At 30.1% G+C, this 111587-nt stretch overlaps 4 protein-coding genes and 7 pseudogenes across 5 annotated transcripts; 5 read left to right on the top strand and 6 right to left on the bottom strand.

Annotated features, from left to right (window-relative positions):
• The first annotated feature begins 11745 nt into the window (after positions 1–11745).
• On the top strand, positions 11746–23484 carry LOC145185832 (uncharacterized). The gene is made up of 4 exons (XM_090067364.1): positions 11746–12138; positions 16474–16526; positions 16623–16877; positions 17963–23484. Exons 1-4 carry the CDS (start codon positions 12104–12106, stop codon positions 23344–23346), a joined length of 5727 nt encoding a protein of 1908 aa, XP_089923490.1. The 5' UTR covers positions 11746–12103; the 3' UTR covers positions 23347–23484.
• Positions 23485–26075: 2591 nt separating this feature from the next.
• LOC149881528 (uncharacterized) lies at positions 26076–28313 on the bottom strand (annotated as a pseudogene).
• LOC149881527 (uncharacterized) lies at positions 28167–32537 on the top strand (annotated as a pseudogene). Its single transcript, XR_016445088.1, has 5 exons — positions 28167–28357; positions 30546–30716; positions 30938–31101; positions 31259–31416; positions 31459–32537. The product of XR_016445088.1 is annotated as an uncharacterized LOC149881527 (transcript).
• A 2528-nt stretch (positions 32538–35065) lies between these two features.
• LOC149881526 (uncharacterized) lies at positions 35066–38872 on the bottom strand. Its single transcript, XM_090066609.1, has 12 exons — positions 38694–38872; positions 37974–37997; positions 37571–37591; positions 37467–37487; positions 37347–37367; positions 36862–36882; positions 36733–36759; positions 36610–36630; positions 36245–36265; positions 35778–35804; positions 35361–35381; positions 35066–35283 (listed from the first exon to the last, which is right to left on the bottom strand). The coding sequence occupies exons 1-12, from the start codon at positions 38722–38724 to the stop codon at positions 35099–35101; spliced, it is 441 nt and encodes a 146-aa protein (XP_089922735.1). The 5' UTR covers positions 38725–38872; the 3' UTR covers positions 35066–35098.
• Positions 38873–39070: 198 nt separating this feature from the next.
• LOC149881525 (uncharacterized) lies at positions 39071–40860 on the bottom strand (annotated as a pseudogene).
• A 1408-nt stretch (positions 40861–42268) lies between these two features.
• LOC149881524 (uncharacterized) lies at positions 42269–44071 on the top strand. Its single transcript, XM_090066608.1, has one exon. It carries the CDS (start codon positions 42269–42271, stop codon positions 43883–43885), a length of 1617 nt encoding a protein of 538 aa, XP_089922734.1. The 3' UTR covers positions 43886–44071.
• Positions 44072–46008: 1937 nt separating this feature from the next.
• Positions 46009–101729, top strand: LOC149881520 (uncharacterized; annotated as a pseudogene).
• LOC149881523 (uncharacterized) lies at positions 51399–52272 on the top strand (annotated as a pseudogene).
• LOC149881522 (uncharacterized) lies at positions 64114–65049 on the bottom strand (annotated as a pseudogene).
• Positions 97078–98719, bottom strand: LOC149881521 (uncharacterized; annotated as a pseudogene).
• Positions 101730–106157: 4428 nt separating the features above from the next.
• Positions 106158–107077, bottom strand: LOC149881519 (uncharacterized). Its single transcript, XM_090067488.1, has 2 exons — positions 106884–107077; positions 106158–106770 (listed from the first exon to the last, which is right to left on the bottom strand). The coding sequence occupies exons 1-2, from the start codon at positions 107062–107064 to the stop codon at positions 106199–106201; spliced, it is 753 nt and encodes a 250-aa protein (XP_089923614.1). The 5' UTR covers positions 107065–107077; the 3' UTR covers positions 106158–106198.
• Positions 107078–111587: the final 4510 nt, after the last annotated feature.

Genomic DNA, 111587 nt, shown 5'->3' with positions numbered 1-111587 from the left:
TAAATATATAAACTTTGAAATGGAACAATAGCGTCCGTGGGGGAAAGTTGCGTGTAAAAATTCAGTATCTAACTAAAAATTCTTTAAACGATGGCACATGGTTTTTGGTTGAAATTAAGCATTTTATTCTGAACTTTATAATTACAAGGAAAAATTTAGAAATGAAAATATCATAATTTTACATTTACTACAGTTACATTGTCTTTACACATATTTATCATTTCATATTATTTTTAAATTTGTTTGCTGTTGTCTACCAAGCAATTTCTCAACCATTCTCCATATTGAGGATAGTCAGCATTGCATTTGAAGCATTGCCAGTGTAGACAAAAGTCATGATGAAGGGCCTCTATTGCTTGTTCACTATAAGTTCAAGGTGAACTGTCTTTTTTATGAATAAACTGGGATGGAATTTTAGTGTGACTGTAATACCTTCCAAATCAAGATATGAGTCTTTAAGCTTTGATATCTCGTCTTCATATAGAGGATCTAGACATTTTCCGAAACAAGCTTTGACCACAAGGTCAAACTTTTTGAGAGTGTCAATAAACCTAATGATTTGAACAGCTTATTTTTTCTCTGCAAACTGCTGCAAAACATCCACATTGTTCAAGAGTTTTTAACAATCAAGACTAACAAAAAGTCTTTCATGATAGGATTTTACTTGAACACGAAGAGCCTTTAATTAATCTTCCACAAATGGTGAGCGATCTTTCAAGGCCTTCAAGAGATAGTTTAAAAAACCAATGAACAAATGAAGCTCTAATGGTGGAATCACTTCGATCTGCACTTGAATCATGTATTTGGCTTTCAAAGAATGATCTAGAGAGCTGATTATAGAGCTTGAAAAACCTGAAATGAACGGAAAAATTTCAAGCATTGAAGCTCACAAAATTTGACCTTATGCTTTGTATAAGACTTTTAAGATTTGTCCACTAAGCTCCTGCATTTCAAAATATACCAATAGCAATCATGATAATAAAATGGCTTAAAACAACACATTAAAAGTTTTGATAACAATAATAATAGTTAAAATAATAAATATTGCTACCTAGCAATAATGATCATGTATAATGAAATCATAAAAATCCTTATCGAAATAAATGAAAATGATACATCTCTAACAAAATAAAAACAAAAATTGGTTGATAATGATAAAATACTAATGTTATGCAGGAGCTTATTTGCAAGACATGATTCTAGCAACTATTTACAAGAGTAAGCAATAGATCATTCTTTACGTATTTTTATTCATTTCATACTTTTCCATATTAACATATCAGGTATTTTGCATGAATAAGAGAAATTTAATCGTGTAAATGTTTGATAATTAATTTCATGCAAGGTATCATCATTATTAATCAATAAAAAGTCATTAGCAGGAATGACTGGAAGTGGTTGACCAACATTAGTTTGTTGTAGCCTAACTGTGCCTCCTGATGAAGCTGCAGCACTAGAAATTACAGAAGATGCAATCATTTCTGAGGCAACTTAGCAACCAGTTGCAATCTCAACCAGGTTTTTGTGAAGGGTTCCATCAGTGCAATCGTGTGGAAATTTTTTCCCAAGGATTGAGAAGTAATTTGAACACATCGTTTGGTTCCTCTCTGGCTGTTTTGAGATTATTGGCACTGATAAAGGATGCTTAAAATTTACCTACATTTGGGCAATATTGCAAATGAGGTAAATGCAGTTTGATAAACGAGTACATTTTGTTGGTTTGATAATGGAAAAAACAGATCAGTCAGATTAACTTGTTAGTTTAGAATCAGCTAGTGTGATATTAGCATTACTAGCCTACCTCTCTGGCACAATAAAGGGAAGGTTTTCTTGCTAGAAAAAGTTATATGCATAAATATTAAGTTACCTTTTTAAAATATACGTCATTTTAAATTTTTTACATAGTAAATAATTTTAAAATTTATGAAAATAAAGATAATTTTAGTTTCCTATTATGAACAGTAGATAATAATGGTGCAGCAAGCACAAGAGTAGGCAATAAATTTAACAAATTATGTATGTAAACTCCTATTTTAATTAAAGAAGAATAAGAGATCAAAAACCTTGCTTTTAATGTTGTCTAATTGCAAATCAAGTAATAAAATAATGATGCAAACAATAATCTGATATGATTATATAGTGAGACATTTTGAAAGCAAATTTCTGCCGTGAACGCATTAGTTCCATTTTAAAATTTACATATTTGAAGTGAACTAGGTATCCACTATCACCAACCGAGAGGTTTTCTCTGGGTCAGAAAGTTAGGGTTTGGTCAAAAAATTCAGGAGTGCCTCAGGAATTGATTTGATGGTGTATTGCGGACGTAAGCAGTTACTGTTGCAAACACTCCAACGTCAAAATCGTAAAAGAAGTATAACTAATTTGTATTCTTTTATCGAATAATTCTAAAAACAATTTTGGTCGATTAAAACACTTCCGAACTGTATAAATGTGGAAATATGATACTGAAAGTGACTTTGTTTATATATCAATTATAAATTACAAAACCTTTTTGGTATTCTGCGAAATGGGTCGAAAGAAATCTTCTGGTCCACAAAACCGTGCTAAAGCTGCTAAAAAATCTGCAGAAAAAGCAAAAAAAAGACAGATTTCAGAGAATATTGGATATATAATCATAACACCGACCAAAGAAAATGCACCTTCTCGCAATACTCAATTTAACCTTTCAGTAAGTTAACTGTTTTACTTTTGTATCATTTATTTTTTATTTCATTTAACAACCTCTGGTGTTATAATCTTAGTTGTTATTGCTAACTTTTTTCCCTTAAGGATCTCTATATTAATGACCATGACTTCCAGTCAGTCATTATTACAGGGCCAAGAGGAACCAATGAGACCTCTTCTTCTTCCGTGATCACCTGCTGCACTCAATATGTGTGAGTCAGAGGGCCGTGGATCAGCGGGAGTTAAATGAATTTCAAAGTGAGTCATCAGATTCGGAAGGAGAAACCTTATCCAGTAGAGGAAAATATGATACTCAACCTAACTTGGTAATAATTAATGTTGACCCCTCTTCATGGCCAGTTGTTTTTAGTCACAAAGAAAGAGACGTGATCATTTTTAAGGGACCCCTTTTACATTCTTTAAAGCAACAAGATTAACCCCATAATTTTAAGAAGAGAATCTTTCCATTGAATGTACTTCATCAAACTTGGCTTAATAAGGAAACAGTAGAAAGAGATTTTTTGGTTTGGAGCTCGACCACACGCCTCACTACTATTTCCCTTGCTCCCTCTAGGACTCGAAAGCAGTATTTAAAGGGGGGGGGGGGGGGAATTGTCCCTTCTTCATTGGAAAGAAGGAGCTAGGGAATAGTGGAGGAAACTCATAGATTGTGTGAAGCACCATAAATCCAGCCCTTTGTTTCAAAAGTTCTACATGGATTAGAAAGAGGCATCAATTCGTTTTACCAGCTCCACTGGTATAGATTCAGAGCTCCAAAAGCAAATAAATTCTGAATCAGCTAAATGGAGGACGATTCTTCATATAACATTTGATGTGACTCTTTCCTTAGTTTCTAGGAATATGGCTTTTTTAGTTAACTTATGATTGGTCGCAGATTTTCCGAGAGGTTGTAGCTATAGATGGACCCCTAGGATTCGAAACTGAACTCGCTACTAAAAGAAAGTGGAAACCGAACGATGAGGCATCAACGTCGCTTATTTCCATGACAGCCAAAAGAAAGAAATCGAGTTTAACATTTTTTATAGTTTAAATAGTCTGATCCAGCAGTTTGATTCAAGGTATGAAGCGAGCAGGATGTTCGGCGATATATTTTCATTCATTTGGTTGGATAATGATGATCTTTCCACTCAAGAAACCAAAGATCGCAAGCTTGCACGGTTTTATCCGAGTGATGTGAACAAAGAGGATCTTATTAAAGAAGTTCGCCGCTTTAACACTGTTCACAAAAAGACTTTCAAGAAATCATATCCAATTTGGCTTTTCAACGAAATCTTCAAAAATAAGATTAAACGCCTTTTTTTGCACATTTTGCATAATGTTTCAGATTTTTAACACTAATTGTGTGTCATTTACTTAGGGTGAACAATAGTTAAGTAAATTGTAGATTATAAAAAACAGTCTCCGTTCGACCATGGGCCAGGATCGCGTTACTGATCTTTTGATTATATTGATTGAAGAAGATTTGGTGAAAAAATTGAGCTACGACAATGTCATCAATAACTGGATGGCCAGAAAAGCTCAAAAAGTTCATCTTTAAGCAACTAATTCACCTTTCTCAAGGTTTTTTTAATTGTTCTTTCATTTATTGGTTTAAAACAAATATGTTGATTCAAATGTCAATTTTGATTAGTAAACCGTTTCTTAATCCAGAGAATCGATAGTAACACAGAAACACAATGTGTTGTGTTAGAAATTGAATGTTGCTGAATTTGCAAAACTATAATTTTGGAATTTCTTGACTTGAAAAGTGGCGCCATTCTCCAATTTTGAACCGGGCGCTATTGGCGCTCTTGAAGATCCAGTTCGGCTTGTGTCGTTTGTTTATACTTCGTTTACTCATAGTCACAAGAATATATAGTCTGGAAACAAACATAAGCGCTTTGTTTATGTTATTGTTCAAGAAATTACTCGTTCTCATTCTTCCAAAGGTGCACAGTAACTGGAATAAACAAAAAATTGCATAGCGAAAATTCTTAAGTTTTTAATTTTCCCCAAATTCTTGTAAAGTTTTTAGATTTTAAAATTTCCCCTAATAACGCAGATGAGTTTTAGCATAAGCTAAAGAGTATTTTTGAAAAGTTTAAGGACACCCTGGGAATTATTACTCAACATTTTTTGGTCTCCTTTCGGATAATGTCCTGCCTAAACATTTTGAAGAACCCACTTTTTCAAATACTCAATTGCAGGACCTAGCAAATGATATTTTAAACTACCTTACAGATAAAACAAATTCAATGGTGAGAAATGCGAGAAATCAGCCATGAATATAAAGGATGCAGAAATGAAATTTGCAATATTTAGCTGGTTATATTATACATAAACTGTTCAATAAGTTATACTATTCAAAAAGCTCTAATTCTTTTTATAGCATTCAATTCTGTTCTTTACTTCTAGCCTGTAAAATAGAATTCGACACTATACAAACACTCATAAATGCTTGTGTTAAAGGTGGTTTATTGAGAGTGAATTCTACAATTATTGATATATTTATACAATGTGAACTATTATTCAGAAAAAAAACTTTATCAAAGTGCTTTCTGCCGATGATTTTGTAAAAGAAATTCTTACAAACATAACAGTAACATCTAACTTTAACAATGTTTTTATACCAACTAATACTCCTTTTAAAAAAAAAATTAAAACAAATGTGCTTGAACAGATTATCAGTTTGTTTGTACGAGTTCAAACATGTTCATTTGCAAAAGATAAACGTGAAAAACACAAAGTTGCAAGCTAAGACTCTAAAAAAAGATCACTGCAAACTGAAATGAAGAAACTTAGCTACAGCAATAAACTTGTGTAAATTAAAACGCTTTAAAACTATTGTTAAAAAAAAAAGTATTTTTCATTCGTTATAAAAAAACTACTTATAATAAATTTTTAAGACTATTTATATTAATTTTAAAAAAATGTAAATTTGCTAGTCAAAGATAAAGAATTCAAAAGTTACATCAAACAACAAGTGTTATTTTACAATAGTAAAATATCTTTTATATTATCACTTAATATTTTCTTAGCTTAATTAGGTCAGTGTAAAATACTTTTCTTATTTCTCTTTTTTTTTTTTTTACCTACATTGATGTAAGCTTAGATCTACAGGCATAAATCGGTAGGTTACACATATATACCATGACAGTAAATTGATCATATAATAGGGCAGGCAAGGCTCTTTAACCTGGTAAAGACAACTTTCTTAGAAGAACAAAAAATCTACAATAAACTCCCAACTTAATTGTGGGTAATGTCAGGAGGAGCTAGTAAGCCTTTGATGATAAACCCCCTAGAGGTAGTATATATATATATATATATATATATATATATATATATATATATATATATATATATATATATATATATATATATATATATATATATACATAATAACAGAGGTGGGCACTTCCGATAAAAGTTCCGCTATTCCAATATTCTGCTCGTATCGGACTATGAAAAAAGTATTCATAGTCGGATTTTGTCAGACAATTTGATTAAAAAAATAACTATCGGACTTTCCAAATTTTGTATATCTGTCTTCCTAATTTTTATATCTATAATAAAGTATTTTTTGTGTGTAGATTCAAAAATTGTGACAACGACATTTGAGGTGTATGTGTTTGTTTCGCAGCATTATGCCATTTTCTCTTATCACCTTTTTTAGTTTTTACTTTGCAGCAATCGAATAATGGAGGTTTTCGAATTAACAAGTTTCGAATTACATATTATATATATATATATATATATATATATACATATATATATATATATATATATATATATATATATATATATATATATATATATATATATATATATATATATATATATATATATAAGCAATAACTACGGTGCCAACACAGTCAACCTATGGCGATAGTAGATGTTAGCAAGGTGACCTTCTACTTATTAATGGTAGTTGTGTTTCCAAACTGAACTAATGTTCGTCAAAAATTAAATCTACAAAACAGTACTTGGTACAAAATTCTTAACAAAAAAATTTGTTTACTATGTTTTCATTATGTATTCAATAATTTTTTTAATTCAATCAATTTAACCTAAAAGATAAAGAATTTTGTTTTCCTGATTTTTGTAGAGAGAAAGTTTTAGAAATCAAAGCTCTTTAAAATCAGGTCTTTTTTTTTTTTTGTTTCTTTGGTGGAGTTTTGAAATCTGTCTGATTTCGTGGTTTTGGAAAGTATTTAAGAACTTTATAATTTTTTTTGCAATGTGATTTAAAAGTGGTTAACTAGTTATCAAAACCTTAACAAAAATAATAGATATAATAATAGAAATACAAGGTGCGGCAGTGATTCGCGAACTCATTTTTGGTTTTATGATGTAAATAAAATGCTTCCGCAATTTGTTTTTGATTAATGTTTAATGAGAGTTTAATGAGATTTTAATAAAATTGTGAATAAAAAACATTTTACTTAAATGTTTTAGGGTGGAATGCAAGAACCGAACTTCAAGTTTGAAGTCGAACTTCAAACCTAAAGTGCGACTTGAGCGAATGCACAAAGCGAACTTCAACTCAAGTCAGACTTGAAAACCGCTAAAAATAGACCTTTTTCAAGTCTGACTTCAAACCAGACTTGAGAGAGCAAAAATTCCTTCCGAATGCAAGAACCCAACTTGAAATTTCAAGTCAGACTTCAAATCTCAAGTCTGACTTGAACGGAATGCAAGAAGCGAACTTGAACTGAAGTCAGACTTGAAAAACGAGAATTTTTGAATTTTCAAGTCATTTTTTCAAGTCTGCTCCAGACCAATCTTGAAACCAAACTTGAAAAAAAAAAAACAGACCGCCATTATCATTTTGCTGATGCGTAACAAAACTTTACTATTACTATATAACTTATTACAACCTTTGCAAGTAAGAAAATGAGTTTTTAACAAGCAAAAGTAGTTACTTGGGCATATTCACCTAATTAATTTAGAAGGTTACATTGTGAAAGTATATTTTTAAATGAATTCATTACAGAAAACTGAATATTAACATTGCGAAAACGTGTGTCTTTTAAAACATCCTGTAACTCGTATGTAATGATTCAACATGTCATATTTTGATGCCATTAGAAATGTTTATTAGCTTTTTGAAATGTCGAACATCCTAGCATTATAAAAGGCTGTTGATTAAGGCACATTTTTGTGATACAGTATAAAAGTAAATTCCATTTAGTAATAAATAGTTGCAGTTATACAAAGAGGTGATACGTGTAAAAGGAGTAAAAGAGAGTTCATGAGAAGTAGTTACAATTACATGAAGTATTAAAAAAACTTTTTTTTAAATGTTCAAAAATGAATCGGTATGAGCTGAATTTTAGAAGAAGAAGAAGAAAAAATAAGCCAAGTCACATACCAAGGTTTATTATTGACAGAGCTAATCCTTTAGAAGTTTACCACGGTATAGAATTTAAAAGGTGCTACAGATTTTTCAAAAAAAACCTTTTTATTATTAGCTAATGACATTATTAACAACAATGTTAACAATCAAGGGTGCCCCTCTTTCAACTGTACAACAACTGGCTATTGCATTTCGGTTTTATGCTACTGGTTCATTCCAAGTGAGTAGATATTCAAGAAACGGTATCAGAAAATGGCACCTTCTTATTGTAGATTTTACATTACGTTTTTAAATAACAACATTTTATACCAACAAATGATTATAACAATAAATAAACTCATTTAGAGAATAATAGAAGGTTTGGAAGAGCTGAAACTCAACTGTTTGTCCAGTGGTTTAGAACATTTCAATTCGAATGGCTAACAAAAGATATCAGTACATAAAGTTTCCAACAGAAGCTGATTCTTTGATAATTCAGCAAAAGTGATTATAAGTTTTCATGGATATCTGATTTTGCTATTTCATACAAACTTCAAACTTTTCTTAGATAAAGAAAATATTTATATTTATCAACCATTATTTAGATTTTACCAAATTCAAAAAATCCCTTTTTTTACCGAAACAAAAAGGGATTTTTTTTTGAATGTTGTTCATGTTTCAGGTGATTCTGGCTATCCTTATAAACAATATTTAATGACACCTTTTTCTAACCCAAAAATGAAAATGAAATCAGATACAATTACAACTTGAGAAGTACACACATGTTGAATGTTGTTGTTGAATATTGTTTTGGTATATCAAAAAAAAACAATACCCTTGTCTTAACATTCCCTTAGGAACAAAACTGCAAAATTCCATAGCTATAATAATATCCTGTTTTGTGCTTCACAACATTGCCCTTCTACAAAATGATTATTGTGGAGGCAATGAAATACACAATAGCAATGAAGAATGTGGTGCTAAAGCATTCACTAAAGACATTTTTGCAGAAACAAAGCAAAAGTCAAATTTCAGACTAAATTTTTTTTAAAAAAAATTGTGTATGATAATGGATAAAGGGTCTAATAACAAAAACATTATTTTCAAATATTTATACTACATATTATTTCAAAAGAATTACATTTTATATTTCAAAATAGTATTATATATGAAAAAAACAATTTCACTAATAAATAAAGTGATAAATTAAAACATTCCAAAAGCAATTTGGATCTGATATTGTTAGAAAAAAATAATCCTCACATAGAATAATTCTGTTGTGTTGCTTTTTTAAAACTTTGTGAAAATTTTAACTGTGAAAATTTTCACAAAGTTTTGTTTGTATTGTTGCTTTTTCTGGAGAGAGTTTTTTTTTTATATCATCTATTTCTATTTGTTTTTGCATTAGTTCTTTATCAAGATCATGAATTTCATTATATTGCTTTTTTGTATTTTTTTTTATTAAGAGATTTTTGTTTAACGTTAAACTTTGTTCTTTTTCATGTGTTAATGAGCAAGATGCTATCAATGGTTTTTAAAAGTTTTCTTTTCTGTTTCTATAAGTGGCCCAATAATTTCAGAAAACCTGTCTCCATATGTGATCTCTATTGACTTACATATGTAAATGGTGTATATATATATATATATATATATATATATATATATATATATATATATATATATATATATATATATATACACACACACACATAGTATTATGTAGTATTAGTATTGAGAAAACTAATTTTGTTTAAAGTAATTTTCTCAGTATTTTTAAAAAAAAACCATTATTTTCATTAAAGTATTAGTAAAAAGATAAATAAAAATACATTGTAGTATAGTATCATCCCCAAAAAGCGTCAAAATAAGATTCTGCATTTTCTAGAACATTTGCATGTATTTTAATTCAAATGGAATCTGTTAAAATGGAGAAATCAAGAGAAATTGTCTTGATCACTTAAGTGGTACATATGACCAACCGTTGTTTACCAACAACTTAGGATTTGGAACTGAAAGTGCCAAGATGAATTTATTTTTCTGATGTAAAATACATAGCAAGAACTTTTTTTTTTTTACTGTTATTAACTTTTTATTTAATCGTATATTATACAAATATCATTACACGGAATTTGTTTCAGTAAAAGGTTTTTCCCGTTAAAAAAAATCCATTACCGCTATTGGTTGCGAAGTGCATTTTCCGATAAACGCCCTAAATTCAACGCCTCGACTATTTTTCAAGTTCGACTTTCTCAAGCACGAGCTTGAAATTTTCAAGTCTCGTTTACGCATTCGCTCAAGTCAATTTTTCAAGTCTGACTTGACAAAGTCGAACTTGAGATTTCAAGTCGAACTTGACTCAAGTTCGGTTCTTGCATTCCACCCTTACAATCGAAGCTAAAAGAACCGAAGCTTTAAATTTGATTCACGCGGGTTTGCATGCACGTGAAGTGATTCGTGTTTCTGGAGTGTCTAAAATTACATTTTGCAAAGTGAAAAAACGTGACAGTGCTGAGAGAGCAAAAATGCCATCTCCAGTGAACAAAAAAGTTAAAAAGCATGCTGAAAAGAATTCTACTGTATCCATCAGAAAGACAGCGAAATTGTTCAATGTTGGTGAGAGGCCAGTCAATTGTTCAATGTTGGTGTGGCCATTCATGTCAACTTTTGACAGAAAGACTAAAAACTTTACAATTGGAACAGTCAAAGAGACTTTTGAACCAACTAAAAAGCCATGCTACGTAATTTACAGTAATTGACAATTGCGGTATCAACCCCCGGTCACTGTACGTTTCTTCGCAATAAAATGATATATTTACGGGTTCACAGCTTTGAACAAAAAAACTTCGAAGGAATCTCAGAAAATCGTCGAAAACGGGAGAATTTCACATCAGCAGGCAGTTTTATTGAAATGAAATAGAAGCCGAAAATAAAACTGCGCTACTCGATATTCTCCCCCTCACTTCCCCCCTGATTTTATGATTGATCATGATAAGTTTTTTATGCACCAAAGACTAAAATTCAAACATGCGCACAATTTTTTCAATGTTTATCACAAACTTTGCCCAGTTTTAATTTTGCACCTCATTCACCACCATCACTTAGACTAGATCTCAACATCACATTAAATCATCTCTTATCACGCCACCATATTTTTAACACCTAAAATAGTATGACGTCATTGAAAAATACGAAAACGTTTTTTCTAAAGTTTTTTTTAGTTAAATTTTTAAAAACCGTTGCAAAATATAAAGTTTAAGTTCTATTTATATAAAACGTCTTTGTTCTACGTTATTTTTCTACTACTCCTTATTGTCTACTAATTAACTGTCTTTTAGATGACCATATTTTAGGTGACCATATTTTCGATGATCATAAACACCGTGCGATAGCTGTTGTTTCGGTGAAAAAAAAGTCACAAAGTAATAATAACTAATCAGGAGTCGTTTTTATTTGTTATTTACAGAAAAAAGCTAATGTTGATGTTAGTTAACAATATAATAAGCAACTAACTTAAATTACAAAACCGTATAAATATGAAGTTTCCAAATCGATTTCTTCACTACTTTGTGGTGAAAAGTTTTTTTGCTCAGTAAATCTCTTTTTACACGTTTTTGCGCTTTTATCGTGTGATTCGATCCTAATATTTGTGCATGTCCGATTATATGATTAAGACTTAATCTTATCGACGACCATTGCCTCATGAATTAAAAAAAACTGACACCAATTTAAAAACAAATAACTGAGTTTAACCTTAATGCAAGAGAAATTATTTTCTCAAAACTTTTGAAAGTGAAGATTTAACAACAAAAACTCGACCACACTGATCTCAGTTTGGATCATCGCAGATCTCGTTTGGGAATTCTTCAATCTACCAAAATAATTCAAACTTTTTATTGATTTGATGGTTTTGTTGTTTTGTTTTTTATTTTCTATGATTCGTTGCTTGAGATTTAAGTTTCAATTTTAAAATCTTCAACATACCAGTATCTGTAAGTTCAAGAAAAACTGTAAAAAAAAGCATAGGTTTTGTCCATCAACCACCTGTTTGTTTAAAGATTGCAGAAAAGAATATTTGCAATAATGGAAATGGAGGCACTAGAGCAAGAAATGAACCGGTACGTCATCTATTTTTGTTCTACTTTTGTCGCTTGTTCTTTATAATTTTAAGTTTCACTGTTAGAAAAACCGGTAAAAGTAGAAGAAAAAAATGATTTTGCAGAAGTGAATAAATGATAACAAATTTTGTAAATGAATATCAGAACTTCATTATTAGAGATTAAAAATCGGAAATATAATATCAGAAAACAGTTTCAGAGAAAGCTTCTTTAATTGTATGAAAAAGAGGCTGCAAAATCTATTCAATTTTGAAAGAATATATTACGTTACTCTACTCATCTTATTGAGGAGAAGCATTGCCAAAAAAATTCTGTAATTACTTTTCGATTGGAGATATGGAATATTGGCTAGTGCTCATTTTCCTCACGAATTTTCAGCGTAGAGTTTTTCAAATCCAATAGCAATTATCACAAGTTACATATTTACAAGGTTTAGTTTTAATCTTTAAATAAACAGTTGATAAATCTACTAAGTTCTATCAACAAAAATAACAAAGAAAATTTTAAAAAAATCCCAAGACTTGCCATTAAATTACAAATGTTTTTTGCTTGATATTTTACCGAATATCGAAAAACTGAGGTTATGTTTGAATTCAACTCATAAACGAACTAAGGGAAATAGCACAAACCCTGTGATATAATTTGCGTATACTCTGTGCTTTCCTATTTTTGAAATAGATTTTCTCCCTGTCATTCCTTCATTAGGTTTCTTTCTCACTCATTCCTTTTATTGCAGAAAATCTATTTCTTTGCTGAAAATGAACGACTTCATGAAGTTTTAGTAAACTGCTCTTTTAAAGTACAAGTCGGAAGGTAAAACAAATTTAGACGAAGTGAGTTCTAACAATCAGTTCATCAACGCGAAATAAAAAGAGGAAAAAAGGCATAAGACATCCAAATAATTACAGCAGAACTTCCATTAAAAAAGCTCGTGTTAAAGGAATGGAGCACGTAAATTAGGGGTGGAATGCAAGAACCGAACTTCAAATTTGAAGTCGAACTTCAAACCTAAAGTGCGACTTGAGCGAATGCACAAAGCGAACTTCAACTCAAGTCAGACTTGAAAACCGCTAAAAATAGACCTTTTTCAAGTCTGACTTCAAACCAGACTTGAGAGAGCAAAAATTCCTTCCGAATGCAAGAACCCAACTTGAAATTTCAAGTCAGACTTCAAATCTCAAGTCTGACTTGAACGGAATGCAAGAAGCGAACTTGAACTGAAGTCAGACTTGAAAAACGAGAATTTTTGAATTTTCAAGTCATTTTTTCAAGTCTGCTCCAGACCAATCTTGAAACCAAACTTGAAAAAAAAAAAACAGACCGCCATTATCATTTTGCTGATGCGTAACAAAACTTTACTATTACTATATAACTTATTACAACCTTTGCAAGTAAGAAAATGAGTTTTTAACAAGCAAAAGTAGTTACTTGGGCATATTCACCTAATTAATTTAGAAGGTTACATTGTGAAAGTATATTTTTAAATGAATTCATTACAGAAAACTGAATATTAACATTGCGAAAACGTGTGTCTTTTAAAACATCCTGTAACTCGTATGTAATGATTCAACATGTCATATTTTGATGCCATTAGAAATGTTTATTAGCTTTTTGAAATGTCGAACATCCTAGCATTATAAAAGGCTGTTGATTAAGGCACATTTTTGTGATACAGTATAAAAGTAAATTCCATTTAGTAATAAATAGTTGCAGTTATACAAAGAGGTGATACGTGTAAAAGGAGTAAAAGAGAGTTCATGAGAAGTAGTTACAATTACATGAAGTATTAAAAAAACTTTTTTTTAAATGTTCAAAAATGAATCGGTATGAGCTGAATTTTAGAAGAAGAAGAAGAAAAAATAAGCCAAGTCACATACCAAGGTTTATTATTGACAGAGCTAATCCTTTAGAAGTTTACCACGGTATAGAATTTAAAAGGTGCTACAGATTTTTCAAAAAAAACCTTTTTATTATTAGCTAATGACATTATTAACAACAATGTTAACAATCAAGGGTGCCCCTCTTTCAACTGTACAACAACTGGCTATTGCATTTCGGTTTTATGCTACTGGTTCATTCCAAGTGAGTAGATATTCAAGAAACGGTATCAGAAAATGGCACCTTCTTATTGTAGATTTTACATTACGTTTTTAAATAACAACATTTTATACCAACAAATGATTATAACAATAAATAAACTCATTTAGAGAATAATAGAAGGTTTGGAAGAGCTGAAACTCAACTGTTTGTCCAGTGGTTTAGAACATTTCAATTCGAATGGCTAACAAAAGATATCAGTACATAAAGTTTCCAACAGAAGCTGATTCTTTGATAATTCAGCAAAAGTGATTATAAGTTTTCATGGATATCTGATTTTGCTATTTCATACAAACTTCAAACTTTTCTTAGATAAAGAAAATATTTATATTTATCAACCATTATTTAGATTTTACCAAATTCAAAAAATCCCTTTTTTTACCGAAACAAAAAGGGATTTTTTTTTGAATGTTGTTCATGTTTCAGGTGATTCTGGCTATCCTTATAAACAATATTTAATGACACCTTTTTCTAACCCAAAAATGAAAATGAAATCAGATACAATTACAACTTGAGAAGTACACACATGTTGAATGTTGTTGTTGAATATTGTTTTGGTATATCAAAAAAAAACAATACCCTTGTCTTAACATTCCCTTAGGAACAAAACTGCAAAATTCCATAGCTATAATAATATCCTGTTTTGTGCTTCACAACATTGCCCTTCTACAAAATGATTATTGTGGAGGCAATGAAATACACAATAGCAATGAAGAATGTGGTGCTAAAGCATTCACTAAAGACATTTTTGCAGAAACAAAGCAAAAGTCAAATTTCAGACTTAATTTTTTTTAAAAAAAATTGTGTATGATAATGGATAAAGGGTCTAATAACAAAAACATTATTTTCAAATATTTATACTACATATTATTTCAAAAGAATTACATTTTATATTTCAAAATAGTATTATATATGAAAAAAACAATTTCACTAAAAAATAAAGTGATAAATTAAAACATTCCAAAAACAATTTGGATCTGATATTCTTTGAAAATAATAATCCTCACATAGAATAATTCGTTGTGTTGCTTTTTTAAAACTTTGTGAAAATTTTAACTGTGAAAATTTTCACAAAGTTTTGTTTGTATTGTTGCTTTTTCTGGAGAGAGTTTTTTTTTATATTATCTATTTCTATTTGTTTTTGCATTAGTTCTTTATCAAGATCATGAATTTCATTATATTGCTTTTTTGTATTTTTTTTTTATTAAGAGATTTTTGTTTAACGTTAAACTTTGTTCTTTTTCATGTGTTAATGAGCAAGATGCTATCAATAGTTTTTAAAAGTTTTCTTTTCTATTTCTATAAGTTGCCCAATAATTTCAGAAGACCTGTCTCCATATGTGATCTCTATTGACTTACATATGTAAATGGTGTATATATATATATATATATATATATATATATATATATATATATATATATATATATATATATATATATATATATATATATATATATATATATACACACATAGTATTATGTAGTATTAGTATTGAGAAAACTAATTTTGTTTAAAGTAATTTTCTCAGTATTTTAAAAAAAAAAACCATTATTTTCATTAAAGTATTAGTAAAAAGATAAATAAAAATACATTGTAGTATAGTATCATCCCCAAAAAGCGTCAAAATAAGATTCTGCATTTTCTAGAACATTTGCATGTATTTTAATTCAAATGGAATCTGTTAAAATGGAGAAATCAAGAGAAATTGTCTTGATCACTTAAGTGGTACATATGACCAACCGTTGTTTACCAACAACTTAGGATTTGGAACTGAAAGTGCCAAGATGAATTTATTTTTCTGATGTAAAATACATAGCAAGAACTTTTTTTTTTTACTGTTATTAACTTTTTATTTAATCGTATATTATACAAATATCATTACACGGAATTTGTTTCAGTAAAAGGTTTTTCCCGTTAAAAAAAATCCATTACCGCTATTGGTTGCGAAGTGCATTTTCCGATAAACGCCCTAAATTCAACGCCTCGACTATTTTTCAAGTTCGACTTTCTCAAGCACGAGCTTGAAATTTTCAAGTCTCGTTTACGCATTCGCTCAAGTCAATTTTTCAAGTCTGACTTGACAAAGTCGAACTTGAGATTTCAAGTCGAACTTGACTCAAGTTCGGTTCTTGCATTCCACCCTAGATGATAAGTTATTAACCGCGAAAGTAAATTGCAGTATATAAGAGCGTTTTATTTAACTTTATCGTTACAAATAACGGACTTCTTTTTCGTAGGACGACTATAAAAGACGAAGTTGTTATGGGGAACGAGTTCGACGATATAAAGGGTAATTATATTAATTATTATAATTATATTAATTCTTTAAGTTTCCCCTATGAGACCGACTTTCAATTTTTTTTTTAAAAAAAGCCTTTTTTCTCAGTTGAAAAATTTCCACAAGATCTATTTACAACACTTGCTGATTTGCTGACTTATGATTGGCAAAAGTTTGCTCGATGTCTTTTGGTTGATGACTCAGCAATCGATAACGTAAAAGAAGAATTTGAAACTACGCGAGAGCAAACTATGCAAATTATAAACCAATGGCGTAAGGATAATCCAACAAAACAATGGCGAGATATGAAAGCTGGATTACTTTTATGCAAACGAAAGGATTTGGTCAGTGAGTGCGAACGAAGTAGGTATTTCGAGAATCAATAGCTTTTCATGCCCCCCTCATGCGGAGTTTTTCGGCTGTTGTTAAATAGTTTTTAAAGATGCCAGTGAAATACTTGCCAACGATTAATAATGATTAAAATAAAATTTTTTGTATAAGTTATTTATAATAAATCTAATATTCTGAAGTTTTTAAAATAGAACCATTTATGCGTTTAAAACACTGCCAGGTTTTGAGTGTGACATGTTTACATTTATTTGGAAAATTGTAATTTAAATTTGAATGAAATCAGTCTTAATCGAATAGCAAATCTGCGCAATTTCTTGAAAAAAAAAATGACAAAAGGTTTGTGAGGTATCGTAATTTTTTTCTAAAATCCTGTATATTTGCATGTTTAAATTATACAAATTATTTTAAATTAGAGTTATCTTAAATAACTTATACTGAAACTTTTATTTAATTTTTATTAATCGTAAAATATCGGATAACCAAACAGCGATGCCTAATGTGCACTACTTCACCCCTACCCCACCTAATACTTTTTTAAATAAAAAACAGCAATTGTTCTTAATAGCGTTTGTTATTTGTGATAGATTTGAAGTAAAACAAATTTATATATAAAATATTTACCATGATGATAGCATGTGCTTCAAAAATTACATTCAGCAATCAGCAAAATTCTTTTTCAATAACTCATCGGTTTAATCGTCTTTTAAATCAAGCAATAAAATTATCATACTATCATCATGATATCATCATCATCATCATCGTCATCATCATCATCATCATCATCATCATCATCATCATCATCATCATCATCATCATCATCATCATCATCATCATCATCATCATCATCATCATCATCATCATCATCATCATCATCATCATCATTATCATCATCATCATCATCATCATCATCATCATCATCATCATCATCATCATCATCATCATCATCATCATCATCATCATCATCATCATCATCATACTATTCATATTTGTCCTCTCAAAAACAAAAGCTGATTACAGGGAAATGGTGAGCGCTTCACAAATAATTTCTAAACAAAGTCTTCGAGTGTTTAAAAATATTTATTTTTTTTGTATTTAAGAATTAATATCACGACACTCCGTTTTCGGTGTCCTACCACCGACAAAAGCTTTCTTTTCGCGTGACGATGAACTTAATCAAATTCACAAACATGTTTGCGAAACAAGCAATTCGGGTAAATCAATCACGGTTTTAACTGGAATGTCTGGAGTAGGAAAGACTCAGCTCGCTAGAAAATATGCAGCAACTTATAGCGAGCATTTTGCAAGCATTGTGTGGGTGGATGCATCAATTGACAAAGTACAAGTTTGTATGACTAATCTCTGTCACCAACTAGGGGTAAACGTAAAAGATTCAGAAGGCGATCCGTTCGATATTGAAGTAGTGTGTAGAAAAGTACATCACTATTTCGAAAGAGAAAAAACGTTATTCATCTTCGATAACATTGATAATGAGAGTGTGAAGAATTTAAAAAAATATGTTTCAAATAAAAAAAATGCATTTACTTTGGTAATATCGCAATGGAAATCATGGTCTACCGATGTTAATCAAGTGCAAATTAATTCTTTCTCGCCTCAAAATGCATTTCTTTTCATAAAAAGAAATATTAACCAAATATTTACAAACGATGAAGAAAAGCTAAAAGAAATAGCCGAAGTGCTTCAATATCATCCATTCGCCATTAATCAAGCTATTCTCTATATAAACAATAACAGCGTTTCTTTGCAGGAATATCTAGATCTTTTTCGATCGCATCCCGTTGAAATGCTCGAGCAAGAAATCCTCACCGAAGCGGAAACAAAGTCTGCAATAAAATCAATTAACATAGTATTAAACAAAATAGAAACATCGAATGAAAAATCAGTGGAAATTTTAAACCATTTATCGTATTGCGATGGTCAACACATTACAAACACGTTTATTCACGGTATTTCAAAGCACCTGCAAATAAACGACGAATTTTTAATAAACCAAGCAATCAGATTATTAGTCAATTATTCTTTGCTTGATCGTTTCAATGACGGCAATGACAGGTATGCAATGCACGAAATGACACAGTTAGCGTGTAAATGTTATCAAAAACGCAAAAAAATCACAAAAATATGCAACAAAAACATGGTCAACTTTCTAAGATTACAATTGGAAGATGTAAAGGAACACGTAGACGATGGAAAGCACTTCTATAACCATTTTATCCATATGTTTCGCATCAACAAACCAAAGATGTGTCATGTGTTCCATCAACAGTTTTGGATTATCCGACGTTTCTTATCAAATAAAGGTTTCTTTCAAGAAGCATTAAACATTCTTGATGCTATTCAAAACTTCAACACAAAAACTTATGGAGCTGAGAATCATATAACTTTAGATACAAAACATAATATAGCAAGATGTTTAAATGAAATTGGAAAATATAACGACGCTCTAGAAATTTATTATGAAGTTAATGAATTAAAAAGTGGTATCTTAGGAATCAACCATCCATCAACCTTGGGTACAAAAAATAATATAGCAAATTGTTTGAGAAATATGGGAAAATATAATGAAGCTTTAGAAATTTCTTATCAAGTAGAAAAAATACAAACTAATATTTTAGGAATCAATCATCCATCAATATTGGATACAAAAAATAATATAGCAAATTGTTTATATGGGTTAGGAAAATATAATGAAGCTTTAGAAATTTATTATAAGATTGAAAAAATACGAACTGATATTTTAGGTATCAATAATCCTTTAACATTAGATGCAAAAAACAATAAAGCGAACTGTTTGTATGGAATGGCAAAGTATAATGAAGCTTTAGAAATTTATTATCAAGTTGATAAAATACAAACTGATATTTTAGGTAACACTCATCCAGCAACATTGTCTACAAAGAATAATATAGCAGCCTGTTTGTATGGAATAGGAAAATACAAAAAAGCTTTAAAAATTTATTATCAAGTTGAAAAAGTAAGAACTGATATTTTTGGTATCAATCCATCAACATTAAATACAAAAAATAATATAGCAAACTGTTTGAGTGGAATGGGGAAATTTAATGAAGCTGTAGAAATTTATTATCAAGTTGATAAAATACAAACTGATATTTTAGGAATCAACCATCCGTCAACATTGGATACAAAAAATAGTATTGCAATCTGCTTGAGTGATATGGGAAAACATAATGAAGCTGTAGAAATTTCTTATCAAGTTGATAAAATACAAACTGATACTTTCGGAATCAATCATCCATCAACATTGGATACAAAAACTAATATAGCAAACTGTTTGTATGGATCGGGAAAATATAATGACGCTTTAAAATTATATTATCAAGTTGAAAAAATACGAACTGATATTTTAGGTATCAATCATCCATCAACATTGAGTACAAAAAATGATATAGCAATCTGCTTGAGTGGAATGGGAAAGTATAATGAAGCTTTAGAAATTTATTATCATGTTGATAAAATACAAACTGATGTTTTAGGAATCAACCATCCATCAACATTGGGTACAAAAAATAACATAGCAAACTGTTTGTCAAATATGGGAAAACTCAATGAATCTGTAGAAATTTATTATCAAGTTAATAAAATGCAAACTGATATTTTAGGGAGCAATCATCCATCAACATTGAGTACAAAAAATAATATAGCAAACTGTTTTTACGGAATGGGAAAATATAATGATGCATTAAATATGTATTATCATGTTGAAAAACAACGGACTAATAGTTTAGGTATCAATCATCCATCAACATTGGATACAAAAAAAAATATAGCAAACAGTTTGTGTGGAATTGGAAAATATAATCAAGCTTTAGAAACTTTATATCAGGTTGAAAAAATACAAACTGATATTTTTGGCATCAATCATCCATCAACATTTGATACAAAAAATGATATAGCAAGCTGTTTAAGTAGAATGGGAAAATATAATGAAGCTTTAAAAATTTCTCTTCAAGTTGATAAAATGCAAATTGATATTTCAGGTATCAATCATACATCAATATTGGATACAAAAAGTAATATAGGAAACTGTCTGTATGGAAAAAGAAAATATAATGAAGCTTTAAAAATTTATCATCAAGTTGATAAAATACAACGTGATATTTTAGGTAACAATCATCCATCAACTCTTGCTACAAAAAACAACATAGCAAACTGTTTTTATGCAATGGGAAATTTTGATAATGCTTTAAAAATGTATTATCACATCGAAAAAAAAAAAACTAAAATTTTTGGTATCAATCATCTATCAACTTTGAATACTAAAAATAATATAGCAAACTGTTTGAGCGGAATAGGAAAATACAAAGAAGCTTTAGAAATTTATCATCAAGTTGAAAAGTTAAAAAGTGAGGTTTTACATATCATTCATCCATCAACAGTAGTTACAAAAATTAACATGGCAAACTGTTTGTATGCAATTGGAAAATATAATAACGCTGTGGAAATTTATTATCAAGTTGATAAAATACAAACTGATATCTTAGGTAACAGTCATCGATCAACATTGGCCACAAAAAATAATATAGCAAACTGCTTGTCGAATATGCGAATGTATAATGAAGCTTTAAAAATCTATTATCAAGTTTACAAAATACAAGTTGATGTCTTTGGAATAAATCATCCAGCAAGATTGCTTACAGAATATAATATAGCAGCATGTTTGAAAGATATGGGAAAATATAATGAAAGCATGGAAGTTTATTATCATGTTGATAAATTACAGACGGATACTTTAGGTAACAATAATCCATCAACAATAGCTAGAAAAATCAATATAGCAAATTGTTTGTATGGAATCGGAAAATATAATGAAGCTTTAAAAATGTATTATCAAGTTGAAAAAATACAAACTGATATTTTAGGAAATAGTCATCCATCAACATTGGATATAAAAAATAATGTAGCAAACTGTTTGTATGGATTGGGAAAATATAATGAAGCTTTAAAAATGTATTATGAAGTTGAAATAATACGAGCTTACAAATTAGGTAACAATCATCCTTCAACATTGAGTACAAAAAATGATTTAGCAATTTGTTTGAGTGGAATGGGAAAATATATTGAAGCTTTAGAAATTTTTTATACGGTTGATAAAGCACAAACTGATATTTTAGGAATCAATCATCCATCAACATTGGGTACAAAAAATAACTTAGCAAATTGTTTATTGAATATGGGAAAATATAATAAAGCTATAGATGTTTATTATCAAGTTGATAAAATGCAAACTGATATTTTAGATAACAATCATCCATCAACTTTGGCTACAAAAAATAATATAGCAAACTGTTTCTATGGAATGGGAATATATAATGACGCTTTAAAATTATATTATCAAATTGAAAAAATGCGAACTGATATTTTAGGTTTCAATCATCCATCAACATTGGAAACAAAAAATAATATAGTTAACTGTTTGTATGGATTGGGAAAATATTATGAAGCTTTAGATATTTCTTATCAAGTTGAGAAATTACGAACTGAAGTTTTAGGTATCAATCATCCATCAACATTGGATACAAAAAATAATAAAGCAAACTGTTTGTATGGATTAGGAAAATATAATGAAGCATTGAAAATTTTGTATCAAGTTGAAAAAATACGAACTAATATTTTAGGTATTTATCATCCATCAACATTGAGTACAAAAATTGACATAGCAATCTGTTTGAGTGGAATGGGAAAATATAATGAAGCTTTAGAAATTTATCATCCAATTGATGAAATACAAGCAAGTTTTTTAGGAATTAATCATCCATCAACATTGGATACAAAAAATAATATAGCAAACTGTTTGTATGGATTGGGAAAATATAATGAAGCTTTTGAAATTTATTATCAAGTTGAACTAAAACGAACTGATATTTTAGGTATAAATCATCCATCAACATTGAGTACAAAAAATGATATAGCAATCTGCTTGAGTGGAATGGGAAAATATAATGAAGCTTTAGAAATTTATTATCATGTTGATAAAATACAAACTGATGTTTTAGGAATTAACCATCCATCAACATTGGGTACAAAAAATAATATAGCAAACTGTTTGTCTAATAAAGGCAAATATAATGAAGCTGTAAATATTTATTATCAAGTTGATAAAATACAAACTGTTATTTTTGGTGAAAATCATCCATCAACTTTAGCTACAAAGAATAATATAGCAAACTGTTTGTATGGAATGAGGAAATATGATGAAGCTTTAAAAATTTACTATGAAGTTGAAAAAATGCGTTCTGATATTTTAGGCATCAATCATCCATCAACATTGGATACAAATAATAATATAGCAAACTGTTTGTTTGGAATGAAAAAATATAATGAAGCTTTAAAAAGGTATTATCAAGTTGAAAAAGTAAGAACTGATATTTTAGGTATCAATCATCCATCAACATTTGAAGCAAAAAGTAATATAGCTAACTGTTTGAGTGGAATGGGAAACTAATATAAAGTTGCAAAAAATTTTTATCTTTTTGAAAAGACATGAACTGATATTTAAGGAATTTATCAATTAATCATCAATTTAATTAATCTATTATTAATTTATTATAAAACGGCTTGAGTGGAACGGGAAAGTTTAACGATGTTTTTAATTATTTATGTTGTTGAGAAAACACAAACTGATATTTTAGGTAACAATCATCCATCAACTTTGAGTACAAAAAAATCTATGCTGTGTATGTATGTATGTATGTATGTATGTATGTATGTATGTATGTATGTATGTATGTATGTATGTATGTATGTATGTATGTATGTATGTATGTATGTATGTATGTATGTATGTATGTATGTATGTATGTATGTATGTATGTATGTATGTATGTATGTATGTATGTATGTATGTATGTATGTATGTATGTATGTTTGTAGGTATGTATGTATATATGCATTTATGTATATATATATATATATATATATATATATATATATATATATATATATATATAAATGCATTTTAGCAAAATATATATTATTTAAACTTATTTTTTAAATCTTTACATTTTCAACTAAGTAAAAGTATGGTGTTGGGTCAATGATGATAATTTTTTTACGGCCGGAAAGCTAAAAAGGATAAGTTATTGACAAAGACCCTTGGTACAGGCTTTAAATTTCATGTTTTATTTGAGCGTAAAAAATTGAAAGTTCTTTAGTTTTCTTTTAATTTTGTTTAAATTGTTTTTGTGTCAATATACAATTAACTGAAGCAAGCTTTTAGCCATAACTTAAAGACTTATTAAAATTGCTACTGATGGTTTTTTCGTAAAATTTATTTATCTTATTTCAATATTTATTTTTAAGCATTAGTAAATTTCCAGTTAATATTAAGTAAATTTTCTGTTAAAGAAATTTATAATGTTATTCGTTCCACTTTCAAAAACAAAAAGAGGTTAAATTTTTATAATTTAAATTTACGTTAAATAAGAATGAGGCTGGGGAAATTTATTGATCAGTTTTTCTATAATATATGCACGTGACATTTACGTAAACGCATTTATATTTGACTATTAGAATCAGCGGAATGAATTTAGGTATGTGCGTAAAAGTTTTAAACTACTTATATATTTGATTATTTTTAAGGGTCTGCGTATCGTTTCATTTCCATATCGTTATCATTCCGAAACGATATCGGAAAAAAAAATCATCGGAATGACGAGAGTTCCAGTATATAAAGAGATTTAAACTAACTACAATACCGGTTAAAATTTTTATAACGATATTGCGTCGTAATCATTCCGTTGACATTTTTTTTTTTCCGATTTTATATTAGTATGATAACGATATAGAAATGAAACGATACGCAGACCCTTAATTAACATATGAGTCGATTTCTCATAAGACGGTTTTGTCGTAACTAATGTTGCATGAAAATAAAGTTTGGACTATCTATAAAATTTTAACAAGTATGTTAAAGTTTATAATTAGGGATGTACAAAATAGATTTGGTTTGGCTCGAATCTGCTTTTTAAATGTTTTTGGATATCATCAAGTAATAAGGCCCAATAATTTTATCCACTCCGTTACCGTAACATAAATGTAACTACATCTGTGAATTATTAATATTTCTGTAATAAATTCTATTTTTGTAATGAAATATACTGGGTACTATAACAACAGCCTACATGTTAAGTATATTAGCCAAATTTAATGACATAAAAAATTTAATTTATGTGACAATGTCTGCTCCGTTACTGACATTTGCTAATTATTTATTATTTAAAAGCAAAACAGTGAAAGTTACATTTTAAATTAAAGGGAGAATCTTTGTATACAAATAAATTCAGTACATTATCTTTTTAAAAAAGGTAAAGCGTCTTTAAAAAAAGAAACTCGACAAAATCCTTTTCGGATTTAAATTGTACAAATACTGTCCGCTACGTCACTGGATCATTACCATACATCATTAATGTGAAGAAAGTCGTGGTCGCTCACAACATCAATCAACAAGATATTCAAATTTTCATCGAAATTAACCAGATCAATAATATTGTTGCTAAAATGTTGAAATTGGTAATCATTAACATCCATTTCATTGGCCGAAGTAATACTTTCATCACTGTTAAAATTCTGCAATATTAAAAAGAAATTCACGGAAGTACTTAAAATAAATTAAATTATTATAGAAACAAATAAATTAGCAAAAAAAAAGTTTTGGAACATTTTGAGTCAAAAGAAGTAATTTTGGATCCCTCAATATAGTAAAACTTTATTAATGAATGTCCAATGTTAAGAAAATTATATAAACTTTCTGCATCTGGAAGGTCACAGCCCATATTAAGCAATTGGTCTGCCTGACGTTTCACAGATCCTCCTATCACATCTGGTGCTCCCTTGCCATGCCCAGTATTAAAATACTTTCATCTTTTAGCAATCCTTTTGCTTGAAATTGAACACGAGACTTAAAACAAATGTTACATTCTCTGAACATGCATTCTCTTCTATCAGTACTACAACAAACTTGTTTCACCACTTCTTCAATATTTTTTTCTTTCGAAACACGCAGGTTAACAAGTTTATCACAAAGTTATTGTATGTTCTCGTGTTTTTGGCACAGACATGTATCTCTATCTTTAGCCGACGGTTTGCGGACAAAAAATGGGCGATAACGAGTAAACGTTGTATATGAAATGTTGTTTCTCTTGGATTACGCGCTAAATTTTTCATAAAGGTTTATTAATGAATCGAGTAGTAGTCGCTTTTGTTTTTGATCTTTATTTTTTGTTACAGTCTGTTTCTTTTCAGTTGTTATTTTAGAATTGTCATCACGTGTAAGAAACTCTCTGATCAAATCATGTGTTTGAGCATCAAGCGATGCATTACCACGATGGCATTCGCTATTTGGAGTTGTACTTTTTGATGAAAAAGAAGAGTTTGGGGTTTTATTACCTGCTAATAAATTTGACATCCTGCTTGTTTCATTTGTAATAAAACCGTTTTCTTCAGAAGAAGTATATGATCTATCAGTGGTTGTAGGTGATTTTGCTTGTAAACCAAGCAGGAAACTTTTAAGCCTTAACCAACGTTTTTCTTATATTTGGGCTGAACAATTAGCGGTTTCCAACTCGTCCGTTAATGTTTGTATTTTCTATAAGCCTTTGTTTTTCGGCAAGCAACCTTTGCTCTACCTCTTTGTTTGCGTTCGTTATTCCTACTCAAGTCGCGTTCCGGTGACTCAGATAACGATGTTTCAATCATTCTTTTTGCAGCTCTAAATTTTGCTTTCTGGACGCGCCAACAACGACGAGTAATTCGTTTTTTTCTTTCTGATAATTCTGATATCACTTTAACCTTCTTCTGCTCACGCCGCATATCCCAACGTTTGCGTTCTTTTTCACCAAATATGTCTGCATTTTTTTCAAATTGTCTGTCCCGAAACGGTTTGTGAATTTCAGCACGAGATTTCTTTGAAGTTTTTATGTTATATGCCTAGCTGTATTTCTTTTGGAAAAATAGAATAATAACTGTAATTGTTAATACACCAAAAGTTTATTGATTATTCATTTATTATTATTAAAATATATTTCAAGATTTACATTTATTTTAAAAGCCAAACGTATTAGAGTCAAATGTAAATATAAACCAAACAATAAATAAAATCCTAATACTAAAATGCTAAAAGGTAATCATATTTTATCGCTGCAGCAAGTCCCTAATGGTTGAAGTGTTTATTTAATGCAGAAAATAGCTTAGTTTAAAGCTTTTGATTTTTTTTATCTTCGTGTTGTCAGCTCCGTTATGTTGTTGTCAACTCCGTTATTAAGAGGAAATCACGGAGTTGACAGTAACGGAGTAGACAAATTTATACATAATCAATAATATCTCATTATTACTCATTGGAAAACATCTTTAAAATCTTTTATTGCTATATTGTCCAAAAGATTTAAAGAGTACTAAAACACGCCATATAAAAATTTGTAATTTTACGGAATAAAAAAGCGTAAGGGAGTAGACTTCGAATAAGAATATGATTTTTAAAATAAGGTAATTAGGCTCTCATTTTTATATAAATAATGCTTGCTGCACGATATAACTTTAAATGTTAATAAATCCCATAGAACTGGAATTTTTTTCATTATTTTAATTAGTAAATAAGTAAAAACTACAAACCAGTGACTATTTTAGAATGTAATAACGGAGTGGACAAAAAATGTGGAGACAGCAAGTTTTTGACAAGAGCTACAACAGGATAAGGTGTAAATTAATACATGTATTAAAATACCATATATATTAGCATGTCTACAGCACCAAATTATGTCCCCGATTAGCCTTAATACAAAAGAAAAAAAATTATTGAGTATAACAATATAGTCCTAGATGCAGGACATCTATGGAGTGGACATTTTTGATTAACAATTGTGCACACAAAATTTTAAATTTTAGTTGGAAATATCCGATAAAATACTAGTTTATATTAACGATAAGTATTACTACCCACGGTGCTGTTTTTTATTTGTACAAGAATTGCGTTTTTATAGCTGTAGGACAAAGTTTCAGTAACGGAGTTGACGGAGTGAGAAAATGACTCATATGTAATTGCAAAGAGCTTTGAATTAGTATTACAATGATGAAAATTTCATAAAAAACGAATTTTACAAATTCTACAAAAATTCTACAAAAAGTTATGCACAAAAGTAATAACAAGTAAGTAACAAAATGTGATAAGAAGGATTGCTCAAGAAAACTGCAACTAATATAAAAATTTCATGTTCGGCTAGCGGTAGTTTTGCAATGGAACTTTATTGTTTATTTGCGCAATATTTTGCTTGGTTAGCCCTAGAGAAGATGCACCAAAAGGTGGTTTTGATTTTTTGAAAAAACGCCGACCTAGAAAGCGCGTCACAAGTTTAGCGCATGCGTTGTTGCTAAAGTGTTCCGTCGTAAAAACCTCGTGGATTCAAAGTAACTTTTCATTCTAGAGATTAAAATGATTGAAAAAGATTTGGAAGATGTAACGAGTAAGATTTTTTATTATTAGTTTATTATTTATCTATTATTCAAGTATTGAGTAAGATTTTCATTCAATTTATATATTTAATAAAAATAAATTTAAGTGTAAACACATATATGTTACAAATATATATATATAAATATATATATATATATATATATATATATATATATATATATATATATATATATATATATATATATATATATATATATATATATATATATATATATATATATGTATATATATATATTAGGGTGTTTCTTATTTTTGAAGATTCGATTTTTGCATGGGCCACCCTGCCATTTGGTTCATTATCATAAAAAAGTAATGCACTTTTTTTTTTTTTTTTTTTAAAGGATTTTTAGGGGTCGCTACCGACCCTACAGTATTGCGCAAATGTACCCTAAAAATGCTTATGTTGCATATGATGTTATGCAACAAAAGTGGTTGGTGCTTAGGGTACAAACCTCTTTCAACTAGTAATTTTTTTACTTTTAGTGTGCAGAATTGTGTCTATAATGCTTAATTGTTCCTTTTGCAGGTTAAACTAGTGTAACTACTGTACAATGATGGCTTCATCAACCAGTGTAACAATAGCTACCAGAAAGAAAATGGAGATATGGCTTATTGGACAGATGTCCTCTTCTTTAGATTGTGTTATGCTTCCATCAAAAAGGGAAGTGTTGGCCCTTTTCTTCCATTTCAAGCAGATTGCCAAGCAAAGCATTAGGGAAGCATTACATTCCACAGCAAATGATGTTTTTGAAGTTTGGTCAAAGGCCCGAATACCAGTGCAATTAAAGAAGCACGTTGTCCCTAAAATCAAAAACATTTACAAGGAATGGGAAAAGTTGAAGAAAAATAAAGAGGATAAAGCTAAGCGTTCAGATGATTTGAAACAAAAGGAAGACCAATGGAATAAAGGGTTAGAAGATGGTCCAAGCATTGAACAATGTTTCAGATCAGATACATATGAAACGGGCTACTGTGGACTGCTCGGTTATCCAAGAAAAGAAACTGGAGGATTTTTTCACGTTTAATACATGAAGATTTTTCAGCATCACAGGACTTCCATCACACTTTCTTCAAAAACGTGTGAGCGAATGGGAACATAATGATGAGTTCAAGACTGTAAAGTCCACTGTTCGAAGCATGAAGGTTGTCAACGACATTGCAGAACGTGGCGTAGCACTAATGGACGAATATAATAGACTACATACAAACAACGAAGAGCAAAAGCAGTTCCTGTTGTTGGTAGTTCAAAAATATAGACAGAAATATCCTGACAGAAAAAAGACAACTCTCATGAGCGATTAATCTTAGTACAGTAACTATTGTCTTAAATGAACCTACAATCAAATTAAAAAAGCATATTTATTGCTGTCTTTTAATAAATAAATAGAAAAGCAAGGACAGAAAATGGATGTTTTTAATGCATGTAATAAGTAAATAAATGTGTACCAAGTAAATGAGTCATTATCACCAGTCTCCATCAGTTTTATGATTTTTTCCTATGTTAATGACTAAGAGCGCATAGTAAAATATGCCTTAAATTTCAATGACTGGTAGCGCCCAGTAAAAATGTTTTTTTCCCCTTGAAATTTTTACACATTTATTTTCTCACCAAAATGAACCATTTCAGTGGGTGGCCCACTGAAAAGCAAAAAAAAAAAAATTTAACCCCAAATAAGAAACACCCTAATATATATATTATATATATTATAATAATATATATAATTATGAAAGAGTGGGGCTCAATCACTCCAGAAATTACCTAAAAATTAGTTGATACTATAAAAAAACAGACTGCATGAGACAATAAAAGCTTGTGGTGGAAACACAAGATATTAAAACAGTAGCAAATTGAGTTTGCACAACAATTTTATTTGGATTTTGTAAAGTGGATCAAAAATCTTTTGGCGCAAAAAACAGGCATTGTGTAGTTTAAAATGCGATATTTAATTTTCTATTCTTTATTTTGTAAAATCTTTTTTTACAATATTTCTTGAATGGTTAACTGATATCATTTAGTTGAAATTTTGCTTATATCTTTGTTCAATAAAAAGTTATCGCGTCTGAAAAATGAACAGGACAGGTGGATGAAAACTTTTTTGGTACAGTGTATATATATTACAACAGTATTTGTACTGTTGCATAAATGAGATCATTTAAAAGGTTTATTATCTTTTTAGATGCAAATTCTGTTGCATCAACTTCAATTTCAAATTCAACTTCCATTATGGAAACAAAGCATATTTTAGGTACATATGCAGATGTTTGTGCTAAAATAAAAGAGCATGAATTATTGCACACTGTTCATTACATTGTTGGTTTTACAAGAAGCATGGAAAAAAGCTTTGAAGGTTTTTGTTATAATTTTCATATTTACAATAATATTTTATTTTTATGTGACTAAGTTACCAATTATATTGTGTGTGTTGATGATAAACAAAAGGAATGAGGTGTTACACAAATTGCATAACTATCTGGTTTATGAAATGAGCAATATTAATTTAAGTATGTATATTTTCTGAAAATTTACATTATATGCTGTAACTACGTATATAAATATCTGTCTTTTTAGAAGTATTACTGAAAAATCATAAAGTGTTTTTTGAGGATAAAGATGTCACTTACACAGGAGTACCATTCATTGTTTCATCAAATAGCACTCTAGACTGTCAACACGGCAAGGACAAAAATAGCAATAAAAAAGCTCTGTACAAAATTAAAAAAAACACAGAAGCGGTAAGTTACTTTTTCAGATCTAATGACAAACTGGAGAATTCGTAAGTTAATTTTTTATTTCTTTTCTGTTTATTTTTACTATTGCTAAACCAAAATGTTTTCTAACTAAATTGCCTAATACAATAATTTTCTCGTGTTTCACTTTTTTTATGATCAGAGTTTAGATCATTCTTGCAAAAAAAAAAGAATGGCTCTCCAGGTTACCAAGAAATTTGATTGTCCGGCCAAAGTTTATATCAAAGAAATTATTGAATTTCCTGAATATAAGGTTTGTATTCTTAATTTCCATAAATCCTTAGGTTTTAATATTCATATGTATTCATTATATTCATAACACTTTTAAATATATATGTAAATATATTGTTCATGTCCTAATTGGTTTCGTAGCTTCTATCCTTGTAAGCATTTCTTTGCCATTTTTATTAAAGAAAATCTCACATGGTCTGCATTTGGCACCTCATATGCAAACTCTCCTTATTTCAAGCTGGATTTATTTTCACAGGAAATAAGTTCACCACAATCCAATGAAATTTTCTTACAAAATATTGATTTCGGACATACACCACATTTCGAACATAAGCATCACTAGCTAAATCGCCTTTATCTCCACTTACTAAAGAGAATGTAATGGAATTAAAAAGTATTCATTGCACACAAGTAAATAATAGTCATGGTCTGATAGCTGAGGACCATACATCTGCAACTTGTCGTGAGCTTTAAAGTGAAATTAGGCAAATGAGTTATTTATGTCAATCACAACAAGCCATTGATAATTTGTTTGAAAGGTTACGTCAACTTAAAAAAAATTTAGCTGACAGTCTTCCAGCAGAAAAAGGAATTCTGCTGCGCCCAGAGCTTCAACCTGATACTTGGAGTAAGTCGCTAACAAATTCACCAAAACTTTGCCATATTCCTAAGCGATGCAAAAGAAAAATGACTAAAAGATTTGGTAATAAATATGACATATGTAAGGCAGCCACAGATATCAGTGTAATGGCTGAAAAAAATACTTAAGATACCCTGATGGTTTCTGAGGTCACAAATAATTTGATTGATTTTGACAATTGTGACACATTTACTGTTTCTAATGATGCAATTGAAATGAACCATCTTTCAACCGATGATAGCAATCACTCGTATGACGCTAACATAATTGAAGATGAAAAACAACTTGAAAAGATTTTTAGAGGCATTCAAAGTCTTAAATCTTCATTGATTGGAAGTAGAGAACAGTATGACATTTCTAATGGGCAGATGCTAAATGATAAGGTGATTCATTTTTGTCAGCGACTAATGTCGCTTCAATTAAATATTGATGTTGGTCTGCAAGATCCTATTAAAGGACAAGTCTTATCTTTCCATATCTGCACCAGCACACCATTTGTCCAAATTCTTCATGATGGAAATCTTCACTGGATATGTGTGACCACATATGATTGCAAACCAGGGGAGATATATATATTTGACAGCCTTTTCCACGGTTCAGTCAGCATGCAGACAAAAAGGCAAATATGCTCCATTTTACATTGTCAACAAAAAAATCTTGTTTTAAAAGTTTTGCCAGTTCAACAGCAAACAAATGATGTGGATTGTGGAATTTATGCTGTTGCATGGGCTCGTCAGATTCTTGAAACAAAAGGTGTACCATCAACAAATATAATGTTTGAACAAAGTGAAATGAGAAGTCATCTCTTAAAATGTATATCAAACAACAGGATGGATATATTTCCAGCCACTGCAAAACCTTTATTGTTTAGAAGATGTGTTGCTAAGACTTTTCGTGTTCCGCTGCATTGCTTATGTCGCATGTTTTGGGTACCTGGAGACGACGACATATTTAACAGGTATATTTTTACAATTACTAATGATTTTAGTTGTTAATAAAAACAATTACAAATGCAATGCTTTAATTGATATCTTGATTTTATCACGTTTTTATATTTTGATGGAAGTTTATTTATTTTTAAGGCAAATGGCACAATGCTGTGCTTGTAGTAAATGGTTTCATCGTGATTGTGAACAAATCCCACTAAGTGCCTATGAAAAGGAAGATGAAATTTGGATTTGTCAAGGTTGCAAGAACCAATCAAAATAATAGTAAGATAAAAGATCAATTTTTTAATAATAATATTTTGTATACAGCACTTTTTCTATTAATAACTACAAATGCTGTACTTTTAAGTATCTCTTGCATATCAATTCTTCAATATTACAAAGTTAGCATATATTTTTACGTGAAAATATTTAATTTAACCAGTATATAACAAAATCAATTTTAAAAAAATCACTGAGACAAGGGATAGTGAGGTTATAAACTATGAATAACCCCTGACATGATTTTGTTTTATATAGATTTTATTTATTTTTAATGCACTCCATACTCCACAAAAAGAGCCTGCTATACCACATCTACAAATTGCAATTCTTTAAATGCTTTGCTAATTAAGCAATACCACCAATGGCATTGCACAAAGTAACCGGTTTTACTAGAAAAAATAAAATTTGAAAATCCATTCAAAAGTTCTATAGCAGGTAAGTTAGAATAATTTTTTTAATGTTTTTGTTAGGAAAAAAATTGTAAAATTTGTATTTTAGTTTAGAAACGTAATAAATAAATAAAAAAACCTATAATACTGTATTTATCTCTATAACCTTTGCTTGAAACATTTGAAGTACAATTTTTGACTCCAAGAGACCCCATACCCAAATATATATATATATATATATATATATATATATATATATATATATATATATATATATATATATATATATATATATATATATATATATATATATAGATAGATAGATAGATAGATAGATAGATAGATAGATAGATAGATAGATAGATAGAGAGATAGATATAGATATATAATAGGGCCCTGCCAATCGGGATTTCTTTTGTACCGAATTGAAGCAGGTCTTGATTTGTAGCAATCTGAGGAAAACCAAATTAAATATTTTTCTCGCAAAAAGAAAAAAATTCTATTGCCAGAAATAACTATTAAGCGTTTGTTTTAAAAACAGTATTACAACTATTTTTGGTTACTTAACGCCCCTCTTAAAAAAACATTTTAATAGCATTTTAGCGTTGAAAATATTAAAAAACAATCGCAAATAAAAATGATTCGAATCGAAGCGACACTCGATTCGTAGAGCCCTAATATATGTATATATATATATATATATACACACATAAATTTGTTAGGGCATTGGACTCGTTATCCATAGGTATATATATATATCGCGTGCTCGGAATACCAGTTTCGTATACGACAATGTGTTTAAATTAACAAAATTGCATTCGAGGTTTTAAGTACAAAATCAAATTATATAAACTTGATTACAAATTGAAATTGAACAAAATGACTAAAATCAATATAAGTTTTTGTTTAAATCGTTAAAAAAGAGTAATAATAATACCCTCGTAACAAAGAGCAATACGACAAATGTATTTCGAAACCAGAATTATTTGTCACAATACATTGTCATAGATTCAATTTTTTTGATAGTTGGCAATTTAAGGTTAAGTTTACTTACGCTGTGACTAACAATCACCTAAAATTTTTGTAGGTTGTTATTTCGCTCCTCGCATTTTTTTTTTTTTTAATTAAGAAAGGAACAGGAAGTTGTTATAAATATTTAGTTACAGGAAGTTACATAAAAAGTTACAGGAAGTTGTTATAAATATTTATGGAATCGAGCATTCTTTAAAGAAAAATGTCGATGACATAATTTTCTTGTCATGGATATGTAAAGTTGGGTTTTGTATTTCTATATTTTAAGACGTTTTCTTAAACTTACCCACTAAAAAATATTGCAGGGGAGTCAAATTGGAAATCATTATAATAAAGGCATTGGCAACTTATTTATTTTGTATAAACTTATAATTTATCATGTATTGTATTTTTAAGCTGTTTAGACTCTTTAATATGTACCACCTTTGAAGAAAAAAACGGAATCATTAACAAATATTATTTTCTTAAATATTAAACACCTAAAAGGCATATGTAAAGTTATTTACAACGGTGCTTCCACCACGACGACGATCACGACCAAGGTGCAGGTAGGGCTTAAATCCTAACCGCTCCGCGCCATTTTTCCGCCAAACTCTAAAAGCGGCCCTCGATTTGGGCCCAGGGTGGCTTTGACGATAAACGTCAAAATCTTGACGAGTTAAATCTATAAGATATCCAATAAAATTATTGCGTGTTAAAAAGGTAAATGATTTGAAACGCTGTGAGCAACGAAAAATATACTTTTTGTCTCTTTTGAAGGTCCTAAAGAAAACATACGAATTTTACATCTATACAATAAGTGGTCTATATATTATAAAGTAGATTGTTTCGCTAAATTACGCCAAGTTATGGAAAAAAGCATTTAAAAAAAGTCAGCCGAGATCTGAGAGTCCGTATGTATATTTTTTAAAATTCTAAGTTATAATGACTTTCTGCGAGAAAGTCCGACTAATTATTCAAATATTTCCTAAAATTTTATTATTCTTGTGACCATATTTAGTGGACACCCAACCCATTGACTGTGGATCATTTATTGATAATAAACCTGAAAAACACAAAATGTGGACATAGGGCCACTTGCATCTCGACTGACGAATAGAGTCAAGAATTAGAAAAAAAAAAAATTAAATAGAAAACTAGTTTTAAAATATGAAATACCTGTAACAATGTTATTCTCGGCAACTTCTAAATCCAAAAATATTTGAAGTAAATTTTGTAAGTTAAATGAATTACTTTAGGTTAGGTTGGTCGACAATCTAGGTAGGCTCTCTTGTCCCTTTTTCCGATGCTGTCCTTAAGGTCCGAAAATGTGAAAAAACTATTTTTTGTTTTACAAGCGAACCTTCTATACCCAAACCCTCAGTCGATGTGTGCACACTCTGCTGCATGTTCTCCCTAAAAGTCAGTCGATGCATGTGGACATTTTTTTTTAAGCACAATTTCCGATTATCAGACACGAAGGACGCCTAACGTTGGAATAAGGATTTGAAAAGAGTGCGTACCGACAATCTAAGACTTGCAGAGAGAAATAAAAAGGTTGCTCATTATAAAGCTGGAAAGTTGAAGAATATTACGTATCGAAAAAATATTAAACTTTAAATATACTTATTAACAATTTTATTTACCAAGAATTGCTTTTCTTTTTGCTAAAAAAAAAAAAAAAAAAAAAAGTAATAACTCCAGCTTACTGCAATCAAATAATTGAAAATTTAAAAAAATGCTGCAGCATAACTGTAAGTTAAGTCATTTTACTTAAGTAATTCGGTTTACTGAAGTCATTTTACTTAAGTAATTTAAGTACGAAATTCATAACTGCTACTTGGACTGACACAGAATACAGTGATTTGGTATTCTGTGATAGGTGTTACACTCCCTATGCACCGGGACCTGTTAGCAGTTATGAAATCCGTGTCACTATAGACAGTTATTTATCAATAATAACTATATATAGTGACACAGATTTATAATATTACCTATTAATAATAAATACCTATCTGCTTTTCAAGTGATTCTAAAAAAAAGATATGAAATTAATAGGTTTATTGCAAAATAAATAAGATTCTATCGTAAGATATTAAATTTAAAAAATGAAGATATTTAGTAAACAACTCACCTTTTCTTGTTTCTAACTCTTTTAAAGCTAAATATATAATATAAGTTAACAATTAAATATATCATGTATTATATTTGTTAATAGTTAAGTATGAAAGGGTGACTAGACTTTTCATTTTAAAACTCTTACCTATTTCGTCCTCTTCCACTCCTAGATACAAAAAGAAGATTGTAATTACTTAAATCAATAATCACATACAACATATAAAACAATTACTTTTAAAACAGGTACAAATTTAGCAATTTGTACCTGTACTTCATTTGTAAGAATTTTTTATCGAGCCCTTTAATACAACCTTCTCAAATAACATCGTTATGTTGTGGAAAAAACTGCATTTGTTGTCATTTAATCTAGCATTTTTCTTCATTGATTAAATATAATAGGTATCGACAAATTATATACTATTTGCCTATTTATTTACATTATTTGTATCTATCTTTATTAGTATCTGTAACAACCAACATGTGTAATCAGTAAATTACTAGTAAATTATTACTAGGTTACAACTTTAACATGTTACTTCGACTTCTGGACTAGATAATTGTTAAAAGATTCAGAGATAAAAAAAAAAGCTAAACTAAATTAAAAGGGTTGTAAAAATAACTAATTCTTACCAAGAATCTCACGCCTTTTAGCTTAGAAAAAAAATTAATCAAAATAGCGAAGTTATTTTGTTAAAAAAAATGTTTTTTTTTTTTTTAGAAATAAAAATCAAATCAAAACAGATTACCTACCTAATTCTATTTGTTTGCTAGCTGAAAATCAAAAAACAAAATTAATAAACAACTAGTACGAATGCTGTATTATAGAATGACATATATAAAAAGCTGATTTTTACCTATTTGCTCTTTGATAAACTCTAAAAAAAATAAGGTAAATGAGTAATATGTTTATATATATATATATATATATAATTATTATTATTATTAATAATAACATAAATTAGTAACAACACTAATATGACTTTTTTGTCTACAGTCTGTATCGCCTTCAAGAGGCTCTTCAGGAAGTGTGTGTGTTGTGTATATATATATACATATATATATATATATATATATATATATATATATATATATATATATATATATATATATATATATATATATATATATATATATATATATATATATATATATATATATATATATGTACATTATATATATATACATTGTGTGTGTGTTTATCTTAGAGAGTGTTTATATTATTTATTTTCATTTTGCAATCACATTTTAATAAATTACCTTTTGAAGGAACTTCTTTTAAAACTAAACAAATTAAATTACATGACTTCAACTGAGATTCAATATCTTAAATGTACTGAGATGCAAAGAATAACATATATTATCAAAAAAGAGACGTTTAAGTCTAAATAAATATGATAAAGAATAAAATAAATTTTATTACTTTTATATGTATATAAATGCACACAAGTTATATAAGAAAATAAATCATTACAAGTATTAGTATAGATATATACACATATACACACTTACGAGTTAAATTTCTTTGTTTTTTTTTAAGAAAAAGAAGAGGGAAAAGGAAGAATAATTAAAATATTTTGATATCTGCCTCAACCCAAACCCTTAGATGTGCTATCAACTCCCTTTCGAGTTCTCCCTAAATCAGTCGATGTATGTATTGAAGCCCTCAAGTTTCCCTAAATCACTATAGCGTCATAGTGCTCACCTTAGTCTGCAATTATATTTATATCTGTATATATTTGAACATATTTAAATATATATATATATATATACATATATATATATATATATATATATATATATATATATATATATATATATATATATAATATATATATATATATATATATATATATATATATTTGTAACATATATGTGTTTACACTTAAATTTATTTTTATTAAATATATAAATTGAATGAAAATCTTACTCAATACTTGAATAATAGATAAATAATAAACTAATAATAAAAAATCTTACTCGTTACATCTTCCAAATCTTTTTCAATCATTTTAATCTCTAGAATGAAAAGTTACTTTGAATCCACGAGGTTTTTACGACGGAACACTTTAGCAACAACGCATGCGCTAAACTTGTGACGCGCTTTCTAGGTCGGCGTTTTTTCAAAAAATCAAAACCACCTTTTGGTGCATCTTCTCTAGGGCTAACCATTTTGCTTCAGTTAATTTTTCATTAATGTTACGCTTTAATAAAAAAAAATCTTATCTTAAAAAAATTGTAAGTATTTTAATTGATTAAAAAAGCAAAATATTTTTTATGATTAATTAAAAGTTAATAATAAAATCTTATAAATTACCATGATAAATCTTCCGTATACAAGCGTAGTAATAAGCTCCTTGTAATTATAATATTATACCTTATTACGCTTTACTTTAATATGTAATGAATACCGCGTATATAATAAAAGGCGTATTCCATTACTGTATATTATTTTATGCTGTATATAGTGTGTATATTTATAAACTCAGCTTTTGTAGAAAGTCAAAGGTAAACTTAAAGAGATCCATAGTTTCTTAAATTACAGCTATTTTTCGTGATGCTGTTTTCGGATAGTATCTTAATAAAAGGTTGAAGTGGGATTAGTAATTGAAACCCATTTCAATGCTTCATCAAATGGATGATATTATCTGTATCTTTGAGATCACCACCAAAAAAGTCTGTTTTTCTGTGAATAAGGGAAAGGGCAACTGTGCTGCTTTCAACAAGTGTATTGCGAACCTCTTTGACAACCTGAATGCCAGACAAGTAGTCAAGTCCATGACCTGATGCAACATAGAGCTTTTTCATCCAGTGACCAGCCAGTATCTTTCCAATTAAAGCAAGGCACACATCTTACGGATTCCTTAAATTAAATATAATATGTCATAAAGTATATGATAAGGTCATTATTACACCATAAAATCTAACCTGTTTCAGATGTGAAGTCTTGGAACAAACAATTTCTCAGTCCTCCACATAACTCTACTCCAGAAAACAGAAAACTCTGAAGCTTGTGGAAGTGATGGATCAAAACTCCACATGCATGAAAAAGGATGTGCTTTCCTCTTTTGCGTGGTATTAATCCACTTGGCAGACCAGTTAACAAAGAAGTTAACAAAGCCTTTAGGATCATCTTAAAGAAAAAAAAAATCAGCTAGTGTGGCATGCAAATAACTTGTTTGTAAATTTAAAACAAGTATGCTACTCAACAAAATTTTTATGTTCAGAATATCATTCAAAATCATAATTTTATCAGCAAAACAATATTAGAGTAAAAAGTATGATAAATAGAGTATATTTATTTAACTTTACTGTCCTTGTAACAGAGTTTATTGAGCTGAACAACAATGTTTGCTTCAACAGTCTCCACCAAAAAGCTTGCCTTTTGAAGTTTTTAAGGCTTTAAGTGATAACTTGCAAGCAGTGGTGATTGTGCCAAAGGGGTGAAGGTAATGATTTCTTTCAAATAGTGTTAAACTTTGTTATTGTTGCATGGTTCACTGCCACTCTGTCACTCATCATATTAGCTATGTTGCTAATAATAGTGCTTCGTACATCAGTATACTGTTTCTGGTAAAAATCACTATACATCTTCGCAAGATTATCCACAGACTTTGTAATATGACTTACATAGTAATAAGTTGTACCTCCAGTAAGTTGATCAACGGCTACAGCCATACATAAAGATTAAGTTGTGCACATCATTTACATGAACCCGGGTCATTCCAGCTCAATTCAATTTATGCTTGGCACCATGCCATCTCAGATTTTGCTGATTTTTGGAATACAAGCTTGAATTAATAAAAGGAAACTTCACTCCAAATTTTAGTGTCTGACTCCTTACGGTTTCAGAGATATTGATACTTGGTTCCAATCTCTTTTTTAACTATTTTTTTCAGCGCCATTTATTTGTTTGACTCATTGCACGACACAATTAGCTTTAACTTATGAAATACTTGTTTAATAGTGGTAAAAATTTCTACCTAACTATTTTTTAGGGTGAGGAACTCAAAAATCATGGGTAAAATACACAAAAATTTAAGCTTCTATATGAAAATTCAATTTCAAAATGGTGTAACACTTTTCGTAAGTTTTTTGATGCCCCGTACAAAAAAATGTTTATCTCCAGATGCTTAAAAGATAAAATTCTGAAATTTTTTCCTAATGTTCTATATGTAACAAACTCCATAATAAAAAAAAACTGCAGGGGTTTTTTTTTTTAAATCAGATTTATTTTTATTCAAAGTTTTATAAAAAAATTAGGAAAAAATTGTTATTTTATAATGAAAAAAAATTATTTGCATTTATTTTTTGCATTTTTTTAAAAGATTTTTAGAATCTTGCTGTCTCAGGTGCAGTTCTAACATATAAACTTGTTTGCATTTCACATCTAAGATCATTATGTTTAATAGCTAAAGGATTTTCTATTTTCAAATCTTCAAACAATAATTATTTTAAAATTGTTTCTTACAGAACTAAAAAATATGAATGATAAAGAAATATGTTCAATTGGAATAACAAATAAAGAAATTTGTAACAAACAAACATATGTAAAATCCCATGATATCAAGAAAGTTTCAAGTCTTAATGATGTTGAAAAAGACTTGATAATTAGTCGTTCTGGCATTCAATATGATGAAAATGCAACGGTTTGCCTACACCATGAATATGTTTATTTAAAACGTTATTCGGCAATCCACATAACTTGCTGTGATCCATTTAATTCACACAAAGGAAAAAGAAGAAAAGGTATTATTACTTAATCATGAAACGTTTTGAAAACTTTATTGTAATTTTATATAAATTATATATATTTTTACAAAATATTTACTGAAGCAGTAGTTATCACTTATGTTTTTAGGAGGATGTAAAGAAATTAATATGCAACTTGCTAGGAAATTGAAAAATATTGGTATTAATGTTATTCCTGGAGAAAAGATATGTCCTTCATGTATGATTAAATTTATGTCATTTAAGGATGATGGACAAATGGAACCAACTTGTAGCCAGGTTTATGAAGATGAAGATAATGATCCTAATATAAACGAGTTGTTAAAAAAAAATCTTAATTCTTCTTTGACGATTATGAACATAAGTCCTCTCAAAATGCATGCAGTAAATAGTCACTCTAGAGTTGCTCTTGGCAAAAAAAAATTGTTACATGTTCAAAAAACAGTAAAGTTAGGCATTGCAAGGACTTTAAATATAGATCCTGAAGAGTTAGGCCAAGAAGATTCCTTCAATAAATTATCTAAGGAAGTCAAAGGTAAAGCAAATGACATGGATATACTTATTAGAAAAATCAAAGAAAAAATGTTAATTTCCAATTGTAATCAGAAAATTCAACTACTAACACTGGTTCCACTTTCTTGGTCACACAAAGATATAGAAAAAGAATTTAATGTTACTAATTACATGGTGCAGATATCACGCAAATTGCTGCAGAAAAATGGTATTTTATCTTTTCCTGAAAAAAAAAAAAAGGAAAGAAAACACCTCAAGAATCAGTAGATAAAATTATTGAATTTTATTGTAATGATGAAAATAGCAGACTAATGTCTGGTAAAAAAGATTTTGTTAGTATAGCTCGAAGATCTCACATGCAAAAACGTTTGATTCTCTCAAATCTAAAAGAGCTATATGCAAAGTTTAAAACCTGTTATCCAGATATAAAGACTTGTTTTTCTAACTTTTGCTCACATCGTCCAAAATGGTGCATTACAGTAGGAGCATCTGGTACGCATACAGTATGTGTGTGCACCTACCATCAAAATGTTAAGTTAATGATTAGTGCAGTTGAATTATCAAAGGATTATCACGAACTTATTGATATGCTTGTTTGTAGTAGGGCTAACAAGAATTGCATGATACATCGTTGCCCTATGTGCCCAGAAGATTCTGCATTAGTACATTATCTTGAAAATGAGTTATACTCTCAAGACGATATTGATGAAGATGATGATTATTGTATAGATTATAAACAATGGAAAACAACAGACCGATCTGAGCTATTAAGTCTAACAGAAACGACAAGTAGCTTTATTAATATTTTGAAAAATAAGTTACAAAAACTTACTGTTCATTCTTACATTGCAAAAAGTCAAGCTGCTTCTTTAAGAAAGTTAAAAAATGAGTTAAGTAGTACTGAGGTTGTTGTCCTTTTAGATTTCTCAGAAAATTATGAGTTTGTTGTACAAGACGAAATACAAAGTTTTCACTGGAACAAAATTCAAGCAACATTGCATCCAACAGTAATTTATTATAAAGAAAATAATGTCCTCAAATGTGATTCATTATGTTTCATCTCAGATGATTTACTGCATGATGTAGATATGGTTTATCATGTGATGAAGCTAGCAATTGAACATATTAAAAGCAATATTTCTCATCAAATAGAAACTGTCCATTACTTTTCAGATGGGTGTGTTGGCCAGTACAAAAACTGCAAACACTTCATAAATATATGCCACCATGAACAAGATTTTGGTATGAAATGTACATGGTCTTTCTTTGCAACAAGTCACGGTAAATCACCCTGTGATGGTATTGGTGGGACTGTAAAAAGACTAACTTCAATTGCTAGCCTTCATCGAACAACAACAAATCATATTCTTACAGCATCTGCAATTTTTAATTTTTGCCAAAACGAAATCAAAGGAATTAATTTTTATTACATATCTAAGGAGTCAAACACAATAATTCGAAGTGAAATGGAGCAAAGATATGCAACTGCAAAAACATTACCAGGCACTCGCACCTATCACAATTTTGTTTCAATAAGTAACACAAAAATTGGAACTAAAATTGTTTCTGAACAATTGGAGTATTCATTTGTTTTTAATTTTCAAACTGATGAAATTATTAAAGAATTCTTGTCTAATATAAGCATTGGCGCATTTGTATGTTTGATATATGATAACAATCCATGGATCGGACTAGTTGAGGAAACTGATGTTGAAAATAAAGACTTTCTAGTTAGATTCATGCATCCATGTTACCCTTCAAGGTCATATTATTGGCCTTCTAGAGATGATGTGTGCTGGGTTCCATCAACAAACTTATTGTTAATGATTAATATTCCAACAACTGTTACAGGAAGACAATACAAAATCAGTGAAATAGATCACCAGAGCATTGAAGATAGCTGGGCAAACTTTAAACCAGAGAACTAATTTGTTATCTTTCAAAGATTTTTTATTTTTATTAAATGTGGAAGATTGTCAATTCTTATTGCCTATTAGTTTTAGTTTTTCTCATTGCAATTTAATTATTTTCATGGTTTTAGTGTAATTTTGAAATTTTTTGGGTTTATTATTATAAGACTTTGAATGCGAATAAATCTGATTTAAAAAAAAAAACCCTTGCAGTTTTTTTTTATTATGGAGTTTGTTACATATAGAACATTAGGAAAAAATTTCAGAATTTTATCTTTTAGGCATCTCGAGATAAACATTTTTTTGTACGGGGCATCAAAAAACTTACGAAAAGTGTTACACCATTTTGAAATTAAATTTTCATATAGAAGCTTAAATTTTTGTGTATTTTACCCATGATTTTTGAGTTCCTCAGCCTAAAAAATAGTTAGATAGAAATTTTTACCACTATTAAACAAGTATTTTATAAGTTAAAGCTAATTGTGTCATGCAATAAGCCTAAAAAATAAATGGCGCTGAAAAAAATAGTCAAAAAAGAGACTGGGACCAAGTATCAGTATCTCTGAAACCGTAAGGAGTCAGACACTAAAATTTGGAGTGAAGTTTCCTTTTATTAATAAAAGCTTGTATTCAAAAAATCAGCAAAATCTAAGATGGTATGGTGCCGAATTATTTTTTTTTTTAGTTGATTTGACATGGAATGACCCACCCCCTCCTGAGTTGTAGAATCAAAACCAAGCGTCAAAATTTTTGTTGAGAATGCTATCTTAGCAGTCTGGGTTTCTGAAATAACTCCTAGCTCATGCATCATCTGCTCTATAGCTGTGCGAGTAGAATCTCACTAAATCTATATCCAGGGTGTTCTCCAACTTTATGAAGAGGCTGTGCCACACATTGAGAGGAAACTTGACATGCCAGCATGTCATAAATTACTGCCCTAATATTGGATGAGAAGACTTTCTTATAACTTGTGTTTTTTACTTTTTGTTGCATTTGTTTTCTCCTGTAACATAAGCATGGCATTCTGAAGGGTATAAATTTCCGAATTCTTCTCAGCAAGTTGTTGGCGCAAGATGGTTTTCTCAACAGACAGCTTTGTTTGGGTGAAATCTAGCTGTTTTTTTTAATTAATTTGCTAAAATTTGAAATTTTAAAGTGCTGTGACTTGGTAGATGTTTACCAAGTCACAGCACTTTAAAAACACGGAAAGAACACAATATAAACATATGTACAAACTATAAGCACAATAAATGTGTTTAAATATGTATATAAGGTTAAATATATACTAAAATAAATAAATACCTTTATACATATTTAAACACATTTTTAAAACAATTATGTAACACATATTAACACATACACAAACAGTAAAAAAACACTTTACATTATTATAAAAACACATTGATAAAACAACTATAAAGCACTTATTACCACACACACATACATATCAAAAAAGCATATATGCAAACAATAAACGTGTGCAAACAAAAATTCTAAAAATGACGCAAGAAAATTTAAAAATATACAAAATATATATTTACAAACAATTCTCTTTACCTTTTTTTTCTCATTAGAACTGTAATCTTCATAACAACATTTAACCTTTACATACAATAACATGTGACATGCGTTGTCAGTGTTGGCACAAAATTTTAATTTTTTTTTTTCTAAATTTTCTAAAAAAGAACAAAAATAGTTAATAGCATCACAGAAATTTCAAAGTAAAGATAACAATTATATGGAAACAGCATTAGTATAACTTTAAATAACATCCATACCCCTATTTTCCTTTTGATAACTAAAATAATAAAAATAAAACTACTAAAAAAAAAACTAAAACAAACAAAATATAAACGATTTTAAAAATTAAAATCCTTTCTACTTTAAATTCTTTCTACTTTATCAAATAAAAACTTAAATCCTTTCTACTTTATCTAATAAAAATGTATATATAACTATTTCTTATACTTACTTAAATTATAATATGATCTTATGATCTTAACGATGGTTATTTATCTTAATATGATTCTTTATGTAATATATCTAAACTAATAATTAAATTCCAAAAGGTAAAAAGTTTTAACTCGCTTAAAAGATCTTACATCTAGTCGGCGTGACGTCACGCCGAACTGCGAAATAAATTAACCATCTTGAATGGAGGGAAAACAAACACAAATATCAAATAGCGTTTTAACTGTTTTTTTATGACAAAAAGATGGCAAGGAGTTGTTGTGTTGTAGGTTACACAGCTAATTGTAAAAAAAACAAAGAACTTAAATTTTATCGCATTCCTAAGAATGGAACGGTTAGAAGAAAATGGTTAAATGCGATAAATCGTGCTGCAGATAGCACTTCGTTGAGCAAACTTTGGTCTCCTAAATCTCCGAATGTTTATGTTTGTTCAGCACACTTTATTACTGGAAAACAGCATTTCTTAAACTTTATGTTGTATATACTAAATAAATTTCATTAAATACTACTTTTTTAAAAATTTTAGGTAAAAGAGAACTCTTTGAGAAACATCCCGACTCAGTTCCTTCAGTTTTTAACGCTGCGACAATAAGTTAATACTGAAGGGTGTTTGCAACAATCTGATGTCATTGCTCCTGTATGTTACAAAAATGTTTTAGAACAATCTTACAGTTATAGTCATGGTATAAATTAATTTTTATTTAATTTTTTTTTTCTTTTTACATTTTGGATTGTTGTATAGTTTTTTGAAGTATATTTTTCCAGACATTGGTAAATCTCTACATAACAAAATTAATTTAGAAGAATGTTCCAGCATTATAAGTAAACAAGGTATTAGTTACTTTTAACTTAAAATTAATTTATCGTTTTTGATTTTTAATTTTGTTTACTTTTTGCTATTATCTTTTATTTGCAAAAATTGTAAAAATTGTAAAAAATAGTAATTTGTTTTTAATTTATATTTGAAAAAAAGAGGAAACACGCGGCTCTGCCAACAGAATATGAAAGAAAAAAGAGATCTGTGGAGCGCAATGCGCCATTAAGAACCGAATGTCATTAACAACAATAAGAAGTATCACTCTACTTTTATGAGTGCTTTCATCAAACTGAATTCTCAATTTATTGACAGTCTGGTAGGATGCTGAAATCTTCTTTAAATCATCACTTGCTTCTCTAACCAATTTTTGTTGTTGGCAGTTGGCTGTGCAGAGTTCATTTGACTATGTCGCTAATGCTGCTACTTTTAACGTTTTGTTTATATAATATAGCAGAACGATAATGACTTCTTAAAGTTAATGACTTCTTAGTTTTAAAAGCTAACAAAGCATGATTAGATGATCAATCCAAATGAAAACTGCTGCTCGACGTGGTAGATTATCATTATTGCTAGAAACTTTAAAACATAATCTAAAATTGGTATATCAATATGTTAATAGACAACGGAATGCCTGCAGTTCTATCAAGGCGTTAAAATATTTTACTGGGAATATAACAAACAATATTAAAGAAATGACTGAATTGTTGAGCAAAAAGTTTCATGATGCGTTTGTGATTAAAGATGATAGTCCATTACCTGAACTCGACCCTTATATTGAATCTTCATTAGTCATCCTATAATAAGTTTTGATGATTTAGCCAAAAGTTTGAGCCATTAGAATTTTCAAAAACAGGTGGAGCTGATTTAGTAAAACCTATTGTATTAAAAAGTTGCGCGTGTTGAATTGCTGATTCCTTCACATTAATATTTAAAACATCTTTAACAAGCAGAAGCACCTAACAAAAAAAAGGAGATCTTCCAACATCACATCATTGATTAAGAATGGTAATAAACTTGATTTAGGCAATTATAGGCCAGCATCACTGATAGGAGTGATTAAAGAAGCTTCTGAATCAGATAAAAAGCCATGCTTCATCAACAATTAAAGTTTAATCAGATAAAAAAATATTTTGTTTTGAATGAGTGATTAATTGGCGTAATGACAGATTCAATCTGCAGAAGGATGACAAAGCACCACCTGTGTGTCACACCAAGCACCCTCAGTCTATCAGGATGCTGGCAATCATCGCTTTTAATGGAGAAAAATATCCACCAATCTACATCAAAGAGAAAGAAAAAGTTATCTCTGATGTGTATATTAGCTTACTAAAACGCTATGTGGTACCATGGCTGAAGAAAACATTCCCAGAATACAATTACATCTTTCAACAGGACGACTCACTTTGTAATAGGTTCAGAAAAACTCAACAATATGTTTAGGACATTGTGTCTTATTTCTAACATCCAGCCCTGACCTGAATCCTCTTTACTACAGGGTGTGGAGCGTAGTTGAGAGTAAGGGTTGCGAAAAGGCCCAACCAAGTGTCAAGTCACTAAAATCAACAGCTACTCGTGTTTGGAACTCAATGTTAAGGGACTATATAATAAGCACCTACCAATCCTTCTGTCCTTGGTTTAAGGCAGTGATAAATAAAAGGAAGCCTACTTGAATGTTAAGGTGGGAAAAGTATTTATCTTAGAGTTTTCGCTTATTAATATTCCATGAATACAATTTTTTAGTGCTTTAAAAGTTCATTTTGAAAAATGTTCTAAATAGTTCGCGAATCACAGCCGCACCCTGTATGTGTATTTTTAAATTATTAAAGGAAATAATCCCCTAATCCCTTGAAATTTTAAAAAAGAAAAACTTTAAGCTTGGATAGCATAAACGGTATTTAATTCCCCAGTTAGAATTGCTGGCTTTAGGAAGTAATGATATATCTATTCTAAAGAAAAAAAGTATTCTTAACCGACTATAAGACTATGATATTCCTGAGGAGTTTCATCGTAAAAAAACCAAAAGCTGTCTTTACATCTGAAAACAAAGAACTAGTCGAAATAATGAGAATAGATATAAGACTTTCAAAGAATTAGATAATTTTAAGAAAGACATTAAAAGTTAGGTGATGAAGAACTTTATAGTGATCAACAATGATGAGGAGTGGATAATAAAGTTAATCAAAAATTTATTCAAATTGCAAAATGTGCTTTTTGTATCATAAAGAACCGAAAAGTTAATTCAAAATCATCGACATAGAGTGAGAGTTGCTCTATTCCTGATACCCTTTTTGTGCATGAGCAACACTTCCCTCTCTTCTATTAATAAATAATCAGTTAATTACCAATTTTTTATGTGTTTAAATGCCCATTATTAATTTAAACGAATTTATTATTTTTAATTTATTTAGTATATCTGTTTCCTCTGACTATGATAAGTTTGTTATCTGTTAATTATGCAATACCTCACCAAAAATTTTTCATGAAATGTTAAATTACTTTTAAAATAATTTATGTCAAATCTTCGTTTCGACCGTAAAAGAAATAGCTTAAACAGTTTTGAATCTTCCGAAGTCTTTTTCCACAGCATGCTCTGTGTTTGGTTTTCTTTAAAAAAACCCCCATGAAGCATAAAACTTCAATGAACTTAAATAGTTATCTTGTCAGTAAAGGTTCATCCTAAAATTAACTAACTCATCCTTGCAGTGTCTCATCAGGCATATTTGAAAAATAAGCTCCAGTACTCTCCAAATTTATTTCGTCATACCAGAAAGAAACACATTATGCATAAATATTTTAATTGAGGGTCACTTCTTCAATTTATATTTGACCTGAGCATATAAAAGCATTTTTGTAGATGATTCTGCTGATGCTTGATGCCATAAATCATACATCAAACTGCTTTAGGTAAAAATTAGTTTTTGTAAAAGAACTTTTACCTTTGGATTGTTTAAAGAAGGAAAAATCACAATTCTATCACTTTAAGTTAATAAAGCAAAGCATGATCATAGCCGAAATTAAACAAAACTTTACAGACGGCTTTCGGCTCTTCTGTGATTAGCACATGAACCTTTTTGGTATTATGGGTTATAAACTGTAATTTTTTGAATCAGCTAAAGAGGGGAATTTGTAACAAAAGGGGATTAATTGTTTTATAATAATTCATTTTTCACTGATTGGCTTCTATGAACTACTTTAAAAAAATCATCACCACTTACTCAATAATATCTGTCACATTACGATTACTTGGTATTCAACCTCAAAGAGCTGTGAAAAAAAGACGAAATCATTTTTGAATTAAATAATTTACCAACTGAAACTCTTATCCCGTTTTTAAAGATACGTTTTTAAAGATACGTTTTTAAAGAAAATACTAGAGGTACACTTAAAGCTTATATTTTATAGATAACCGTTGTTATGCAACTCTCCTTAAAATCTTTTATAAACATATAATAGAAATATATGCAAAATTATCTTCTTGTCAAAACAATCAATAGATCCATTCGGAACTCCTTCTCGTCGGATTTTTCTCGGTTTTTCGGAGTTTCGGTGTTATAGAGAAATCGAGAAACCTCGACGGAACTTCGACGAGGTTTTTAGAAAATATCAATTTTTACTCGTAAAATAATTTAATTCTTATTTTATTTCTACGCTGCTTTTAAAATAGTTCATGTTGTTTTCAAAATGTAAGTGTTCTCTTTGTTCAATATCAAAACAAATTTGCATCGCAAAGCAATTAGTAATGCACAGTGGGACAGGTGGTGGTGGTGGAAAAAACCTCAAAAAAAAGCTTATTCTATTCCAAACCATATAATAGAACATACTCGTACTTTTCCATTGTACTATTTCAGAAACTCTTTTGATTATAATAGTATCTTTGTAGTAATAGAAGTTTTTAAATCCACAAATATCAGTTGCGGTATAATAAAATGTAATGCATAATAAAATATCTTTTTTTGTCAAAAAGCAAGAACTTTTTAATTTTTAAGCAAAGATATTGTAAACAGTAACTTTTAAAATGTGATGCGTGTGTGATATTAGTTAATGTATTTTAACTATTTAGTAGTTTACCTTTACAAAAAAAAGTCAAGATCATTATTTACAATATGTCGTGAATCACGTCTTCAAGATGCAATTAACGTGTGTGTTGGTGTTAATGTATGCGTGTGGGTTTTAATGTATGTAGGTGCTAATGTGCGCAGGGGTAGTGATTTTTGAAAATTTCCGCTTTTAACTTTATTATTATAATAAGGTAGTTAAAAGGAAACGCTCAGAATATTTTAAGATTTTTATTTTACCTAGAAGTACTATTTCCAAGACCTAGGCTTAAAAGTACCGTCAGGAACTTTGTGTTAAGTTATTAGACGAAAAATGTGGTGGTACTTCTAAATACCGTAAGGCAGGAAAGAATTAATGTACGTAGTTGTTAAGCATGTACGCTCTTAATGTATTCAATGTGTTAAAATGACGCGTTTGTAAAACTGTATATAAGGGGAGTTTAGTTTGTAAAATGTATGATTCGCAGTCAGATGGGAAAAAATATTATCAAGTTCATAAAGAAAACAGTGACTCTTTAGTGTCTCAGGGAAAGTCAAAACAATTCCCCACAAATATATACAAAAACTGATCTTAAAATAACGAGGTAAGTTTTAAACATATAATACTTTTTTTTTACAATAGTGTTGTATATTGTATGATCAAAATAGTTTTCTCCACCTTAAGTCTAATATTCTTTTATAGAGAAAAATGGTTTCGGAAGCGTGGAAATACTTTGATTAAGTTGTAGTAAATGATAAGAAATACAGAGATTGCAAAAAATGCCATAAAAGAATCGCTTGTCCAGGAAGCACCACAAACGGCCTAATTGGTCACATCAAAAGTTGCGAGAAAATAGATTTAAAACTATCCAGTTCCAGACCAGTTTTGACTAAGATATCGTTAAACTATCTTCTTGCCAAGTTGACAGCTCTTGATGGATACTCGATTAGGTCCATAACTCAATCTGAAACACTAAGAATGCTTTTTGAAAATTATGGGCATAGTTTGCCCAAGTCAGCGTCCACAATTTCAGAAAAAATTAAGATGTTTCATGCTGAAGCCATATGTTTAATGATCGCTGAATTGGCTGCATTGAAAGCAAAAGGAGAAAAATTTGGACTAACAGGTGACGAATGGTGTAGCAATAGAGGTAGAAGATACTACAATTTAAATGATCATCACGACCGAACATATTGTTTAGGAATGGTGAAATTGCCGTCTCCTAGTTCTGCCGAAACATTAAAGATTTTAATAATGCAAAAATTAAAAGAACTCGGTATAGATGATGAAGATGTTCCAGATAAAACTACGGATGGCTGTAGCTGGATGGTGAAATTGGGTACCATGTTTAAGTTTCCACATCAAATCTGCCAGAATCATTCAATTCATTTGAGTGTTTGTGATTTGCTATACGCTAAAAAAGGTTGTCGCGAAATTGTGAACAAAGAAACTGAATCGGATATTGAAACAGAAACAGAAACTGATGGAGAGACTGAAGGAGAATTTCTTATTGACTATTCGGAGAATGAGATTGAATATGAAGAAAATATCAAAAAAAGTCTACAGAAACTTCGGATACTAATTAAGTTTTTAAAATATTCATCGTTTCGATATGAAGTTCTTAAAAGAATAATACACAAAGTTTACGGATCTTCGCATGACAAAGGATTATTGCTCGACAACCGCTCTAGATGGTGTTTTTCAGATGATCAAAAGATTTTTGGACTGCTTAGAAGCTGTAAAAAAAACACTCGAAGAAATAAACTGCTTAAACATGTTAGATGATATTGACTTGGATTTTTTAAAATCGCTGTCTGACTAATTGGAAGTGATTGCTGACGCAGCAGTTCGATTGGAAAAACCAAATACAACAATTTTGGAGTGTGACATCATTATGGAAACGTTAATAAGGAAATTGAAGGTTGTAGAAACTGACATCAGTTCTAATTTTGCAGAGGCCTTAATCTCCAGATACGAAAATCGTAAAAACATTATGTTGGTATCATTAAGTCGTTATTTGCACAATCCCGATTTTTTTAAAAATAAAAACCACACATTTTTTTACTCTTCCATAAAAGATATTCAAGTTTATGCTGCAAAATTATTTGATCAGCTATTTGCAAAAAAAGAAAATAGTCTCCAAACAAAATCAGATGATTGCGCTAAAAGCAAACAAGAAGAACCATCACAATCGACATCTTTTTTGTCGAAATTCAAGAAGTTTTATATCAAAATCAATCAACAGCTAAAAAGCCAAAAAAAGTCAAGACCTTCACCGATCAGTTAAAAGAATAAGAAGTAACTGGTGTAAAATCAGAAGCAGTTTTGAAATTTGAACTAGCCATCCACAGAATTCAAGCAACTTCTTCGTAAGCAGAAAGAGTTTTCTCCTCGTCTTCCAGATTTGTCACAAAGTTTCTTAATTCACTTTCTGATGAAATGATAAATGTTTTCATCTTTTTAAAATGTTATTTTAAAAGATCTTCAGAATAAATACTTTTTTAATATTCTTTTTTTAGTTTTTACTATTGGTACCCCAAGAAGTCTTTATTACAGAGCACCGCGGAAGGGCATTTAACTGAAAGTTCACACCTTCTTCCTAACCGATGCTGGTTAGAAAGCCATTTATTAGATAAAACTTGTTCGTTAAAAGATTGCGATAAGAAAAATATATAAGTACTAAGGAATATAAAAATATAATTTTTTTAAAAATTTATTATAAATTATAAATGGAAATATATAAAAATAAAAAAATTAAATATAAGAACAATGTTTAATTATCAACTAGATAGTTTAATTTTTTAATTTATAACAAAGTATTATCGAAGCTCCGATTTTTTCTCGACTCCGACGGAGTTTTTTCTCGATTTTTCTCGACTCCGGTTTTTCTCGATTTCGGATCCTCTGAAAACAATACGGTGTTGTCATATTTTTTATTACTCTTTTGCTCAATAACAGTCAGAATATTAAATTGTGATATCTCTTTTCAGAAAATAATTTAGTCTTCCAAAGTGCAAGTATTGGTAAACGTGAAGATTGAACATTAAAAGTAAGACAGTCATACACTAGCTGAGAAGTGCCTTTTAGCAACTTGGTTACACTTTATAGTATTTTTTACACGTGAAAAGTTTAGATGGCTCAATCATAAAAAGATCTATGGAGAAACGTGTTAACTCGTTTTTCAGCTTTATCTTAAGGCAATCTACGTTCATCATAAATGCATTTCCAGTTAACAACTCCTCCTTTAACTAACGAAAATTTAAATACGAGGCTAAACAGTGAGCGAACATTAAAAAAACCTGACTATAAGTCATAAAAAGAAAATCATTATGAGCTTTTCTGTTATCTTGAGAACAACCAGGAAAAAAATTACGACATTATTTCATAAGTTTAACAGTTGTTGTAATTTAAACGTTACAATCGTTAGTAAGTCAGCAGTAAATATCGCAAGTAAAAATGCTTAAAAAATCTCCATCGAAAGTTAAGATCTATTACGGCAACCTATAAAAAATAAGTAAGCTTACAAATATGAAACTTCTTAATCAAATATTTCGCTCAAAATGTCTGCAAATTTATTTTTAATTAACTCATTTTACACCCTGGGTAATTTTAAAGAACTTCTCTTCTTAAAAAGATTTTTTTGAGAAAACACCTAAAAAGTCTAAGGTCGAGGTTATATAGTTAATTGATTAAAATTATTCTCATAGATTGTCTTAAAATCCATAAATTCCATATAAAGGTAGGACGAAAAATTAAAATTTTCCACCCGCCCTTCAGATTTTCATCAAACTTTAACAAGTGGTACCTATCAATTAAACATGAAAAAGTGAAAAGGTTGATCTCCCAAATCTAAATGGATCAAAAGATTTCAAAAGTGTTTTGAAGTATAGCCTAAAATGCCATATTTTTTTTCATGTCTGCCATGATGTATTTTATGATATCATCTTCTTTTGAATATTTCAAATTCTTTTGGAAGAAAACAGCTGAAAATTTGTACTTAACCATTTTTTAGATTGCTGAACCCAAGTTGGTAGAGATAAATTCACAAATAAAAGTTTTGCGCAGCCATTTTTTCATTTAAAAGTGGCGAAGACAAACTTTCTGTTTTTTTTTTACAAAGGGTTACACTTTCATTAATTCCTGGTGTTGCTCAACTCTCCTGGGCCTTGAGTATTTTTCAGATAAAAGAAGAGATGTAAACTACCTTAACACAAAAGGTGGTCACTGAATTTGATCTTGCTCCACCAGATAAGATAGAATTTGCAAAGGAGGATTAAATTAAAGCTTACAATCTGGACTACCTTATTGACTGCATGAAAGAAAAACTTAGAGTTTCTAACAGACGGCAGCAACTTTAAACTTTACATTTACCACAAAATCTTGGTCTGTCAGAAATGCAACAAAAGAGTTTTCAATTTCCGAAAGTGAAATTCAGAAGGTGAAGTTGTTACATTAAAAAAAAAAAACCATCGTAGCATACTCTGATGTGGTTAAATGACATTGTATCAGGCAAGATGTTTTAGAACTTGTAAAATCATTTTATATTGATAATAGGTATTCCAGATAAATTCCTGGTCAAAAAGACTAAATTAGAATTGGACGAAATAAACACTTCTAAAAATTTGATTTTTTGTAACCTGAAGGAACATTTTTCAGCCCACAAGTTACAATACCCAGACAAAATAATTGGGTTTTCCAAGTTTTGCAATCTTCGTCCGAAATGTTGCATCCTTGCTGGTCAAAAAGTTTCATATTCTGTGTATTTTTATGTACAATACACCAAAATGTGAAATATTTATTGAGTGCTGTAAGCGTTAAAAGGTCCTACTATGAAGTCATTAAAATGATAGTCTGCAGCAAAGAGTCGTTTTCTTAACACAGTGTCTGATACAAGATGATTATTTAGAAGAGCAGTATAAAAAGTGTTGTTTTCTCGCAGCGAACATAACGTTTCAAAACCACATTTTCTCTTCTTCTAAAAAACTCTCCTTACAAAAAATTTTCCTTCATTTTATACTATACAAAGAACCTCAAATATGCTCATAAAAGAAACTGCTTAAACTATATTTACAACTTTTCAAGGAAACTACGTCAATCAATTCCGCTTTAGGTAGCATATTTACGCAATTCAATTACAAAAAGGGTGAAAATGAACAGGCAAAATTAGACTTTAAACAGCGGACAACAGGATAACAACAAATAGGACTGACCTATTAACAAAGAAGTTTCGGTTGAGTGAGCTCATTGAGCTTCTACGTGATCTTGATAAAATTACTTCTCACTTATTTTTCGTGAAGTCACTATAAATCTCTCTAAAGCATCTTATAGAGACAATTAGTCCTGATTAGGCAATTGTTGCGGGAGATTTTGCAGAGAATTACAATTACATGATGAGTACCATTGGAACACGAAACTTTGTTCCCTTCACCCAATTGTTATCTATTACATGAAAGAGAAATCGGTGGTATCTTCTTTTTGCGTAATCTCAGATGATTTTAACGATGATGTTGAATTTGTCCATGAAGTTAAGCATAAAACAATTGATTATATAAGAACTAATCTTTGTTCCTTAATCAGAAAAATTTATTTTCTGATGTCTGTTCCGAAGCGTATAAAAAACAAGAAACATATTTAGAATTTATGTCACATGTGGAAGATTTTTCTGTTAGATGCATCTGGAATTTTTTGAATAAAGCCATGGGGAGTTGCCATGTAATGACATTGGTGGTACTGTTAAAAACTTGTTGTCACTGCTAGTTCGCAGAGCCCAACCGCAGGTCAAATGTTATCTGCTGAAACAATCTTTGAATACTGTCAAAAGTCAATCAGTGGGAACAAGTTAATGTATATTACTGCTGAAGAAATGAAGCTGACACAATAGAAACTTTTCCATAGTTTTCGATTAGCAATCACGGTTTCATGGTAAAGTTCATGTATCCCAATTTTTCCAAATATATAAATTATACTTTTAAAAGCGTAAAAGTTTATTTTTTTTTTTTTTTTTTTTTTTTTTGTTCTTTAATCTTTATAAACTCGTAATATATAATACAATCTTTACAGTTTAAGTATAGTTAAAAATCACAAGATTACGTTATAACAAATACTATATGAAATAAAACTGTAAAGTGTTAGATTACTTCAAAGAACGCGGGAAACTTGCAGAAGACCGATGGTCTTGTCATCGAGAAACCGCTTTGCGTTATTAATATTTTTGGATACTTCAATTTAAAATAAATTTATATTTAAAAAATCATGTCATCAGTTTCGACAGAATGAAAGTAAAAATGCAAAAAACAAAGAATGCAGACAAAACAAAAAAAAAAACAAAAAAAAAAAAAAACAAAAAAAAAAAAAAAAATTTTTTTTTTTTTTTTTTTTTTTTTTTTTTTTTTTTAATTTTTTAATTTTATTACTTTTATTACAATACACATAAATATAAGTAGGTACACGATTTGCTAAATAGGTAATATAAAGTCGTTTTTTAATATATAGTGTTGATAAATAAAAATTTATTTATTTATTAGTGTTGATAAATAATATAATTTATTACTGTTGTTGTTGTTGTTTGTTTTTGAGTTATTTACAGTTTTTAGAGTTATTAGAGTTGATATTGGTTTCGGAACAAAGTTAGTTTTATATATAGTTTTGAATGTTTTAGGCTTAATAAAAGTTCATAAAGTTGTTAGTGTTTAAAATAAGATCTTTTAATAATGTTTTCAGAGTATTTAAGTTATTCGATTTTTCCAGTTGGGTATTTTTGGATACTAATTTGTTATATAGACAAGGACCACGGTACGAAATAGAAAAGTGCGAGAGAGTAGTTTTTTGGAAAGGTACTTTGAAGTTTCCCGTTCCTCTGGTATGGTATCTATTGTTGCTATTTTGAAAGAAATTCTTTGAAAAGTGAGAAGGAACAAGTCCAAGTTTATATTTGAGCATAAATAACAAATTTTGGAATATATTGATTTGATATACATTTAATGCTTTCAAATTTTTTAATAGTGGCTCAGCATGCGAGAGTCTATCCTTATTAAAAACTATTCTTGCAGCATGTTTTTGTTTTCGATATAGTGTGGTTAGTTTGGATCTATGTGTACTCGCCCATGCAACATTAGCGTATATGTAGTAGCTTTGTATGAACGAGAAGTATAAGAACTTTAAATTATCAGGAGACAGTATAGAACTTGCTTTGTAAAGGATACCAATGTTTTTTGATATTTTAGTATTTAAAATATCTATATGTGATTTCCAAGAGATGTTCTCATCAATAAGTATCCCTAGAAATTTAGTTGCTCGGGTTCTCTCTATTTCTTTATTATCTATATTTAACGAAGGTAAATCGGAAGGTATTTTTATAAAGTTAGGATGAAAAAGAATGTATTTGGTTTTTTCTGTGTTTAGCGATAATTTGTTAGATTTTAACCAACTGTTTATTTTTTCAAGTTCAGTATTTGTAGTTTCATAAAGTTCTGTAATAGATGAGGATGCATAAAATAAATTAGTGTCGTCTGCGAACATTATGACATCCAATTTACTCGAGGCTTTAGGAAGATCGTTTATGTATATTAAAAACAAGAGAGGTGCAAGAATGGAACCTTGGGGGACACCGTATTTTATTTTGAGTAATTTTGAAGCTTTTTTTTTATGAGCAATAACGCATTGTTTTCTGTCTAGTAAAAAGTTTTTGAACCAGTTTAGTGCAACACCTTTTATCCCATATTTTTCCATTTTCCTAATTAAAATAGCGTGATCTACTGTGTCAAACGCCTTAGATAAATCAACAAAGACTCCAAGGACGTATTTTTTGTTTTCAAAGGAGTTATTTATATTATTAATAAGATCTAGAATTGCGTGTTCGGTTGAATGTTGCTTTTGGAAGCCAAACTGTTTTTCATTTAGGATTTTGTTATTTGTTAGATATTTATACAGTTTATTGTATATTACTCTCTCCAAAAGTTTTGAAAATACAGGTAGAACTGAGATTGGTCTGTAGTTATTTAGTGTAAATGAATCTCCGGTTTTTAATATTGGTATTACCTTAGCTATTTTTAATTTATTCGGTACAGATCCTGTAATAATTGAAGATTTAAATATTTCATATATTGGTTGTTTTATCACTGAAAACACATTTACAACTATATAGCTACAAATGTCGTCTATCCCAGGAGCCTTATACGTCTTAAGTGAGTTTTTTGCAATTTCTAGTTCTTCATGGTTTAGTCCAGAGAAAATATTTAAACAGAGATGTTGGTTTGTGATATAGGTTTCGAAGGAGATATCAGGGCATTGAATATTTGAAGCCATGTTAGGGCCTATGTTTGCAAAAAAGCTATTAAAGTTTTCAGCGATAGAATTTTTGTCGATATATTCAGTTTCATTAACGATAATTTTATCAGGTAAATCATTTGATTTTGTATGGTTTTTACCTATTATTTCTTTCAATATGTTCCAGGTTTTTTTAATATCACCTTTGCTTTTTTGTAGTTGTTTTGAATAATATATTTTTTTAGAACTCTTTCTAATTTTTTCAAACAGATTTTTGTATTCCTTGTATGTAGTTAAGTTAGTTTCATTTCTGTTTTTTAAAAACTTGATATATAATTTTTGTTTTGTTTTTGATGATTTTCTAATCCCGTTAGTTATCCATGGGCAGTTTAAATGTTTTAACTTTATTTCTTTCTCTTCAACAGGGAAATGTTTATTGTAGTGGTCTAGAAAAATATTAATAAACAAATTGTATGCGGAGTTTTTGTGTCCAAGGTTACATTCTTGATATACTCCATCCCAATTTACTATAGATAGCGAGTCTTTAAAATTTTTGATAGAGATTTGATTGATTTTTCTTTTATAAATTTTGGTTTTGGTATTGTTAAAGGTTTTTAGATCTTGTGATAATGAAAAATAAATAGGAAAATGATTTGATATATCGGTTTTGATAATTCCTGCTTTTAAAGAGGTTTCTAGAAATGTATTTGTTAATATATTGTCTATAGCAGAAACGGAGGTTGGGGTTACTCGGGTAGGTTTGTTGATGATTGGGAGGATACACAATTGAAACAGATTATCAAAAAAGAGTTTAGTATCAGCGTTTTCTTTGTAGTTTAAACTGTTAATATTTAAATCCCCTATAAAGAAAATATTTTTTCCCTTATCATTTATTTTGAGAAAGATTTCATTAAAAAAATTTGTAAATTTATTTATATCACCTTCTGGAGGTCTATAGCAAGTGGAAATTATAATACTTTTTGATTTATTACCCGTTATCTCAATAGTAAAGACTTCACTATCAGTATCAGAGATAGAGAGGTCTTGTCTTACTTTAAACACTTGATTATTTCGGATATACGTTGCGATCCCTCCTCCCCTTTTATTTGTTTTTCTTTCAAAAGATATTAGTTTATAATTTGGAATTTGAAAATTTGTGTTCGTTTGAAGTAATTCATCAGAACACCACGTTTCGGTTATGCAAATCATACTAAATGAGTAATTGCAATCTATTAGAAAGTGTTTTAGTTTATCAAAATTTTTATTTATACTTCTTATATTTATGTGTATTGCAGTAAAACTATTTTTTAAAGTTTCGAGTTCAATTTTAAAAGTTTCAGTTTCAAAATATTTCGAATCAAAATTATTTCTGTGAAAAATTTGCGCATCAGAGTCGTAAAAATCGTTTAGTAAAATATTATTAGCAGTTTCGAAGGCATTGAAACGCAGCGTTTCAAAATCTATTGTTTTGTTTATGTTTGCGTCAGTCATAGCGTAAAGTGCGATAAATCAAAACGTGCTAGCATAATAAAAAATGTACAGAACTATTTCACATATCTCGATTAAGTACTTTTTTAAAATTAAAGTTATTTACGAAAATCTCTGACGAATATTTTATCATATTTGATTATAGCAAATTTACCTTCCTTTCGGAATCTTTTAACATCTTCCCATAGCTTTTTTCTTATTTCCATCGTTTCGTTCGCGTAGTCTTCATTAATGAATATTCCGGTTCCTTTGAGTTTTTTTGATAGCGTTAAGATTTTATTTTTATTTTGGAAGTCTAGTAGTTTAATTATTATAGTTCTTGGAGAGTTATCTTCATTTATTTTTCCAATGCGGTGAGCTCTTTCAATTATTACGTCTTCAGAGATTTCCAGTTTATTTCTAAATAGATCTTTAACTTTCTTTGTACAGTCATTCCAAGATTCCATGGGCAGCTCAGATAAGCCATCAATCCTTAGGTTATTACGGCGTGAACGATTTTCAAGGTCAATATTTTTTTTTTTTTAAATTGTTAATTTCGCTAGCCATCAGACTGTTTGTTTCCGATAATTTTTTTAAGAAATTTTCTTCCTGAAAGTTGATGCTTTCCTTTATATCGTTGATGTCTTTTTCAATTATTTTAACATTCGATTTGCTTTTATTAAATTCGTTTTCAAGTTTGTCAAGCCGATCTGTTAATATTTTTAGATTTGCACTTATGATATCGCTAAATATCTTTTCCTGTTTTTTTAAAAGGTTGATAGTTTCTTAAAAGGTTGATAGTTTTTTATTTATTTAAAAGGTTGATAGTTTTTTTAAAAGGTTGATATTTTCATTTTAAAATAAAAAATTGATGATCAAAATTTTGAATTAAGTTATTTTCTCTTTCTCTTTGGATTCACAACCTCAAAAAATGGTCAGATACCAAGTTTCAAACAACACCTTCTTCTCTAATTTGAATTATTTAGGAAAAAGGACCACTAAAGTATCCATGATGGGGAACATAAGCCCAAAAATGGCATTTTGATTCTAAAGTCAAATTCTTTAAAACATGTCTTTACAATGATTCAAAATACCAAAACCAACTTTTGCATTAAGGTAGTTTACATCTCTTCTTTTATCTGAAAAATACTCAAGGCCCAGGAGAGTTGAGCAACACCAGGAATTAATGAAAGTGTAACCCTTTGTAAAAAAAAAACAGAAAGTTTGTCTTCGCCACTTTTAAATGAAAAAATGGCTGCGCAAAACTTTTATTTGTGAATTTATCTCTACCAACTTGGGTTCAGCAATCTAAAAAATGGTTAAGTACAAATTTTCAGCTGTTTTCTTCCAAAAGAATTTGAAATATTCAAAAGAAGATGATATCATAAAATACATCATGGCAGACATGAAAAAAATATGGCATTTTAGGCTAAACTTTAAAACACTTTTGAAAACTTTTGATTCATTTAGATTTGGGAGATCAACCTTTTCACTTTTTCATGTTTAATTGATAGGTACCACTGGTTAAAGTTTAATGAAAATCTGAGGGGTAGGCGGAACAAAAAGATTTACAAACTATTTAGAACCTGACGATTATTTTAAATACTTGACCAAAAACCCATAAAGCAAATAAATCTGTTCACATGAGTTTATGAACCTCACATCCCTTTTTATCAACTTGATAAAACTTATATATACGTATGCTAAGTTAAGAAACTGTAGTTTATTTTTTTAAAATTTTTTGTAAATCTTAATAAAAGCAGATATAAAGAGACACAATACATTATAATCCAACCTTTATCTATTTTAATCTTGAAACTAAAAAGATTTATGAAATTGCTTGTTGACTAAAGTATATTAAGTTTTTCAACGGTTTAAAATACTGGATTTTTGCAAAGGTATTCATTTTTTAATGTAACCGACGTTTTTTTGATAAAAAGTTTTGCAACAGTTAAACTAAGCTTGGAAAATAACTTGAAGAGCGAAAAATTTATGTAATACACAATCCTTGCATAAAGAAACTGACATTTATCAAAAAATAGTTCGCGCCAACGGGAAATAAAAAAAATTAAATTAAATAAAAAAAGCTGTTTTCAGCTCACAGTAGCAGCCTAGCCAGTTTTGGTTATTATAAACAGCAACCTTATCCTATTGCTGCGAAAATATTCGTTTATCATTTAAATAACCAGGTAAAGATGATAAGATACACAACCATATGCATATCTGTAAATTTAAGACGAAGATAATGAAAAAGAAAAAAAGCTAATCTTCTAATATTGTTGCTGCTTATTAATATTGAGCCAAATGCCTTTGGCTCAGTTTTAAATTGAGAAAAGTTCAAAGTAAAATGTTCAAGAAATAAAATACAAACAAAATATACCGCAGCAATATAAGGCAATTGAAATGACAATCGTAGCTGGTCCAGCAGTTCCAATGGTTATATAAATAGCCACGTTAACACCTTTCGATTGTGTATTATTATTATCTAGAAAATCAACTTATTGTAATAATATCTTTCTTGAATTTAAGAACTCAGAGCCAAGTTACTTACAATCAGGTGGAAGAAAAATTAAGAAAAAAGTTTTTTTTTTGTTCTTTAATTTTAATTTCGGTGATCATTAAGGTTATCTAAATTTAACACTTATAGTAAGGAAATATTTGTGATTTGAAACTATGTGAGTATTTTCTATGAGAAAGTTAGGCAAATGAATTGGAAAAAAAAAACAAAGAAAGAAATGAAATAAGGAGGGGAAGTGGGGGCATAACAGCCCCCTTAACGTTTAGATTAATGCAGTATGAAAATAAAAACGGCATGCCATTTTTTAACAGTGTATTTCGATAAACACATCATTAAGCTTTAAATTGCTGCAATTAAAACAGCTTTTAAAAATGTTGTAACACAAAAATTAGACTTAGTAAAAAAAAAGGTTGTGCCCCTATAGTGAGTCACAACCGCACCCTAAAATATATATATATATATATATATATATATATATATATATATATATATATATATATATATATATATATATATATATATATCACACAAATGTCCTTATTCCCCTTATTTTTGAAAATCAAAAGGCACTGTTTTCTATGTACTATGGGTGTATTTTGTGATCAATAAAAAACAAAATTTAACTTATTTGCTCAAATTTTAGACCCCGCTCAACGGGCACAAAAGTTAAATTTTTGCCCCAAAAAGTCATATTCTGAGTAGTTAAACGCCCTTAATTAATTTTTTTTTTCGTGTTTTGTTTGTTTAAGGGAATAGGGACATTTGTGTGATCAATTAAAACAATATTTCAGCAAAATAGAGACTATTAGGACAGCTTTACGTGTTGTTTTGTAAGTTTTTTTTTATCTTAAAACATTGACCTGGTTTCTCAAAAAACCCGGTTTTTACATAATTTTAGACTTAATAGCCTGGTATTGATAGCTGAAGAAATATACAATTAGGGATAGTTTTCTTACTATGTTATGCATAGTTATGCACATCTGTGGGTTTAGAAAGCTTTTTTTTTAGCACATTTATAAATAAAAATTACAATATTTGAAAATTTTTATTTTAAAATCATGATTTAAAAATAATTTTTTTTAATCAATTAACATAAATTTATGACTTGACATAAATTTATAAAATTAGAAAACTAACAATCATATAAACAATGTAATAATTACATAACACATGTTAAATAATTTTTGACAACTTGTCTTTAGTATTGACTGAAAATTTTTGTCTGTGACTTGAAATTGAAAGCATCAAACTTTCATTAATTCCTCATCTAGGCACAAGTGTGTTAAGTCTTGGATAAGTTTTAATCCTCTCTCAGCACAATCATATACTGCAGTTAACTTTTCTATGAACTTTTTTAGGACTCGATATCCTGAAAAATTATTCCAATCTCTATTATGAAATATATATACAGGCATTTTTAAATATTTTAAATGCTAAAAAAATTAATAAAATAAATCAATTAAGAGAAAAACTTACTTTGAGCTAACTTGCATCCATTCTGTTTCTATTGCAGATAGATTTCGCTGTTGAATTAGTATCCAACATTGAGGTCCAACCAGTTCCCATAATTCTGGAATTTTCATTATGTTAATGATTGGAAAAGGTGGTTTTCCCAATGGTAATCTTGAAGGTTTAGGGTATAAAAATAATTCTTTGGCAATTTTTTCTCTTGTGTAATTGTCTAGTGTTTCATCGCATACAGCAAGTAAAACATTTTGTTCTGTAAGAAACCATAAATGATTTTTAAAATTTTTAATTGCTGCAGTTGATAGTGTTTTATTAAATGACACATACTTGATCATGTCCCTGATTGCATATAAATCTAAGCTGGAGAAGAGGCTGCCAATGGTGCTTTCAGAAACAATCTTGCATGAAACAGCCCAGAAAACTTTGCAACTTGATGAACTGTTGCTATTTCTTCTGCACTAATTATATCAAATTGTTGTAAATGTAAGCAGTTCTATTGTCATGTAGTATGATAAAAGCTTTTGATAAAAGTCTTGCATGATGAAAAGCTATAGGTTTACGAAACTTAAAATTTGCTAGTTTATCACTGCCTAGCCAAACCAGAACAAGCTCTGCCAAATGCTTGTGTTGTAACTGTGTCATCCAGATTCCGATGGAGGGTCGAGGTGCGGTGTGTCGGGATTGTTCCGGTACGGACCAAGAGCGAGGAGTGAGAAACGTGTATTTGTTGATTTTTGAACTGATGATTTTTATATAGTGGTTACAACTAAATATAGTTCTGGTATTCTTGTAAAGCAGTAGTATTCTTTTTTTAACGTTTTCATAAGAATTAGCGACGAAGTGAAAATGATGTATTTGGCTAATATATCAAGCTTTGATTTAGAAAAGGATGATTTTATCGAATACATAGAACGGTTTGAAAATTATTTACTGGCCAATGCTATTAAAGATGCAGAACTACAAAAATCAGTGTTTTTATCAACTGTCGGAGGACATGCATACAAACTTATTCGTAGTTTGTGCGAAAATGACACTAAGAATGAAACTTATACTCAGATAATAATGCTAATGAGGAATCACTTAGAACCTACCCCAAACTTTATTGCACAACGATTCCAATTTTATTAACGAGATAGGAAAGAGGCGGAATCAATAAATGAATATATCATGGAGTTACGCAGACTATCAGAGTATTGTGAATTTAGTGAGAAATTCAATAATTACTTAAGAGATAGGTTTGTATGTGGACTAAACAATGAAAAGGTTCAGCAAAAGTTATTAATCATCAAAAATTTAATATTGGAGACAGCTCTAGACACAGCAAGAGCATATGAAGCAGCATATAGAGATGCTAAGACTATTCATGGTACTAAAGAAGGCCCGGTAGAACAAGATGAAGTACACAAGATGGATACTTGGAAAAAACTTGATGAAAATAGAGAATGTTTTTGACGTGGCTACACAGGTCACCTGGCAAACAATTGCCATTTTCGCAACTCAAAGTGCCACGCATGTAGCAGAATTGGACATATTAAAAGAAGATGTCGATCAGAAAAAAAAGAATTAGACGGTAGGAAGGAGAAGAAATTAGGAGTGAAACAAATTGAAGTTTATGAGGGATTAACTAAAGGAAGCACTGCTGATGCAGATGAAAATAAAAGTGATTTTTTAGCCTTGTATTCAATAGGTGAGGAATCTGAGAAGGTGACTGGACCAGTTATGGTTAAGGTAAAAATCAATGGTAGAGAGGTTGGAATGGAAGTTGACACAGGGGCTGCTGCTTCTGTAATAGGTGTTTCAGCTTATAGAAGAATAAAAGGAAATAAAAAAAGACTAAGAAGGTCTGAAGTATTGTTAAAGATTTATACAGGAGAACTTGTTAGATCAGAAGGAATAGGGTTTGTTGAAGTAGATTATAAAGGACAATCTTGCAGTTTACCTATAACTGTAGTTAAAGGAAATGTGCCCACATTAATCGGAAGAGATTGGATTCAGATACTGAACCTAAAATGGAACTGTGTAAAGGAATGAGAAATGTTAATGTTTGCAATGGGTTTGAATCGAGGGTAGAAGCATTAGTGGCGAAATTTCCTGAAGTGTTTAGTGATAATTTAGGATGCCTAAAAGATTTTAAATGTCGCATACCTATACGTAAGGATGCACAACCAAAGTTTTTTAAACCAAGACCAGTACCGTATGCTTTGAAGACTAGGATTGAACAAGAGCTTGATCTCTTGGAAGACCAAAGGGTTTGGAAAAGAGTCCAGTATTTAAAATGGGCAGCACCCATAGTGCCTGTTCTAAAGAATTCAAAAGATCCTTTGAGTCCGTTGCGTATACGTGGGGATTATAAAGTTACAATAAATCAAGCTGCCCCTCTAGATACCTATCCAATACCAAACACTACTGATCAGTTAGCCACTATTGCAGGAGGGCAGAAATATACCAAGCTCGACTTGTCCAAGGATATCAGCAACTTCAGTTAGATGAAGCCTCACAAGAACTTCTAACAATAAATACCCATCAAGGTTTATATCAGCCGACTCGTCTTCAGTTTGGTGTTCATAGTGCAACTGGGATCTTTCAAAGAGAAATGGATAAAAGGTTGGGCAGGTTACCATTTGTGAAAGTACGATTGGACGATATATTCATTTCTGGAAAAACTGACAAAGAGCATTTCAGCAATTTAGAATCTGTATTAAGAATATTAAAGGAATCAGCACTAACTCTTAAAGTATCTAAGTGCTCTTTCATGCAACCTGAAGTGGTATTCTGTGGTTTATAATCAGCCAAGAAGGTTGCAGACCATCACCACGAAATGTGGAAGCAGTCAAGGATGTTCCTCGACCCACTAATGTCAAAGAGTTAAGAGCATTTTTAGGCATAGCTAACTATTACAATACCTACTTACCTAGGATGGCTTCCATTACAGAACCGCTCCATAATTTGTTGAGGAAGAATGTATTTTAGAAATGGAGTAAAAATAGCGAGGAAGCTTTTCGAAAAGTTAAAACTTTATTATGCAATGCACCATTGTTAGCCCACTTTGATCCATCAAAAAAAATCAAAGTTCACTTTGATGCCAGTCTACATGGTGTGGGAGCTGTTATGAGCCAAGAGGAGGAGGATGGTAGTAAAAAACCTGTTAGCTTTGCTTCAAGAATATTAAGTATGGCTGAACTAAATTATGCCCAAATTGAAAAGGAAGGATTAGCATTAGTTTTTGCAGTAAAAAAATTTCATTAGTTTTTATATGAGCACAAGTTTACTTTGTACACTGACCATAAACCTCTGGGGCTATTTTCAGAAAATAAGGAACTTCCTGCAAGAGCTGCAGCAAGAATATTACGCTGGGCCCTGCTTCTGTCAGCATATGATTATAAACTACTATATTGTCCTGTTGAAAGGAATGCAGCGGCAGATGGTTTAAGCCGTTTACCAATAGATGCATCGAGGAAAAAGTCACGATGGATGAAGACCATGGATGTGGCTATGATGGAGCTAGTAAGAACCCCTATTACAGAGAAACAGTTGAGGATAGCCACATACAATGATCCCATATTAGGAGTGGTTCTATATAAAGTGTTAGATGGAAGATTAATGATGGAAGATAGTGTAACGGAGCTGAAACCATACACATCTAGGTTTTCTGAGTTGTCAACAGAGGGAGGTTGTTTGTTATGGGGGCGAAGAGTAGTGGTGCCTAGAGTGTTACGAGAAATAATATTGGAAGAGCTACACGATGTTCATCCAGGAGTGAGTAAAATGAAAGCTTTAGCTAGAAATTACGTCTGGTGGCCCGGAATCGATTCCGAAATTGAGAACACAGTAAAAAATTGTGAGACCTGTCAAAGAAATCAGAAGTCTCCATTAACTGAGTCACACCCGTGGGAATATCCAAGTAGACCATGGGAGAGGTTACATATTGATCATGCAGGTCCAAAAAATGGGAAAATATTCCTAGTAGTAGTTGACAGTTTCTCAAAATGGATCGAAATGGAAAATGTGAAAAGCACTGAAGCCAAAACAACGGTTAGGGTACTCAGGAGATTGTTTTCAACCCATGGTATACTTAGGGTTATTGTTAGTGATAATGGATCTGGGTTTTCAAGTGAAGAATATAAACAGTTTTTGTCTTCAAATAATATCAAACCAGTCTATGCAGCACCGTATCATCCAGCCTCAAATGGTCAAGCAGAACGAATGGTTCAAACGTTTAAGAACTCTTTAAAAACTTTTCAAGGGAGTGATGTTGAGATGCAATTGTGTCGCTTCCTTTTTAAATATTGCGTAACACCACATTCTACAACTGGAGTTTCTCCGGCTGAACTTTTAATAGGTAGAAGATTAAGAAATCCATTGTCGATGCTACTTCCTGAGGCCATCACCAAGATCAAGGAAAAACAGCTTCCAGGTTTTTTCAGTAATAATAGTCGATTCTTTCAGCCTGAAGACCTTGTTTATGTAAGGAATTATACAGTAAAAGTATACAGTATTGATTTTCAACAAGAACTGCATAATTACAATTGTCAATTAGATTTTATTGATGCAGCTTCGGGTCCTAATTGACTCTGGTTGTGGGTATGTGCCAATACAGCTGGTGAAACATTGAGTCCAATAACTCCAGCTCGTCAGCTGGCCTGAAAGATAAAACAAATGTCATGAATGAATTTTTTCTAAATCTCAATATATGCTCAATAAACTAACAGATGCCCAATAATTTCTAAATATATGCTTATTCAAAATATTTGCAATTCAATAATAAATATATGAGTATAACAAAAGAAAAGAGTATTAGAGAAATGAATTATTGAAGTAAAACGTTTTTGGTAGGTTTTGACTAACTTAACTAATATAGAAATAACTATATATGTGTTTCTAGAATCTCCGATGCAAAAAGATAATTAGCAGAAACTAATTCGTATATGCTGCAATAAAATGATTAGAAAGCTTCAAAGAAGCTTGTGCAATCTTATAGATAACTCGTATTTCAGTTTACTAAACGCTACACCATGTGGCAATTGAAGTTTCTAAACAAGCAGTATCGAACGAACTCGTACATGTGTAAACGAAAGGCTAAATGCAAAGTTTAAAACTGAGATACTCGACTTGCTCGAAACGTTTTGAAAAGTAGATTTACAAGTAAAAGAAACTGATCAATTTTGAAATAAGATAAAACTGTGCCAGCAGAAAATCGGTCTTAAGTTTGATAAAGGTCTGTTTATTACAGAAAGTCCTCTATTTAAAAAAATCAAAAGAATGAATGTTTTCAAAAAGTGTAAGATTTTAATGTAATAAAGAAAATAATAGAGTTAATCCTACCTCCTGATACAATCATAGCATATGCTAACAAAAAGCCGCTGACCAGTGCAATTCCTCCATATCCTTCAGTTAAAAAATAAAGAATCTTCAAACTGCAGTTATATAAAAATCATAAACATATTATATATAAATATTTACTATTGATATTTACTTCACCGTTATGCAGTCCAAAACTCAGAAAGTTTAACAAGTTGTCGAAATTTTTTCAAGGATTATTTAAATCATATTTAGATAATGCTAGTCTAACTTAGGTATTTTGCCTTAAATAAGTTTCTGAACTTTATCTAATAAATTGTCGCGCATTTTTATGATATTTTTATGATATGTCTCACACTGTATTCAAAGCAAGTATAGTTGATTGAACTTGCGTAGTATTTTCGGCAATTTATAAAATTGCTTTAATATTGAAGAAAAAGTTAGGTAATGTATATATTACTATTTAATATATGAGAGATAAAGAGTTTTCAAACAAAGTTCCGAATCCGAGGTAAAAAAAATAAAGTTGATGAAAATCAATCACTGGTAAAAGTTTAAAAGTAAAATTTTTAATTGACCTTTGTTTGGTGCCATCGTCTTTTAAGTTCCACTTCGAATACTTAAATCATGCATAAATAATACTTAGATAATGAATAAAATCCAATTTTATTAAGGATTTTCATTTTTATTCTTTCGGTTTATCTTATCATTGTAGCTTTTACGTATTCTCTGACGTATAAGGAGGTTATTCATGAACTTCTTCGTAAAACCATCCTTATTTAGAAGTAAACAGTTACTGTGACAATGTTTATGTACTTATGAAAATTATGACCTTCGTTTTTTTTGAAATTTATGTACTTATGAAAATTATGACCTTTCTTCAAAACCTACCAAAAACGTTTTACTTCAATAATTCATTTCTCTAATACTCTTTTCTTTTGTTATACTCATATATTTATTATTGAATTGCAAATATTTTGAATAAGCATATATTTAGAAACTATTGGGCATCTGTTAGTTTATTGAGCATATATTGAGATTTAGAAAAAATTCATTCATGACATTTGTTTTATCTTTCAGGCCAGCTGACGAGCTGGAGTTGTTGGACTCAATGTTTCACCAGCTGTATTGGCACATACCCACAACCAGAGTCAATTAGGACCCGAAGCTGCATCAATAAAATCTAATTGACAATTGCAATGATGCAGTTCTTGTTGAAAATCAATACTTTTTACATGTCCAGGTATATTTTGTACTTAAAAAGATATATTTAAACACCTAATTATTATAACTACCTTTTGATAAACCATTCATCAACAATAAATGTTTAGTTTTGGAGAAAAAGTTTAATTCTAAATTGTTTGTAAATTGGTTTTAATAATTGTCTTTGACAACTCTTTAATATCTAAGTTGAAAACATATCTGGGTAATAAAATGTTTTTCGAGTAATATTATTTGTAAAGAAAACTAATAACGTTGATTTAAATCTTCTGATAAACCAAAAATGATTAACATCAAATTATTTTCTAGATAAAAATGATCCAAAAACCAAAGGTACGTAATATTTACGTTTATAGCTGCATGGAGTTTGAAATTTAAAAAAATACAGTCTATTGGGGAAGTGGGGGCATAACCGCATATAGAGGCCGTTTTTCAACATTTCCCTTTGAAAAATGATACCTAATATGGCAAAAAGCATACCATGCGTCGGTAAATCAGTTTCCTTTATTTCGATTTTGTCAAAATGAACGCCTGTTGCGTTTCTGGGAAGTTGTACATAATAATGTCTGTTTTGATAAAATATTATATTTACATCATATTTTTTCAGGCCTTTTTCTTGAGGATTAAGCAATATTTGATTTTAGTGTTAAACATATTTGTGATCAGCATTATTTCATCAAGTAAAAACCGTTTTTGACATCGCCATAACTTAATGAGCAACCTATGAAACTGCATTCTTTCTAAAAACTGTCCTCTGCGGCAGAACCGCATAGACGCACAGGAGGCACAACCGCGTACTTTTGATATTTGTAATCGTTAGATAATTATGAATGATAATAATAACAATCGTCACACTTGAATGCTTCATGTAAAAACTTAAATAGAAATAGTATTGTTTTAAAATGTCGAAAATAAGATTTCGTATTTTTTAATCTAACTTTTGTAAATGAGTTTTAATTAAAATTTAGTTTTAAAATTAAAATTGAAATTAAAAAAAAAATTAGTTTTAAAATTAAAATTAAAATTAAAATGAGTTTTAATTAAAATTTAAAGCTAAGAGTATAAATCGATATCTTTTTATATTAAATATAACAAGATATCAATTTATACTCTTAGCAATATATAATAACATATATTACATTACACAATATATAATAATCACCAGATATACATAAATATAATATTTATGTATATCTGGTGATTATCATATATTGTAGGTATACCATCATGCATTTCCTAATTTGAATATCTATGCCTATATATATATATATATATATATTAGGGATATGAAAATTTTTAAAGACCCTATCCCCATGTTATTTTTTGTGGAGTTTTAATGGAAAGATCAAGAAAAATCCAATGGCAAGTTTCAACATTAAAAAAATGTCATCCCCCTTATTCAAATTTATAAAAATATATAAAATTATACATTGTGCAAAATGGTTTTTTTTAATCAGAAATTCAAACATACAGGTTTTAGTGTTCATTTATCAAAAGAAATTTTATGTTAATTTTTTCAATGCTTTTGCACAATGAAAGTAAATCCTGCAGAACTTTAATTGCACTTTCAGCGCAAATGCTTGACTTTTGAGTTGGGATTGGAGTTGGCTCAACCGACCAAAAAGTCCTTAAAGTCTTTATTGCCTTTGAGTGATCTTTGCAAACGGCTGCCAAATTATTTTATTTATCCTGAATATAAACCTGACCAGAAAACCAGATATCACTCCACGTGCCACTAAAAAAGTCACATGATGACTGACCTTCGGTTGACTGTCGAAATTCTGGAAGTAAAATATAAGCTAGCAAAGCATAGATTGCTCGGCTATTCCATCTTGCATTGCTTATCTTTGGCAAAGTTCTGAAATTTACTTTAGGGAAGCATCCTGTTTTCTTAATCCTGTTTTCTTATCATCTCTCCAAACAATTTCTTCTTCTTCCTTCAGAGCATCTCCAGAATTGTCAAAAGATGCTTTCAGTTGCTGGTACTCTTCCGTTATTCTGCTAATGAACCAATAACTGAGATTAGGCGAGGTCGTTGCTGCTTCAAAATAATCATTCATCACATGTTTTAGTAATGTATCAAGAACATGATCCTTGCATCCAATATAAAGAGGTTTGTCTAATCCAAGCTTAACAAAATGCTTCTGTAGTAGTGTGACTGCCCCAACAGATTTTCCTGTATTTGCAGAGGTTGTATCAGAAATTATTAACTTAATTGCAGGCCATTGCTTATATTCATCAAGCACAGTTTTTATTCCATTGAATATTGTTTCACCTTTTCCATTGATCAGTGCAAGAACTGCTAGTTTAACTTCTCTATTTTCATTTTTTAGAACTACGGCCTGGTACTCTGTATTCTTTATGTGTTTCCCATCAAAGTGCCAGCTCCAGTTTTCGTTTCTTAGAGTTTCAATAAAATGTTCTTTTAATTTTTCTCCTGCTTTCATTGTAGCTTTGTAAACACCACTTTGACTTGGAGTTGGAATAGAAATTCCATCTTTTGCAAGAGTTTTGCAGACTGTGTGTGCCTTTCTTGAACTCAGTTTTGCTTTTGTCACCAAATTTATTGCATAATCAGTTTTTTGTCTGTTACATGTTGTTGGAGCCTCTGAATCTTGAGAACCACTGTCAGAATCTTGTTTTTCTTCTTCAGTGCTAAAACGTTCTTCATCTTCATTGCTTAAATCGTCCTTAGTATCTTGACTGACTCTTTGCTGTTCTTCATCTTCACTGCTGTAATCATCCTTAGTATCTTGACTGACTCTTTGCTGTTCTTCATCTTCACTGCTGAAATCATCCTTAGTATCTTGACTGACTTTTTGCTTAATCAACTTTAGTTTTCTAGGATGAACTCCTTGTGTATCTTCAATTGTGGTGCAGTAGCCAGCTCTACCATTTGTTGACATCTGAAGATTATAGAAGGCTTTATCTTCCTGGCACAACCATTCTCCATTTTCATCAGTTGCGTTGAACAAGTTGGTAAAGTCTTGCGTTCCTGGTGTTCTGCTGTCTCTTTCATACTTGTTTAGTACATTCTCAATTTTTCTTTCCACTGTAGATTTGCCTTTTTGAATTGGAAGATTCAGTTTTTTCCATAAGATTTTTACTTCTTTGACCACTATCACAACTCTCTCCTGTCTACTTTTCTCATTTGCAGCCTAGCACTTAAATCTGTCCAGGATATGCTGTTCTGTTGGCATTTTGTTCATTTGATCAAGACTGTCAACAATCTTTGCATACTTTCTTGAATTCTTGGCTGTTTCAAACCTCACCAAATTTGATTCCCATAGTTTCTTATTCAAATCTGAAGGAAGACTATTTTTAGACATCTTGACTATAGTCTTGTCGAATTATAATTTGAGTGTAAATTTAATTACCTACAAATAAACAAATCTTATGAGTTTAGGTTATCAAAAGAAGTTTATAAAATATCAAAAGTCAGGTGATGATTACAAATATAATATATAATATGAAAGATTATGTAATAAAAATGCATACATTTAGCAAAATCACACCAGCAATAAACTGAAGCTGTGATACCTTAAACTGTACTGTATCTAACAATAGATACACTATGAGTCATAAAAAAACATGCCACTGAACTTATTGCAATAACTTTGCTCATTAGGAACCGATTTTAAAAATTTATTCAGCGATTATTCACAACTAAATTATCTACTAAACAACATCAAAATTACCACCAAAGTGCAATTGCTCACTATGCACGTGCACTCCAAACTTCAACAACACAAAATTTTTCCTATTTCTTTACCAAAAAGTGAAATTACTGAAATGCAAATGTTAAGCTAAAAACATCCAAAAGTTTAAATACTTTTAGTTGTTTACTAAAAATGGTGTCTTCTTCAAGTAGAGAACAAGAACAATACTTGACTAATATAAAATATTACTTTTCAAATTCTTTTTTATTGTCTCAACCTAAAATTTTTTAAACTAATTTTAACTTCTATATAAGAAATCAGACAATTTTTCTGTTGTTGAAGTTTGGAGTGTTTGTGTACAGTCAGTTTTTAGAATTGGGTCGCCATCAGACGAATGTTTTTCTGCAATTCAATTCTTAACAAAGCCTGAAATTTTGTTAGGCATCAGGCCAAATTTGACAAAGTTATGGTAGAAATTTCAGTGGCATATTTTTTTTATTTGTACCATTTAATTCCAATGTTGTCTAATTAGGTGTCACCTTAAGTGCAGAAGCTAAGAATTATGGTATTTGTATATATTCTATAAGTGCCTTAAGGTGACAAATCATTTTTTCATCTCTAGGCACTTACAAAAAACAAGTGCTTAAAGGTGACAACGATTTGTCACCTTAAGGCATTTATTTTTTAAACTTGAGCCAAGTTGTCTTAACATGCAGTAGATAAGATATAAATGATGTTGCCTAAAAGATAAAAAAAACTATTTTTTATATTGTTTTAAAACTTAAGATAATATCCAACAATGTTTTCTGAATGTCTAGTTAAAATGAAGTGTCCACATAAGGCACTTTTTTCTACAACTTTTACTATGTTGTGATAATATCCAATAGATAAGATCTAAATTGATGTTGCCTTAAGGAGAAAATTGATATTTATAATTGTATACTTTCATAAATCTTCAAACTGATATTCCCACATGTTCCCTGAAATATCTTTAGTCAAAATGATAAGACATTACTCATATAAGACATACTCTTTGCAAACAATCATAATATGCATAAAAAAGGTTTAAAATATTATTATTCATTTTAAGATATCTTTGTAAATCATTGAAATGACATTTGAGTATATTTCCTTTTACCCCTAAACAAAACAATGTGTCACCTAAAGGTACTTATTTCTGAACCCTGGATTTTTAATATGCAGTATATAGGATATAAAATGTGATTTCCTTAAGGTGAGATTTTTTCATTAAAAAAGTTTGTTTGAGAAACACCTAAATACATTTTCTCACAAAAAAGTTTTTTTTTAAATTTATTATTTAAAAATATGCGTTCTTTTAATTTTCTTTAGGATTTAAATAGGATAGGATTTGGAATATTTGAATCAGCTGAGTTTCAGAAAGGTGACTTTTATTTAGAATAAAGTCACCTTTCTGAAACTCAGCTGATTCAAATGTTCCAAATCCTATCCTTTTTTGTCTCAAATACAATTGAATGCTATGTTCTGGGTTTAACGGAAATAATAAAGCAGGCAAATGCAGAAACACTTAAACATTTGGTTGAAGCTAAGTTAGCATACTTTGGGATTTTCTTAAAAAATGATGTCATTGCATCTACTAACAATGCAGCAGCCGTAATGAAAAAGTATGGCAATATATTAGGTGTTTTAAATCAACTTTGCCATAATCACGCGCTTCATTTAGCCGTGATGGATTGTTTTTATATACCAAAAAATTCTATTTGCAATGAAGTGTTTGACGATACCGAAGATTTTGTTGATGAAGATGTAGAAGAAGATTCCACAGAAGATAAGTGCTCTGATTACAATTTGTTGTTTATTGAGGAAGATCAATATGATATGACGTCAGATTTTGATCAAATTAATAACATGTTAAGAGGTGTTATAAGAATGTTTAAAAAATCGGCTTCAAAGCATTCTATTTTGCAACAAAATATAGCTTAAAAATGGGGAAAAAACTCAAGTTAAAATTAGACATAAAAACGCGATGGAATTCTTTGAGTGTAATGATTCGACGATTTTTAATTCTATCAGAATGTGTTAAGAAATCCTTAGTCGAATTGAATATTGATCCAATTCCAGAAAATGATAATTTTGCGCTACAAAACCTTGTTGATGTTCTGGCACCAGTTGAAACTGCTGTTACTGAATTAAGTAAAAATGATGCAAATCTCATAACTGCTAAAGGAGTTTACAAATTTTTGTTTGAAAAGTTGCAACCAATGCAAACTAATATAGCAAAAAAACTGATACATGCGATCAAAATAAGGATGGATGAAAGAAGAGATTCAGTTTTAATGACATTGATCATTTATCTGCAGAGTGGAATTATACCAAGTTCTAACGCTCATTTTAAATATTCATCAAAAAATGCAGCAATATTATTCGCTGTTAAAGTTATGGAACAAATATAACCACAAATGTTTGAAGAAGAGAAAATTAATAATGATTCTACCTCATCTGATGCAGATGATTTAATAGAATTAACATCACCAGTTGCAGTCGGATTGCAAAAAGAACTCCAAAATGCAATAAGTTCTATTACAGAACCAAAAAACTGTCATGTTAGCAATCGCAGCGAAATTGATAAATATATTGAATTGAAGAAAGAATTTCGTCAATTGGATTCTTTTAAAAAACGGTTGACAACGCTGGACGTTTTGTATAACGCTTTAATAACATTACGCCCTACCTCAACAGCTTTTGAAAGAGTATTCTCAACAGCAGGTGCAATTAAAAAGAAAAGAAAAAAATGTTTTTAGAAAAAAAAAATACATATATAAAATAATAAAATCGTTCAAAATAAAATATAAAACACTTTTTTAATTAGATTATTATTATTTTTTTAATGTCTTTTAACTTTTTGATAAATTATTCGAGTATTCGATTACTCGAATATTTTTAGATTTTTCTATTTGATATTCAAATAGTTGAAAAGCTCGAATAGTTGGATGGTCTAATAGAAACCCTTGCAGCCAGAACACATAAGAGGTAGTTCGTCATCTTGAGTGGTTGACTTTCTTTCTCTGATAAAGCATGTTTTACCTGATTTTACAAGTGACATATTATGATTTCTAATAGCCTCTTTTCTGAATAGCTCTATTTTCCTATTCTGATCTTTAACATTCATACATAGCAGAGGTGTTACAGAAGCTCTGTAGAATGCTTTGAAAGTATGTGACGCTTCAATCGAGTCTGAGGAACTTTGCAGAACAAGCAAAGCCGTGAAGGCTTTTTGTATTTTTGTTTAGTTTCATTAATGACTATATTTTCATCTGACACTAAACCGCCAATTCTAAAATCAACTGATCTAGAAATGTCCATGTCAATTTCATCATCTGTTTCAATGATGTCTAAATGCCTTTCTGTCAAAATGCCAGAATCATTAAGTGGAGTTATCAGATTTTCTATTGATGCATTTTGAAATAGTTGTCGGACTTTTCGCCATTTAAAACCTTTTTGTTGCACGTAACCAGCTATAGCTTGGGATTTACTCATTGCTGTGAAAGCGATTCCATCAAAAGCTGCGACTTTTGACAATATTTCATTTAAAGATTCTTTTTTTACAAATGGCCAAATATTACTTATTTTAGTATTTTGTTTTTTCTTAGGAATATTATTTTCTCCATCATTGTCATTTGATACCGATTTAGATATCAGTATGTTGTGTCGTAGCTTCAAATGATTAATCATAGCAGTAGTTGAACTTCTCCATCCTATGTTCGTGTTGCACCTACCACATTTGGCTTCGCCAATATTTTTTTCGTCTTTCTTAAAAAACTCCCATACCTTGGACATTTTTGACATGGCTAAAAAAACCAGAGATGAATTATCTAAGAAAATCTAAAAAATTTTAACTTACCACTTCAAGTTATGCAACCACAAATTGTTTATCATATTATATTTATTTAATTCTATATTATATTTATTTATTCACAAAATATTAAAAATAATTATTATTAAGATTATTATTAAGATTTTTTTTTTTGGAACAAATATGTATTTATATTTTTAAGCAATCTAAATAAACGACTGTTTTCTAAAAGCAAACAAAAATAATGACACACAAAATAAAAACCATACAAAAATGCAATTTTTCCACTTAAAGGTTATATAAAAATTCTAAAAATTTTTTCCGTTTGCAAAAAGACAAATATTTTTTTCGTTTGCAAAAAGAGAAATTAACAGTACTTTTTTAAAAGCTTACTCTGCCTTTACATTTTGGAAATTATTCGAATATTGGAGAAAATATTCAAATATCAAATAGTAAAAAAACACGCAAATAAATTCGAATATCAGGTATTTGAATACTCAAATTGGATGGTCTAGCTTCTATTCAAGAAAATATAAAGCTCGGCACCAACTTGTGTGTCAAGCATCAAATTTTATGCTGCCAATGGTTTCTATATCTTTAAGTGAACATATCGAGAATTATCCAAGTGATTTCATAAATCTTCTCAGTACATTGCAGCTAGATGATATTGGGAATTACATTAAATCTGATAAAATAATTTTAATGATTGGTGCTAGATCTTATAGTGCACTTAAAAGGAAGAAATATAAAGTATCAGAGACCAGAAGATTAGTGCGTGCACGTATGCGACTAACAGCAAGATTATACATTTCTTTTAGAAGTATCTTTAACAAACAGACAGAGGTTAAATTAACTGATATTTTAAATAACGCAGGTGATATGTATTGTAGAGAAGTAATCACACTAGTAGGACAAGCAATCAATTCTATATCAGAAAAACCAAATGAAGATTCAGACCATATTTCTGAAAAATCACAAAAAAATGGCTTAAAGATCAGCATATTAAATTTACTAAAATTAACTGCAAAATTTTTAATTGGTCATTTTTTGGTAAAAAATGAGGATTTGAGATCTCAAAGAGTGGTTGATTTCTTAAAGGTATTAAAGTTGTATGAAAATGATTTGTTTGGTGATGCCTACTACAATCTGAATTATTGTAAAAATACTAACCTGCCTAAGCCAATAAATTCGCCAAATGAGCGAGATGTTCAGTTACTAATTGAGGAATGTAATAAAATTATGAATTCAATAGACGATTATGAACATCCATTGAATTCATTTACTACCATCAGGTCAGCTACTGCCACATGTCTGACTATATTTAAAGGTAGGCGTGGTGGTGAACCAGTTCGACTCCAGTTATATCAATGGAATGAAGCATTGAAAGGAGAATGGGTTGATAAACAAGACCTACCAGTTGAATTCAACTCAGAACAAATGTTTATTACATATCAAACAGGGAAAGGTGGTGATCACCTTGTTCCTGTTCTTTTTCCACCAGAATGCATCAAAGCAATGCACTACCAACAAATAAAGAGGTAAGAAGAAATGCAGGAATTCCTGTTAAAAATCGATACATTTTTGCAAGTACCCAAACAGCTTGAGCCACGCAAGTGGCTGGCATTGTATTAATGAGATACTAATACGCTTAGATAAAAATGGTGCCATCAATGCCACTCAGAATCGCCATCGTATTGCAACAATTTTGGCAAAATTGGAATTATCTAAAAAGAAAAAAAAACCTTAATCTTTAACCACTTTGGGCATTCAGAGAGAATTAATCAGAATGTTTACCAGGCTGCCCCTGGTTCGTTACAAATAAAAACAACAGGCCAAATGTTAATGAATACTCATGAGGGAGGCAAAGTTGACCATATTAAATCATCAAGTTCTAGCTCCTCTACTTTAGGAGAAATAAACAATAAATGTATTGTAGAAGAACTTTTAATACCAGTGAAAGGTCAGCATTTTCCTTTGTTTGTAATCAATATCAAAAGCATACTATATATATTATGTGCATCTAATTAAAGCTTATTGCAGTTTCTTAGATTGTAACAGAATTTGCTCAGATGTTAATTTGCTTGAATAATCTTCTTTATAATACATAGAAATTATTTTTACCATAATTAAGAAAGAGTAATCTCACCAGTTCTCTTGAAAATGTTTTAATATTAAGAAAAGAAATTCCTGAAAATTCAGCCTGCTATTTGTTTGTATTTGCTTGCTCCCTTACTTTAACTGCTCTAAACAGCCTTTAAAAAGTTTTGTTCCTATTTATCTTATAGAAGTTGTGACAGAGAGAAAAGTGTATCCAAAAAGAACACTTAAAGGTAAGAAAACATGACTATTTTTACTGTTTTTCTACTATTCTTGCTGTTTTTCTACTATTTTTCTGATTTTGATAAAAAGTCAACTTACTTAGAAATTCCTTGCATGTCTAGATCACAAATTTTTCATAGAGCAAATAAACTAATTTGAGTGAAAAAAAACTTTCTTTTTAATGCAAAAGATGCATTCTGATTAGTCAATTTTCAGAAGTTTTGCATCATGTTTTAACTTTTTCATAAAATTTCATTAAAAGTCCATAAATTTACATTCAAAATTTCTCATTAAAAGTGCACTTAGAAGGTTTTACGAGCCAACAAGAACTTATTGCTCATTAGGCCTAGCTTGTTTGAGGGTCAACCTTATCTTCCCATAGTTTCATCTTTAAAATGATTATGTTATTTGGTTTTAAAATTAGTTTAAAAAAAGTGTTGTGTTTGATTGAAAATAGCATTTTAAAAAATTTATTTATTAGGGAAATGTAAAACTAATAGTGAAAGCTTTCACAAACACTGTAAGATGTTTATTATGCTTTATTGAATTTTTTTAGAATTATGTATACTTCCAGAAATATTTTTATTTTATAATCTAAGCACTTAAAGCCAATTTTAGGAAAAAACATGCTGCACTTATAAGGGATTTTTTTTGAAATACTAATTTAAAAGCAGTTTAGTATTTCTAAAACATGATGTTATTTTTTTCTTGTAGCAAATCAATAGGAATGTATCGATGATGTTAATGATAAGTCATGTAAACCTGAAAAAAGTATTAATTGTTTTTTTTGTTATTTTTTTGGTTGTTTTCCTATAATATATTAAGTTTTCTTATAATATATTAGGTTTTCCTATAATATATTAACTTTTCTTATTAGTTGAAAATAATCAAATATCTGAGAACAGTGATGAACCTGGTGAATTAGGATCACAAAAACAATCATGTCAGTTAGCCAAAGGTTTGTTGCCTTTGTTATTAAAAGGTTTAATATTTTGTACTTGCATTTGAAATATTAAATGTAGGGGAGATGGGGGCGCATTGATCGCCGGGGCAGTATGATCTTTTGGCTTTTACTCGTTCATTTTTGCCTTAATAGAAGTGAGGTTGCAATTTAATTAACCACTATGCTTCCCTAATTGATTATTCGTAATATTTTTCCATAAGGTTATCAGCGTCAAAAAAAATAAAGAAAATATTGTTTTTTGTCATAAAAAGTGATTTTTTTAAATCGTACTATAATTCAAATATATTTTTATTTAGATGTCTGTATGGGTTAACAACAATTTTATTTTAAATTTGTAAGTGTTAGGTGTATAATATAATATATAATTTTTATTTGGCTGCAATTTATACAGTAGATATTGCTATCAATATGTTACCTATACCTATTGGGGTACATTGATCTTTGACTATGCGGGGCCCATTGATCGGAGGATCAAAGTGCCCCATAGAAGACGAAGTGCCCCATGTTTTTGTTTATAAGCAATACAGTTAAACGAATGATATTGTATTTATAATTTAAAAAAAAACTATATATAAACAAACAATAGCTTTTAGCATTTCATTTTTTAAATCTACTTATGTTATAAGCTTGTAATAATAATACTATTATTTTATAATATCAAAAGAATAATATTTAACATAATAATTAAAAAATATTTAACATAATATTATTATGTTAAATATTAGCATTTATTAAAAACATGTTTTTATTGATATATTTTTTTACAGATCTTAAAATGGTTAGAAATAGAATTAAAAAAACAAATAAAGTTGCTATACCAAGTGAAACAATGAAAGTAGCTGTTAATAAAGTTTTAGAAGGAACTCAACTGAATGTTGTAGCACGTCAGTTTAACATAGATAGAATGACTTTAAAAAGATATTGTCGTAAAAAGAGGCTTAATCCAAATGAAGCTTTCAAGCCTAACTACAACAATAGACAAGTTTTTACAGCAGAAGATGAAAAAAGTTTATCAAGTTATTTACTAATTGCATCAAAAATGAACTATGGCCTTTCAACTAGGTCAACGCGATTATTGGCATATGAATTTGCTTTAAAAAACAATAAGATATGCCCATCATCATGGATCAAAAATAAAATTGCAGGCATTGATTGGTTGCAAGGTTTTATGAAAAGACATCCAGAGTTGTCTCTACGAACACCTGAAGCAACGAGCTTCGCTCGATCAACAGCTTTTAACAAACACACTGTAAGAGAGTTTTTTCAAAATCTTAAAACGGTAAGAAATCGATATAAATATAATCCTAACTGTATATATAATGTTGATGAAACTGGTTTAACAACCGTTCAAAAGCCGGTAAAGGATTTAGCTGGTAGAGGAAGCAAACAAGTTGGAAGAATCACATCTGCAGAACGAGGAACATTGGTAACTGCATGTTGTGCCTCTAATGCTGTTGGAAATTCCATTCCTCCATTATTTATTTTTCCTAGGGTAAAGTTTCATGATTACATGATTAAGGAAGGACCTCCTGGATGTGTGGGATTTGCAAATCCTTCTGGTTGGATGAACTCAGAAATTTTCATAGAATGGATTAAACATTTTGTTAAATATTCAAACTGTTCTCTGGAATTCCAGTTTTGTTACTTCTCGACAGTCATGAAAGTCATATTTCTGTTAAAGGCTTGGAGCTTGCAATTCAACACGGAATTACAATGATAAGTTTTCCTCCCCATTGCAGCTATAAATTGCAGCCATTAGATAGAACTGTTTTTGGACCATTGAAAAGGTTTTACAATTCTGCATGTGATAATTGGATGGTTTCAAACCCAAGACCAATGACCATTTATGATATTGTTTCAATAGTTCGAGAACCGTATACAAAAGCTTTCTCACCATCTAATATACAGACAGGATTTAGAGTAGCTGGCATTGAGCCATTCAATTCTGAAATTTTCAAAGATGACGAATATTTACCATCATCAGTTACAGGTAGAGCTGCTCCAGATACAGTTACTATCACTCCTGTCAACAACATGGAATCTGAAATGATACCAGCACATGTTAATCACATAGAGTCTGAAATAACTATAGTAAATATTGAAACAAGTATTTTAAACAAAGTGTCAACAAGTGTTGCTTCTATAATCTCACCTGAGGTTTTAAAACCTTACCCAAAAGCATCTGCCAGAAAAAAAAAAGTTAAAGGTAGGCAGTTAAAAACAAGGATCTTGACTGATACTCCTGTCAGAAATGAAATTCGTTTGTCAAAAGAAAAGAAAATTTTGAAGCAAACCAAAAATCAACAAAAAGTCTCCACAAAAGATAAGAAAGAAACTAAGAATTACTTGCTTAGGAATAAAAAACAATGTAAACCAAAAGCTGCTTCACAACTTGACTTTCACAAATGATGAAATATTCTTAATCAAAATATTGTACTTTTAACAAGTTTTGTAAACTTAAAAGTTGTATTCTTATTTCAGTCTTTATATTTCAGTTCTTATAAATTTCAAGTTGTTGTAAAGTTTTAAACGTATATAAAGCGGGTAGCTTATAGCTGCTGTGATTTATACATTTTTAAATTAAAAATTAGACTAGTGGGTTTAACTGCTATATTTAAAAAATAATTAAAAAATTTAGATGTATTATATATTATACAATATTACCCTTTGACTAAATTATTTACAAGATTTAGTTATAGAAGTGTTAAACGTTTAGATAATATTACGCATATAAGATCAATGTGCCCCAAGTCGGAGATCATAGTACCCCATTGTTTGGGGTACATTGATCTTTTGAGAGGGTTGTTTAAAAGTTAAAATTATTCATGTTTATCATTTTTTTAAATCAAAATATTTATATATTCCAAAAGCCAGATAGTTCTACATGTGTTTCGTAGTTAATAAGTTTTTACATCTCTTTCAGGTTCTGCGCAATTTTCAAAACACTGCTACGGCGATCAATGCGCCCCCATCTCCCCTAACTAACTAAAAAAAGAACGAATTTATTAACTGTCAGTGTTTATTTGAGTCCAAGGTAAGTTAGACAGTGATGCAAGTTTTGTTCATCTCAGCTTCTTTGTTACATTTAACTGCAAGGCCATCAAAAATGAAGGTTTAAGTGCACCCAGTATGAATATGTTTTTCTAAATTCAAAACATCATTGACTAGCCTAACTTTCTTAGGAGGTTTTAAGATGTTTTCTTCAAACCATAATATGCTTCAGATTTGCAAAAGTCAAATAGATGTCAAAACTTATTTAACAGACAACTAAATCCATAAATGTTGCTTTATACTAAACTTTTTAATTTGTTTAAAAAAAGCACATGGTTTACCTATGGGCAATATATTCAATCCTGGATAGTTTGAGCTTTTATTACCGTAGTTGATTCGTAATTCGTAATATCGTAAGTTGATTCGCTTAATCGTAATTTGAATCAATTAAATTGAAATACATGTGCTCTAAAAAAGTTACTTAAGGTGACTAAATATTGTCACCATATGGTCAATCCAGGAATATTTTTTCCTAAAGGCAACTAAAAGATATAGAAAAACGTTAAGGCGACGGCAAAATTATATATTTCAATTATATTTTCCGAGGAAAAGAAAAGTATGAAACCAATTTAAAATAATGCTCATGTAATGCCTAGCGAAGTTCTTGCGATTGTTCACGTAACATAATTTTAGAAATTTTTGAAGATTAACCTTAAAGTAGTAAAGTATATACTGTCGCCTTAAGGTGCATCTAGTGTTATATATATATATATATATATATATATATATATATATATATATATATATATATATATATATATATATATATATATATATATATATATATACCTCTAATATATACATATATATGTATATATAAACGTAAGGTCAACGCCCGCTGTTTGTTATTGAACGTTTGATATGAACGTTCAAAAGCTGTAAAAATAACGTTCGCATAACGTTTGCAGTGAACGTCTAACGTCATGACAACGTTTCTTGAACGTTAATTGTTAGCTGGGTAGAATCACACCTGCAGTTAAAATTAAACGTATATTTAATCAGGGTATATTAGTTTACAATAGAGATTCCGTGTGATTCTTTAATTTAAAGTAATGTACACTGGGGGAAATGTTGAGCCGGTTATGATGACTGTAACAATCACTTTAAAAAAATTCCGCTGCCGTGCTACTCTTCAGTTTTAAGTAAAGTTACTGGATTAGTTTTTCTTTTAATATCTTTAAATTATCTTCATGAAATAAATTACAGGTAACATCTTACAAATGGGGAGGATAAAAAAAGAACAAACCTTGAGAGCTGCAGTTTTTAACGATAACTAGAGATACTTTAAATTAATGACGGCCGTTATCTACATGCATTAGCGAACATATTTGGAATTCAAAAACAGTGTGCTGCAGTTTTTAAAGTCTCGGTTTTAGAAAGTACTTATCATTTGTCTTACAACAAATTAGTTTCACAAAGAATTAAATTCTTATGCGATGATTTAAATTTATACCTTAATGCGGGATCATTTGATAATGACATTAGTTTATCCTTTTTGTTCCTTTCAGGGAGTTATTAATTTTTAATGTAGATTTCCTCTACCGATTGAAAAAGGTAATTAAATATTATGTTTTGAATACGAAAGATTTGATTAATGAAGTTTCGAGTTTTACGGACTAGTTAAGGTATAAGACCCCTCAAAAATCTTTTTAAAAAATTTTTTTTTTATGTAATTTTGGCACGAAATTTATTGCTGAACACGAATTTGGAAACCATTTTTAAAGATTTAAGTTAGTTCTTGAGATATTTAATATTTCCTTTGACTGGGTAGGTTTGGTCTGCTTAGAAACCCGAATAAGTAACGGGTTTTTAATAAGAATTTCGAGCTTTTTCATTACATTTTTTTTTATCTAATAAACGTTCTAAACAATGAGTAAGTCATGCAGAGTAAAACAAAGTACTAAAAGTAAAAAATCAGGAAGATTTCAAGGAAATAGATAAACCAGAAATTTGCTAAATGATACAATTTTGTCAGTAGCTTCTTTTATTAGTATTGAAAAAGACAATCTTTGTTCTAGCACTTTGTTGAATTTATCTGTATCGGTATCTTTATCTTTATCTGTATTTATCTGTATCGTGGCTCTGCACTTGGTATGTAAGTGATTGGTGCACAAAGAATGTTTAGTCGTTCGATCTAACAAATTTAACAAATGCTATAATTAACCGTCTACAAAACTACTATGGAATTGCTGTTGTAAAATGTAAATGATTTAGAAGGCAAATGTAAATGATTTAGAAGGTATGAAAAAGGGCTATATTTGCAACGTTGTAATATGTATCTGCAGCTGAAAATAATTGGCATGATTATTGCCCTGATGGTATCAATAGCTGGTGTCGTTATAATCAGGACAAAGCTAATAAAACCTCTGCCTACAAACAAGGCATAGGCCTTTTACTCTCAGTTGTCAGCCATTTAAAACCTATTTATTTCAATCTATCTCAAGAAGAACTTTTTAAAAAATGCCTTCATGGTAGTACCCAAAACCAAAATGAAAGTTTTAATGGGATGATATGGCAGCGCATACCCAAAACAAAGTATGTTTCTTTAACACAGTTGGAGTTCAGAGTTTATGACGGTGTTTCAAATTTAATATTAGAAGAAATGCAAGTGTTCTTTTATTTGAAAAGTTGAATGTGATTCCAGGAATATATACTTTTCAAGGTTGTTCAATCATGAACAAAAAGCGTCTAATTTTTGTTGAGTATCAAAATCGAACAACATCAAAAAAGCAACGAAAAGTAATTCGTGGATGCAAAAAAAAAAAAAAAAAGAGAAGATGCAGATAATGACCAAGAAAGTAGTCTATATGATCCTGGTTCATGTTCTTATAAGTAACTGTTTTTAAACTGACATTTTCATTGAAAATTTTAGGTGCAATTATAAATGTTATATTTAAATGCGTTTTTCTCAATATCTCAGTTTTTGACCTCCCGACCATCCTATTTCATTAATGGCATGTTCAATTTGCATGAAACTTTCAGCAAATATTTGTTGGATCTAGTTTTACAATTGGAACTAAAAGTTTTGCAATGTTGTAAAACGTTTTTTATTTATACAAGCTTGACCTTAAATTTTTTTTTTTTTTTAATGCACCATTTTAAAAATTTCAGTGTAACTAAAATATTAATTTTTTTAAAATAGTTTTAGTAAAGTTTGTAGATAAACATGTTATTAACCTTTTGCCAAAATTTCACACCCTAAATGCTTTCAGTAACTGATATAGTATGGCTGGGGTGGCACAAACATTTTGGAATGTTGACTATTTTAATTGGTAACCATGAAACTAATAAAATTATTTTTTATTTTTTTAAATGTTGTTACCTAGTTCTTTCTCAGAATGAAGTTGGTTTTTTCTTAAAAGAGTTATTTTAGTTAAAAAAGTTTCGAGGGGTCTTATACCTTAAAACGTTATAGATTCAAGTGGTATAGCAGTTTTTCGAAATTACAACACAAGGTAAAAACGCTCCAGAAAACAACGAACTTTAAAAGAACATTCTGTCTTTCTTTTATTGTCAATAATAAAAAAACTGCTTATAAATTTAATGAAAGTTCAGTTTTTTCTACTGAAAAATTTACTAAAACGACTACTACAAGAATTTCTGCAAAATCCATTTACTTGTCGCCCACCATAACAAAGTATTTTTGATTAATATAGTTCCAAATCTACTTGAAGAACACACAGAGTTAAACCTTCTTAAAAATATGTCAAGTAAAAACTTTATGTATGTAGGTGTATCAAAGCTCTGTTGTTATGACTATAATTTAATTCTGAGTGAAAAGTTGAAGCACATTAAACCGTGTGTTCAGTAAACCAAAGTCATTCTAAATCAACTTCTGTTAAAAATCAGAAGATTATAAATAGAACTGTGAACTATAATCAGATGATACAACTTTGCCAGTGGCTTCTTTTATTAGTATTGAAAAAGACAATCTTTCTTCTAGCACTTTGTTGAATTTATCTGTATCGGTATCTTTATCTTTACCTGTATTTATGTGTATCGTGGCTCTGCTCTTGGTATGGAAGTGATTGGTATGGAATGATCTAATCTTTAAGAAAATTAAAACCAAAAGCTTTTTATTTCAGTCAGATTTTTTCTAGAGCTATAGTTGTGAATCCTCTTTTTTATTGTCATTAGTAAGTGCGTTTTGTAGATCTTGAAATAAACTATATTTTGTTGTTTTAAGAGAAACAAATCTATAATTTTCAGATAAAACAGGATTCAAACTTCTTTGTTACCAAATTTGAGCTTTGCAAAGTTACTACAAGCACTTTATAAGGGTTGTGGTAAACGGACAAAATTCCGGCGCTATCTCTCCCTCATTTTTCAGTCAAAATCTTACAAACTTTAAGTTTAGAGATTTTTTTAAAAAAATTACAGCTTTTCCTAACTTACATCTTTACACTTTTGTGCCAAATTTCAGAGAATTTGGTGGTGTAGGGTGCAACGCCTTGTTTTTTGAAAAATTTTTACACATTGGTGAAATATATCCTGGCTCGCTGATCTCAAAATATAACTGGAAGCGTATACGTCAAATTTTTTGAAGCCAGCTTTGGCGTTTAAAATTGGCGGTGGAATTATCGAACGGTCATTTAAACACTAGGAAACTGATGACAATCAAGTCTTATATTTTATGTTTGTATTTTGATTAGTGCATAAGTTTCAAATAAAAATCTATTTTTTTGTTTGACGTAACATTTTTTTCTTAAATATAACTTAATATAACGTACTTACATAAATTTATATTTTTTTGCCAGCCTAATGACATCTTAACAACGTCTCAGACTGGTTTCTAAATGCCATCTAAAAGAAATCACAATATTGACCTCTTTTAGAGGTCTGAATTCAGATATGTTTGAGACATTTCATATCAATTATCTGTGAGACATCTGCATATTAGATGTCTTCAAACACCTCAAACTAGCAATCTAAAAAAAGACGGCTACTACTTTAACACCTTATAGACATCTGAACTCAGATGTATTAGAGGCATCTCAAACTAGTAGTTTGTGAGACTACTACCTACTTTACACTTCCGTGTTCCCAGCTAACACAAAACGTTCGACGAACGTTAGAAACGTTCGGGTACGTTCTAAGAACGTTTCGTAAAAGTTCTGGATGAATATTCACAAAACATTATTTTAGCGTCAGTCTGTCGTTAGTTTGGTATAAGTTAAAAACTGTAAAAGTCCGTATAAACTAAACTTGCCAAGTTGCATTTCAAAAAAACTTTCGTAAGTTTTTGCGTAAGTTCAGCCCTAAACTATCGGTATTCACCAAACTAAAATGGGTTGACCAAACTTTTTAAAAAATAGTTCAGCTCAATTTGCGCAAGAAAAGTTTAGTTTGCTATGAGCTGCCTTAACTCTGGTGTAACTTTAAAATAACTAAATGATGAGAATTGCATAACATTATTATGATGTATATGTAGTTCTAATGTCAGATGATCTTAACATATATAAATTACATATATTATAATAAGGGTTACCAATAATCTTAGATGTTAATAAAAAAATAACTGCATCATAATGATATCCATCTAGTCGGCGTGACGTCACGTCGAATTCCGAAATAATATAACCATCTTGAATGGAGGGAAAACAAACACAAATATCAAATAGCGTTTTAACTGTTTTTTATGACAAAAAGATGCTAAGGAGTTGTTGTGTTGTAGGTTGCACAACTAATTGTAAAAAAGATAAAGAACTTAAGTTTTATCGCATTCCTAAGAATAAAAACGGTTAGAAAAAGATGGTTAAATGCGATAAACCGCATTTAACCATTTTCTGTTAACTGCAGATAGCACATCGTCGAGGAAACTGTGGTCTCCTAAATCTTCGAATGTTTATGTTTAAATTTCAATAAATACTACTTTTTTAAACATTTTAGGTAAAAGAGAACTCTTTGAGAAACATCCCGACTCAGCTCCTTCAATTTTTCTCCTCAAAAAAATGTCAATAATAACATAATTAACCGAGTCAATAGGAGGATAAATAGAAAAAGTGAATATTATTGTCTGCTTTGTTGTCCCTTTTTTAAATTACTTTGACATTGTTGAACTTTTAAATTTTTTTTCAGAAATGCGTGTTTCTGCATGCAAAAAGTTAAAACTATTTTCTCAATCATTAAGTGACGAAGTTGATTTTGTCGTTGAAAAAAAGAGGATAATAAATGAAGTTAAGTGAAAAAATGAATTATTTAATTTTGTTATTTATGATTTAAATTGTTGTATATAACCAATAATGATATTGATTGTCATTTATAGTAGAGGTTGTAAATGTTTTAAAACTAATCCAATAAATTTTCATAAAATAAAGAAGTTTATTTTATATTTAAAGGAAAATGATATTCAAGTTAATACTGAAGGGTGTTTGCAACAATCTGATGTCATTGCTCCTGTATGTTACAAAAATGTTTTAGAAGAATCTTCCAGTTATAGTCATGGTATAAAGTAATTTTTATTTAATTTTTTTTTTCTTTTTTACATTTTGGATAGTTGTAGGGTAGGGTGGGGCAAGATGAGCCGTGGGTTAGAACTCTTTTTTGCTTTCATGGAATAATAATGTTTTATTCCTCTATTATACCATTGGTAAAGTTAAAACAGTATCGTGGAACAAAAAATGTTTTTAATATCGCTGTTAGTTGATGTTTAAATCGGTTTATAACTTTTTTGGAGTATTTTGTTTGTAAGTTGCTTCTAAATTCGAATGTTTATTGGCAGTACTTAAGCGATTAAGGTAAGAAACGTGTTGTTTTATAGAGAATTTATCCCACAATAATATATAGTAAAAAAGGTTTATAACTGAGCAATTAATTTAATTTTATTTGTATTAAACTTGCACTCACTACAGATGAGGCAAGATGTCATCGGTTACGTGGGGTAAGATGCTCTCAAAGGGCTTCTTGTGTCGTAGTTTTACGGAATTTCTACCATTTTTAAAATGTGTTTCGAACATAATAGCGTTTCATAATTTAGTTATTGACAATGTTTATATGTTGGTTTATGTGTTGACAACTATTATGCATATTTATAAATAGCTTTTTAAAATAATTTTATATATAATATAAATGTTATAATATATATGCTAAGTAAAATGAAGCTGTATCACATGCAGTTGCTGCAATTCAATGCATATTTGTAAAAATTTTACAAATATTTTCATTTGCATTCAGCTGAATGAAGTTGTATTACATTCAATTAGTTATCAGCAATTGAATGTAATACAACTTCATGTATTATTACATGCGTGTAATAAAATTTTTACTAAAAGGAGCTGTGTTTAGCTTGCAACATCATATTATTAATAATTGCAACATCGTGTTATCATTAATAATTTTGAGTAATTTTGTATGTACATGTAAATTTAGTAAGTTCTTATTTAACTCAAAGAGGGTTAATTTATGGATGTTATGTAATGTATAAAGTAATAATGTATTTAATAATTATATAATACTGTGTATGTGTTTGTATGTTCATATTATTAAAATTTTAAGGTTTTAATATTTCTTTAGATGCATATTTAAATATTATAAATAATGGTGAGAAATTATGTGCGAATAACACAGAGAGGAGCAACAAATGATAGAATAAAGTCAGCATTTTATGCAACGAAGTTGGGCTGCAGTCTAAAGAATATTGCATCAGAATTTAGTATTAACAAAAAAACATTACAGCGTCATCGAGATGGAAAAGTAAAAATAGCTGGTGGTTTGTCTCTGTGTGGAAAATCTCCTGTTTTTAGTAAAGAATTTGAATTAAAGATTATTACACAAGTTCAGATTCTGGAAAGAGCGTTATTAGGCTTGGCAACAATAGATGTGCGTCGCCTGGCTTATGATTTTGCTAAACAAATGGGAATTGATAATCCTTTTAATAAAAAGTCAAAAAATGGCTGGAGTGGATTGGCTGCGAGGATTCAAGCCACCAGTATAAGCAGAGCCATTGGCTTCAATAAACCAAAAGTAAATCAGTTTTTTTCAGTATACAAGTCCTTATTGAGGAATATAAGTTTTCAGCGAAACAGCTCTGGAATATGGATGAAACTGGAATCACAAATGTCCTTAACCCAGGAAAAATAAATGCAATGAAAGACAAACGACAAGTTTCAAAAATGACTAGTGGAGAGAGAGGTGCTACTGTGACAGTTGTGTGTGCAATGAGTGTAAGTGGCGCTTATGCCCCACCATTACTTATAATTCCCCGTAAGCGAATGACTGATAGGCTGGCTGTTGGTGCACGTTCAGGCTCAATTATTAGAGTTAGCTCTAGTGGATGGACTGATTCATCTTTATTCATTGAATGATTAATACATTTTGCTGCTGTAACTCATGCATCTAAAACTAATGATCAATTAATTGTACTTGATGGTCATCACAGTCACAAAACACTTGAGGCCATTAACTTTTGTCGTGACAATGGGATCCATCTCATAACTCTTCCACCTCATTGTACACACAAGATGCAACCTTTAGATCGTACATTTTTTAAACTATTGAAAGTTGGCTACAATACAGCAGCAAGCAACTAGATGTTATCACATCAGGGGCGTAGAATTTCATTTTTTGACATGGCAGGTATTTTTGCAACTGCCTAAAACTTTACTGCAAACATTGACAAAGCAATCTATGGGTTTAGATGTTCTGGTTTATACCCAATAAATGACCTTATTTTTAACGATGAAGCCTTTAATGCAGCTTTGCTCACTATTGAAGCTGAGCCATTGGAAATCTGTCAGCAATCTAGTGAATTGTCTAATATGCCTTTTGTTGCACCTAAACAGTTGCCAAATGTCACAAGCACAACATTTACTGCTGCAAAATTGAAGGCTGTTGATGATGCAGTTTTGCCAATTGGCCTTAAGTCTCCCTAAAAAATTTTGGAAAAGATTTCTCCACGTCCCAAAATTCCTATATTAAGACAACGAAATAGAAAGACAGAGTCAGCTGAAAACCTACTTCTTCACCTTTCAAGAAGCGAGTAGAAGCGCATGAAAGCAATGTAAAAGAAAAGCAACAAGCAGTCATTTTGCGTAAAAAAAAAGCTGCACTTAAGGTGATTAAGTAAAAAATGAAATCAATAAACTTGAAGACAAAAAAGGTAAAGAAGTCTGAAAAGCAGAAAGCAGAAAGACCTAATGGAATAAAGAAACAAATGAAAAGGAAGAAAGATATGGTTTCTGACTCTTAAAGTTTTATCACTGATACAACTCTATGCACCATATGCTTTTGTCCATACGATAATTAGACACAATGTACTAAATGCACATCTTGGTACCACTTTTCATGTGGTCCAGAAGATTCAGACTTATGCTACTACTGTGAATCATAATCATGTATATGTTATTTGAACATTTATTTTAGTGATATAAATTAAAAAGAAGCTATTTATCTTCAAGACAATTGCTTAGAATAATTAAAGTGTTTGTATTTCAGTTATTTTAATAAAATACAAAGAGCTTTTACAAAAAACTATTAATAGCTTTTATTTTAACCGATAGTTATTTTTAACAACTGTTTTAAAGGTTTGAGGCAAGATGCACTCCTTAGAGCATCTTGCCCCACGGCTGGGGCAAGATGTCTCCTTGCACAATTATTAGTGTTTTTAAATTTAAAATATCACGAGTAATAAAGTGGTTATTTTATCTCACCAATGTCATCTTTTATAAGTAAACTTTGATATTAGAAAGAAAAACTACTTGAAAATGTAAAAGCATTTGTTATATACGCTAAAGTTTGTTAAGGGGGGGGGGGCATCTCGCCCCACCCTACCCTATAGATTTTTGAAATATATTTTTCTAGACATTTTTAATTTAGAACAATGTTCCAGCATTGATCAAGGTATTAGTATAACTTAAAATTATAAACAAGGCATAGTATAAACAAGGTATTAGTATAACTTAAAATTAATTTTTCTTTTTTGATTTTTAATTTTGTTTACTTTTTGCTATTATCTTTTATTTGCAAAAGTTGTAAAAATATTTTAAATATTTTTCAGAATTCAGTGTTCCTTTATTTAATGAAGATGTTCCAGCCCAAGATACTAGTAAGAGTTATGTAGAAGGTATTGCTTATTTAAAAATTATTTAAATATTAAATATAAGTATACAAAATACTATATGTATTTTTTTTTATTTTAAATAAAAGGGTGTTGCTGGAAACATCGATATTTAGCAAAGTTAAACTAAAAGTCATTTGAATTCGGAAAACCTTTAATTGAGAAATCTGAAATTGATATTGGAAGACATGTGACAACTTCGGAAAAACAACAATTATACACTGAAATAAATAAGCTTCCATTAGAAAGAGATTTATTTATGTGAAAGTGGTTGTTGATAGAAGATAGCAACTGCAGTTTAGGAATAAATAAAATTCGAGCCAATCCTGATAAGTGCAATATGCTTACTGGAGTTAGTCTTCCAGTATTAGAAAAGCTGTTTTGTTTCCTATGCAAAGGAGCTCAAGAAAATTTGATAAAAAAATTGGATTCGGCAAATCAAATTGCTTTCTGCTAAGTAAAGTTAAAACACAACATTAACTTTGACATGTAATCATTTATGTTTGGCTTTAAAAAAAGTACTGCATTGGATAACTTTTGGAAATGGATTGACATTAGGTATGTAAAATTGAAATTTTTAATAAAAATGCAAGATCGAGATAATATATATGAAACAATGCCTCCTGTTTTCAAGAAAAAATTCCCAAGACTAACATCAATTATTTTTTTTGAGATTTTTGTGGAATCACCATCATCTCTTGTGGCAAGTGCTCAATTTTACAGCCAATATAAAAAATATATAAGATTAAATGTCTTATCTCATGCACACCTCTTAGAGCAATTAACTTTGTTTCAAAATGTTATGGTGGGAGAGCTTCAGATAATCAAATAACTCGAAAATCAGAGTTTACATCTAGCAAGTTTCATGTGCCAGGTGATCAAATTTTATCAGATATAGGCTTTACTTTATAAAGCGATTTTGCTGTTGGAAGTTGCTCTTTGTTAATTAATCCAGCCTTTACAAAGGTAAAGCATAAATCTCTGCTTCAGAAATTGTGTTCAATAAAGATGTTTTATCCTAACTTTTCTTAACACGGCTGTTTTCATAGCCCCATATCTCAACAAAAGCATTATTTGACGTAGAGAATTGTTTACATTAAATAAGTAAGGCCGACGTGAAGGATGAAGAGAGGAGGGTAGGACAAACGGTGTGTTGTTAGGGATTATCTTTTTCCGGATATTGCCGGAATTCCGGATATTTCTTTCAACTTTTAGTTTTTCCGCATATCCAAAACGTTTTCCATAGTCTTGAGTCCTTAATACAAGAGTGGGTGGGAATAGTATAAAAAGTAAATAAAAGTATAAAAATAAATTTATTATTTAATGTAAAACTGCAAATCAGATTGTTCAAATTTGCAGCTTTATATTTCTAGGTATGGTAAAATATTGGTCATACCAATAAGCAATCTGATTTCAATAAAGTCTTAATATTGCTTTAAATATTTTTAGGAATTGAGTGTGGTGTTTGACTTCCCCAAAAAAGTATAAAAAGTCTTTGTAAATGTTTCCGTACGGTTTATAGGGTCAAAAATTTAATAATCTATAAACACAATTTTTCAGTAAATTAATCGGTTCGTACAATTTCAGTAGAGGTGAACTTCAAGATTACACTGATTTTACAGTTTTACGAAGCTTTATGTTTTAGAGAAGATCTTACTCTCATTTTACATCTCACACTTAACATTTAGTTTGTCAAAAATAGATAAAAATCAGTTTGAAAAGATAAAAAACATGCGGAGAAATGAACATTAAATACGGTAAAGTCTTGTTTTAACGTAAAATACTGTTTAAAACAAAAAAAAACACGAAGCGGTACCCAGATCCGCAGTCAACTTCTTTTTATCAATCAGATAATAAAACTCTTTTACTGGATATTCCCCGCAATCTCAAAGTTAATTAATCCAGATAATTAAAGCTAATCTGTAATAGTTTTTTCGATATTGCATCATATGCCTTTATGTTTTTAAAAACTTGTGGCTATGAAAATAGCCGTTATTCAAAAGTTTGATAATCTTTATTTCAGCAAAATGATGCTTTTTTCATTTCATTTCTCAGCATTCGCACTGCTCCATTATTGCATTAGTTTCTAAAAAAATATTTAAAAAATGAAATAGTGAAAAAGTTTTTTTGCTTGCTAAAACTATAAAAAATATTTATATATAAATATTTATGAAATATTTTTGTTTGCAAACTTTTTCTTGTAATTACAGCTATTGCAATACCATATATTCAATCTTGGCACTAATTTTAAAGATATACATTTAAGATGAAACTAGTTACCACATGAATCACAGCCTACGATTTTATCGCCATTTTCTGACCTTTTAGATTTACAAATAAAAAACACACTGTCATTTTAATTGATAGTTTCATTTGGTATTAAGGCAACTTCATTCCTGATTCAAATTCTCTTGTTACTAATTCCCTGAAAATAAGCATATTCCAAAAACTATCACATGAAACACAGATTCGATAAAACTGCTGTTTGGTTCATTACGTAAAACTATAAACTCACTGGATGTCCACACCATAAAATCACAATAACTAATTCCAGTAACTCTCATTTCAAGCTGAACCTGGAAAAAATATTTGTGCTGTTTTTTTAAAAAATATCTCCCATCTACATTTACACCAACATAAAAAACATCTTTCAATATTTCTTCTTTCAAAGATTTATCTTTTAAAATATAAGGACATTTAATTTCCAAAGCACAATGCCTACAACTAGTGCAATAAACAGAAGCACATCAGGAGATGCTGCATACCATGGTTTTTCATAGTCTATACAAAGTCCTAATTTTTCAACTTTCAAATTTTGATGGACAACAATCTTAGAAAGTGGCACTGAATTATGAGATTTATTGTAGTCTGAATAAATTTGTGCGAAAAAGTCAATGCATTTATCTCATTTTCTCGTCCCCAAAATATTGGAGGACTTTTTATAATTACATTCTTTTCAAAACAAATATTAAAAACTAATGATTTAGGTGGTGTATCAACTCTAGCAAAATAAACTTGATACAAAGTAGAACCAGTTAATCGGCCTACTCGTACCTGATACCAAGAATCATACAATGATTGATTTCGAGTTGCTTCTTCAACATAGACAATGTCATTAGAATTGATTTTTAAAACTTTTCTTTTCTCATCATAATAGGAACTTAACTGCTCTTTATCTAGAGATTTATAGTTTTCGATGAAAAAATTTCTAAGAGATAGTAGCAATTTTGCCACGAAAATAGATTCTAGGTGAATAAATTAATCTTTATAATTTTTGAACAAATGAAGAGCAGCTGTTTTGGGCTGTACACTTTGCAAATCACATTTTTTTCAATATTGGTTGGAGAAACAGGCATTTTACTTATTCTTTTTCTCTTTAGTTTTTCTTTAGCAGCATCAGAATATAAACTGAAAGATGAAACTGGAGAACCAACAATATTTTTAATAAATGTTTGATTCGATTGACATGGTGAATCAGTTGGTGTGGACAATATCATTCCAATGCGAACAACAATTTTTTATAACATTGCAGCTACATGTGAGTATGTTTCACTAAGGCTGTAAAAAAAAATTAACTATAGATGTAAATAAAATAAAAACATGTTTGAACAATACCATCGCATTTGAAAAATTAAAAAAAAAGTTCACAAAACAAGAGTTTTTAAGTGTTAAGTTATCATACTCAAATGCTCAACAGATACTTACCCAGCCTTACAATTATAGTGAGCAGTCACTGCATTACCAAGTATATCAATAGCTATCCAAAACTTATGATTAGGAGATGTGATTCTATATGAAGGTCGAACATCACATTTTAAGATCATGATATGTTGACTTACTTTCATGTGAGCAACATTTTTTACCCAACCTTCTTGAAAGTACTTCCAAGCCTCTAATGACTTGTAATTCTCCATAGCTTCTGGAGAAAAGATGCCTAAACAATTTTAAAACTTAGAAACAAGTGTAAGCAAACATAAATATTCAGAAAGAAAAAAAAATATTCACAAAACAAACATAAATATTTACAACACCAGCCAATCAAACTAACAGATATTAGAATTGAATTTTAATCAGATATGATTATGATAGCTTAAAGAAGGCCATTGACTCGGATTTTCAGTTCAAGAATCAGCTGGATACTTATATGGACACTTGTCCAATACTAAAATATAAATGCTGTTCAATCCTCCTTTTTTTTTTTCTTTTCTTCAAAATAATTGAAAGACATAATAACTTTACGAGCGTTTTTTTATCTTTACGTATAAGATATAATAATTTGTTTTCGCTCATCTTAATATAAATAGTACAGAAACGTTTAATGTTTAATGCTCAACGTCGTTTCGTCATTAGTTACTAGGCTTTGAAAGAACGCTTGCTCAAAATGCACGCGGCCATTGGAGAAATATCCATGAAGCGAGTTAAAACTTTTTTCCTCTTGGAATTTAATTATTTGTTTAGATATATTACATAAAGAATCATATTAAGATAAATTATGATCGTTAAGATCGAATTATAATTGAAGTAAGTATATGAAATAGTTATATATACATTTTTATTAGATAAAGTAGAAAGGATTTAAAGTAGAAAAGATTTTAATTTTTTAAATCGTTTATATTTTGTTTGTTTTAGTTTTTCTTTTAGCAGTTTTATTTTTATTATTTTATTTTTTAGAAGGAAAATAAGGGTATGGATGTTATTTAAAGTTATACTAATGCTATTTCCATAAAATGGTTATTACTACTTTGAGATATCTGTGATGCTATTAACTACTTTTGTTCTTTTTTAGAAAATTTAAAAAAATAAGTTAAAATTTTGTGCCAACACTGACATTGCATGTCACATGTTATTGTATGTAACGGTTAAATTTTGTTATGAAGATTAAAGTTCTTATGAAAAAAAAAAGGAAGGTAAAGAGTATCGTTTGTAAATATATACTTTGTTTACTTTGAATCTTTTTAAATTTTCTCAAATCATTTTTCAAATTTTTGTTTGCACACGTTTATTGTTTGCATATATGCTTTTTTGATATGTATGTGTATGTAGTAATAAGTGCTGTATGGTTGTTTTATCAATGTGTTTTTATTATAATGTAAAGTGTTTTTTTATTGTTTGTGTATGTGTTAATATGTGTTAAATAATTGTTTTAAAAATGTGTTTAAATATATATATATAAGGTATATATTTAACCTTATATACTTATTTAAACACATTTATTGTGTTAATAGTTGGTACATATGTGTTTTCAAAGTGCTGTGACTTGGTAAACGTGTAGATCAAGATTTGTCAACTTTGCCAGCTAAGTGATGTACTTTTAACAGAGGGTTAAACGATGATGTTTAGTGTCAAACTGTTACTGCTTTAGGTCTAGCTGTTTTCAAGCCTTTATTATTAAAGATTATTCTAAAAATACATAATAATGTATTTTAATAACATTTTGTGTAATGTTGTTACTTATGTTTTGTTATATTTGAATGTTATCTTACTTAAGTTATATTATATACATATTATATTGACTTATGGTGTGTGCTATTGTTGTGTGTTGTTGCTGTGATGTTTTTTAGTTATCTTTTGAGTTAATAGACATTTGGCTTATCTTTATGTTGGTGTCTATTATTAAAAATGGTAAATAGGTATTTTTTATTAAAAGTCACTGCTTTTAATCATTCACTAAAAGCCAATACAAATTATTTTGTCATATATAAAAATTGTTTTATCTCAATTTGATTTTTTGTCTTTAGCGCTGTTTACTACATTTTGCTATAAATATTTTTGAATCATGATGTTCCAGCATAAATTGCTATAATCGCTATAAGTCGCTATAATCTCCCTTCACATAATGAAGTTGCAGTTGTATTTGTTGGTGAAGATGGTGCACCACCTGCTTCCAGGGAAGTTGTTATTTACCCAAGAGGTCATCCTCTACCCAATAGCTCATTCAGCAATATGCTATTGATGCGTTTGTTAAAATTGAAGGCAAACGCCTTGCTTTCATCAGAAATAACCAAAACAAACTGAGTAGCAAGCAGTATAATGTCTTACATGAACATGTAAACAAATAAATGCAATTGGTTGGTTGTTAAAAGATATTTGCAACAACAATTTTCCGTTCGGAAGAAAAACTATTCTTTTTGGTGGTGACATTAGGCAAATTCTGCCTGTTGTGAAAAGAGGACAACCACCTGAAATAGTGAATTGTGTATAAAATGTTCTTTTTATTGGCAATGGGTGCAGAAGTTTGCATTAACTGAAAATATGAGAGTACAAGATGGGGAAGGTGAGTTTTCCCAATGGCTACTAAAACTTGGGAATGGAACAATACCTGTCAAAAAGGAGGATCCTTTTAAACGATGCATTGAAATACCAAATCAGTGAATTATTAGAGAAAATGAATAATTGTTGAAAAGATTTTTGGAGATGTTGATCAAAATGATTATTCTAAACGCTTGATTTTAACTTCAACTAATGTTTATTCATTATCAATCAATGAAGAAGTGCTTGAATGTCTGCCGGGTGAGGTCAATATTTATTTAAGTGCTGATCAAATTGATACTGATGACCTTAATGAAAGAAATAACTTTCCTGTTGAGTTTTTGAACCGCTTAACACCTACAGGTATGCCACCTCATTGTTTAAAATTAAAAATTGGTTGTGTAATTTCCTACTTAGAAACTTAGATCTCAAAGCTGGGTTATGCAATGGCAGTCAAATGAAAGTTTGTGCTCTTCAAAATAATTATATTGATGCAGAGGTTTTGACAGGTGTTTCTGGTGGTAAAAGGGTTTTTGTTCCTCTAATTTAGTTGGCTCCATCAGATTCTAATTTACCTTTTGTTCTGAAACGTCGTCAGTTTCCTGTCAGATTGGTTTATTCAATGACAATTATCAAAAGTCAAGGTCAAACATTTGATAGAGTTGGGTTATATCTCAAAAAACCGTGTTTTTCTCGTAATCAACTATATGTTGCATGTTCAAGAACTAGAGCATTTAATAGTTTGTTTTTCAAAATTGATAAACATCTCAAACACAAATGTTTTATTTTCTAATGTTCTTCATTTATAATCTTTAGATTTTCATTTTGAAAATTTACTGTTTGTAGGTTGTGAGTACATTTTGTATGTATAAATTAAATAAATTTTTGTATGTATAAATTAAAAAAATATTAAAATAAAAAATTTATTTTAATATTTTTTTAATAGTTTTTGATAAATATATCTGTCATTTAATATTGTAATAAAATGTGTTTATATGTTTAAATTATGTTGTTTCCATGTTTTCAAAGTGGTGTGACTTGGCATTATGTTGTACAAAATTGATAACCTTGCCAGTCAAGCGATGTACTTATAGCAGAGGTCTGACTTGGCAGCATTTAGTGCCAGGGGGTGTTACTGCTTTAGAGCTAGGTGTTGTCTAGCCTTTTTTAATTATTCTGGAAACACATGTCTGTTAATGTTTAGCATAATGTGTATAAGAGAGTATGCAACCTTGATCTTTAAATCAAGGGTGTTTTCATGTCCTAAATTTGAAGTAATTGAATAACTAATATTGAATATAAAAACAAATATACTTTTATGTATTTATATGTTTAGTAAAAAGATAAATATAGTTAACTTTAAATTAGGTTTTGAATTTTGCCTTTCATATTTTAATTTGGTTTGTTATTTTCGCTGGATTTTAGGATCAAGGGTGTAAATTTTCTATTGTTGTGATGTTTTGTGTTGATATTCATTTCTAACAATATACACCTTCACGTTAGTGACTATTGTTAAAAATGTATATTAACTGCTATGTTAAAATAGGTTACTATAAATAGGTAAATCGATTTTCAGTTTTTATGTGGTGTTTTTTTTTGTTGTTGTTGTAATTATGGTATCATAATTACATTTTTTATTTCATTAAGATTTACGATTGACGCATTTATACGATTTATAAAAAAAAAAACAACCTGATTACCTTTAATTGTAAGTTTTCTTCAGTTAAAATGATATAAATATATGCCATTACTTCAATTTTTTTAAAATTTCTCTATTTTATGCCTAATAATTTGTGGTACATAACTTAGGAGATCTTTATAAACGGGGGGGGGGGGGGGACATTGTAGTTTTGCGCATTTGTCAAGTATCGAATTACTATCGAAAAAGTTTTATAAGGTGTTTAACTAATTAATTAGCTTAGTTTGCATTTGCAACACTTTAGAGGAAAAAATAATTCTTATATATGTTAAATTCTTATACATATTAAAAAGAAAAAGTTCTTATTCATGTAAATCATTGTTTTACTTTTTATTATTCTGGTAAAAGGTCTTCATCAAAAACTTTATTACTCTTAATAAAAATAACTATTCTCCTGACCTCCATTAAGGCAAATACGGGGAAGGGAGGTCCTTTATTAGTGTCAAATTATTTAAGAGAATTAAATTTCGAGTTACAAAAGGAGTTTTTAGTAAATGGTAGCAAATTACTGTTTACCCAAAGCTATTGAAACAAAGAGGCCATATACAAAAATGGTCAGATTAGTGCCATATATAGCAATGGTCAGATATTTTTAATAAACTGACCGTTTATTTTGAAAGTAATGTAAGTCCTTTTTTTCCGCTTCCAAGGTATTTAAAGGTTAGCATTTTAGTTGATTAAAAAATATGTATTAATTGTACTAAGTTTGGCAATGTCTCTACGAATTTAGAGATGTGTAATTTGATTACATAAATGACTTGTATTTGAATTTAACTAAAATAACATTCTTTCAGGGTCGTAAATGGACATTTTTATAATCAATTGTTATGCAATTTCATTTATTGGCGAATTTTAAATTAATCAAAGCATGGATATGTTTAAATACTAACTGTAAATTATTTTCAAGTGAGAAGTGCACATAGGTTTAATGTAAACTGTGATTTCTAACTTCTTTTGAAAAATGGATTTACACCACTTTCAAAATAAACGGTCCAAATTTATTTAGTTGTGTGCATTTAACGTTTTAAAGACAATTTCCTTTTTTAAAAAAACATGTATCAAGCGGATAACAAAAAATTAATAACTCATGTATAATTTACGTTCGCTTTATATTAATTAAAGTTCATGTTATAAAAAATATAAAAAGAATTTAGCTTTACTTTTTCGTCAATTTCAAGCATGATGAAGTGTTATTATTTTGTGTCAGTAACTAAAAACTTTGTTATTGTTTTGAACTTAATAATGTCGAGGAAAATGGTTCTGCCTTACACTGATATGACCTATGTCAGTTGTAAATTACTGAAATAATGTTAAATAATTGGTAAATTATTTTACCTCCGCATACTTTTTATTTTAATTTTACAGATGGTTTAATATTTTTAATTTGAAGGCGTTTTTCTAAAAGAGTATTAGTTAAAGTTTCGCAACTTTAAATTGTGGAAAACAGCCACTATAAAATAACAGACCGACCATAACCCGTATTACGGGTTGCTTTTTGCTAGTTTCAATAAATATTGAAATGAGCGAAAACAAATTATTATATCTTATACGTAAAGAAAAGAAAACGCGGTTACTTTTATTGCGCAAATAAGTAACGTAATTCCCACTAGATAAATAGCATCTTATAACGATGCTTGATATATCTTATATATAATAATCATAATGATATAACATCTTATTAAGCTTGATGTATTTTATACATACCGTATATACTCGCGTGTAAAGGTGAGTTTCCACTCATCCTTTTTTGCTACGGGTAGGGAAAGGGATGGGAAAAAAAACGAATATGGACAGATCGGATGGGATATATTCATTTCCACTTGCACTGGTCAAACTTGCTTTACTTTAACTTTCACTTTTAAGTAATGATAGCTAAATAATAAAAATGGCGGTGTTATCGATTCTTAGCAGAAGAACTTTACATTTGTTATTACTGAATTATTTAAAAATCAAAAGAAGGCAAAAGTATAAAAAAAGGTTTTGGGTCAGAAAATTATTTAGAGAAAGAAAAACAAAAGGAGCATTCAATTTATTTATAAAAGATATGCAACTTTTCGATCACGAATTCTTTTTTAAGTTTTTTCGAATGACACCTACAAAGTATGAACATTTGTTAAGTCTAATTGCACCGGCGATTACAAAATCTTCCCTCAGACGCGAGACAATTGGAGCGAGTGAACGTTTAATGGTCACTTTGAGATATATTTTTGGAGGCACTTCACAAATAGACCTATCTGGTATGTTTCGAATAAGTCCGACTTCCATAGGAAGAATAATAAACGAAACCTCTACTGCTATATGGACTATTTTGTTGGCTATGGAATATATTAGCTATCCAAAAAACAAAAATGAATGGAGATCTATAGCAAACGAATTTGAGAAGAAATGGAACTTCTCCAATTGCATAGGGGCTATAGATGGGAAACATATAGTTATGCAAGCCCCTTCAAGATCAGGCTCGTTCTACTTTAATTATAAAAAATCTCACTCTATTGTTCTGATGGCTATTTGTAATGCAAACTATGAATTCACACTTGTTGATATTGGTGATACTGGTAGAAACAGTGATGGTGGTGTATTCAGAAATAGTAAAATGGGAATTGCTTTTGAATCAAAGTTATTAAATATCCCAGAACCTTATGAACCAATAGGCTCAAACGTAAAACTGCCATATGTTCTAATTGGAGATGAGGCATTTCCCCTCAAAAACTATTTAATGAAGCCATACCCTAAAGAAATATTATCTTTGAAGGAAAGAATATATAGCTATAGATTGGCACGTGCACGCAGAACAATAGAAAATACTTTTGGTATTTTGGCAGCAAGATGCAGAATTTTTCGCAAACCAATTATTGCAAAAGAAAATATTGTAATTAACGTGACTAAAGCTGCCACTGCTCTGCATAACTACCTTATGCATGGTCGTCAGTTTGAACCATTAAATCAATATTGCCCTTCAAAATTTGTTGATTATGAAACACCATCTGGTTTGCAAGCTGGTGAATGGCGAAGTGATGTTTCTGATTACCAAGGAATAACACTTTTACAAAAACAATCAGGCTCAAATAACTATACTCGTGATGCAAAGGCAGTGAGGGAATCATTTCGAGACTTCTTTAATTCTCTCCAAGGACAGGTTCCATGGCAATATGATATGGTTACTCATACTCAAAACACATTTGATCAAAGATGAAATTCCTCTTCCTTTATATATATATATATATATATATATATATATATATATATATATATATATATATATATATATATATATATCTGTGTGTGTGTGTTATATATATGAATATATATAGTTTTTTTAGTTGCTTTATTTGTTTTTATTTTTGAAGTATTTTATTGTTTACCTTAAATGTATATATTGAATGTAAAAATAACTAACATCTTCGTATATGAAATATATTTTATTTGAAAATTAAATTTTACATTTTCATTCATTGTCACTTTCCATTTCAAGGAGGATTTCCATAACTTTTATTTTTGCTAATTTGTTTTTCTTTTTTGAAAGATTATGAAAAGAGCTTACTAAGCTTTTACAGAATAACTCATCTGGATCATTTTCATTTATTTTCATCAGTTTATTTTGCTCCACATCATTCATTATCGCTTTTTCAAGAGCAACTTGTAATGGGTCAATTTTCATTTTTCTTTTCATATGATTTGGCGATGAGATAATCATCTGAGGTGATGTAATTGAATTTATAACTGTTTCATTTTCTACTAAAGTCAAATTATCTCTTGAACTTGATGCTCTAATGGAATTGTCTATATTTTCAAGTCCTCTGTGTTCAACTAAATGTTGTGTTTCAAAAATATCGCATTTTATGTTTGAACTAGTCGATTTTACCCCAATGACATCTTTCAAAAACATTAATTCTGTGAAGAATTGGCATGATGGTAATTGTTCCCCACCAGCTCCAGACATGGTAGCCTTTTTTTGACGATTCAAGCATCTACGAAAATTTTCTCTCAATTTCGTCCATGCTGAAGTCAAATTTTTTTCTACACACAAAAAGAAAAAAAAAAAAAAATAGGTTACGTTATGTAAAATAGGTTACGTCATTTTATTATTTAGAAATTTTTGTTTAAATTTACTTGGAAAAATAAATAGCTACCTTCTATTTTTAATAAAGTAGATATCTGCCTCCATGCTTCAACTTTTAAAGGTGTTTCCTTATATGCGCGAGTTGTTGTGTCCCATAAACATGGAAATTTTCTCACTTCTTCTATTAAATGAGCCTCCAAGTTTGTTGGAACATTTTGTATTCTTGAAAAATCCACATTTAGTTCATTCATTATTAAATTAAATTTATAATAATATCGTAAATTGGACAGTTCACTTCAAAGTTTAATATTTTAACATTTTATTCGGGTATTTATACAATTTAAAATTAGCAGTAAAACTAACAAAGTTGTAATTGTGAGTAACTAAATATCTTAATGATTTCCATTTTGCTTCATAGTAGGAAAATAAAAATATACGCGTAAATAGCTTTAAGTAATTACATACATAGTTATAGGAAAATAAATGTTTTTGACAAAATTACGAAATTAAAGCTTTATGACAAAATTACGAAAATGGAAAAATTCTTGGAAACTTTTACACTTTTTTGTTTTTAATTTTCGAAAATTCTAGCAAGGTGATTGGCTGCTCGTTTCGCTATTTGCTTATTTACGGGAAAAAGTTGATTTGAGATTAACCTTTTCCCGAGACAGATATGATGGGAAAAACTAAGCTGCGGGAAAATCAAATTACAAACTGCGCATGCTCACGTGATTAATTTTCCCATCCCTTTCCCGTTCCCGTAGCTAAACGGATGAGTGGAAACTCACCTTAAGTCGAGAAATTTTGGACAAAATATTTACTCTAAAACAGCAATTCGACTTATATGCGGGTCAGAAAAAAAACAAATTTTGTTCCTAGAAATTTTTTTTTGTATTTCTTATTGACATTGATTTAAAAATGTATCATTTAATATTGATTTTGTATTGATTTTGGATCGACTTATTCGCGAGTATATACGGTAATTATATACCATCTTACACAAGATGATATATTGTTATTTTATTAATACACATAATTTAACATCTTTATAATGTAACAGATAACATCTTTAAATATGCTGTACTATTATGTATGTATATATATATATATATATATATATATATATATATATATATATATATATATATATATATATATATATATATATATATATATATATATATATATACAAAATAGTATAACATCTATATAAGATGTTATATCATGTGGGGATTTTATAAGTTCCTGGACAGAATTATAACTGCAACAGTCCCTGTACAACAATTAAACGTCATATAAAGATATATTATTTTATAATATTTTTATAATTAAATATATCACCTTCTTCACAACTTTTTTAAAAAGGTGTATGTCTTATTAAGTATAAAGATCATTAATCAAGTTTAAGTATGCTTGTTATTATTGGATCGTTACAAATGCAGTATAAAGGTGGTGCTTTATACAAGGTTTTTAATCAACCTAGATTAGCTAACAAGCCTAGAGAAAGCAAAAATCCAAGAGAAAACCTGGAAAACTTCGTTTACAGAAAATATGTTTTTTCCATTTTTGTACCATAATTTATGTTTTTTTAATGAATGGCTTGTCCAGACAAAAAGTAATGAATTTGCAAGATATAACTGTTGTTGTAAAACTTTTAGCTTGTTAGTATAAATAAATTTTTAATACGTACAAATAAAATCTTTGGGATAACCTGGAAAGACTGAGAAGTTCAGGGAGTTTTAAAAGTTAAACTCGGAATAAAACATTCTTTACTCAGGGAAAACTCAAGAAAACTTTCATTATTTTATAGCAAAAATCAAATAAACCCAAATTTTTTAACTTAGCATAATAGATAGTGTCAAAAGATTATTTTTTATACTGCACCTTTCTGGTGTTCCTAAATTTTGATTTTATATTTTTGTAAACTTTTTATAAGGTGACTGTATTTTTTTAACTATTTGGAGTTAGGGTTAGGGTTAGGGTTAGGGTTAGGGTTAGGGTTAGGGTTAGGGTTAGGGTTAGGGTTAGGGTTAGGGTTAGGGTTAGGGTTAGGGTTAGGGTTAGGGTTAGGGTTAGGGTTAGGGTTAGGGTTAGGGTTAGGGTTAGGGTTAGGGTTAGGGTTAGGGTTAGGGTTAGGGTTAGGGTTAGGGTTAGGGTTAGGGTTAGGGTTAGGGTTAGGGTTAGGGTTAGGGTTAGGGTTAGGGTTAGGGTTAGGGTTAGGGTTAGGGTTAGGGTTAGGGTTAGGGTTAGGGTTAGGGTTAGGGTTAGGGTTAGGGTTAGGGTTAGGGTTAGGGTTAGGGTTAGGGTTAGGGTTAGGGTTAGGGTTAGGGTTAGGGTTAGGGTTAGGGTTAGGGTTAGGGTTAGGGTTAGGGTTAGGGTTAGGGTTAGGGTTAGGGTTAGGGTTAGGGTTAGGGTTAGGGTTAGGGTTAGGGTTAGGGTTAGGGTTAGGGTTAGGGTTAGGGTTAGGGTTAGGGTTAGGGTTAGGGTTAGGGTTAGGGTTAGGGTTAGGGTTAGGGTTAGGGTTAGGGTTAGGGTTAGGGTTAGGGTTAGGGTTAGGGTTAGGGTTAGGGTTAGGGTTAGGGTTAGGGTTAGGGTTAGGGTTAGGGTTAGGGTTAGGGTTAGGGTTAGGGTTAGGGTTAGGGTTAGGGTTAGGGTTAGGGTTAGGGTTAGGGTTAGGGTTAGGGTTAGGGTTAGGGTTAGGGTTAGGGTTAGGGTTAGGGTTAGGGTTAGGGTTAGGGTTAGGGTTAGGGTTAGGGTTAGGGTTAGGGTTAGGGTTAGGGTTAGGGTTAGGGTTAGGGTTAGGGTTAGGGTTAGGGTTAGGGTTAGGGTTAGGGTTAGGGTTAGGGTTAGGGTTAGGGTTAGGGTTAGGGTTAGGGTTAGGGTTAGGGTTAGGGTTAGGGTTAGGGTTAGGGTTAGGGTTAGGGTTAGGGTTAGGGTTAGGGTTAGGGTTAGGGTTAGGGTTAGGGTTAGGGTTAGGGTTAGGGTTAGGGTTAGGGTTAGGGTTAGGGTTAGGGTTAGGGTTAGGGTTAGGGTTAGGGTTAGGGTTAGGGTTAGGGTTAGGGTTAGGGTTAGGGTTAGGGTTAGGGTTAGGGTTAGGGTTAGGGTTAGGGTTAGGGTTAGGGTTAGGGTTAGGGTTAGGGTTAGGGTTAGGGTTAGGGTTAGGGTTAGGGTTAGGGTTAGGGTTAGGGTTAGGGTTAGGGTTAGGGTTAGGGTTAGGGTTAGGGTTAGGGTTAGGGTTAGGGTTAGGGTTAGGGTTAGGGTTAGGGTTAGGGTTAGGGTTAGGGTTAGGGTTAGGGTTAGGGTTAGGGTTAGGGTTAGGGTTAGGGTTAGGGTTAGGGTTAGGGTTAGGGTTAGGGTTAGGGTTAGGGTTAGGGTTAGGGTTAGGGTTAGGGTTAGGGTTAGGGTTAGGGTTAGGGTTAGGGTTAGGGTTAGGGTTAGGGTTAGGGTTAGGGTTAGGGTTAGGGTTAGGGTTAGGGTTAGGGTTAGGGTTAGGGTTAGGGTTAGGGTTAGGGTTAGGGTTAGGGTTAGGGTTAGGGTTAGGGTTAGGGTTAGGGTTAGGGTTAGGGTTAGGGTTAGGGTTAGGGTTAGGGTTAGGGTTAGGGTTAGGGTTAGGGTTAGGGTTAGGGTTAGGGTTAGGGTTAGGGTTAGGGTTAGGGTTAGGGTTAGGGTTAGGGTTAGGGTTAGGGTTAGGGTTAGGGTTAGGGTTAGGGTTAGGGTTAGGGTTAGGGTTAGGGTTAGGGTTAGGGTTAGGGTTAGGGTTAGGGTTAGGGTTAGGGTTAGGGTTAGGGTTAGGGTTAGGGTTAGGGTTAGGGTTAGGGTTAGGGTTAGGGTTAGGGTTAGGGTTAGGGTTAGGGTTAGGGTTAGGGTTAGGGTTAGGGTTAGGGTTAGGGTTAGGGTTAGGGTTAGGGTTAGGGTTAGGGTTAGGGTTAGGGTTAGGGTTAGGGTTAGGGTTAGGGTTAGGGTTAGGGTTAGGGTTAGGGTTAGGGTTAGGGTTAGGGTTAGGGTTAGGGTTAGGGTTAGGGTTAGGGTTAGGGTTAGGGTTAGGGTTAGGGTTAGGGTTAGGGTTAGGGTTAGGGTTAGGGTTAGGGTTAGGGTTAGGGTTAGGGTTAGGGTTAGGGTTAGGGTTAGGGTTAGGGTTAGGGTTAGGGTTAGGGTTAGGGTTAGGGTTAGGGTTAGGGTTAGGGTTAGGGTTAGGGTTAGGGTTAGGGTTAGGGTTAGGGTTAGGGTTAGGGTTAGGGTTAGGGTTAGGGTTAGGGTTAGGGTTAGGGTTAGGGTTAGGGTTAGGGTTAGGGTTAGGGTTAGGGTTAGGGTTAGGGTTAGGGTTAGGGTTAGGGTTAGGGTTAGGGTTAGGGTTAGGGTTAGGGTTAGGGTTAGGGTTAGGGTTAGGGTTAGGGTTAGGGTTAGGGTTAGGGTTAGGGTTAGGGTTAGGGTTAGGGTTAGGGTTAGGGTTAGGGTTAGGGTTAGGGTTAGGGTTAGGGTTAGGGTTAGGGTTAGGGTTAGGGTTAGGGTTAGGGTTAGGGTTAGGGTTAGGGTTAGGGTTAGGGTTAGGGTTAGGGTTAGGGTTAGGGTTAGGGTTAGGGTTAGGGTTAGGGTTAGGGTTAGGGTTAGGGTTAGGGTTAGGGTTAGGGTTAGGGTTAGGGTTAGGGTTAGGGTTAGGGTTAGGGTTAGGGTTAGGGTTAGGGTTAGGGTTAGGGTTAGGGTTAGGGTTAGGGTTAGGGTTAGGGTTAGGGTTAGGGTTAGGGTTAGGGTTAGGGTTAGGGTTAGGGTTAGGGTT

The sequence above is a fragment of the Hydra viridissima genome, unplaced genomic scaffold (genome assembly GCF_058129835.1).
Source record: "Hydra viridissima isolate aposymbiotic clone 2 unplaced genomic scaffold, HvirCarnegie_v1 scaffold_11, whole genome shotgun sequence".
NCBI classification, from domain to species: Eukaryota; Metazoa; Cnidaria; class Hydrozoa; order Anthoathecata; family Hydridae; genus Hydra; species Hydra viridissima.
Note: the sequence above shows the minus strand (reverse complement) of the source record. Positions and strands in the feature narration are given on the sequence as shown.

What these genes read in the sequence shown, in the direction of transcription:
- LOC145185832 (XM_090067364.1), top strand. Translation starts at nt 12,104, where the DNA reads ATGGAAATGGAGGCACTAGAGCAAGAAATGAACCG. An exon ending in CTAGAGCAAGAAATGAACCG is followed by an intron (nt 12,139 to 16,473) that starts GTACGTCATCTA and finishes TCTTTTTCGTAG; the next exon opens with GACGACTATAAAAGACGAAG. An exon ending in GGTCAGTGAGTGCGAACGAA is followed by an intron (nt 16,878 to 17,962) that starts GTAGGTATTTCG and finishes TTTGTATTTAAG; the next exon opens with AATTAATATCACGACACTCC.
- LOC149881526 (XM_090066609.1), bottom strand. Translation starts at nt 38,724, where the DNA reads ATGATTGAAAAAGATTTGGAAGATGTAACGA. An exon ending in AGAGTTAGAAACAAGAAAAG is followed by an intron (nt 36,631 to 36,732) that starts GTGAGTTGTTTA and finishes TCTTTTTTTTAG; the next exon opens with AATCACTTGAAAAGCAGATA. An exon ending in ACCTTCAAAAGAGACAAAAA is followed by an intron (nt 35,284 to 35,360) that starts GTATATTTTTCG and finishes GATATCTTATAG; the next exon opens with ATTTAACTCGTCAAGATTTT.
- LOC149881524 (XM_090066608.1), top strand. Translation starts at nt 42,269, where the DNA reads ATGTCTGGTAAAAAAGATTTTGTTAGTATAGCTCGAAGATCTCACATG.
- LOC149881519 (XM_090067488.1), bottom strand. Translation starts at nt 107,064, where the DNA reads ATGAATGAACTAAATGTGGATTTTTCAAGAATACAAAATGTTCCAACA. An exon ending in TACTTTATTAAAAATAGAAG is followed by an intron (nt 106,771 to 106,883) that starts GTAGCTATTTAT and finishes TTTTGTGTGTAG; the next exon opens with AAAAAAATTTGACTTCAGCA.